The 124,302-nt window shown below is 37.7% G+C and overlaps 1 protein-coding gene and 1 pseudogene across 1 annotated transcript; both read left to right on the forward strand.

Moving 5' to 3' along the window:
- Positions 1–7,924: 7,924 nt before the first annotated feature.
- Positions 7,925–100,629, forward strand: P2RY8 (P2Y receptor family member 8). Its single transcript, XM_072614498.1, has 2 exons — positions 7,925–8,378; positions 90,243–100,629. Exon 2 carries the CDS (start codon positions 90,307–90,309, stop codon positions 91,378–91,380), a length of 1,074 nt encoding a protein of 357 aa, XP_072470599.1. The 5' UTR covers positions 7,925–8,378; positions 90,243–90,306; the 3' UTR covers positions 91,381–100,629.
- On the forward strand, positions 27,185–33,212 carry LOC140506872 (UDP-GalNAc:beta-1,3-N-acetylgalactosaminyltransferase 1-like; annotated as a pseudogene).
- Positions 100,630–124,302: the final 23,673 nt, after the last annotated feature.

Here is a 124,302-nt window from a genome sequence, read left to right on the forward strand (position 1 = left end):
ATTTACTCTTACCTCTTCTTTAACGTCTCTCATTTGTCTTCAATTTCTCCATCTCTGTTGGCTTACTTCTATCCACCTACAAATGTATTTAGGTCTTTTCAGCCTAAAGGGAAAAAAAGCTTTCTCTTCATCCTCCTAGTTCATCTAGATATTGTCTCATCTGCCACCTCCTCTTCGTTGGAAAAATTCTTTAAAAATTGTAGTTGGTGCTTTCCCCATCCTTATCACTGTCTCTTCCCCTCAACTTATTATAATCCAACAGTAGACATACAGAAACTGCTTTTTCAAAAGTTGCCAATGACCTAATTATCAGTTTCAAGGGCATATTTTCAATCATCCTCCCTGACCTTTTTGAGAATTTAATAATGTTTGCTATCCTTCCCCACTATATATTATTATCTTCTTTGACTACAGAGATACTTCCCTCTCCTAGGTCTCCTTTGACCTTTATGATTAATGTCTTCTCCTTGTCATCTTCTCAGCACCTTAAGGTTAATGTTTTCCAAGTTCTGTTTTTTACTCTTTTAACTTCTCTAAACTCTTTTCGTTAGCAATCACTTTCACTTCCATGACTCCAGGAACTATTTCTTTGCAGATATCTTCCAAATCTATCTCCAACCTTGATTCCTCTTTTAAACTCTCAACATGTATCTCTAGCTATCTTCAGGATATCTCTACCTTGGTAGCCTAGAAATTTGTAGCATAGAGGTTTCCAAACTTTTTTGAGCATCTGTAAATTTGTGTGTATGTACATATATATGGGTAAGCATATGCTCATCTGGATATATGAGCATATATTCACAATATATGTTTACTTGTTTACAAATATACATGAATTGCTGTGCTAAAAAGCTATATATATTATAAAGCTTACAAAAAACAGATATAAATGGGGGCATTGATTGAATGAACTAAACTCTATTGCATTTAAAATGTTGAGATGAGCAGCAATTATCAAAACCACCTGGTATTGTCTAAGAAACAGAAGGGTAGACAAGTAGAATATGTTAGGTACTCAAGACACAGTAGGCAATGAATATAGCAATCCACAACCCAAGGATCCCAGTTTCTGGGATAAGAAGTTACTGTTCGGCAAAAATTGCTGGGAAAACTGAATAACAGTGTGGTAGAAACTAGGCCTGAGACAGTACACAAGAATAAAGTCCAAATGGGCACATGATCTAGGTATAAAGAGTGATACTATAAACAAATTAGTGGAGCAAGGAATAGTGTATTTATCAGATTTATGGAGAAGGGAAGAATTGTTGACTAAACAAGAGATAGAAAGAATTATGAAATGCAAAATGGATAATTTTGATTACATTAAACTGAAAAGGTTTTGCACAATCAAACCCAATGCAACCAAGATTAGGAGGGAAGCAGAAAACTGGGAAAGAATTTTTGCAACTAGTGTCTGTAATAAAGGCCTCATTTCTAAAATATATAGAGAACTGAGTCAAATGTACAACAATACAAATCATTCCCCAGTTGATAAATGGTCAAAGGATATGAACAGGCAGTTTTCAGAGAAAGAAACTAAAGATATCTATAGTCATATGAAAAAATGCTCTAAATTGTTATTGATTAGAGAGATGCAAATCAAAACAACTCTGAGATACCACATCACACCTATCAGATTGGCTAACATGACAAAACAGGAAGATGATAAATGTTGGAGAAGATGTGGGAGAGCTGAAACACTAATTTATTGTTGGTGGAGCTGTGAGCTGATCCAGCCATTCTGGAGAGCTGATCCAACCATTCTGGAGAGGAATTTGGAGCTTTTCTCAAAGGGCAATACCACTTCTAGGACTGTATCCCCAACAGATCATGAAAATGGGAAAGGGTCCCACATATACAAAAATAGTTATAGCAGTTCTCCTTATGGTGGCCAAAAACTGGAAATCAAGGGGATGTCCATCAATTGGGGAATGACTGAATACATTATGGTATATGAATGTAATGCAATACTATTGTGCTATAAGAAATGATGAACAGGAAGACTTCAGAGAGGCCTGGAAAGACTTATATGATCTGATGCTGAGTGAAAGGAACAAAACCAAGAGAACTTTGTACACAGCAACAACCACAGTGTGCGAGGACTCTTTTCTGGTAGACTTAGAACTTTATTGCAATGAAGGACTTAAAAAATTCCCAATGGTCTTTTTAAACAAATGCCTTCCACATCCAGAGAAAGAACTATGGAATTCAATCACAGAATGTAGCAAATCATTTTCTTTTGTATTACATTTTGGTTTGTTATATGATTTCTCCCATTCATTTTAATTCTTCTATACAACATGACTATGGTGAAAATGTATTTAATAGGAATGTATGTATAGAACCTATATATAATTGTATGCCATTTCAGGGAGGGAGTAGAGGAGGGACGGAGGAGGGACAGGGAGGGAGGGAAAAAAATCTAAGTTACATGGTAGTGATTGTAGAACACTAAAAATAAATAAAATTTTATAAAAAGAATTTAGAAAGATATACTTTCCCCCAAGTATTGCTTTGTCTGCAATCCATAAATTTTGATATGTTGTCTCATTGTCATCATTCTCTTTAATAAATTATCAATTGTTTCTATGAAAAAAAATTTTTTAATGATATGTTGAGATGTTAAACCCTGATAGCAATGTTCCAGTGATTTTGGTGGAAAAGCACAAAATCCTCTAGTCTTCTAATATTCTCATGATCCTCCTCCAGTCACAGGAAAAAAAGATTAAGATCAAGGTTGAGGCCTAAGGTGTGGCTCTGATCCTGGGCTCTAATCAGTAAGTTCTATATGGTTTAACTGAAATGCTCTCTCCCCTCTGCTACCAAGCACTTGACTCTTTCATGGCTCATATTTTATAGGCAACTCACAAAGCATGACCAAGTTTCCTCAGCCAATACAAACATACTTCCACACTTCCCATGCAATGCACACCAGTAGATCAGTCACTGTGTTAAGACAAAGTAGTTCTTACTATCAGTGGCAGCTAGGTGGCTTGGTGGATACAGTGCTGGGACTGGAATCAGGAAGACCTGAGTTCAAATCTGGCTTCAGACACTTACTAGCTGTGTGACTCTGGGCAAGCTGCTTAATCCTATTTTGTCTCATTTTCCTCATCTGTAAAATGAGCTGGAGAAGGAAATGGCAAACCACTCCAGTATCTTTGCCAAGAAAACCCCAAATGTCATGAAGAGTTGGAATTGAAAAATGACCCAGCAGCAACAAAAATATCCCAACAACAAATCATCAGCCGGTATGATCTATAACAAGAATAAGTTAGAAGCCTTTCCAATAAAGTCAAAGGTGAAGCAAGGAGGCCCTTTATCACCATTATTATTCAATATTGTACTAGAAATTCATGTAGCAATAAGAAAAGAAAAATAAAATGAAATAATTAGAGCTCTTCTCTGAGCGTGAACAGTTTGCTGCTGACTTGGAGGGAAAGTTGAACCAACACACGGTTGGCAACAGTGGAGCAGGAAAGGAGTGGGCAGCTCTCAGAGATTTGGTGTACAGCACTGCATTTGCTCATCTGGGTCAGAACACTCACAAACACCAAGACTGATTTGATGAAAATGATGGGGAAATTCAGAAGCTGCTAAATGAAAAATGTGAACTCCACAGGACTTACCAGAAGGATAGTTCATCCCCTTCTAAGAAGGCAGCATTTAATTCCATCAAAAGCAAAATACAAGCAAAGCTTAGAGATATGCAGGATTCCTGACTCAGTAATAAGGCAGATGAAATTCAGTTTTATGCTGATAGTAACAATCCAAAGCACTTTTATGATTCCCTAAAAACTATTTATGGACCAAAAACTTATGGTGCATCACAACTACTCAGTGCTGATGGAGCCACATTGATTAATGATAAGGACATGATCCTAGAGAGATGGGCTGAACACTTCCATAGTGTTCTCAACAGATGATCATCAATCAATGCTGAGGCCATTGACCATTTACCTCAGGTTGAGGTCAGTCCCTCCTTAGCTGAACTTCCAACTGAAGAAGAGGTTTTGAGGGCCATTAGGATCCTTTCATGTGGCAAAGCACCCGGTGCTGATTCTATTCCAGCTGAGATTTACAAGGTAGAAGGACCATTGCTCATACAAAATCTGACTGAAATTTTCCAGGTTATATGGTAAGAGGAGGTTATCCCCCAGGAGTTCAAGGATGTCTCCATTGTACATCTCTGTAAGGGTAAAGGGAATAGATTGTCCTGCGATAATCACAGTGGGGTCTCTCTCTTTGTCATTGCTGGCAAAATTCTTGCTAGAGTCCTCCTTAATAGGGTGATCCTTCACCTGGAAGATGGGCACATACCTGAGAGCCAATGTGGCTTTAGAAAAGGCCAAAGAAAAGTTGATATGGTGTTTGCTGCCTGACAACTCCAGGATAAATGTCAGGAGCAGAATTTTGTGTCTGTACACAAAATTTATAGATCTGACCAAGGCCTTTGACTGTTAGTCATGAGGGTTTATGGAAAATCATGTCAAAATTTGGTTGCCCAGAGAAGTTCTTCAGTATTGTATCTCAATTTCATGATAGCATGTTTGCCCAGGTTCTGGATAATGGACAAAGCTCTTTTGCCTTCCCAGTTATCAATGGAGTGAAACAGGGCTGTGTGCTTGCTCCCATGCTTTTTAGCATGATGTTTTCAGGCATGTTGACAAATGCTTTCAATGAGGATGAATATGGCATCAAGGTCAACTACTGTACTGATGGTAAGTTCTTCAATTTGAAAAGGCTACAAGTCAAGACCAAAGTGGAGGGAGTGTTAGTGCATGATTTTCTGTTTGCAGATGATGTGCACTCAATGCAGCCTCTGAAGCTGAGATGCAATAAAGTATAGATCAGTTCTCTGCTGTCTGTGCTAATTTTGGCCTAATAATTTGGCCTAATAATTAACACTAAAAAAACACAGGTGCTCCATCAGTCACCACCACACCATCCATACATGGAACCATCAGTTACAACAAATGGAGAAGTTTTGAATACTGTGGATAAGTTCACTTACCTTGGTAGTACATTGACAATGAGGTTGATTCACGCATTGCCAGAGCTAGCTCAGTGTTTGGGAGGCTCCGAAGAAACGTTTGGGAGAGAAGAGGTATTAGACTGATGGCCAGACTGAAGATCTACAGAGCCATTGTGCTGACCTCATTGTTATATGCTTGTGAAACATGGAGAGTCTACCAGCGTCATGTCAGGAAACTGAATCGCTTCCATTTGAACTGTCTTAGGAAGATTCTGAGGATCACCTAGCATGATAAGGTACCAGACACTGAAGTCTTTGCTCGAGCTGAACTGCCAAGTATTCAAACTATGCTTCAGAGAGTCCAACTCCGATGGACTAGCCATGTTTTTCAAATGCAAAATGTATGCTTGCCAAAAGGATTATTTTATGGAGAACTTGCATGGCGCAGGTGATCACATGGTGGCCAGAAGAAAAGATGCAAGGACATTCTCAAGGTCTCTCTCAAGAACTTTGGATTTGACTGTGAAACATGGAAGACATTGTCACAGGACTACTCAGCACGGTGTGCCCACATAAGAAAAGGTATTGTGCTTTTTGAGTAAAGCAGAATTGAGACAGCACAAAGTAAACACAGGATGAGCAAATTTGGGGTATCCACTCCAAATATTCAAAAGGACTATCTGTGCCCACCCTGTGTTAGAGCATTCCAAGCTCATATTGGTCTGATCAGTCACATTCAGACACACTGAAATTTCACTTTACAATGGTGATGTCATTTTGATCCTCTTCAAAGATGAAGGACAACAACCACAATGGATTGCTTGAGCTATATAATTGTGAGAAAACTGCTTGGATCAGTCTTCAGATGTGACTGACTTTCTGGTCAGCATAACCAAGGTCCTTAAGGGTCCCTAAGCAACAGGTAGAGGTGGTCCAACTTCCCAGTCATGCAGGGTGAGGTTCAAACAATGCAATAAAGTTTTCTCACAATTCCCATAACTGAATAAAGTTTTCTTACAAGACAGAAATTGGACTAGACTCATAATTGAATAGAAAGGGAACTGAGCTAGTTCCAGAATTGAATCACAAGATGGAGTTAGTGTGATTCACTCAGTTCCCACAATTTCCTCATTACAAAGCAGTAATCATCAAAACAACCCAATAGTGGCTAAGAAATAGAGTAATACATCAATGCAACAGATTAGGTACACAATACACAGTAGTAAACAACAATAGTTATCTAGGATTCAACAAACCAGAAGATCCAAACTTTTGGAACAAGAACTCACTATATGACAAAAATTGTTGGGAAAACTGAAAAGCAGTTTGGCAGAAAGTAGGTATAGACCAACCTCTCACACTGTATATCAAGATATAGTCAAAATAAGTTCATGATAAGTTCATAGACATAAAGGGTGATATTATAGGCAAATTAGGGGAACATGGAAAACTTTGCCTGTCAAATATATAGATAAGAGCATAATTTCAGACCAAACAAGAGATAGAAACCATTATGGGATACAAAACATATAATTTTGATTAACTTAAATTAAAAGGTTTTGCACAAACAAAAGCAATGCAGCCAAGACTGGAAGGAAAGTGGGAAACTAAGAAAAAAACTATAGCAAGTTTCTTTGATAAAACCTCATTTCTCAAATATGTAGAGAACTGAGTCAAATTTATAAAAATGAGTTATTCTCTAATTGTTTATTGGTAAAAGGATATGAACAAGTAGTTTTTAGAAGAAGAAATCAAATTTATCTATAATCACATGAAAAATGCTATAAAATTACTATTGATTAGAGAAATGCAAATTAAAACAGCTCTGAGGTACTACCTTATACTCTATCAGATTGGCTAATATGATAGAAAAGGAAAATGACAAATATTTAACAGGATGTAAACAAATAGGGACACTGATCCATTAGTGTAGAGTTGTGAACTTGTCTAGCCATTCTGGAGAGCAATTTGGAATTGTGTCCAAAGGGGTACAAAACTGTGCCTACCTTTTGACCCAGAAATACCTATTTTAGATCTTTTATCTCAAAGAGATACAAGGAAAAAAACCTACATACACAAAAATATTTAAAGCAGCTCTTTTTGTTATGGAAAAGAATTGGAACTTGAAGAGATGTTCATCAATTGGGGAATGGATGAACAAGTTAAGATATATGATTGTGACGGAATACTATTGTGCTATAAGAGATGACAAGCAAAACTCTTTCAGAAAAACCTGGGAAAACTTGCATGAACTGATGCAAAATGAAACGAGCACTACCAGGAGAACAGTGTACACAGTAACAGTAATTACAAAGATCAACTGTGAATGACACCATGCAATCATCCAGGACAATGCCAAAGGACTTATAATGAAATACGGTACCCACCTCTGTTAATAAACTGAATTGAAGCATGCTTTTTTAAAACTTTATTTTTCTTGGGTCTTTTTTGTCTGCATTTTCTTTTGCAATATGGCTAATCTGGAAATATTTTGTATGACTGCACATGTTTAGTCTATATCAAATTGCTTGCCTTCTTAATGAAATGGGAGGGAAAGGAAAGAGAAAGAGAATTTGGAACTGAAAATTTTTTTAATGAATGTTAAAAAAAATTTTTACATGTAATTCAGAAAAAAATTAAAAAATGACTAGTTTGCAATTTGTAAATTTTTTTGTATTATAAATTATGTTTCTCTCATAAAGCCAAAAGATGTTGCAATGTGGACATTTTTAGAACTCTAAACAGGAAAAAAAAGACTCAAGAATAAAAAAAACAGGAATTCATGTTCTGCCTACACAAAGTTCAATTTGGGTTCACAACATTTATAGTCTAATCTTAGGGAAATGGATCCTTCTATGCCTCATTACAGGGGTTTTCCTTTCTCAAACAAGAAAGGGTACAGAAACCTATCTTGCCCAAACTGTTTCAAATACTTTTGTATTGTCTAAAGCTATCCAAGATATGATTTGAACAATTCAGTGCAGAGAGGAAGTGTGCTTATAAAAGAGAAGCAAGTGGCATGTCGTCAACTCTGAACACGTTTTGCTCTGATGAACTTGGCTGTATGTAATTGTCAGCATAGAGTTCAACAGGAAATTTCAAAAATAGTTTCTTCTCTGTCTATATGTCAGTACCAGTCATAGTATTCTGCTCTGGGGTTGAAAGTAACACTTTTTATGAAATATGAAATCAGCTGGATTAATGTGATTCATACCTATCGACTTGAAATATTAGAAAGACTTCACAGCAAATGATGCACACCACATATTCTGAAATGAGGATTAAAGTAAGAGACTCTTCAAACTATTCACTCTTGCAAGGTCATTTCCTGGGTAAGGTGCTTTGAGGAATAAGCATCTGTCAATGTTTTCTGAATTTAAAGAAGTTTCATGCTAGAATGAAGGTAAGCAAACTTAGTTTTAACTTTCTTTACATCTTTAATTGAGGATGTTTTAAGGACTGCCCAGGCTTTTGGATGAGCAGTTCTGCATGTGTGGAAGTAGGGGAGTAGTGTTGGAAAGAGGTGATGGAAGAAGTAGGTTAGAGAAATAGAATATGAAGAGAAAGTTGTCTGTATTTAGGGATGCATGAAACGGGAACTCAGAATTACCAGAAGTCTCAAAGCATTAGAATTGATTAACAATTTAGTTAAGAATTATATAATGGTCTGTGAGCTGTCACTAAGTCATTAGGGACATTTCTTTATTATTTTAAAAAAACTGGTCCACAGGAAGGATTTTCTCCTGAAGCCAGGTATAAACTGTGAATATTCCTTGAAGGGAGACAAATGAAAGCAACAAAGTTTAAACAAAGGTTGGAAAGGAGATATAAGCATCTCACCTCCGTGTTAACTAATCTGAGACCAAAACTCCCTGTGATAGCTTTGTTTAGAAATCTGTATCATGTGTGTCCCTTTATCAGTTGTAGTTATGCCAAAAGGATCCTAACAGGCATACACCACAGGTAACTGAGATCCTAGTTTTGTAAATTTATAATAGAAAAAAGGGCCTATGTACATGGATTTGGGTACCACTTGGGGCTGATAAAACAGAACTCCTATGGCTTTTATTTTTCTAGAACCATGGGATGAAGTTTTGTTTTATTGTTCATTGTTGTTGATTTTGAATGTATATCTTCAAGTAGTTAGAGGTATATGAGGTTTCTTTTCTCTTTTTTTGGAAATGTTTTAGCAATGCTCTTTTAAAGAACCACAACTCTGATCCCTTCCAGTGATTGTCCATCCCTATTCCTTCAACATAATCTTTAATAAAGAAATAAATTTAAGCAAAACAAATCTGACACACACACATGTATTACTTATATCAAACATATATATATTTATATGTGTTTCATTCTGTAATTAAAGCCCTCCTCCTCTATGTCAAGAGATAGGATATATTTCCAAGAGCCAGCAAAGTACCCTTCTATATATATATCATTTCAGTTGGTCAGAAAACCCTATTTCAACCAAGCCCTTACTGTAATATTCAAATACGTAGTTGCCAAATGTCTGTTGACAGGCTTTACTATTTTTTTAAAACAAAGTAAAGAAATCCTCCTCCAGTTCTTTATTTTGATTGTCATGCTCGATCTAACTTCTGGTTTAGAACTTTAAAGACTGTACAGATATCAGCTTCTCTTAAAAGTCAGCTCAGTATCCTTATGTCATAAGAAGAGCATTGGACCTGGAATCAAGGGAGACTTGGAATTGGAACTCCACCTCTGACATTTATTAATTCTATTATTTAATTTCTCTGAACTTAATTGCATTTAACTTCTCTTTTACACAAAGAATGAGGATAATAATACTTGTCATACTTATATGATGGAATTATTGTGAGGATCAAATGGAATAATACAGGATGATCCCTACAATCTTACTGACCTTTTTAGCTATTAAAGCTTAACACTGCACTAAGATTTCTGGGACACTGTGTATAGAACTTTAAAATGATATATATTGGCTGTTACATTATTCTCTCAAAAGTTTTATAGATAAAAGTGCTGCTTGGATATGCTTATTGTTCATCCTTCATTCCCATAAAGGACAATGACATCAGGAGGGTAATGTCTTGACTTGCAAATGAATTGGATTTAATTGAGGCAGGGCTGTGCAAAGTCATTGGCCTCACTTTCTCCTCTAGAGTTATCAGAAGCCAGCATCAAGTTACATGTGAAGAGGACTGGAATGGCCCTGGATGCAGGGAGAGACCCTGACCTTTAAGCTAAGGTCTTTCCTAGGTCTCAGTTTGTCTGAGGCAATGCCCATTAAGCAGTAAAAAACTAGATATAAAAGAATCGATCTGCTTGGATATTGTGGTTCATGATAGAAAGATAAACAAATTCTAGAACTCTGTAAGCAGAGCCTGAGTTATTTCTATAGCACTTGCCATAAACCTGGGGATCTGCTGTCCAAGAACAAGGAGTTGAGTGGGGAAATCAGGAGGAAGAAGTAGGTGACAATATAATAGCTTGCACTTTTAAAATTCTTAACCTGATATCTACTCTGAACATGACAGAAAGTGACTTGTTTATCATTTTATCCTTGAAGAAATGAACAAAGTGAAACATGGCAGACCAAGAACACAATCTGAAACCTATTCAGCAAGTTTGAGAATCCTATGTTATGATTTTTATATTTAATGACTCATTTTGTTTGTCTTAACACAACTAAATATTGCTATTTTCACTGTTATATGAAGAAAGAAATCTTAAGCACCAGGTCATTTCCTGGTTATGGGTAACCAAAGAAGCCTAAGAGGTTTGTTTAAAAATATAAAGATTTACAGTTTTGAGGCCTTGAACAGAAAGCACTTCCCATATCAGGGCTTCAGCGTTATTATGTGTAAAATTAAGGAGTAGAAAATTCCATCAATCTATGATTCTAAAAAAAAGAATAATCCAATAAATACATGCTAAAAGCCTATTAGCTGAGTGTCTTTTTCAGGAGTGCTGCTATTTGGTCATCATGTATTAGTTGCAACCATTGTCTAAGCACCATAATTGTTGGATTTACAGTCTCAATTCAGTTTCTGATGGCTTGCCTGCCCTCAGTCGAGTTATCCTCTGGGAATTTCAGAATTCAACTTGTTTTGTCTTAGTGTAAAGATTTGGCTAATGTCTTTCCTTAAAATGGCACTCAGATCCCATGTAAGATGTAAGTTAATAAAATAATGAATATAAGCCAGGACTTACTTAACATATCAAAAGCCACCAAAATACCCAAGACTTTAAATAGTGCCCATCTGGTGGGTTCCAGGGACCTGTTAGGTTACTTCAGACCACCTTCAATCACACAGAGAGTGTACTTCAGTTGCTAGAGAGTCAAGCAACCTTTTATTGCCCTACTTCCCCAACAACTCCAGACATTATACTGTCCTGAGAAGGGTGACCCTTTGATAAGAAAGAACATGGGGCTTCTAAAGAGCCAACCAATACTCCTGTGAGTCCTGTGTTCCATCATCATGTACACAGTATACATGACTCAGAATACCAAGAAAGAGATAGGTCTATTCGGTTCTTCCACAATGTGACCTTCTGATCTGTTGATCCATCTTCCCCTTCATATCTGCTTCTAGCAATGGAATCTCCTCTCCTGCGTCTCCACATAATTCCTATTCCTCTGTGCTTGTAGTACTCCAAAGGACCATGTAATTGCACAGGTATCTCTTAGAGCTCACATCTGTACACAAGCTTCCTTCTCTCTTTTCTCTATATTTCCCTGTTTTTTAAAGTTCAAGTCCAAGGATATACAAATGTACAGATTATGCACAAACTTGAGTCAGTGAAGATCTCTTTTGTAAATCAATGAGGTCCCTCCAGAAGAGTAGATTTTTGGTCTCTTAAGGCAAAATGCCTTCCACATCCAGGGAAAGAATAGTGGAATTCGTGCAGAATGAGGCAGATCATTTTCTTTTGTATTATCTTTTGGTTTGTTTTATGATTTTTCTCATTCATTTTAATTCTTCTATGCAACTCGACTAAAGGGAAAATGTATTTAATAGGAGTATATGTGTAGAATCTATACAAAACTGTATGCCATCTCAGGGAGGGAGTGGGGAGGTAGGGGGGAAGAAGGGGAGGGAGGCGAAAAACCTAAGATATATGGAAGTGATTGTAGAACACTGAAAACAAATGAAATAATTTTTAAAAAAGAAGAGTAGGTTATTCCTAGTATAGAGAATTGATACCCTGTCAAGGAGAAACAAAAGGACTGAAAAGATTACTTGGTTCATCCTGAGGTGGTGATTCTGGTGATTCTGTGGTTGTGTCAACATACAAATCATAGTAAGGGCCTGAATTCTGTTAAAAGAGGAGAAGAGAGACAGACAGACAGACAGACAAAGGGAGAGACAGAGACAGAGAGACAGAGAGGAACAGAGAAAGACAGAAAGAGAGAGACAGAGAAAAGATGAATGAAAGGATGGATGGATGGGTGGGTGGGTGGATGTTGAGTTTATATTATTAATTATTTATACTACTGTCTGTATATTAATTTATTGCCTATTTATACTTTCATTAAAATCTTACCTAGATGCCTCATTGAGGCATGAAGATGACCCTTAGTTCTCACAAGTCCTTGTCAGTAAGCATAAGCTCTGGGAGGTCCTACCAAACCAAAAAGGTGTAAAGTATGACTTAAGTGAGGGCCTGGACACTAAGAGATTAATGATAAAACTACCTGTATAACAATAATATTCATTTTACTTTATAGAAATCATAGGATAGTGTTTTGGAAAGAATCCAGGCCTAAGACAATCAGTATCTCTAAGGCCTATTCTTGGTTCTGACCTGTCATTGTAACCTGGGCAATCAAAATATAATTTAGAAACAAAAAGTACCTTAGTGGCAAAATTCTCCCATTTTAGAGACAATGAAACTGAGGCCCAGAGCAACAGAGTGACTTAGCCACAAGTAATATTAATAGCTAGCCTTTACATAGTACTTCAAGGTTTGCATAGAGCTTTACAAATATTATCTCATTTGATCCTCACAACAACGCTGGGAAGTAAGTTTCTGTGATTATTTCCATTTTACGGATGAGGAAACTGAGGCAGACAGAGGTCAAGTAATTTGCCCAGGGTCATACAGGGAGTAAATATCTGAGGTGGTTTGTGAATTCAGGCCTTCCTGATTCCAGGTCCATTGCCACAGTTATTGCACCACTTAGCTGCCTCTAATTTTTTGAAAAATAATCATTTGAGATCATTGCCTGAAATCTGAAGATGACTGTGGACTTTTATTGTACAACTTCAGAAAGGTTGTCTCAGGGAATCTCTCATTTTCTACTAGATTCGGAGAAAATTTGGCAAAAGCCCAAATACTCAGGATTTTTCTTCATTTTTCTTGGATTATTCTACAATTAGTCTCGTATTCTGCTTTTCTGGTGACACTTTTAATTGTTGGTTACTATCTCTACTAAGACAGAACAACTTCAATAATTTTGCACTTTTGAAGGTGTGTATCTTCCAAGAAGACCTCTTGAAAACTACACTAGAAGATGTTTTAAAGAGATATTCTGTTAAAGAATATACTAAATTTGAAGTAAACACAAAGGCTGTTTGATTTCTTTGTGGCTTAGCTCCGTGCTGCCAATTATACTGAGGTTATTCAAACTTTCCACTGCGGGGGACTCTCAAGATCTCTAGCAATTCTCATGCTGCACCAGTTTTAGGTACTTATGGACAATCAAAAAGGAAAGAAAGATGTTTTTGTCTTATTCATGTCAGACAAACTGAGACCTGGGAAACACCTTAACTTAAAAAGATCAAGGTTCCCCACTATATTTGGAGGCATCACCAATCATCCTGAAATGTGTCTTTGTCAATGAACACCAATGACTGGAGGAGAGAGTGCAGCTCATGACTTTGCACAGCCCTGCTTCATTTAAATTGGATTCACTTTCAAGTCACGACATGACCCTTCTGATGGCATTGATTCTCTTTGAGAATGAAGATAGAACAAAAAACAACAGTGACAGAGTAGGTCCCTCATGTGTAGAGAGGTCGCCACATGTGTCATGGAGGCCTGTTGTTGCATATGTGGCTTGAAGCAAAACAGAATAGACATCTCCCTTCTCCAAGGGAGACTTTCACTTCTGCCACGAGCAGGCATTAGGGCTGAAGGCCACCATATTAAGAGGAGATATGGGCTGGAATATATGTATTTGCTCCCTTAAATATTGATCATCTAGGGGATATGATTAGATCTGAGCTAACTTTTGATCACTGTCACTGTGGGGACCCCAAGTTTTATACAAGACTTAACTCCTTTCCCACCAAATACCACTTCCATAATGAACACATACAGAGAATAGCAAAGAAGTCCATTTATCCGAATCATAGCAAAACAGAAATAAGAGAAGGTACATGTAGGTCATACAGAGTGAAGGAGATTTCCTATTGGGAACAAAAAAACTCAGCTCAACCAAGAGGTAGAGTCCAGGATCTCACCCAAGACTTTAGTATTTCCCTAAAGTCTCTGGAGTAGCAAGCTGGGAATAGGGACATGATAGAGGCTGCCTCCTTCTCTCAAGTCTTCCCAGTCCTTTTCCTCAGCAACCTGAAATAAGGTTGGCCTCTTGCAACTTCTCTCTCAAAGTTGCAAGCCACCTGGATGATAGTCAAAGAAGACCCTTGCCTGGAGAGTCCCTAAGGAGGACTCTCATTTGAATAGTTTCCAAAGAGGAAGTGATGAGAACTGTACAACTCTTGTCTCTCAACAATTGCCCCCTGCCCCTCACTCAGGACAGTGCTTTCATCTCTACCAGTAATGAGAGTCCCTTACCAATGGACTTTGAAACAGGAGTTATATTCATATCCCTAGGGGTATGCTGGAGCCAGATCAAATCAGCTGTTTTCAAAGTGAGCATTCCCACCTTGGAAATCAATAAAACAGCAAATCAGGACTTGATTTCTTGTTCTTTTCATTTTCAAGACATGAAAAAAATAGAGAAATATTTAACAATGCAAATTAAACTAAAAAGTATGTTGAGCCTTTTCTAAGAGCCAGCACATTTCTGTATTCAATGTATTTATATAACATCAAAGAGGCACTTCTCATGGGGCTGTGGTAGAATCATAAAGTATGATCCCTATCCTCAAAAAGCTGATATTTTTGTTGGGGAGATAAGATGCTCATTCACCCGACATTTAAGCAACAGCTGTGTTCCAGGGACCCAATAGAGGAAAAAAATGCAAAATTTAGATAATTTCCACACTATACTTTCATAAAGGTTTCAGTCTAATAAAGAGATAAAATACAGACAGACATAACTAGAGTATATCATATTCTAAGGTAAGTGCACTTGAGAAGTGAATGTGTGAAGTTCCAATGGCATTAAAGTTTCTTCACGGGAAGACATCATAGAAAGTCAAAATGTGAGTTGTGTTCTAATACATTAATAGGCAGACTAAGGGAAGGAAAGCCAATCTATGCATAGGGAATAGTATAAACGAAGGCAGAGAAGCAGAGTACTTCAGTATCAGTGAAGCGTGGAGTGGTCCCTGCCCAAGCAACACTTAATGGTTATTTTGGGGACCCTCCTGGCTCAGAGTAAATGTAAATAGTAACTGTTTCTCTTTTGACCAGCAACCCTGAGAATCTTCCTCTCCCAGTTTGACTTTTTTTTTTAATTGAAAAGGCTATCCCTTGGTTCACTTCTAAAAGAGGCTTATTTGCTGAATGGGCAATACCACTCAAAGTGAGAACTTGAAAAGAGCTTAGTTTAAAAGTGCTAGGGTCTCTCATTGCATCTTGGGTTGTCTCCAGTCATCCTGATGAATATCTGGTCACTGAATCCAGATGGCTCAGGAGGAGAAAGTGAGGCTAGTGACTTTGCACATCTCTTCTTCACTCAGATCAAAGTTAATTGCAAGTCATGTCATCATCTCCTTGATGTCATGGTTCTCTTCAAGAACAAAGGACAATATAAATGAATATTTAATTAATGTAAATCAGTTATAATATAATATAAAGCTACAAAGGGAGAATCATACCAGTTTGTGCAAGATAGACCATCTAAAGAGCCACTGAAGATCTTTTGAGCAGGACATTAATGTGACCAGATCTATGCAATGGCATAAATGATAACTTAGGCCTAGAGGGTGGAGCTGGGGTGGGAATAGAGTGGAGGGTAGATGGAGAATAGAGGTGGGAAGACCCTCCTATAAGGAAGCTACTACAGTCATCTATATGGGTGTTAATAAGGACCTTTTCTATGATGGTGACAGTGAAAAAAAACAAGAGAGCTCAAATGTGAGAAATGATGTAGAGGTTAATTCCAGAGGATGTGGTCATTGAATACAAAAGGTGAAAGACAGAAAAGAGACAAGTCAATTAGTCAATCAACATGCATCTGTTAATATTGTCATGTAAGAAATGAAGGGGATGATTTCAGAGAAATCTGGGAGAAGATGTATGAACTAATGCAGGGTGAAGAAAGCAAAACCAGAACAATTTATGTAATAAGAATAAGACTGTATAGACAAACAACTTTGAAAGACTTAGGAATTCTGATCAACACAATGAACAACCACAATTCCAGTGGCCTCGTGATAAACCCTGCTATCTACATAATGGTAGAGAGGTCATGGACTCCGAATATACATTGACTTTTTTTTTAACATGCCCAATGCAGGATATGGTTTGCTTGACTATACATATTTCTAACTAGGGTTTTATTTTTCTTGTTTTCTCAATAGATAGACAGAGAAGTGGGAGGGAGAGAAGCCAGATCTTTTTGAAAATGGAATGAAATGAAATTTTAAAGAAATGAAGTATTTGTTAAAAAGTTTACCATCTTCCAGGCACTGAGCTAGGCACTGGGGATACAAAGACAAAAGCTAATGAGTATGTGCATATAAGGAATTCACACTCTATCAGAAAGATAATGTCAGGCAGTAGGGTAATGCATTTATTAAGTGCTCATGCTGTGCCACAGCCTGGCCAAGTGCTGGAGATACAAAGAAAACAAAAAAAGAACCAGTCCCTGTCCTCAAGGAGTTCACTTTATAGCATGTGTAAAAATCTAAGTACATACAAGATATATTCAGGGTAAATGGAAGTTAATTTCAGAGGAGAAGGCACTAGGAGCTTGTGGTACTGGCAAAAAGTCTCTTGCAGCAGGTGGAATTTGAGCTGAGGCTCAAAAGGAAGCCTGGAAAACTAAGAAGTAATAGTGAGGATCATTGTACATGAGGAGGGAAATAGCCAATGCAAAGACACAGAGAGAAGAAACGGAGTATTGTACAGGAGGAGAAGTAAATGGGTCAAGGTAGTTGGATTGTAGAGAGTGTGAAGGAGAGTAAAGTATAAGAAGAATGAAAAGGTAGGAAGGGTCTAGGAGGTTATGAAGAGTTTTAAATGACAGCAGACCTAACATTTGATCCTGTGGGTAATAAAAGGTTACTGAGATTTATTGCATATTGAATGGAGGATGACATGGTCAGACCCTAGAAAAATGGCTTTGGCAGTTGAATGAAAGATAGATTGGAATGAGGAGAGATCTGAAGCAAGAAGACCACCTAGAAGGTTATTTCAAAAGTCCAGGCAAGAGGTGAGAAGAAGAGACTGAACTACAGAGGTGTATATATATATGGAGAAAAGGGATATCTATATAAATATGTACGTGTATATATACATAACCGCATATATTATGCATATCATATATGTAGTCAAATTAGAAATGACAAGATTTAGCAATGCAATGGATATATAGAGTAAGAGTGAAGAATTGATGAAAACTAGATAACTAGAAAGATTGTGGGGCCTTGAGAAAAATAGAATAATTGGGAAAGAGGGAGAATTTGTGAGGAAGAATAATGGGTTTTGCTTTGGATATGCTGCAGTTGAACTATCTACAGAACATCCAGTTCCAGATGTCCAAAAGGAAAATGGTAATGTAGGATTATAGCCAAGAAGAAAGATTAGGGCTATATTGAACTCACTGTTGTTAATGAGAATCAGTTATTTGAGCAAGTGGGATAGTATAAGGGGAAAAGAGAAGACAGCCCAGGATAAAATCTTGGGGGACATTCATGGTTAGTGGATGTGATGTGTATGAAGAACCAGCAAAGCAATCTTAGAAGAAACAGTCAGATAGTTGAGAAGAGAACCAAGAAAGAGCAATATTACAAAAACTCCAAGAGGAGGAGGTAACCAACAGTGCCAAATGCTTGACAGATAAAGAAGAATGAGGACTGAGAAAAGACTATTAGCTTTGGCAGTTAAGTGACTACACATAACTTTGAAGACAGCATTTGAAGATGAGGTTGGAAACCAGATCATAGAGAGTTAAGAAAAGAGTGAGAAGGGAAGTGAAGGCACCCATTGTAGAAACCTTCTGAAGGAGTTTAGTCACAAAAGGGAGTGATATGGGATGATAACTGGTGGGGTTGGATGGATCAAGTGAGGACTTTCTCAGACTGGGGAAGAAATGGGCATGCTTCTTTAGGAAGTAAGGAAGAATCCAGTAGACAGGGAGAAACTGAAGATAAGTAAATGAAAGAAATTAAAAGCTAGATTACTGATGGTTTTGAAGGTAGTAAGAGGAGAGGAAATGGAAACACCTAATGTAGACTGTATATTTAAGTTTATTCAAGAAAGGAAGAAGAGATACAGGACAACAGAATCATTTAGTAATATCTATAGAATATATTCTAAATAAATGCAAGGGAATTTTGAGATGGCAAACATCACTGAAGTCATCAGGAAAGACTTCATGTAGAAGGTGGCACTCGAACAGAGTCATGAAAGAAATATAGTATTCTATGAGGTGGAGTTAAGGAAGGAAAGTATTCTAGACACATGAGATAACTGGTGTGAAGGCATAGAAACAGAAGGTGGTGTTGTGTGTCATCATAGCATTAAGTCAAGTTTGCTTGGACCATGGAGTGATGTAAGGAGAGTAACATAGTAAAGCTGACAGAGTTTTCAGTGGCTTTCAACACCAAAGAGAAGCATTTATTCTTGATCCTTGAGATGATAGAGAGCCACTGGAGCTTACTGAGTAGCAGTAACATAGCCAGATCTTCACTTTGGGAAAATCACCTTGGTAGCTGCATAAAGGGTGGATTGGAGTGGGAAGAGACTTAAGGCAGGGAGACCAATGAAGATGCTATTGTAATAGTACAAGCAAGAGAGGATGAGGACTTGAATTAGGGTAGTGGCTATGAGGTTTTTGAAAAGAGTTCAGATGCAAGAGATGAGAAAGTTGAAACAAAATTCACAAATTGATTGGTAATATGGACTTAGGCAGAGTGAGAAGTTGAGGATAACACTCAGGTTGTGAATCTAGGAGACTAGAAGAATAGTGATTCCCTCAATAGAAAGAGACATTCAAAAAAGAAGTAAGTTTTAGGGAAAGAAAATGAGCTCTGTTTTGGATAGGTTGAGTTTGGAATACTGATGGGACATCTAGATTGAAATATCTAATGCACTGTCTAATGTGAGAGTGGAGAGAGGAGACTAAGGCTGGATATATAAATCTGGGAGTCATCTGCATTGAGATGATGATTAAGCTTATTAAGTCACTAAATGAAAGTTTGTCAGAGAGAAGAGAAGGGAACCCAGAACCTAGACTTAAGGTACACCTGCAGCCAGGGGGTGTGATATGGATGATGAACCAGCAAAGGAGACTTTAAAAAATGGCCAAAACGGTAGAAGAAACAAGAGAGAGCAGGGTCCAGAAAAACCAGAGAGATAAGAGTATAGGAGATGGTAGTCAGTTGTGTCAAATAGTGCAAAGAGATAGAGTAAGAACTTAGAAAAGTCCATCAGATTTGGTAATTAAGAGGTTGTTGACAAATTTGGAGACAGAAGTTTCAGCTGAGTAGAAAGGTTGGGAATTAGAAGGCAAAGAGCTGACAAATGAGTAAAAGGAGAGAAAGTAAAGACAATGAGTATAGACAACTTTTTCCCAGCAAAAGAGAGGACACATTTGGGATGATAGCTTGAGGGGATGGCAGGATCTTAGGAGGGTTTTTTTAAAGTATTGCAAAGACTTGGAAGTAGAAAATTATGGAGGGTGGTTGTTTGAAGGATTCATCTGATGGAAAAGAAAAGAAGGGATGTGATCAAAAAGCACATTGTGAATAAATAGCCTGGGGGAAGGCCACCTCTTTATGAGAAACTGGAGTAATAGAGGAAAGAATGAGATATAATATTAAGGAGTTTTGAGATACAGAGATGGGCAGAAGAGGGAGCTAACAGTCAATGACCTCTATTATTTCAAGTAAAGCCAAAGCTGAGCTTTTCAGTGGAGAAAATGGGGAAGGGGGGAAGAGGTGTAGGAGATTTAGGGACAGGAGAAAGTTTGGAATAGTATCCATGGGGAATAGGATGGGGAATCAATTAGGGAAGAATAGAAGGACTGCCTTGCTAAAATTGAGATTAGATAACATAAATTTGTAGCAGACTCAGTAAACTCAGTCTCGTGGCTTTCTCTGGGTCTGTTCAGCAGCATGTAATTGGTTTGACTCTTAAAACCCTTCAGAACCTGGCCCCCTCCCATTTTTTCAGTCTTCTTACACCTTACTTCTCTTCACATCCATTTCCCAACCATACGTTTTCACTGACTGTCATATACCTAGAATTTACTCCTTCTACATCTGTCTCCTGGATTTGCTGGCTTCCTTCAGATCTTAACTCAAATTCCACTTTCTACAAGCAGGGTTAATCAGTTTTCCTTAATGTTAATGTCTTCCCTTTGAGATTTTCTCCAATTTATCTTATACATGACTTTTGCGTAATTGGTCTGCATGTTGTCTACCCCCATTACATGGTAAATCCCCTGAAGGCAGGACTGTTTTTGTCTTTCTTTGTGTCTCCAGCACTTAGCACACAGTTTGGCCACACAAAAAGTGTTTAATAAGTGCTTGTTGACTGGACAATGTATATTTGCTCGTCTAACAGCCTGAAAAGTTTCTTTAATTCAAAACAAATCATTGTCTCTCTTACCAATTATTCCGGTGTTTGGATTTATTTAATAATTTGCCACACACTGAAGGTTTCCGTAACTGTTCGTAATCTCATGACATTCAACTAATTTAAATAACAGATACCCCTTTGAATGCAATCTTGAGTAAGGTTTTTAAAATACACTTCAATTCCATTTTATGCAATTCATTTTCAATGCCATTTGGTTTTGACTCATTCACACAGGAAACAAGGCAAGTGGGCCCTCTGAAATACCAGCCACAAGAAGCCAGTTAAAATCCCAGTGGTATAGCCTGCATGGTTGCTGTTGCAATCCATAGCTCTATTTTTAACTTTTAAAGAGGCTGCATTTTTAAACAATCATGCAAATTAATAATAGTCTTGACTTATGTAAATGTAATAATATTATGTTAACACACCATTTACCAACAAGAAGATCAATGCTTCTCTTATAATTGATAACAAGATAATATAGTACAATGGAAAGAGTACTAGTTGTTCTGGGTTCAAGTCTCACCTCTGGCACTTACTGTCTCTGTTATTTCGAACAAGTTGCTTAGGTATCACAGTGAACAGAGGGCTGTGCTGGAAGTAAGAAAGACTTGAGTTTAACTCTATCTTCAGACACTTAATTAGGTGTATGACTGTAAACGACTAGCTTATTTATACTTCAGTTTCCTTATCTATAAAAGTGGAGATGATAAAAGTATTTACCTCCCAGGGCTATTCCATGGACAAAAATGAGATAATATTTGTAAAGCACTTTGTTAATATGTGAACGTTTTTATTGTTCTTATTATTACTAACCTTCCAGAGCCTCAATTTCCTCATCTATTGAAAAAGTGAGAGATGTGGACTATATTTCTTCTGCGATCCCCATCCCTTCCACTTCCAGGGCTACAGTCTTCTGATTTGATTCATGCTTCACTCAAACACCGACATTACAATGTGGCATGATGGATAGAGGCTGAAACCAGGAACAGCTTGGTTAGGATCCCACCTCTGATATTTTACTAGGAATCTGGCCTTGGGCATGTCACTTAATTTCTCTGAACTTGTTTCCTGAGCTGCAAAATGAGGTTGGTAATAATTCCTTCCAATGGTTGCTGGGAGGCTCAGATGAGCTAATTTGTGTAAGGCACTTTGTAATCTTAACAAGTGCTATATAAACATGAGCTATTATTCTAGAAATTGGTTTTCCTACTGGTTTAATATGGGCAGCTAGGTGACACAGTGAATAGAGCACATGGCCTGGAGTTAGACCTGAGCTGAAATTGGGCCTCAGATACCCACTAACAGTGTGACCAAGGGCAAGTCACTTAACCCTATTTGCCACAGTTTCCTCATCTGTAAAATGAACTGGAGAAGGAAATGGCAAACCACTCCAATATCTTGGCCAGGAAAACTCCAGATGGGCTCACAAAGAAATGGACATGATGAAAAAGCAACTGGACAAATTTTAATCATTACTTAAATTCTCCACAGTCCCTTTTAAACATACTAAGATCAAATATTGTCTTGACCATAGCTCCTTTTGCAAAAATCATCCTTTACTTCTGATATATTTTCATAGCTCTAGTCCCTAGCACTTTGTTACTTTTCTTTCCTTTTTGTCTTTTTGACAATATTTTTTATACTTCTTGGCTTGACTGTTTGGTGATCTGATAAAAGATGATATGTTAGGAGTCTTGGCCACTTAACATGAGTTACAACATTAGACCAATTGTGGCTGTTACCATGATTGTGGTTAGCAAATATAGACAACACCAGATAACAGTAATCTGCCTCCTACACTAACCATAAAAATGAACATTATTAGTTCGCGGACTTCCGCAGAGAGACTAGATTTGGTTTTTTTGACTCTAGAGGGCAGAACTAGAGGCAATGTTAGGGCAATTGTAGAGGCAAATTTAGGATCTATGTTAAGAAAAGCTTCCGAACAGAGGCTTTTAAAAGTGATATGAGCTGCCTCAGAGAATACTGGATCCCTCCTTCACTGAAGATAACTATATGTGATCATGGCTAATTTATTTAGCATTTTAAAACGTATAAAGCACTATATATGTATATATAATATATAATACGTATATATCTATCTTGTTTAATCCTCTCAAAAACCCTGGGACGCAAATGCTGCTGTGATCATCATTTTACAGATGAGGGAGTTGAAAGAGACAGAGGTTCAGTGATTTGGCCAGGGTCATTCTGCTAGTAAATAGTTATGGTTGGATTTTAACTTAAGTCTTCTTAACTAAGTCCAGCATTCTTTCTGCTGCACTCCCTTTCTGCCACTTGTTGTAAAGGGTATTCCCATTCCTTTATGGGCTGGGCCAAATGACTCTCAGCTCCCATCCAACTTTTAGATTCTTTAATTCTGTCACCCTACAACATGAATAATATCTGGGCAGGTATAAAGAAAATAAGCCTGTGGGCCAACACACACACACAGACACGCACACACACATACACACACACACACACACATACTACATGCACACAAATAATATAGAAATGTATCTATTCTCTTTCTTTCTTTTGGAGGAAAGAAACTGGAGGCTGCAGTCATTTCAGCCAAGGAAGAAATTTCCAGACAAATACTTCTAATTCCAGATTACCTACATTAAACTAGGAAAAAGGCAAGATGATCAGAATTGCATTTATTTCCTCATGGACCTCATAACACATTTGAACTTCCCTTGGAAAGTTCATGACCCCATGGACCATACACTCCATGGAGTACTCTTGGCAAAGAGGATTACCATTTCCTTCTCTGGTGGATTGAGGCAAACAGGGGCTAAGTGGTTTGCCAAGGGTCACACATCTAGTAAGTTTCTGAGGCTGGATCTGAACTCCGGTCTTCCTGACTTCAAGCCCGGTGCTCTATCTACTGAGCCACCAGCTTCTCCTTTGAAGCAGCTTAGCCAAATGCAAAAGGTAGATATAATTTTTAAGATCATAATCTAAGCATTCTACACAATGTCAAGAGATGTCTTGAAAAAATAATACTAGAGTATTCTTGACAAAAGATAAATGGTGTCTTTACTGGAGTCTGGAAGGGGGCTAGGAAGTCATAGGCTACATGTGTACTGAAACAAACTAATGCTAATTAAATGCTAAATGCTAATCAGTAGATGATCTGCTTCTAGATCTGGAGTTTTTTGTTTGTTTCTAGCAAAACAGCTAGGATTTGTTAAAATCATATTATTTTAGAAGAGTTTAGTTTTACCCTACGGATAAAGTGGTTTATGTTTTCTGTTTAGAGATCTTGTTCATTACTATGAAATGAAAGGAAATTGACATGCTAAGAGTCATTCTAGCTAGATGTGTGAACCCCAGCCACCAAGTGACCTTGTCACTTAATGTCTCAAGACTTCGGTAGTCCTCTCCCCTTCTATCCTTTCTCTTCCCTTCCCAGTTTCTCCCCTCCTCTCCTTCCCTTCCCTTCCCAATCTCGCTTACATGTCCTTCTTCTCCTAAGTGTTATTATCCCTATTATCTTTTAATCAGCCCATCTGCCCTGCTTGCTCCCCCAACTGGTGATCACTACACACATAACACCTGGGACATGGAGCATATGGCACAAAACCTTTTGTAAGGGTGTTAGCATAAGGGTGAGAACTGGTTGAGTAAATTAATCGTTAACCTTTTAGAATATAACTGCTTCCACACAAGCTTGGGGAAGTTATGCAAAAAGGTATATGACGCTGTAGACTGATAAAAGGCTGGATGAAACAGCATTTATCTGTGTAAGAAATATATTTCAGTTTGTTGAGAGACTTTGGGTACATGTGGAGTAAAAAACCTTCAGGGAGGCAATTTGTAGAGAGATACTTTTGAATATTATATTAGAGTTCTCTGAGACATATATATATATGTGTATATATATACATATATACACATACATATATATGGGAACCAGATCTTTCATGTTGCTTGACATCCAGGGTTTGCAGTTCTAGAGAATGTAAAGAATAGACTTCTTCCAGGTGAAATCATTATCTTTCCATATATGTCCCCAAGCTTTCCACAAACTCAAGCAAAACCTTACACAAACATGCATAGAAGTGCTCAGCATTTTCTCAATCAGTCAAGAGCCACATCTATCTTCAAACACACAGCAAGAAACCCAAGGTGTGTCCCTCTGCAAAACCATTCCAGGGTTTGTTGGGCCTAAACAGGGTAATATTTATTTAAGTCCTCTAATAGCACAAAACACAAAATAATATTAGCAGAAGGAAAGGGGAATATATTGAAAAGTCACAGAGAGAAAGAATGTAGCTCAGGAAAAGGGAGGGGAGGTGTGTGGTTGGAGAAGAGTGTCTATATTCAAGTCCATGACTTTCTATTGTGCTGAGATTTCTTCCAGTAGATCAATCACTCTCTTTGATCAGAGGAAGAAAAAGAATCTGAATATAAACTTTAACATTATAAATTTGATTACAGAGAATCAGAGTGGTTTACAGGGAGAGGCAGATAAAAAAACAGATGGGCATCCAGAGACATGGGGGAATGAATGACTACAGAGAAAGAGAAGAAAAAAATTCACGATTTGGGCAAGATTAGATTGGTGTAGTAGAACGAACACTTGACTTGAAATCAGAAAATGTGGATTCAGATCTCATCTCTGTCGCTGCTTTCATGTCTTGGGCTAATCTGTTTCTTCTTTTTGTCTTTATCTATAAAATGGGGAGGAGAGTAAAAATGATGAACTCTGAGCTCTCTTCCAGTTCTAAATCTTATAACTTCTAGGAGGAAACAGTAATGAGAAGAGGGGAGTGAAGAACTAAATCACAGAGCAAAAGAAAATACATAGTTATCTATACAGCAAAGGGAGTTAAAAGAATAACTTCCTCATGGACATTTCATGCTAGACACAATTGTCAGCAATTCTATTAATCAGCTGCTTCATGAGGTTGAAATCACAGGTTCAGTCCCTTCATGGGTTTGTTAGTTTTGCAAGGAAAAAACCTCTTGTCCTTAGTTATAAACTGCATTATTCTTTTGGTACCGATGCCTTAGAAATACATAACATTAGTTAGATAGAGAACTGAGGTCAGAGAGTGTGGATGACTCATAAAAACCTGTCACTAGTATTTGTTAAAAAACAAAAACAAACAAAAACATACCCTAGCAAGGTCTTCATAAGAGAGAGTCACAGTTTCAAATACAACTAGTTCCCCTTGGGTTACAATGTCTATGGGAATTCTCATTTTATTTGATGTTTGTTAAAGTTCAGGATAAAAGAAAAAAATATGCCTTACTGATAATAGAATTGTAGCATCATCTTTGTCTGCAAACATAGTATTATTACTGCCATCACTGTGGTGGTTGTTGTTGTACAGTTATCTGAATTATTAATGTAAGGAGACAATGATATTTTTTGCTTGTCTGAGGACAGGCTGATGGCTCTTTGGAGTACAGCTGAAGCTACCTAGACAAAGACAGCCAAAGACAGGCCAACCAAAGCCCTCCCAGGCTATGGATTGTTTGTTATTTTAACTGCTTTGCCCAGTACAAATTTGTAGCCCCTAATTCCAACTACGTGACTTAGAAAATGCCTTGTAACTCGTGTTTAACCTCATATTAACATCTTATTCCTCTAAAGTCCATTTTGAAAACTTGGCCCCTCCCCACAAAAAAAAAAAATTAACACAGTAGCTCTATAAAGATTAGGACCAAGATACCCAGTTTACTTCCCCAGTGATCTTTGACAAGCAAATGAATTTCATCAAGAATACAAGTTTAGATAACATAGTCTTGGAGTTACAAAATCTGGTTTTGGATCCCACTTACTACTTGTGTGATCTTGGGGAAGTCACTTCTCCTGTCTGGAACTCAGCTGTTCAGGTGTAGAAAGAGGGAACTGGACTCTAAACACCAGTTCAGCTCAAGAGCTTGGATACTAAAAGCTGGTTGAAAAAAGGCAAGGTCATTGCTTGCCTCCATCCTGGTCTACATTCTTTTAGATAGATAGATAGACAGACAGAGACAGACAGACAGACAGACAGACAGACAGACAGACAGACAGACAGACAGACAGACAGATAGATAGATAGATAGATAGATAGATAGATAGATAGACAGACAGAGACAGACAGACAGACAGACAGACAGACAGACAGATAGATAGATAGATGATAGATGATAGATGGATGAATAGATAGACTATGTGCATATACTCTCTCTCTATATATATACTCTATATATTTCTCATACATATATACACACTTTAGTATATATACTGCTATACTTTAGTATATGTCTGTGGTGTGTGTGTGTGTATGTGTGTGTATATGTATATATATATATATATGTATATATATACACATACACATATGTGTGTGTCAATTACAAAACCAAACCAAACCACCCCTGGCATTTATATTATTCCATAGACACAGCAAAACCTTATTGTCTCCCTACATTAGTTATGAATGCAGTAGCTAGAGCAGTCATATGCAAAGTACTGGGTTCCACCAGCTTCAGCACCTATCACCTCTGTGGCCATAAGCAGTTATCCTCCATTTTAAAATAAGGTTAATAAAACTCATACAATTCACTTCACCAGGAGGAAAGCATTTCATAATTCTTAAGGCTATAGAAAAATTTAAGTTGTTTCTGCTTCCCTTTGGTGATTGCTTCTCCTATCTCTTCTACATTCATTAATACAGTTATGCAAACAATGTTCAATTCTAAGCGTTATGCCTTTTCAAAATACAGCTTTAATAAGAACATTTGACTTGCTTGAAGGTGTGCTGGATTAGTTCAGAAGTTGAACTTGTGGCTTCTTGAAATTGTTAGTACGTTTCTGGTGAGAGAAAACCAAACCCTTTGCCCAAGTAGTGAGATGTTTAGATGTTTGATAAAGCCGGAAACACAGAGACATGTACATACACATGTACACAAACACATGTACACACACACACAGACCTTCAAAGCAGGAAAAAGAAATTCACAGGCAAAACAGCTATGTGTTTGGTAAAAAAAAAAAAAAAATGTTTGTTTATGGAGAGCAATCTGGTGTCCTTTTCCTCTCTGAAAAATCTCTTCACTCAGCCAGCAGCAAGGACAATTTCAGGATTTTCCTGCCTCAGTCAACTTTCACATTTTCTTACTTAATGATAAAAGACTTCCGTAATTCTCCTCTGCTCTTGCCTACTTCCTGGGTGTAGTCTTGTCTTGCCCAGAACTTCCTCACTCAATTATATAGATAAGTGTAACCACCCCTTTCCTGCAAAGAAGAGTTCTATCTCCCCCATAAAGTTTTATCTACCCATTCCAGCCCACAGTGACCACTTCTACTCTGAACTACCCTCAACTTTTTATAGCTCTCATCTTGACACAAAATCCCACGATGCAATTGACTCTTGCAGGGCTGGCCAGCTCTTGCCTCTCCAGTGATTTTAAAAACAAATAAGAATTCAACTGACTAAGGCATTCGTGGGCTTGAGTTTCCTCTTCTGCAAAATGAGGGGCTTGGATGAAATGTCCTTTGAGGTCCCTTTTAAGTCTAGGTCCACGATCCTATACTGCTATGACTAATCAACTCATAAGTCATTCTAGAGCGCTTTCAAAAGTGGAAACCCTGCCCAAAACCCAATCATAACCAAATGCCTTTCTTATAATTAGGACACTTCAAAAGTGAAATGGATCACCTTGGAGTGGTAATGAGTTCCCCAACCCTAGAGGGCTTCAAGAAAATGTTGGATGACCATTTCTCACAGATTTTGTAGAGAAGATTCCTGTTCAAGTACAAGATTAACTAACCTAGATACTCCAAGCTCCTTCCTAGCTTCGAGAGTTCATGATTTTACAAATCCCTTAAGAACAGTACCCCCTCACAACACATGGTACTCTGCAGCTAGTAAATGCTTAATAAATATTAATTGACTTGAATCAAAAATAACTTGAGTGGGAACTTCTCTTGCAAAGGAACTAAAATATTAAAAGCAAAGAGCAAGGACTATGATATGCCCTTTGTCACCACTTTGGTGAATCTGTGCATGGACAAATCCAATAATGGGGTAAAGAGGGAGTGATAGATACATGCTTAGTATTGTTGGCAGCTCTTGTTAATTGATTGATTAACCATAGTCTTATCTGCTCAAGGTGTAGATATCTGTCAAGAGATCAAAGGTTGCCAACTTGAAATGAAGGTGCAATACTCAATCTTAATGTGTTGGATTCTGTGTTAGACCCACCTCCTCCCAGAAGTACTGTAGAATACGTATTAATTAAGGGGGCAGGAATGGACTAGACAGTTTTTATGTTTCTTACATTCTGTAAACTAGGGATGATCTGAAATAGAATCAGTGTTATAAAATGGAAATAGCTCTAGACTGGCAGGCAGAGGGCCTGGGTGTTAATTCCAGTGTTGTCATTTACTACTACCTATGTGACCCTGTACAAATTTGAAGAGACTTCATCTCTACAGATCATCTCAGTTTTCTCATCTGTAAAATGAGAAGGCTGAGATTCTCTAAAGTCCTTTCTAGTTCTAAAGGCAATGATCTTTTTTCATGTAAACAAATCAAGTCAGGGCTGAGAATCCCTGCTTGGGGGGATGGAGGGTGGAGGATGGAGGATATTGCTTTCTTGCTTTATCTGAGTCTTAAGTTTTGTTCATGGGTTTTTTTCTCCAAATGAATCATTTCAACCTTTTGCAATGAACTAAAAATACTCCAATTTCACCCTTTTTTTTCTGAGGAACATCCTATAACTTAACAGCAAAGACCACCATCACAAGTATCTCATGGACACCACTTCAAACATTGTAGGGGAAAGAAAAGAGTAGGGACAGAATGAAACAATCCTGTGCTTGTGATTGCGAACCAGAGCAGGGCCAGTTGGATGATGCTCAAAGTGAAATAAGTTTCTCAGTCACTGAGATATTGTAAATTCAGTGTTTTAGGAGTGTTTTATACAATTGTTATTTCCTGACAACCCTACTAAAGTAAGAAAAACAGCTCCCTTTTTAAAGCAAGCATTTATTAAATGCATACAGGCACTGTGCTGAGCACTTTACAAATACTATGTCTTTTGATCCTTCCAACAACCCTGGGAGGTAGGTGCTACTATTTCCCATTTTAGAGATGAGGAATTAGAAGCAGACAAATGGTAAGTGACTTGTTCAGGGTCACACAACTAGTAAATGTCTGAGGTTGGATTTGAACTCAGGCTTTCTTGACTCCAAGTCCAGAGCCCCATCCATCGTATCCCCTTTGACAAAGAAAAATAGTTAAGCAAAATAAGCTTTCATGGTGACCCCATCTCACAATCTCATCAGCACTCTGTACTACTGTAGTATACCACCTCTACCAAGAAGCAGTGTGGTATAGTTATAACTATGGTACTGGATTTAGAAGAACTGGGTTCTCAACCTTACTGAAATATTTGCCAACTGAGTAACCCTATGCAAGTCACTTAATCATTTTCAGCCTCATCTGTTCAATGGGTTGAGTGATACTTATAGTACCTACCTCATAGAAGCATTGTGAGAAGTAAGTGCACTAAAGTGTAGAGAGTGTCTTTTAAAACCTGAAGTGTTTAAAATGTCAGGTATTATTACTGAGAGAGGTGTGGATCACAGCTGGTCCTCCACAGCATGAGTTAATTACCTTCCTCTGTTAAATATTTTTATATAAAATTTGAAGGATAGGAGTGATCTAATCTTTCATTTCTTAGGTATAGAAACATCTGGTTAGTGAAGTTCCCTCTGCTAATACAGATCAACAACTGTTTTGTAATTTAGAGTCCTAGAGAATTGCCCAGGACAGTGGATGGTTAAGTGACTTGCCCAAGATCACACAGACAATGTCAAAGATGCGAGCTGAACCCAGGTCTTCATGACCCCAAGGCCACTGCACCACAATGAGTATTCCTTGCACATATGCTATTTTTTCCCCTTAAAAATCCAGTTTGCATAAAAGCAAGTACAATATCATCAGGGAGTAAATTGGTACGTATGATTATCAATGTCTGTGTCTTAATTTTGGAACGAATTTCTTTCCTCTCTCAAAGTTTTCCAGATACAGAAAACTCATAATGGGACCCAACGATGAAGCTTTTGTCACTCCAAATATATGATCCATCCATTGTCTCCATCCATGAGCATTTATTGCTTCATCACTGACTGTCACTGGGACCAGGTTCTTCACATGCTTCATGATCATAACACACATTGTTATCACACTTTGATAGAATGCAAGTTCCTTAAGGGTAGGAAATCTCTTTCTTTTTTCTTTCCATCTTTCTTTCCTTCTTTCTTTCACACACACATATATAATCTTACACACCCATGTATAAATATATACATATAATCTTACCTTGTTTTTCAGTCATGTTTGGCTCTTTGTGACCCCATTTGGGGTTTTCTTGGCAAAGATATTGAAGTGGAAGACACCATGCCCCACCCCCCAGATGGGCAAGGCACTGGGGAAATGGGGCTCCGCCAAGCTCCCCCTTCCTCCTCCTACCCTGCTGGGTGCCCAGGAAGGTTTGCAGAGTCTCTCTGCAGGCTGGAGGTTAGACTTAGGCATGGCAGGGCCCTTAAAGGCAATCTAGTGCCCCCACACCTAAGGTCACCCTGGGAGAAGATTGAGGATTAGAATGGGATCCTCCCCTCTTCCTTCCCCCTCCCCCTTTAGTTAGTGTTTTTAAGGAGACTTCTTTCGGGGGGGGCATACTAGCCGAGGAGCCTTGTGGGTTTTTTCCCCAGCATTTGGTGACACTGTTGCTTCCACAACCAGAGAAAGGCCTCCCTTGTGCAGATAGAGCCAGGTCCCCAGCCAGTACCGAATCGGTTGCTTACCTCTCCAGGACCTCTCCAGGAATCTGCAGAAAGCCTGGTGGAGAATGGCATTTCAATATTGGCATTGACCACGGAGATGAAGACACAACTAGGCCTAAGTCAACCCTCCAGAACACCAGGAGCTCCTTCTGTCCCACTATTGATTTAGTCACTCTCCTTTACAAGCCCCTAAAACCTACAACTCCAGCCTCCCCTTTGATTGGTACCCAATTACAATTGGGTAATGGCACAGAATGTCTGTGAGATGCCTGAGATGGAGCCTTTCCCTGTTCTGCTTCCTCATGGTCACCATGCTCTGCTACTTCAACCTCTCCTCCTGCACTGTGATTGAAAACCTCAACTGGATGTATTTATATGAGTACAAGCCCATTAACCATTCAGAATTTGCCTTTATGCTATGGGAGAGGCTTGCTCAGAGCAGGACCAGCCCCTCTCCCTCATCATCTTGGTAACTTCACACCCCAAAGATGTGAAAGCCAGACAGGCCACTGGAGTTATTTGAGGTGAAAAGAAGTCTTGATGGAGACAAGAAGTCCTAACATACTTTTTATTAGACCACTAAATGGAGCCAGAAGATAACATGTTGGCCTTATCTGTAACAGATGAAAGCATTCTTTGTGGTGACATAATCCCTCAAGACTTTATAGACTTGTACTACAAACTGACCTTAAAGACAATCAAGGCATTCAGATGGGTTACAGAGTTTTGCCCTATAGTAAAATATGCAATGAAGGCAGACTCTGATGTTTTTTATCAACACTGAAAACCTAGTAAAATATCTCTTGACATACAAGCAGTCAGAACTTTTTCTTGGGTTACCCTTTCACAGAGAATTTTTCCAGTAGAGAATTTTTCAAAAAAACATATATTTCCTACCAAGAGTATCCTTTTAGGGTGTTTCCACCATACTGCAGTGGTTTGGGTTACATGCTATCCAGAGACTTGGTTCTCCAAGTTTATGAAATAATGGCACATATCAAGCCCATCAGATTTGAAGATGTTTAAGTTGGGATCACTCTGAGTATCTTAAAAGTGGACATCTAGTTCCTAAATCCAATGACCTCTTTCTTTTTTGTACCAGATTAGATTTAATACCTGCAAATTCAAGCACTTGATTGCAGCCCATGGCTACTCTCCCAAGGAACTAATCCAGTATTGGCAACTCATGCAAAAGGAATGCAGTTGTTAACTCTCCATTCTGCTCCAACTAAATCAAGGCTTTTGCAAAAAGCCCATGAGGTTGGACTGGGAGAGTCCTTTCAAAGACTGTGTTTGTCCTGGTGTCCACTTCACTTTTATTCATTCAGACCCCACCCCTCTTTGTGTCACTATATTTTGCTTTTGAGGTTGCCAGTAGAGGACAGATCTCTTGTAATATGAGAAAGAGGAGAGAGAGAGAGAGAGAGAGAGAGAGAGAGAGAGAGAGAGAGAGAGAGAGAGAGAGAGAGAGAGAGAGAGAGAGAGAGAGAGAGAAAGAGAGAGAGAGAGAAAGAGAGAGAGAGAGAGAGAGAGAGAGAGAGAGAGAGAGGAGTGCTAAAAAAAAAATCTCCTTTGAAGGAAAAATGGTAAATTTTGCCAATTATGCAAAAAAGGCCTAAAGATTTGAGCATGTCACAGGAAAATTTTACTAGTAGGGACTTAATAGAACTTCATTTTATTCATAATAGACTCATTTATTCAGGACTACTGATAAAAATGGGGTTTTCTGGGAAAAGAACTTGATAAGGAAGGTTAAAGAAGAGTGTTGTCTGAAGATTCTGGAAAGATGGCAGAGTAAGTCAAAAAATTCCAACCTCTCAAGATTTTCCCCCCAAAAAAGAGTTAAAATAGAACCTTAGGGCAAACAAAGTATGGGTGGAGATAAATAAGAATAGGGACACAATCCCGGTCTTCCTGGTACAGTAAGAGAAGATCTGAAGAAAAATCCCAGGATAAAGTTTGGTCCCTATGAAAAGTAAACACTTCTAGGCTAGGTTCCATTTTAACAAGTGGTAGGTAAGCCCTGGGTGAGTTGGTTTGAGAGGCTGCCTCAGTCCCAGCCACATGAGCTTTCACCACCAGCATAGTGGGAGAGTGGGGCATTTGAGCCCAGGAAGATTGAAAGAACCTCTGTAGATCAGGAATGTCATATCCAGTCATGCTGAGAAGAGTGGTGTTAGTAAGAAAAATCCAGCACACACCTGGTGAGTGGAGAAGCAAAGGTGCAGAAAGCCCCTGGCTGTGGGCACTTACAGGAGGTTAGAGGTTTGTCTTTGATTCCAGGCTAGAGAGGAGAACTGAAGATCTGGGGCAAGAGGCACTATTTCCCATACTCCAGGGTTAAAAGTGATTACAAAAATTAAGCTATTATCACAAAAAAAAATGTACAGGCAAAAATCCAACCATAGAAAGCTATTATGGAAATAGAGATGACTGGGGTTCATCTTCAGAGGAGGATATTGAAGTAAAAAAATCCCCATAGAGTAATGTCAAATGGTTATCTGTCCAAAAAGAATTCATACAAGATCTTAAAATAGACCAAAAATCAAATGACAGAGATGGAGGGAAAACTGAAAGAAAAAAAAGAATCCAAGAAAACCAAGAAAGGTATGAAAGGAAAGTCAATCAATTAGAAAAGGAGATCCAGAATCTTAAGGAAGAAAATCACACCTTAAAATTAGAATTGGGCAAAGTGAAGGCAGTGAAATTATAAGAGATCAAGAAATAATTAAACACAACATGAATAATGAAAAATAGAAGAGAAAGTGAAACATCTTATAAGAAAAACAGCAGATTTGGAAAATAGATCAAGAAGAGATAGCATAAAAATAATTGGACTAACTGAAAATTATGATCAAAAAAAAGAATCTTGATACAATAATACAAGAAATAATTGAAGAAAATTGTCCTGAAACATTAGAACAAGGGGAGAAAGTAGAAATACCAAAAAATCCATCAGTCACCACTTAAAAGATATCTACCCCCAGCTCAAGGATAAAACATTAAAACCATCAAGATTAAAACAATTTAAATATGATGGTGCTACAATCAGAATCACACAAGATCTAGCAGAAGAGACATTAAAGGACCACAGGTCTTGGAACATAGTATATCAAAGAGCAAAAACACTGGGGCTCCGGCCAAAAATATCATACCCTACAAAGTTAAGTTTTATCCTGAGTGGAAAAAAAAAGTGCATTTGATAAACTCTCTGACTTTAAAGACTTTGTTTAAAAGAAATCCTGAACTTAATAGAAGATTCGATAAACAAGAACCAAGAGGAATATAAGGTATACATCAAAGGCTGATTATAAGAGATTGATAAGGACAGACTGCTTATTTTTCATATATGTAAAATATGTCTAAGATTCTTATTAATAATTGGGTAGCTCATAAAAAAAGACTGAGGTAAACCTGAGCATGATATGAATTTAAAAAGTAAAACTATTTAGGAACAGCTAAAAAGAGTAATTATTTTATACAACTGAGGTGCAAGAGGAAGAATTGTTACAGAGGAATTAGACAGGAGCAGACGACTGGTAGTTCTAGTAACCTACTTTCATTGGAAATAGGTTTAAGAGGGATCTACAGATAGATAGATAGATAGATAGATAGATAGATAGATAGATAGATAGATAGATAGATAGATAGATAGATAGATAGATATAGATATAGATATACCTATCTATATATATATATATATATATATATGACTATAAAAGTCTTCTAAATTCAGAAGAAATAAAATAGTAGGGGCATGGGGAGGGGAGAGAGGACAAGGGAGGGCTCTTTAGAGGGGAGAATGAGGGAATCGGTATAAAAGGGGGTATAGAAGGGTATTTAGATTTATGGGAATGGGAGGATGGGGAGGGGGATAGTCAAATAATAGGAGGATAAGGTAGTGGAAAGTCTATGTCTATATAGGTATGTATATATGTATAGGTGTCTGTATATGCCTATAGCTATAGAGAAACATATCTAAACTTGATTCTAGCCTTCTGGGAGTAGGGGAAGAGAGAAGAAAAGAACAAAGTCAAAAAGTACACAGCACAAAACAAAAGAAAACACAAGGAAGCAAAGAACAGATGGACAATTCTCAACACAACATGTATGAGTTATCATACAGGCTTTCTTGAAATGAAAACTTATTGTTACATATTTTAAATCTGCTCCTATGTTCTGCTATGCACATGTTTTTTTCCTTCTTACTTTGTATTTAAGTTTCAATACTTAAATTTATGATATATTTTTGTTTCTTTTCTCTATTCTGTATTTGTGTTCTGGCCTTTGCGTCTAAAATAAAATTTTAAAGAAAAGATGAGTGTTGTTGGAGATGTGGTGTATGGATTGACCATTTTCAAAGAGTTGCAATACACTTAACCCTAATATTGTACTGAATATAATTTAATGTTTTTTCTTCATATAAGAGGCTTTCAGTATGGCCCCTGTAACAGATCAAATGGATTTTCTGAAGACGAATCTAGCTTGTTATGAGGAAGCACCTCACCTGTAGGCTGGCCGCTTAGTGATGACATTTTTTTGGCCATACATAGGAGGAACATGCATGGATGAATTGCAATCTGTGTCATTGGAGAGAATTAAGGTTAGAGTTTGATTTGGGTAGTTTATAGAATCCTATGTAACCCTCTAATTTTGCATATGAGAATACGGAGGACCAGGGAGATTTAAATGACTTACCTCAAGCCAAAAGACATTGGAACTTTTGATGTCCTCTGGGTCATTATTATGATCGTCTGCTATGATATTGATAGTAAAAACTTGGGGTTTCACTCTTTCAGGTTTTTGCATTTAAATTCTGGATATATTTTGTGCCCTTTTTGGCTTGGAATACTTCTCAATGAACTCTTTATGGTGTACACTTTAATGATAGAAGATGGATGATTGTAGAATACTGCCGTGGGATGAGAGAATGCGAACACCTTGAGGGCAGGCATGATTTCCTTTCTGTCCTTGCCTCCCCACAGCCTAGCATGGTGCCTGGCCCATGCTAAGTGCTCAGTAAATGATAATTGAGTGTTATAACATACTGAAAGCCAGGTAGATTTGAATTTCAGAAAATATTTGTTCATATGTAGAAGTGCTGATGAGGAAAAACCAGAATTATATGCCTTGTTTCTGGAGGAAAGAAAAAAAGATATTGAAGTGGTTTGCCACTTCCTTCTCTAGCTCATTTTACATATGAGGAAACTAAAGGAAACAGGGTTAAGTGATTTGCCCAGGGTCACACAGCTAATAAATGTCTAAGGTCCAGATTTGAACTCAGGAAGATGAATCTTATCGACTCCAGGCCAGCACTCTATACACTGTGCCACCTAGCTGCCCCATCTTATTATGTATTATCTGTCTTAAACTATATCATATATGATACGTGTAAGAATAGATGGATAGATAAATAATAGAAGGATAAATGGGTAGATAGATATTGATAGATTGATAATATATGTATGTGTGTATAATATATACACATATGTATATATGGTATGTCATATACTAGATTAAATATAATAATTCTGTAATAGAATATATAATAATATGTATTATATAGAAAATATACATAGCATATATGTTTACAACATTTACTATAGTGTCTATACCTATGTCTACATATGTATGTGTATGTATATAATATGTATGTATACATACATATATATGTGTGTGTAAACTATGTATATATATTTATGTGAAATTTCTCCCTCTTCACTATGCAAAGTCTAAGACTCTTCATAGATTTAGAGCTAAAAGGGACCTTAAAGTTAATGTGCATGTTAAGACTCATTTATAACCTTAGTGACATTTGATAATGGATATGGGACATTTCCATTGCTACTAAGTTGGGAATCCTTCAGGAAATCACCTAAAAGTGATATTTATTGGCTCTGGTCTGTGACAGAAACTTCTGTCATTACCCCCGGGAGATTAATGTCACCTCTGCTTGAGGTATTTCCCAGTGCTTGGATGAGGAAATCTTTGAGTATGGAAAATTACTCTTCTGTATGTCCTGGTCTCCTGGATATATGGGAAACCAGAAATGGCTATCCAATCAAATTCAGATAAACAGCACAATGTTGAATCTGGCCCCCAATCTCATTATTACTCATTTCCCCAATGCTGGGGTCCAGTATGTGTGAGCCATGCAGCAGCATGAGCCACAGTCACGTGTCATATTGCCACACATCACAATAATAACTTGGGAAAGAAGAACTAAGCCAACATGACAGGTGCTAACACACTTTTTACAAGCCAGACTGAACAAAATTCTTATAAAGGGGAATTACACACACTCACACCAAACGCCCTCACTACCACATTCTCTCACACGAGTATATGCTAATCTCTACATGCAATCAAACCACTGTATATCAGCCCTCTTCCTAATCTATGATGTCCTTAAATGGCCCAGAGGAAAAACCTATCTAACTATCCTCATTTCAGCTGTTCCCCATCAGAGTCATAAGTATTCAAAGTAAACCTTTGTACACTTCATACAGTACCTCCTACATTCCCTTACATTTATCAACTCCCCCAAAGTGCTTTAATCCTCTTACTGCAATAAAAGAAAAGAATACTCAAAGAATATATCATTTAATTCTGCATTTAACATGAAGATGTGCATATTTAAATGTGTAAGATCAAAAACAAATGAGTTAATTGACTTTGGAGTTAAGTGGGTAGCTCAGTGGATAGAATGCTTGATTTGAGGTGAAGAAGACATGAGTTCAAGTTCTGTCTCAGAAACTAATAGCTGTGAGACCTTTGGCAAGTCACTTAATCCCTCTCTGCCGCAGTTTCCTGATATGCAAACTGAAGATCATAACACAATCTGCCCAGCAGGGTTATATGTAAATATATATACAAATTTGAATGAATAAACCAAAGGATATCAAATAGAACAAATTGAAAAGAATACCATTAAGCACAAAAGATGTCACATGATGTTTAACTTTATTGACATAACTATACTCTGTCCTTCTCAGTCTCAAAAATCTTTGTTTATTGCCTTCACTCGCTAAAATGTAAACCTCTTGAAGGTAGAAATTATCTTTTCTTTTGCTTGTATTCCCAGAATTTAGCACAGTATATAGCACATAGCAAGAATCTAATAAATGCTCGATATCTTCAGTCCATGAAGCAAAAAAATCACAGTCCTAGATGAAGGGGAAAATTACTGAGCAGCTACCAGTGATCTAAGTAGTCTCCAAGAGAGGCGTTCTGTTACCTAGGGTATTTGTAGTGCGATGATGGTTAGAGATCACTGCAAGAAGTCCTAGGAAAATAAACAAGTAGCCAGGTAACCAGGGTTACTGATTTGTCCTTGTCATGCCTTCGCTCTGTGTTCTTTTAGAGGCTGAATATCCAATTGGTGTGTAACACAATTATTTTGTAGTTTTCCAAAAGTGGTCATGAAGGGAAGCCATTGCTCCTACTCTAAACCACATGCTACTCTGGAGGAATGGTAAAATCACTTGCCCTGACATGGAGCAAAAGCTAGGATTAATTCTGCTTTTCCAGTTTAGGAAGAATTATTTTCATTGTTCAAAGTGGAAATGAACCATAAAATTATAATTATTAAATTGAAATAAAATCATAACTTCAACTAATAACTAAAATTTAAAAAACAATACTGCACTAACTGTTGTTATCATTCTCAATCCTCTTAAATCAAGGTGATTAGAAAAGGAACTGGAGGTAAGTTTGGACATGACAATATGTGTGTATACACATATACGCATGTATATGCACATATAGACATGTATGTGTGTATATACCATGTATATATGTACATGCATATACATATGTATGTGCTCTCTACATGTGTGCTCTCTCCACTGATGGTTGAGTAGCCAATAGGAGACTGTATTCCCACTTGTTCGCAGGGCAATTCTTCTTTTGTTACTTCATTTACTATGCATTTTAAATATATATAATTCATTAATATATATATAAATAAATATATTTTGTTTGAACTAGACTAGTAAAAGCAAGTATTTCAGTGTGAGTTCATTAGCTATGGTTTTTAAATGGGTACTGACCCACTGAGCACCTCAAATCTAGTATAGCTTTGTTGGAAGATTCATGTAAGATGGGGGTACTTTAGAGATTATATACTGATTTTAGATTATATAATGAATGCTCTGCCTGTTTCTATGAGAATAGTTTGGATTCTGGATTCATACAAACTCTAAAGTAGCAAGAATGCCTAAAATCTCTACATGGCAGCCCAGTGGTGTATGAATATAATGTGGTTGTTACTGTGTGCAATGTTTTCTTGATTCTGCTCATTTCACTCAGCATCAGTTAATACAAATCTTTCCAGGTTTTTCTGAAGTCTGCTTGCTCATCGTTTCTTATAGCCCAATAGTATTCCATTATATTCATATACCACAACTTGTTCAACCATTCCCCAATGGATAGGCATCCTCTCCATTTCTAATTCTTTGCCACCACAAAAAAAGACCTGCTACAAATATTTTGGTACATGCAGGTCCTTTTCCAATTTGTATGATTTCTTTGGATACAGACCTGAAAGTGATATTGCTGGGTCAAACGGTATGCACAGTTTTGTAGCCTTTTGGGCGTAGTTCCAAATTATTCTTCATAATGGTTAGATCAGTTCACAACTCCACCAACAATGCATTGCTATTCCAATTTTCCTACAACTTCTCCAACTTTTATCATTTTACTGTTTTGCCATGTTAGCCAATCTGATAGGCGTGATGTGGTGCCTCAGAGTTGTTTTGAGTTGCATTTCCCTAATCAATAGTGATTTAGAGCATTTTTTCATATGACTATAGATAGCTTTAATTTCTTCCTCTGAAAACTGCCTGTACATATCCTTGGACCATTTCTCACCTGGGGAATGATTTGTATTCTTGTACATTTGACTCAGTTCTCTATATATTTTAGAAATGAGGCCTTTATCACAGACACTAGTTGCAAAAATTCTTTCCCAGTTTTCTGCTTCCTTCCCAATCTTGGTTGCATTGGTTTTGTGCAAAAACTTTTCAATTTAATATAATCAGAATTATTCATTTTGCATTTCATCATGTTCTCTATCTCTTGTTTGGTCATAAATTCTTCAATTTTCCATAAACCTGACAGGTAAACTATTCCTCCTTCTCCCAGTTTGCTTATAGTATCATCCTTTATATCTAAATTGTGTGCCTGTTTTGACTTTATTTTGATAGACAGTATTAAGATGTTGGTTTATGCCTCATTTCTGCCATACTGATTTCCAGTTTCTCCAACAGTTCTTGTCAAATAGTGAGTTCTTATCCCAAAAGCTGGAGTATTTAGGTTTATCAAACAATAGATTACTGTAGTCATTGACTACTGTGTCTAGTGTCCTATTCCACAGATCCACCACTCTATTTCTTAGCTAGTACCAAGTAGTTTTGAGGATTGCTGCTTTATAATACATTTTAAGATCTGGTGTGGCCAGGTCACCTTCCCTTGCATTTCTTCTCATTAATTCCCTTGGTATTTTGGAACTTTTGTTCTTCCAGATGAATTTTGTTATTATTTTCCTAGCTCTATGAAATAATTTTTGGTAGTTTCATTGGTACAGCATTGAATAAGTAAATTAAAGTAAGTGGAATTGCCACTTTTACTATGTTAGCATGGCCTACCCATGAGCAACTGAGGTTTTTCCAATTATTTAGATCTGACTTTATTTGTGTGAAAAGTGTGTTGAACTGTGTTCATACAGTTCCTGAGTTTGTTTTGGTAGGTAGATTCCCAAATATTTTATAAGGATTAAAGGGAATTTTTCTTTCTATTTCTTGCTATTGAGCTTTGTTAGTAATATATGGAAATGCCAATGATTTGTGTGAGTTGCTTTTATACCCTGCAACTTTGCTATTTGTTTATAATTTCAAGTAGTTTTTTTACTTGATTTTCTAGGATTCTTTAAGTATATCATCATATCATCTGCAAAGAGTGATAGCTTTGTTTCTTCTTTGCCCATTCTAATTCTTTCAATTTTTTTCCTCTCTTATTGCTAAAGCTAATATTTCTAGTACCATATTGAGTAACAGTGGTGAAGATGGACATCCTTGTTTCACCCTCAATTTTATATTGAAAATGCTTCTAGCTTATCCTCATTACACGTAATGCTTGCTGATGGTTTAAGGTAGATCATTGTGAGGAAGACTCTATTTATTCCTATGCTGTTTAGTGTTTTAATAGGGCTGGATGTTAGTTTTATTTATTAGTTCAATAATTTTCTTAATTTCAGTTTTATTTATCTCTCCTTTGGCTTTCAGTATTTCTAATTTGGTATTTAATTGAGGATTCTCAATTCGTTCTTTTTCCAGCTTTTTCAGTTGCAAGCCCAATTCGTTGATCTCCTCTTTTTTTCTATTTTATTCATATAAGCATTCAGAGATATTAAACTTCCCCTAAGAACTGCTTTCACTGCATTCCATAAGTTTGGGTAGGTTGTCTCATTGTTGTCGTTCTCTTGAATGAGGTTATTGATTGTTTCTATGATTTGTTGCTTGACCCCCTCATTCCCTAGGATTAGATTATTTAGTTTCCAATTAATTTTTGGTCTATCTTTCCATGGCCCTTTATTACACATAATTTTTATTGCATCATGATATGAAAAGGATGCATTGACTATTTCTGCCTTTTTGTATTGGATTGTGAGGTTTTATGCCCTAGTACATGGTCAATTTTTGTGTAGGTGTCTATAGGGCAAGTTAGATTTCTATTCCTGAGTATGTTATTCCCTCCTTGAGCCAAATCCAAGGAGAATAAGATTCAAACAATGCCCATCTCCCTCCCTCCTTTCCCTCTACTGGAACATTTTTTTTGCCTCTTTATGTGATGTAGTTTATCCTTTTCTGCCTCCTCCTTTCCTCTTTTCCCATTCCATTCCCTTTCTCACCACTTTGTTAGTTTTTTTATCATCCCACTAAAGTTGATTTATACCCACATCCTTTTTCTTATGTATATTCTTTCTAAGTGGCATAATAAAGATACAGTTCTCAAGAGTTACAAGTATCATCTTCTCATGTAGGGAGGTAAACAGTTTACCCTCATTAAATAACACGGTTTTTTTTCTCTTTCCTATTTACCTTTTTATGCCTCTCTTGAGTCTTTTATTTGAAGATCAAATTTTCCATTGAGCTCTGGTCTTTTCATCAGGAAGATCTGAAAGTCCCCTATTTTTTTGAATGTCCATCTTCTCTCCTGAAAGTTATGTTCAATTTTTCTGGGTAGTTGATCCCTGTTTGTAATCCAAGTTCCTTTGCCTTATGGAATATCATAATTCATGCCCCCTGATCTTATAGTGTAGAAACTGCAAGGTCCTGTGTGATCCTGACTGAGGTTTCACAATATTTGAATTGTTACTTTCTGGCTACTTGTAGTATTTTCTCCTTGACTTCATAATTCTGGAATTTGGCTACAATATTCCTTGGTGTTCTCAATTTGGGAGCTCTTTCAGTAGATAATTAGTGGATGCTTTCTGTGACTATTTGCCCTCTGATTCTAGGTCCCCAAAGCAATTTCTTTGATTTCTTGAAAGATACTGTCTAGGTTCCTTTTTTTTTAATCACAGTTTTCAGATAGACCAATAATTCTTAAATTATCTCTCCTGGATCTATTTTGCAAGTCAGTTGTTTTTCCAATGAAGTATTTTATGTCTTCTATTTTTTCATTCTTTTGATTTTGTTTGACTGATTCTTGATGTTTCATAGAGTCATTAGCTTACATTTGCTCAATTCTAACTTTTAATAAATTGCTTTCTTCAGTTAACTTTTGTACCTCTTTTTCCATTTTGCCAATTCTATTTTTAAGGAGATGTTTTCTTCAGTGTACTATTTTCCATTTTGCCAATTGTATTTTTAAAGAAATTGTTCAATTTTTCTTCTACAGCTATAATTTGACTTTTAAAATCCTTCCTTAGCTATTACAAGAAGGTTTTTTGGGCTTGAGATCAATTCATATTTCCCTTTGAGGTTTTAGATGTAGGTATATTGACAATGCTGTACTCTTCTGAATTTGTGTTTTGATCTATGGTCTTTGTTTCTCTGTGTTGCTTTTTTCTCATGGTGTTTGCCTTTTTCCTGGATTTTAAAGTTGGTCTGTACCTCTGGTGCACAGGAGGGAACTGTCCCGAGCTTCTTGTTCTGGGTGATAGGGGCCTGGTTACTGGCTTTGTGTGGTGGGGCCTCAGGTGCTGGCAGCTGAAGGCTATAGAGATTCTACCTCACCTAGTGCTGAGCTGGAACTGGTGGTGGTGGCCACTGTATGCAGAGGCCAGGTGGGATTTTTCTGTGTTTTCCCAGGGTTAAATTGAAGCTCATAGAATGGGGTGTAGAGGTGGGGGTGGTCTGACCACAGGAGGTTGCCTCCTCACTCAGGACTGCCTGCACTGGAGCATGGGTAGGCTCAGCCACTGGTAAACACTTATCTGCCAGTGCATGTGGTGCTTCTCTGTACTAGTTCCCCTGGCTGTACCAAAGCACAAGGTGGGTCCTGGTATTGGCACTTGGCCACTCTGCCACCCTGGGGCTAAGGATCTCCTGCTAGTCCACTGAGGTGGGGCTTGCTGCTTGCTTGCCAGAATACCTCCCATCCTGTACTAGTCCCCTTCAGTCACAGCAATAGGGACTTTTACCATTAATCCCTCTAGCCTCACAAGCTCTGCTGAACTCCATCTTTCTGTTGGCTCCACTATTCCACTATTTTTCCTGGGGTAGTATTTTCTATATTTTTCAAGGTCAATAAGGGAAGGTAAAAGTGACTTGCTGCTTACTCCATCATCTTGGCTCTTGGAAAGGATATGTATTTGTAAGAAAACAGCCTTTATATTTGTGGGGAAATAATTTAAGTGCTCGTCACAAATTGATGTGGTTTTCTAAAAAAAAAAAATTTATATGTATACCCAATAAACCTTAATTTATTCACATGACCTAAATACTAACTATAAGAAGCTTAGAAATAACCCCTCAAAGGGGATATAGACAAAGAAGTTGAAAAGAAGATACAAAACTTATTGGGGAAACCTATAATGAAGTTGAGGTTTCTATAGAAAATGCTTATTTCCTACATCTTAAGATGTTTAAACAGGTAAGCAATAAAACCACCATGTCCGTTTTCTTAGACATTTCACACCTTAACTTCAAACAACTTTTTTTGCAGAAATGCACAATCCCTGGCTTTTAAGCAATAGCAAATACCTGGAAATGCTCAAAATGAAACAAAAATTTCCTCAAAAGTCTTCAGTACTAGAAGAGTTTTATAATTAATCCTTTCCCATTACAATGACCAAAGGAGATACAATACAATACGAGTACAGACAAAGGTGACTAAATTATACATAAGTATTCCTGAAGGATATTGACTTAGAAAATTGCGTGTGTTTATATATTTCTCTTTTATTAATCTATTTACACATCAAAATAAAATAGAAACTATATTTTTGCACTTGGGAATATTGTGAACCACTTATGCTTCTAGGACTGAGTGTTTGATACCTCTGATCTAGAGTGTGGCATTTAAAAAGGTCCAACAGACATAATTTCTGGGTATTTTAATCATTTTTATTAATAACACCAGCATTTTAGTAAAAGGATTGTCATTTGGCAGTCTCTCACTTAGACCAAGGACAATCATGGTAAGGGTGGACTCGGGCTTATATGCCCATTGGAAGAGGAATGTTCCAAGGGTGACAATCAACTCTGATGGGCTAAAAAGTAATGAGAGAATTAATATTACAGTGAGGGCTGGAACTGAACTTTGATTATGTCATTTACCTCTAAATTAACTGCAGCCTTGGGCAATCAGTTTAAAAACTTTATCCCCACCTATACCCAAGTAGAACACAATGACTGCTCCACCTGAGTGGGGTCTGGATAGAGGAGAAGATTAGCTCAACCTTCAGAGACTGAGGTCTTGAAATGAGGGTAAAAGAAAAAGAGGAAAATCTGAATCTTCTCAAATTATTGGTTATTAATAATCATTTCTCTCAAGAGCAAGGGGTCTTATATTTTTCCCTGTGTGTGTTTGTGCCATAGCATTTGACAGTGTGATGAAATCTATGGATCCTTTTTCAGAATAATGGTTTTAAGTGTATAAAATAAAATACATAGGATTATAAAGGAAGATAATTATATTGAAATACATTTATAAAAAATAAAAAACAAGTTGACAGACCTCAGATTAAGAGCTCCCAGGACTCCAGAATGACAGCAGTGGCAATCTACTATGCTAAGGAGGTAGTCATACAGATAATTTTAGACCCAGATGTTCAACCTTGCCTCTCCACATCCAAGATAAATAGTTCCAATGTCTTCTATCCTCTAGGCTCCAAGAAATTACAGCAGGGTCAACCTGGGGCTCAGCCAGAGACAGAATTGTGCAGTAGATGAAATGTCTCTGATATCCCTCTTTCTCTTCTTTTACCTTTGTGGGGCACAGTTCTTTCTATCCTCATATATATCCAGTACTTATTCAGTCACATGAAGTGTGTCTTATAAATGACCTCATAGCCTTGAGTATTGTTCTATCCAAAAGTATTTGCATTGTAGCAGTGATCAAAGCAGGGATATGCTGTAATCAGTTCTAGTTAGAAAATTGATTGTTACATTTTCGAAGTGAGCTTTTACACCTCAGAAATGGGCAAATAAATCTACAAATCAGGACTTGATTTCTTGTTTTGATAATCATCTCAACTTAAAGTAATGGAAAAAGTGTTAACACAGCAATAATGGAAAATAATGTCCTGGTTAATATATATATATATATGTATATGTATTTATGTGTGTATGTATATATACACACACACATATATATGTATATATGAATATATATGTGTGTGTGTGTATATATATATTTTAACACTGGTGGTTGCATATTTACTAGCACACATAATGCTAGGAGTTCGGTCATCATCAGTCATTGGTTGAAAGACAGCAGAACTGCGGGGCCTTCCTAGCTCTCCTAAAACCACAACACAATGTTTTCTTTTGCCTTCTGAGTCAATGCTGCTTAAAGAATATAGCCATAAGTAAGAAAGTTTGGTAAAAAACAAACAAACAAACAAAAATCTCTGAAACATTGGCTGTGATTCCATCCAGAAGCATCTTCCATTCCTTTCAGAACCTCAAAGCCTTCAGACAAAAGAGGACAAAAACAGTATTTAAGAACTTCAATATCCCAGTCATGAATGTTACCATCCAGACTTTGCTATATTCTTCCATTGCAATGGATTCCAGTGATGGTGTCATCACACTGTGCCTCTCTAGGAAAGTTATACTCCTCTCTATGGGATATTCCACCTAGCTCTGGCTGGCCTGATGGACTACCTCATGAAGATCCTGACATAAAGACAGGTTACTGTTTCACTAACTTAGCTAAGAAGGAAATTGTACATGGCATCAAGGAGACGCTCTCTACTTTGTTCAGTCATTAAATGTGATTTTGACATCTATAAAGATCTATAAGCCAAGACCTTATAGTTAGGTCACAATTCATGCCAATAATTTATTACTTGAAGCAGCTGCATAATTTATTTAAATTAACACTTCATATTCCTATTAGGCTAGAACAAATTATCAAATTTTCACAAGTATAACTTCAAATAATGCAAATATGCAGCAATTTCATGGAATTCCTTACTCATAGTAATAGAAACTTGACTGTTTTGTCTCTTATCACCACGTACCTTGGCTTTGTTGACAAAATGCAAAAGGGGGTTACAACCCTAGCCCCTGAAACAATGAAATCAAGATCAGTTGCTCCACCTGAGCTGGAGTACTGTATCTGGATTGGAAGTTCCTTTCTGGTCTCCCTTTCATCTTCTTTTCAGTAGATGTGTATCAACAAGTAAGAATATGATGAATCTGGGAACTCCACTGTCTACCACAAATGCTTCTAAATGGACTGATGGCAGGGGGGGGTTTGTATTTATTTTTTTCATCAAATAATATAAAATGATAATTGCCTTCAAAAGAGATGAGATTAGCATGGCTTTATTCGGGTTTTTGTTACTGCTTGTCTCTTTAATCAAGATCTAAAAATTGCTGTTGTTCATCCTTCATTCTCAAAAAGGACCAATGACATCAAGAGAGTGATGTCTTGACTTGCAAGTGAATTGGATTTAAGTGAGGCAGAGCTATGCAAAGCCATCAGCCTCACTCTCTCCTGCAGAGTCATTGGAGTCCAGTAGCAAGACATAGATCAAAACCACGGGAGATGGCCGCAGGAGACTGGCCTTTTTAAGCTATGGTCTTCTCCAGGTCTCAGTTTGTCTGAGGTAGCACCCATTCAGTAATTAAAGGTTAGATAAGAGTTGAGGTAAAAGATGACTTACTTTTACCTTCACAAAAGTATCAGTCTGGGAGGCGAAGACCCTCAGAGTTTCTGGCCAGAACAAACAGCCACTATTTGCACTCATTCTTAGCCATCAAAACCAAAAGAGTCATAGAGATTTAATTTCGGATGTTTGGGATACAGAAGCCTTAACTTTTAAGTCTTTCCCTGATGGTAAGCATTGTTCTTCCTCATCTGAAAGGATGGGAGAAGATATCTGTACATCAAGAAAGTAACCTTCTATATAGTCTTATTTTTTTCCCTTTTTTGGGTATTTTCTCAACCAGTTACTTGACTTTTGGGTCCTTTGTCAAGAGTAGGGTATACTCTGGGAATCTGTAAGATCTCAGTTCCTCCAAGGTGGCACAGTCAAGCGTGTATACTGATCTGGGAGCAAGGAGAGATTTTTGTGCCCAGAATCTCAGCAGAATTTCCTCTCCACAGCCACCTGGCCTCCAGTTCTCCCACGCCAGCAATGGGGACTGAGATTCAGATAAGCTGCATGGGCAGGGCCACCGTTCAGTGTAGTCACAGAGATTTAAAAAGTTGAACACTGAAGGTGATGAGAAGTATATTGGAGGCAAACACCTTCAAAGTCCTACAGTGTGTCTTCAGGACTCCACTTGGTTGTTTTATGATGTATTTTTACAGGAAGTTACTAGACTCTTTGAAGGTTGCCCTGTTCTACAAAAAGGAGTTAATTACAAAAACCTAGATAAGGAAAGGGGAAGGAAGGAGGTAGTTATATTGCTCAAATAAAAATTTTGTAATCCTTAAAAAAGATCTTTTAGTATCCTCCACTTTAATACTTGTTCTTTTTCTGTTATTGTCAGACCCATGACACCCTACTCTTTTCCTCTATGTCCTGCAACAGAAGTCTCCCCAAGAGTTAAATGAGATTGTGCTCAGTACTTGAGGGAGAGGAGGAGTTTTACCTATATGTAGACTTAAGACCAGTTTAAATTAAGATGTACACATTAAAGGGAAAACAAAAAGATGAAATTAAGGAAAATGATATCTTCCTGGGTATCTTCAACCAGTAAACTGTCACTTCCTGAATGAAAGGAGTTAACTAATCAATCAAAATGGTCCGTGACATTTCTTCCTCTTGATTCAAGCACAACTGGAGATTAAATCAGTTATACCCAACCACAGACCAAAAGTTCAGTGAAACAAGTTCAGAAAACTCAAAACAGGAATGTCTGTGCTACGATGCTGTTACCTTGACCTGAAACGATCCCTCAGTATAGCTGTGCAAGGTGATAGAGATTGTAAGGAAGCATGCTGTCCTCTGAATATCACAGGTGAATATGACATCTGAGGTTTAGAGACTTTTCAAACCTCGAGGAATGGTGCATCCGAATGAAGCACAGACACCAAGGAAGGGCTACAGAGAACAGAGGTATGGGGAGATTTTTCTATTATAGTATCTTGCATATAGTGGAAACTAAATAAAGATTTGCTGAATTGAATTAAATGTGATAGACAAGACAGTAAATTTGTATGTTAGAGGATCCTAAAACATGTTGGGAGAGTTACAGATAGGAAGACTGCTTAACATATTTAGAATGAAATCATGTATCACAAAGTTAATTCTGACTCAGTCCTTCAGAAGTGATTTAGTGTAAGGGTAGAACAAATGTCCATTTAGTCTTAAGAGTTAATGTTAGCCTTCTTTCTTTATTATTCCTTCTTTCTTTCTCTGTCTTCCCTCTTTTCTTTTTTAAAAAATTTATTTTGTATTTTATTTTTCTCCAGTTACATATTAAAACAACTTTTAATATTTGTTCTTAAAACTTTGGAGTTCCAAATTCTCTCTTTCCTTCTTCCCCAACCCCCCTCCCTTATTGAAAGGCAAGCAATTCAATATAGGTTATACATGTGCAATCATGCAAAACATGCTGTGTTCATGTTGTGAAAGAAAATAGAGACAAAAAAGAAACTCAAGAAAATTGAAGAAAGTTTTAAAAAGTATTCTTCAGTCTGTATTCCCAAATCATCAGTTCTTCCTCTGGGGAAGAACTTTTCATCACAAGTCCTTCAGAATTATCTCAGATCATCTTATTGTTATGAATAGTTAAACCATTCCCAGCTGATCATCTTACAATATTGCTATTACCTTGCACACAGTACATTTCACTTTGCATCAGCCCATGCAAGTCTTTCCACGATTTTCTGAGAATATCCAGCTCCTCATTTCTTATACTCCAACAGTATTCCATCATAATCACATAACACAACTTCTTCAGACATTCCCCTATTGATGGACATCCCTCAGTTTCTAATTCTTTGCCCCCAGAAAAGAGCAGCTATAAATATTTTGCACATATAGATCCTTTTCCATTTGGGGGGATTTTTTTATCTCCTTTAGGACACAGACTATCTTTGACCTAGTATTGCTAGGTCAAAGAGTATATATGCATGGTTTTATAGCCCTTTGGGCACAATTCCAAATTGTTCTACAGAATGGTTGAATCAGTTCACAACTCCACCAACAGTGCATTAATGTTTCATTTTTTCCACATCACTTCCCACATTTGTCATTTACCTTATTAGTCAGTCTAAAAGGTACGAGGTAGTGTCTCAGGAGTTGTTTTAATTTACATTTCTCCAATCAACAGTGGATGCATTTTTTCACATGGCTATAGGTAGCCATATCTTTCGATCATTTATCAAATGGGGAGTGGCTCTTATTTTTATAAATTTGGCTCATTTCTCTATACGTTTGAGAAATGATGCTTTGATCAGAAAAACATGCTTCAAATTTTTTTTCACGTTGCTATTGCTAACTGCATTTACCTCCATCCTATTCCTACCCCCATTTATTCTATTCTCTTTCTCCTTTCATCCTGTCCCTCCTTGAAAGTGTTTTGCTTCTGAGTATCCCCTCCCTCAATCTGTGCTCCCTTCTATCACCCCCCCTTCTCTTATTCTCTTCCCCTCCTCCTTCCTGTAGGGTAAGGTAAATTTCCATAACCAACTGAGTATACATGTTATTCACTTTTTGAGCCAATTCTGATAAGAGTAAGGTTCATTCACTTCCTCTCAGCTCCCCTCTCTTTTCCTCTACTATAAAAGTTTTCCCTTGCCTCTTCTATGTGAGATAATTTTTCCCATTCTACCTCTCTCTTTCTCTTTCTCTCAGTACATTCCTCTCTCACCCCTTAATTTCATTTTTTAGATATCATCCCTTCATATTAAACTCACACCTGTGCCTTCTGTCTATATATGTCCTTCTAGTTATCCTAATAACGACAAAGGTCTTATGAGTTACAAATATCATCTTCCCATACAGGAATGTAAACAGTTTAACCTCATTAAGTACCTTATAGTTTCCCTTTTCTGTTTACCTTTTTATGCTTCTCTTAATTCTTTTATTTGAAAGTCAAATTTTCCATTCAGCTTTGGTCTTTTCATCAAGAATGCTTGAAAATTCTCCATCTCATTGAATGTTTATTTTTCCCCAGAAGAATTATACTCAGTTTTGCTGGGTAAGTGATTCTTGATTGTAATCCTAGCTCCTTTGCTTTCCAGAATGTCATCTTCTAAGTCTTCTAATCCTTTAATGGAGAAGCTGCTAAATCATGTGTTATCCTGACTGTAACTCCATGATACTTGACTTGTTTCTTTTTGGTTCCTTGCAATATTTTCTCTTTGACCTAGGAACTCTGAAATTTGGCTATAATATTCCTGGAAGTTTTCATTTGGGAATCTCTTTTGAGAGATAATCAGTGGATTCTTTCCATTTCTATTTTACCCTCTGGTGCTAGAATATCAGGGCAGTTTTCCTTGGCAATTTCTTGAAAGATGATGTCTAAGGTTATTTTTTTGTCATGGATTTCAGGTAGTCCAATAATTTTTAAATTACCACTCCTGAATTTATTTTCCAATTCAGTTGTTTTTCCAATAAGACACTTCACATTGTCGTCTATTTTTTCATTTTCTTGGTTTTGTCTTTATTGTTTATTGATTTCTCATAAAGTCATTAGCTTCCATCCTCTCCATTCTAATTTTTAAGGAATTATTTTCTTCAGTGAACTTTTCGACTTCCTTTTCCATTTGGCCAATTCTGATTTTTAAGACATTCTTCTCCTCAATAGTTTTTTGGACCTCTTTTTTCATTTTGTTTAGTCTGTTTTTCAAGGTGTTATTTTCTTCAGTATTTTATTGTCTCCTTTACCAAGCTGTTGACTCATTTTCCACGATTTTCTTACAACACCCTCATTTCTCATCTCAGTTTTTCTGTTACCTCTTTTACTTGATTGTTAAAATCATTTTTGAGCTCTTCAATGGCCTGAGACCAATTCATATTTTTCTTGGAGGCTTTGGATGCAGGAGCTTTGAATTTGTTCTCTTCTTCTGAGTGTGTGTTTTGGTCTTCCTTGTCACCATAGCAATTTTCTATGGCTAGGGTTTTCTTCCCTGTTGTTTGTTCATTTTCCCAGCCTATTACTTGACTTTTAACTCTTTGTTAAAGTAGGGCTCTGCTTCTAGAATGGAGGGCACACTGGTCCAAGCTTCAGCTTGGAGATACTTCTAGAAGTTTTCAGAGATACTTCTAGAAGTATACTTCTACTACTAGACCTATAAGTTTTCAGTTCTTCTAAGGTGGTATGATCCAAGGAGAGGTGTTTACTGCTCTCCTAGCCTGTATTCTCATCTGTGAGTGACCACAAGAACTCTTTTTTCCTCTGGAACTGTGAGGAGGGTCCCCCCTCTACTGCTGCTGCAAGCTCTGCTATGCTAGTGTTTCTTCTTGCCATGGGACTATTGCCCAGGACTGAGACCCGGATCTGAGTATGGGCAAAACAACAGAGTCCCACTTCAGTGCTACCAAAAAGACCCTTGTAATATCCTTCTGACCAATTGTTTGACTTCCTTATGGTCTATGGACTGAGAGCTCCAGAAGCAGCTGCTGCCTCTGCCCCAAATTCTGTCATTCCCAAAGCCTGCCCCTGGTTTGCTAGGACAAGGATTGTACTGGGCTGTGCTCCACTTTTGCCCAGGTGTGATGGTCCTGATGACCTTCTAAGTTGTTTTTGGCATCAGAGGCTGAGAGGTCTGGAAACCACCATTGCTGTGACAAAATTCAGTCACTCAGAGTCCTGCTCTGCATTTATTGGGACCTAGTCTGCACTGGCGTGACCTGCACTTGACTGCATTCCTCTCCACTCTGACCCAATAGCCCTTTCCTGCCAATCTTCTAAGTTGTCTTAGGCTAGAAATTTGTTTCATTGCCTCTTTTTGTGGTTCTGTTGATCAAGAATTAGTTTAGAGTCATTTTTAAAAGGGTTTGGGGAAGAGCTCAGACGAGTGCCTGCCTTTACTACACAACTTCACTCTGCCTTGCGAGTGTGCCTTTCTATTAATCTTTTTATCTATTTTTCTTCATTTCTTTTCCTTCTTTCTTCTGCTCTCTCTGTCTCCTTCTCTCTCTCTCACTTTCTCTCTCTCTCTCTTTCTCACCCTCCTTCCTTCTATCTCACCTGGTCTTGAAATGTATTAGCCACTCACAGACCAGATAACAGTACTGTTTATCCCAGAAGCTTAACCTGCTCCATTGTGCCACACGGAACTGCAGTCATACAGCATCTCAGAACTAAACTCAAGCAATCCGCTGGCCCCAGCCTTACCAACAGTAGGGACTACAGTCAAATGCCACTATGCCTGGCCATACCTACTTTTTTAAAAAGGTAAAGCTTGGTCCCACTTATTAAGATTCCAATAATTTCCAGATTATTTGGAACTGTGATGTTCTATCACTGATTTCAGGACATATCTACTTTCCCCATCAGTGTGATATACTGTAATATACAATCAATTATTAGTAGTCAAAGACATTAAACTTGTTTTTTTTGTTGTTTTTGAAATTCTGTCACTCTCAAAGAGAAATTGGACACACCCTATGGTGTGTCACAAAAACAAAACTGGAAAATACCAAATTCACACATTGTTCTTTCAACTTACTTTTCTCCATCGATTTGATGACAAAGATATTTTTGTCAGAATGAGGTTGAAAAAAAAAGTCTAATCATTAAAAATAATCTACAGCCAAAGCTTTGAACAGCTATCTTAAGACTGTTTACTAAATGCACTAGCTTAACCAAATTGAATTTTCTAGTGTTTAAAATAACTTTTTAACAGCATTTAACACTATTTTCCTTTTTTCCTCACCCACATGTATCTTTAGGAGACTACATTGCACTTGCCAGGTGAATGTGACTGTCTTGATTTTGTACGTGTCCTTTGAACCTGGCACAATGATTAAGACAGAAAGAAAATATGAGATCTAGATTTTTATAAAATTCTGTTCAATTTAGCCCTGTTTTCCTGGCATACAATACTGATAAACTTCTTGGTCAGATTGATGAATGTTGTATACACATACACATGCACATATACACATAGAAATATACACATATTTGTGTATATATGTATATATGGAATTATATAGTCACAAATACAGTTATTTACATATAAAAACTTCTTGTTTGTATATATGTGTATATATGCATTTATACATAATGCTTGACTGAACTTTACTAATTTAAATACATTATATTTTTTAATAAACAGAAACAGATTTTCCCTTCCCATTCCTCAACATTAAAAAATGGGAGAAAAAAGAGAGAAAACCTTTGTAACAAATAATAAATGTCCATAGTCAGTAAAAACAAATTCTTTTATTGGCCATGTCCAGAAAAAATAGATCCCGGGTTGCACCCTGAGTCCATCACCTATCAGGAAGAAGGTGAGTAGCATGTTTCATCATGGGTCCTTGGGAATCATAATTTATCTTTGGATTGATCAGAGTTCTTAAGGCTTTCAAAGTTGTTTGTTTGTATAGTTTTTTGGTGTATGAATTATACTTTTTATAATGCTCATTTCATTCTGTATCAGTTCATAGAAGGTTTCCCCAATTTCTCTGAATCCATCCCTTTCATTATTTCTTACAGTACAATAGCGTTCCTTTACATTCATTAACCATCACTTGTTCAGTCATTCCAAAACTGAAGACCCTCTTGGCTTCTAGCTCTACAGAAAGAGTTGCTATATTTTGTTATATATGGTTCTTTTTCCTCTTTCTTTGATCTCTTTGGCTAATTGGCCTAGTTTCTGGTTTAAAGGGTATTAACTTTAGGGACATAGTTCCAAATTAATTAGATTTTTTATTAACAGCCATATTACACTGATTCAAATTTTTAAAATTTGTAATTGCTTTCTTTTTCTCTCAAAACATCTCAATTATTTTTTATTATTTTAATTGATCCTCAGAAGTAACAAAATTTACTTTATGTATTTAAAGTTACAGGAATATTTCTCTCTCTTTTTCTTACCCCTTGTTTTGGTTTGCCATCACCAATAGACTTCTTAAGCTTAAGACAGGTCTTCTTGATGGCCTATATAATAGCATCCTTGTTGATCAGAAATATCGTCAGCAGCTCTTCCAGCTTCCTGCTTTTTGGAGATGCTGCCAACCATCAAACAAGTAATGGTGATACCAGGTTTACCCAATGTGGCAGCAGTCATGGCTTGTCCTATGCCACCCTCACAGTAATGGTCTTCCACAATCAGAATTCATCCATTCATTGCATGAGAACTATCAAGGAGTTTCTTATCCTTGGCCATGCAGTAGGCCTATAGGTAGCTATCTTGTCCCCAAGCTTGTAATTTGGGGGAGATGGCATCTAGATGCTGGTCACGTCAATTGTGATCCTCTTTGGGGAGGGTCACTAGAATCTTCTCCTTGTATTGCATTTGACTACATATTTTCTCAGTACCTGAGATTCTTCTGCCCTTATATGTCTTTGCAATCACAACCAGTGGTTTATGCTTGCCCTGGCTGAAGGTCTTCCAGAGTTCCTTCACACTGTGTCTATCTACCATGACTGCATTCTGCCCAAAGGAGTCACATGACTTCCAGCACATTTCTACTTGGTACAAAAGTGGGGCAGGGTCTCTGGCCTACCTGGTTAATATTAAGCATGGCAACCAAGTTGTCCAACTTGTAGAATTCCACAAAGGCTATGGACTCTCACACAGAACCTTCGGACAGTTCCCTGAGTTTTGTCAAAGTATTTACCTTTGTAGACCATTCCATGAGCTGCTCCAAGCTCTTGACCCAGGGAACCAAGTAGTCACATCTGTAAAGGCATGTTTAGGGGACTGGGTAGCCATCTAAAAGGGAACTGATCTTTCTCAAAGTCAACAGTTCAGCCATCTCAGCCAAGACAAAAGAGAAAATGAGTCACATGACCTTCAGAGAGCCCAGAGCAATAATTGCTGGAGGACTTCACAGTGTAGAACAGGACTGCCATACTCTCCGCTGTGATGTAGCATGATGGGAAGTAGCCCTAGCCAACCACAGTGGTGGCACGGATGGAGTTGATGCATAGCCAGTTGGCAGTCTTCCATGACAAAGTGAACTGGCGTGACTCCTAGGCCTATGGCAAAGGCAATAGCAATGTAAACAGAGGACAGTCCACAAAGGAAGAAGGAGGAAAAGTTCCTTTCTGCTTTCCATGTAAAGATAGCATCACCAGATTTTCCCAAACTTGTTCTTATGGAGTTTGTTAGTTTTAGCCTAACTATGGGAGGTGATTGAATAAATGCTGATTGAATGAAATGGGGAGGAGACAAACACTATTAAACACATATTATATGCAAGACAACATGCCAAGGACTTTATGAGTATCTCATTTGATCCTCTCAACAACTCTAGAAGATAGGTACTATTATTAGCAACCCTATTATCCAGATCAGGAAATTGAGGCAGACAGTAGGTAACTTACTTGCTTAGGGCCACACAGCTATTAAGTATCTCAGGTCAAATTTGAACTTAGATCTTCCTGACAACATACCTAGTGCTCTAACCATTGTGCTTCCTAGCTGCCTCATGAATGAATGAATTAAACCACTATACAAATGCCAACTATTTTATTATTACGTTATTGTTATCAATTAATCCATCTGTACTATCAACAGCCCCTATTTCTCTACCTTATTCACAAAATACCATAGGAGACTTTTATCAAACACCATGGTGAAATATCCGCTATGTCTTCAAATTTTCCCTCCTGGTCCAGTAGTATAAACTTCAAAAGGCTATATAAATGTTAACTATTATTGTTGTTAGCAATACTATTGTGTTATATACAGAGAATTAGAAGAATATGGATTATTGCTTATCACTTACCTATCATCTAATTGACTAAGGTAATATTTCTCAAACTTTTTGGTCTCAGTACCTCTTTACATATTTAAAAATTATTAAGAACCTTAAACGATTTTTTTTATTTGGAATATATCAATTGATATTTACCCTAATAGAAATTATAACTAACAAATTTTTAAATATTTACTTCTCCTTTTTTAAAATAATAAAAACAAACAAATTACATGTTCACATAAACAGCATATTTTTATGAAAATGACTATTTTCCAAACCCAGAAAATTCCTGTGAAAATGGAATTGTTGAATATTTTTTTGCAACTCTTTAATATCTGGACAAACAGAAAACAGCTAGATTCTCATATCAGTTTCTGCATTCAATCTTTTGGAGTCTGGTGTTTTGGTTGAAATATATGAAGAAAATCGAGCCTCCCACAGATCTGTAGCTGGAAAAGGGAGGAACATTTTAGCAGGCAAATAACATCATATTATAAAAATAATTTTGACCCTTGGATTCCCCTGAAAGGATCTTAGGGAGCCCCAGGCCTCTATGAACCTACTTAAAAAAGCACTGGGGAAAGTCATTGGATTTCTCTTTTTTTACTCTCAGGTTTCCCATCAGTAAGAAGAAGATACTTATACTTCAATTCCATAGAACCTTAGGAATATTCTTCTTTGAATTCTACTGATAACTGTGAAATTCTCAAAAATAAATACTATTTAATGTATTTAAATGTTCCCCTTGATTTTTAGCCCCCAGGACTGGAAGGTAGGATGGTATAAACCTGGATGATAGTAATAGCACTTTACATGATGTTCCAAAAAACCCCTGAACTTCATAGTAAGAGTATCATTATGCCTCCATTTTAAGGAGGGATCCAAGTTGGTCATCCTTTGTCCACCCAGCTTTGACTCTGGTTTTCTTGACTCAGACCCCAAGCTTCAGCTACCTTAGCTACTGGAGCCTCCTCAGAACTGGACTCCAGTCCAGCTACTGGAACACCCCTCTCTTTTGAATTCTTCCCAGGTTCTTCATTTTGAGGAGAGACTCAAATCAGTCCCTGGAATCATTTATCCCCTTCCAGGCTTTACTTGTCACTTTCCTGATTTAGATACCAGGCCCCTGAAGGTAATCTCTGCCTTTTCAGCTCCCTTTGGGATGTTTTCTTCCCCCATTGGGCAGCTTGGTGACACAGAGGATAGAGTTTCAGGACTGGAATTCCTGAGTTCAAATCTGGCCTCAGACACTTACTAGCTGTGTGACCCTGAGCAAGTCACTTAACCCTGCTTGTCTCAGTTTCCTCATCTGTAAAATGAACTGGAGAAAGAAATGGCAAACCACCCTAGTATCTTTGCCAAGAAAACCTCAAATGGGGTCATGAAGAGTTGGACGCAGTTGAACAATGATAAAGCCTACCCTCAGTAGGCATTTTCACAGAATAATAGCGCTTAGGAAGTACTTAAATTAGCTAGAGCCCCTGTCTGCAGGGTTTACCAACAAGGACCTTTCCTACAACATTTCTGCAAGTTAACTAATGCAAGAACTATTATCCCCATTTTGCAAGTGATGAAGCTGAAATTCAAAGGGACACACAGGTAATCCATGTGACAACCAGGACTCAAATCTTAATATTTTTGTTTATTTATTTCATCTTTAAAAAAAATAATTTAATATTTTACTTTTTCCCCATTATATATAAAAACAATTTTAACATTCTTTTTTCAGATTGAATTCCAAAATTTCTCCCTCCTTTTCCTCCCTCCTCACTGAGAAGGCAAGCAATTTGACATAGGTTATACATGCATGACTGCAAAACACATTTCCATGTAAATTATTTTGTGAAAAAAAAAAAAAAGAAAGTAAAGAAAAGTATCTTCGATCTTCCAAATACCGATCTTCTAACTTCAAGGACTGAATTCTTTTTTATTGCCTGATATGCGTTTAACAAGGAGTCATTCCTCCCAAAGGAAGGAATAGACCATCAATAAAAGAATTGACCAATTATTTTTGACTTGTTGACCAAGACTGCATGTTTCACAGTTAGAACAAGAAAATACTTTTCTAACAGTGTGTGGGTGTTGCTCAAAAGATGTCAGGTCCTGCACGTTTTGTAATGGAAAAATTATGCTGTATAATTTGTAGCAGAGGTTGTTCTATGGTGAGTGAGGAAACAGAGATGCATGAAACCTGTCTTAAAACTGTGCTGACTTATGTGACACTAAAAAAAAAAAGGAAAGAGATTTAAAAAAAAAGCAACACTCAGTATTTTCTCACTTGAGATCAAAAGCACAAAAATACACAATTGTATGCAAATCACCCCTAACTTACTGTAAGCTTTACTTCTGCAATAAGTGAGAATATGACAGGAGAAACAGATAAGGACATTTTTTCATGTGCATTTACCCTATCTATTTGAGAAGGGTATTTAGCATGTGATCTCAAGTTTATACTAAGCCTCAGACAGCTTCTCGTTCTCCTTTGAAATCTGCTCATGCCTTTCATGCTCTTAATTTCCTCTAAAGTCATTATGAACAGAGCATGTCAAAGAGATGCGAGATAGAAAGTGGAATCAGCATTTGCTTTAAAAAAACCTACATCTTATATGTCTGTCATAAATAAGGCAATGTGTTACACTGAATATCAATTTTACTTCAACTTTAGAAATAACAATATTTGAGGTAGATGAAAAATAATAACTCATCATTATATGTAATCCTTTGCATGGTTTATGTCATTGGATTCTCACATTAACCTTATGAGATAAGTGGAAATATTATTGTCCTTATTTTGCAGATGAGAAAACTAAGGCCCAGAGAAGTTAAGTAATTTGCCCATGGTCACACAGGATTTGGCAGAGTTGGAATCCCTAAATCCAGATCTTCTAACTCCAGGTCTTGTGATTATTTTACTCTATCAGGTATCATCTTTCCTAGGGAATTTAAATAAATATTTATCAAATGCCTCTCATATTCAAGAAAATAAAAAGATAAGAAAACCCAACAGTCCCTGCCCTCCATGAGCTTACCTTTCATAGGGCCTTAGTGTCATTCAATAGCTCAGGGGAGACAGAAGTCAATCAGAAATGAGCTTCCATGTATGTTGCCCAGAGGAAACTCCAGCTTTCCTGGCCCTGACCTTCCGTAGCTCTACTGACCCCACCTTCATGGCCACCTGCTTCCCAGTTCTGGCTTAACCATTGCTTCCTTTTAAAAACTGAGATCCTGCAAATTCAGTCCTCCATTCAGCAGAGCTGTCTGTTGTCTCACAGGCTGGTTTCATAGCTGGAATATATAAAGGCCAGTAATACCCACTCAGGGTGGATTCTTCCCTCAGTTTTGTAAGGGGTTACTTCCATAAGATGAGTGGATAAATTCTCTCTCTTCCTGCACCTCTCTAAAAGCAAAAAGTCCAGTTTTTCATACAAAGCACCAGGCAAATGTATGTCTTACCCCATCAGTGATTAGGTAAATAGACCTAATTAAGACTAGATAAACATTGCTGAGTTCCCCCAAAAGATTGAATCCATATATGTGTAATGCACTGCTGGGGATGACGAGTAGAGAAAACATTAGATAACATTCTAGCAGTGGAGTTGGCCCAAAAAAGGAAATGGATGAAGGGCATTTGTTTCTGGCATTTTATATTTTTCAGAGTAAAAATAATAATATTAGGTAGCATTTATATAGTGCTCTAACATTTACAAAATACTTTACTTACATTCTCTCAGTTGACCCTTATAACAATTTAGTGAGGAAGGTGCTATTATTATCCCTATTTTACAGATGAGGACTATGAGGCTGAAACAGCTTAAGTGACTTGTCCAAGGTCATACAGCTAGTAAGGGACAGAAACAATATTCGAATTCAGCCTTCCTGACAAGATTAGTTTTATTGGTCCATACTCAAAACAGACTTGCAGCATATCCCTTTTTTCAGCTGAACAAACTGAGGAACCAAGAGGTATTTGGGATTCCGTGACTTGCTCAAAGCAAGTAGATTGTCAGTGATTCTCTTAGGTGGGGACTCATGCAAAGGCAGAATTTTAGGTCACCTCGGTGGCACAGTGGTTAGAACACCAGGTCTAGAGTTCAGGTCTCAGACATGTACTAGCTCTGTAATCCTGGGCAAGTCACTTAACCCTGTTTGCCTCAGTTTCCTCATCTGCCAAGTGAACTGGAGAAGGAAATGGCAAACCACTCTAATATCCTTGTCAAGAAAATCGCAGATGTGGTCACAAAGAGTTGGCACAACTGAACAATAAAGTATCTAGCCATTCATATAGTATTTTAAGATTTGTAAATCACTTTACACATATCAGCTGGTCTTTAAAACATCTATGTGAAGTAGGTGCTCTCATTATCCCCATTTTGTAGAAAAAGAAACTAAGGGGGAAGATAGGTGGCTCAGGGGACAGAGCACTGGCCCTAGAGTCAGAAGGACCTGAATTCAAATCCAACTTTAGACACTGGACAAGTCACTTAACCTTGATTGCCTTTAAAAAAAAAAAAAAAAGAAAAGAAAACAGTATGATGAAGGTTAAGTGATTTGCCCAGGGTCATGTAGCTAGCAAATATCTGTGGCAGGATTTGATTCCTAAGTGCAAGTTCAGTATTCTATCAGCTGTGCCATCTATCTCACCCTCTTAACACTAAATGAGAGCAGTAAACTCTACGGCCAGTTACCCATGAAAAGTATTAGTGTTGACTCCAAGAATCAAATCTAATAATAGCTGCTTCTTTACCAAGAAAAAGCGCTCTTGGGTTAGTGCTGAACAGGAAAGAAAGATGCCCCTGCCAAGTTTTACATGTGTGAGATCACATTCTCCAGCTCTAGGTACCTTTACCCTCCTTGAGCAACCTCTCTCCCTCCACCACTACACACACAGAGCTGCCTCCTGGTCACAGAATGACCCAAATCAATAAGTTCCTTCATCTAAGTCTTTCTTAGAAGCAAGCTCCCAAGCACCTGTGATTGAGAATCGCCACCCCTCATAGCAGTGCTCTCGCTGGTGGGAGTCTCCAGCTGCTATCCTCAGGTACCACACTAGTAAGGGTGAAAGGCTAGGTAAGACCTACTGAGAGTGAGAGCCTGGGTCTCTGAGCTGCGGCCCTGAACCTGGAGTGGAATAAAGTCAACTAAGAGAGTTGGGCAAGTTCTCCAAAACAAAAGCTGCATATGAAAGATTTTGCTCCTTTTGTGGCTTTGAAGGATTTTGAAAGTCCCTGATATCAGAAGAGAAAAACCAGTCTAGAGGATATGTATTATCAAGGAAAACGGACAAATGACAGAAAGGATTAGGGCTCCGTCTTTATTCCCTTACAAAGACTTGCTACGTAAAATAGCAACAGATATGAAGAAGGTTTTATAGGGAAGAGAGACTGACCTCAGAGAGTGGAACTAGGAACAGAGGGGAATGGGAATGTTCAAAATGGGCAACTAAATATCCTTACAATTCCCTCACAAATAGAGCTGTCCCAAAGTGTAATGTAAAGGCTTGCCTTGAGGAATGATGAGTTCCCCATCTTTGGGGACCTCATGACTACTTGTCAAGGATGTTGGAGAGAGAGTCCCTGTTTAGTTATGGGTTAGTCCAGGTGACCACTTTCGACTCTGACATTCTATGAGCCCATCAGAACTGTGGGATAATAGAAAGCACATTGAATCTGTTGTCAGAGACTCTAGGCTCAAATTCTTGCTCTCTTACTTGTTTAGTTGTTTTTCAGTCATGTTCAACTTTTCATGATACCTTTAGGGATTTTCTCAGAAAAGATGGTGGAACAGTTTGCCATTTCCTTCTCCATCTCGTTTTATAGTTCAGGAGCCTGAGGCAAACAAGGTTAAGTGACTTGCCTGGGGTCACATAGCTTGTATCTGAGGCTGGATTTGAACTCAGGAAGAAAAATCATCCTCACTCCAGGCCCAGCACTCTATCCTCCCTTACTCATTATCTACTGATAAATCCTAAGTTAATAGTTTTATCCTATATGATAGCACTTAGAAAAAGTCAAAAGCACATTATTAATATGAGATAACATTGTGATATTCCAACTCTTCTTTTCTAAATTTTAATTTCCTCAACTATAAAAATGACAGGACTAGGTGTTTGTTTTGCTTGGTTTTGCCATTTGGCCTCTGTTCTTCTGAGTTTTTCCACAGTGACTGATAAAAGATAAATGTAGCTATGGGGGAGAGGGAGAACACAACAGCTGTCACAACAAAGTAACACAACAGACCGCTATTTACTTTTGCGAGCACGAATTGCTAAGGCAGGCCCTGTCTATGCAGGATAACTGAATTGACTATTTTTCAATTAATTCATCTGAATTTGTCACCTTAACTTACCCAGTGCTTGTGATCAGCTCTGTTGCAATCCATGTTGGTTGCTGAAACAGCTGGAAACAGAGATCAATCATCTCGTTATGCGATTTCCGTCAGACAGAGCTTCATCCAGTTTCTGACCACAAGGACTGCAAGTGCTGGGGGAAGTTGGTGGCAGTTAACAATGTGATTTTCTTTATTAATCATCTGTGTTTCTCAGCAAGAAAATATTTTTGTTATTCTTTGACCCAATAAGGTGAGGTCTTTCTGCATACAGGGTATCCCAAAAGTGTTAGTGCCATTTTAAACTTCTGGAACTTACAGTGAAGAAAGCATAAAACTGAACTAAGATTTCGAGGACAACCTTTAAAACAGATTAATTAATTCATCCCAAAAGAAAGCAAACTCTTTGAGAGTAGAGGTCACTTTTTCTTTCATCTTTAAATCCCCAGGCTAGTCATAGTGTCTTACCCATGTAGCAGGTTCTTGGTAAATGCTTAATCAAACTGAAATATCCTAAAATTAAGGCCCTGTTCTAAGTGCATTTAGTCATTTCACTGAATGTAACTTTAGATGATGAGGCAGTCAGGTGTAGCTGGAGCCAGGGTAACCTGGTTACAAGTCTTGCTTCTGATATATACTGGCTGTGTGACTGTGGGCAAGTTCCTTATCCTTTCAGTACTCTAGACCAGGGCTTCTTAAACTCATTCCTCTTGTGACCCCCTTTCCTATTTCTGGAATGTTTGTTCTGGAGCATGGCCTACACCATGTAAAGTGCTCATGCTTTGTGTTCAGAACTGAAGCTACAGTGAAGTTGCCAGACGCAACCCAAGTATGCCATTTCAGAAACACCTCAGATTCGTTACCTGTTTGATTTTTAATTAATTTTACTGTTACTGAATTTTCACAACTTCATATGGGGTCTTGACCCACCATTTAAGAAGTGTTGCTTTAGGTCACTTTCTAAGACTATAAATTACTGATCTGCCTTGATAGAGGAAGTTTCTTACTAGAAACTCCCCACACCAATAAAATCACAGGTCCAGTCTCTACTCCTAATTGTAGATAAACTACATTTATTCTCCTAACTAAAGGGACTAGTTAGCTCCATTAACTTGTCTCTAAAAAAAAAATCTTATAAACCTTAAGTTGATAGTTTTATCCTGTGTGACAATACTTAGAAAAAGTAAAAAGAAAAATATTAATGGGAGATGATATTGTGATACCTTTCTTTGTCCTGTCTTCCTAACATACCTGGAATGTTTTCTGTCTTCACTAACAACCTTTTAGAATGCCTAATTTTCATCAAAGCTGAGCTTAAGGGCTACTTTCTCTACATGAAGTCTTTCCTGATTTCCCAACAGCTATTGCCTTCTTCCTCAAAAACTGTCTTGTGGTTATTTTTAACTATCTACCCATTTATCTATCTATCTATCTATCTATCTGTCTATCTATCTATCTATCTATCTATCTATCTTTCTGTCTAATCTACCTATCTACCTATCTAGTTATCTACCTGTCCATCCATCTAACTTATCTATTTATCTAATTATCCAACTGTCAATATATCTATTATTTACCTATCTATCTGTTGTCTCTGTCATTAGAATGTAAGTTTCTTGAAGGCAGAAGCTGTTTCATTTTTATAGTTATATCTATGGTACCATGATGCTTGGCACATGGTGGAAATTTAACATGTTTGTTGGTTGATCAAAGTTCAACTTTTATAACACCAAATAAGTTAATAAGGAAGATAGTAGTAATTGGTAAGACACTGTTAGCTGACTATGTTCAAACTAGATACAAGCTGGATACTTCCCAGGATGCATTTTATCGTCTAGGTCAATGACAAAGTGGTACTAACTGGCAAAAGAAAGAATGCATTTGCATAAGTAAGTAATTCATACTGAGGAAAACTTTTACTTAAGGACTACTACCTAACCAAGTGGACTCTACCCAAATGAACTCATTAGCAATTGCTAGTTTCTCAGGGTTTACTAGGAATAGTAACATGAAGTTGGCCTTCTAAGAGGAAATAATTATATGTTTTCTATATTTCAATTTCACTTTAGCAAGAGATAAGGCCTAGACTTATATTAATATAGGGAACTCTGAGGTGAGAAAATTCCTTCCATCAATGTACCTTCTCTGCAATGTATAATCTTAGAGAATTACTGAGAACACTGAAAGGCCCAGGGTCACATAGCCAGTGTGTGTCACCGGTGAGACTTGAGCCCAGGTAGTAATGCCTTCAAAGCCAGCTTTCTATCCACTTTACATATAGTATGATACCATGTTGTCTTTTCATTTTCACAAATACTCATGAAGTATGCTAAGTGTTATAAATCAATCAAATGATACACAAGTATTTATTGAGCATCTATTATGTCCCAAGCAATATTCTAGGTACTAGAATACAAAAGATGAAAAAATGAACCAATCCCTGCTCCCAAGGAGCTTCAGGAGAGAAAATGTGTGCCTATGTATGTAAGGCTGTACAGAATAATTGCAAAATAAACCCAAGGCAGTTAAATAGAAGTTAGTTAGGGAGGAATGGTGCTAACAGTTGAGGGGATCAGAGAAGGTTTCATGTAGTGCTTAAGGTAAGTCTTGAAGGAAGTGAGAGCTTCTATGAGGTGAAGTTTCAGGAGTGGAAAATAGCCAGTGTGAAAGCACAGAGATGATAGTATGTGTGGGGAATGAAGGGAAGGCCAGTTGCAAATTATTACAACTAATTATTATCCTCAAGAAATTTACAGGCTATTAAAGGGATAACACTTAGCAGCATATAGCACGGGGCCTGGCATACAGTAGGCACTGAATGTTGTTGTTTTTCCTTTGTTTTTGAAGATGACCAATGACATCACAGAGTGATATCTTTGACTTATGCACAAATTGAAGTGAGGCAGAGTTGCACAAAGTCATCAACCAGCCTCATGGTCTCTTCCAGAGTCATTAAAGTCCAGTGGCAAGATGGAAGCCAGGATGACTGATGAGGGCCCAGGATGCATCTTTGATGTCTAACCAAGCTCTAAGTGCTCCACAGCCCATGTTTTAGCCAACATCATGGCCTTTGGAACAAATTGTTCTCATCCACCCATTCCACTAAGGAAGTCCTCACATGCTTGGGGTAGATGTCACCCTGACTCACTAACAGGTTTGAGGCCTGTCAGTTACTCTCAATCCATCTGCCAAGATGATTTTACCAGGTGTGGCCACTATGCATGCTACAGCTTGGAGCCATGGGTGAGAGCTGGATGAAGGCAGATGAGCAGCCCTGAAAAGGGTTTGGCAATCCCTCACACCAGAGGTGTCCCTGAACATCCCATACACCCCATAAGAGTATATTGATGGATAAGACATGTACACAAACAACTATGCTGCAAATTATTGCCTGAGTTCAAATCTATGCTCAGCTGTGTGACCCTGGGCAAGTCACTTAACCTTATGCTGCCTCAGTTTCCTACCATTGTAACATGGAATAATAACAGCACCTGTTTCCTAGGGTTGTTGAAAGAACAGAATAAAATAATATTAATAAAGCATTTAGTATAATGCCTGGCACTTTAATTAACATTTGTTCTCTCTCTCGAAAGTGTAATAAAGGTTTAGGAGGAGTAGGAGGAATATTAGATATTTAGGGTGAAAGGGATCACTTCTATCTGTGAGGATCAGGGAAAGCTTTACCAAGATGATGGCCCCTAGGCTGGACCTAGGGAACTGGGTGTGTTCTAGTGAAAGAGGTCAACACACCTGAGTTGAACTCTTTGATCTTCAGACTTGCCTCAGGCAAGTCACTCCTGAGACCAGATCCTCTTCTGGAAAATTCTAACAATAATAATAACTGACATTTACGTGGTGCTTTAGGGTTTGCAAAGAAAAAATTAGAGAAATTATTTCATTTGATCCTCACAACATTCCTGGGAAGTAGGTGCTAATATTTTCCCCATTTTACAGTTAAAGAAAGTAGAGCAATTGTCCTTGTCGTTCAGTTGTGTCTGCCTCTTCGTGACCTCATTTGGCACAGATACTGGAATGACTTGCTATTGCTTTCTCCAGTTCATTTTATAGACAAGGAAACTGAGACAAACTGGGCTAAGTGACTTGCCCAGGGTCAAAGAGCTAGTAAGTGTCTGAGGCCAGATTTGAACTCTTCCAACCCCTGACTCTACATTCTATCCACTTTGTCACCTAGCTACTCCCAAGTAGAGCAAACACGTTAAATAACTTGTCCAGACTCATACAGTAGGAAGTGTCTGAAACTAGATTTGAACTCAGATCTATGCTCACTGTACCACTAAGAAGCCTTCATGCAGAGGCAATAACATTTGCATTTTTTTATTTCACTGTTTGTTTTTACAAAAAAACACTTTGTTAACGTAAAAACCCAATACAAACAGCTATTGCTGTTATGGGTTGTTATCACTTCCACAGATGGAAGAGGTCAGTGTGAGTGACCAGGAGAGAGGACAGTGAGGAGACCTCACTTGGAAATGTGCTTCTACAATTTTCTAGGGCAATGTGACCCTAGACTAGTCATTTCAACTTTGAGAACCTCTTTTCTCATCTGTATAAATAACATGGTTGATCTCCGAGGTACTTTTTAGTTCTAATAATCTATAAAAACAAGACACTGAAAGATATTTCTCCAAGGTAGGAGGGTGGGGATGGGGCAGGAAAAAAGAGGAACCTGAGCAAATGTGCAGCAGTGGGAAAGGACAGGATGATATTGGGGAATGGTGAATTTGGTTGGAATGTTAAAAATATGAAAAATATTTAATAAGAATGTGTGTGTAGAACCTATATAAGATCACATGCCATCTTGGGGAGGGAGGGGAAAAAAATCTAAGATATATGGAAGTGATTGTAGAAAACTGAAAACAAATGAAATAATTTTAAAATAAAAAATAAATAAATATATGAAGGGAATGAAATAAATCTGAAGAGGACAAAGCTAAGTTGGGCCTTGAATGTCAGGTTAAGGAGTTTCACTTTTTAATTTTGCCCAGTGAGTGGCCCTCAAAACTTTCAGAGCAAAGGACTGACTTCATCAGACCTGTGGATTGAAAAGACTATTTTGGCAGCAATAGGAAAGATAGGTTGAAGAGGGAAGACTGGGGAGAGAGGGAACAGTGTGGAAGCCATTATAATAGTCCATTTGAAAGGCTTGAGTTCTGCCTGAATCAAAGTAACAGCAAAGTAAATGGAATGGAGGTGAATGGATACAAAAAAAATATGTAGAGGCAAAACTGAAAGCATTTAGGAATTTATTAAAATGTACTGAAGCTTTGAGCTTAATATTTAAGTTCTTGAAATAAAATTAAATATATATGTACATATGTATGTACGTGCATATACATATACATGTATATATGCGTGTGTGTGTGGAGAGAGACAGAGACAGAGACAGAGACAGAGACAGAGAGAGAGAGAGAGGGAGGGAGAAAGAGAGAGAGAGAGAGAGAGAGAGAGAGAGAGAGAGAGAGAGAGAGAGAGAGAGAGAGAGAGAATTTATGGTCCCTGAATCATGAATCCATAACCAGGCACGTTGGTTATCCCAAAAACAAGGGAAAACGCAGACTTCCAACCAAGACAACCTGAGGATGGTGGTCAAAGTTAACAGTTACTGTAGATTTTACACCTGGGTGTTAACTAGCTGAGCAGAAAATTTATACTCAAAGTGAAACCTTGAACATTTTAAAATTAGTTTGAGGAACCTTCCTCACAGGTTCCTTAAAACAGTATCAGAGTCATAACAGATAGTAGGACAGTTACGGAGAAAGATGGAGAAATTCAATACTCTCTGATTAAAGATGGCTCATATTCCAGAGGTAAGCCTTAATCCTATGTGTTGACCTATTTTTAAATGTGTGCATTCAATTTCCACTGGGGGAAATCTTTATGAGTCATATCTCACATCAAGGTAGCCCTGTGGGTAACTGTCATCTTAAGTGAAAGGGAAGGAATAAAGTATGGTCTATTTTATGAAAAGATGCAGAATGAAGAGTGAGTGACCTGCTAAGATACACAAGTTTTCTACAAGAGATCTTATAGCCCTACCATCTCCTGAAATCCATGCTTTTGATGATTTTAGTTAACAAAATAACAATAATCCTTCATTTGTCTAGAACCTTAATTCTGTTGCCTCCTAAGCTAATCAGAGCATAGCTGAAAACCTGAAGGGGAATGTAAAGATCTCTGAGAAGTCAAAATAGATGTGATAAAGCCCATTGCTAAAGTTCACAACTTACGACTCATAAAATGGCAATGTAACAGATGGCCTTGCCTCTGGGGCATGGAGTAGAGTGGTATTCTGTTTTCTGAAGTGATAGTAATACCTTACGTAATGAGTTATATTTCTTTGCCTTTTCCTTGATTGAAATAAGGAAAGTTAAATAATATTAATTGGATAGGAGTACATGTGGAATACTTCCTAAACATGTTGACAGAAGATTCTCTGGTTGACTGAGAGGGAGCCAGGGATTATAGAATAAGTGAATGAGATATCCACAACCCCTGGATGGGCAAATCTCCAGTTAGCAATAAGGGTATGCCTCCACAGAGAGAGGCCATTCTCTTCCGGGGTGTCACAAAGAAGCTAGGAGGTCCATAGACAAAAGGAAACAGGTAGCCAGTTGGACCCAGAAAACTAACTAGAATAGTTAGAAATTGAATTCAAATCAGCAAGCAGTACTTCAGTATCTACTTTGTGCTAGGTACTGTACCAAGTACTTTAGAAACAAAAACAAAAAGAAAATGAAACAGTCCTTTCCCTCAAAGAACTTACATCCTACTGGGAGGAAACAACATGTGATCAGATGAGTAAATATTAAACACATACAAATAAATTCTAATTAATTTTAGGTTTGGAGAACATTAAAAACTATGGTAATAAATGAAGTCCTCTTGAATGAGGTGGCATTTGAGCTGACATTAATGGGAGCTAGGGTGCAGGTTCTAGGAACTGTAATTTTCTTTTAGCCATACTTGTAATTACTTTATCTGCTATATTATTCATAGCAGATATCTATATATCTGCTATGTTATTTAGCTGCCATATTATTTCTGAATTTGCATATTCTTTTTTCTCTTGTGAATATGTTGATGAATGGTAATTCCTCTTGTGATATGGATTGCATTTCTATATAGCATTGTAGCTACAGAATGGAAAAGGACCCTAAAGGTCATGTGGTCAAAATCCTTCATTTTACAGATAAGCAAACTGAGGCCAATGGTTATTAAGTGACTTTACCATGATCACATATGTAATAAAGTAACAGAACCAGGATTTGACTCAGGTACCCATTGTTCCATCTAGCTTCCATACCTTTCTGTTCATCCTTTCATCTAAGTTCTCCACAGAAGATCTACTCAGTATTCCAAAGGCTTTCTCTTGGTTCTTTAATACTGACAGATACCAGTATGGTAGTTTGGTTGTCTCACCATTGCTATATAACTAGTCCATCTACTTTTTTGGATAACACATATATGCTAATATTTTTAATGTACACTAGTGTACAAGTCATCACTGAAAATTTGACTGTTTCAGAGTTGGAAGAAGTACTTTGATTAGATTTAGTCATTCTTGACCACAAACCCTATACTGCTGCAATCACTACTTTACCTTTTGAAAATAGACATTCGACCTTTCAATTGGCCAGAGAAGACAAAATTTTAAAATATCAAATAGCGTGTCAGCATCTGGTCCATGAAGGCTGCAGAGAATGGGATGTAATAACACAGTGAAGACTCCGAAAGCTTCGGATCCAGCTAATAATTATCAAAATTGGAATTATCAAAGATTGACTCATCATCAAAATTAAAAATCTGCCTTAGGTATGCAAATCCTGAGGGAATTTATGGTCTACTTTCACCTATCCTGAATCTGCCATTGCCCTTTGAATTACTTGCATTTTTTATTCTTCTGAGACTGTGGTGAGTTGTGATTTTCAGCCAACCATTCCCTAGGAAAATATTGGTAATAATCGTTGTTTTTCTGAAATACAGTATTAAAAAGATGGGCTTCTTCAGCATCAAGCCACTAGAATAGGTGAAAGTTTTAACATTTCCTTTTAAAACAGATAAATAGTGACAATAACAACAAAAAGAGTTAACATTTACTATGTGCCAGGCACTGTAATAAGTGATTTACAGTTATTATCTCATTTGATCCTCACAACAACTCTCAGAGATAGGAGCTATTATTATCTCCATTTTACAGATGAGAAAACTGAGACAAACAGAGGTGAAGAGACTCCCTAAAGTAATCCATACTCATCTCCTCCTATTCGGTGTTGAGGTCAGCTTATTATCTTTACCGTCTCTTCGAGGTATACATACTAAAAGACAAATTCAATGGGCCATTCATCCAGATATCCAATCTGAGCAATAAATGATTTCCATCCACTTTATTTTTCCAATATAAATGGCTAGATCAATCTCAAGGTTCTATAGTGGTCCAGGGCTCAATGCAAATAAGCGCAATGCCATCTTTTAACAAGACTAGTTTGAATTCTACACAAGACATCCCCCATGATTCTGATAGATGCCCTAAAGAAACCTCTTGTAATAAACCACAGGAAATCCATTATTGTGGTCTGAAGCATAATATAATAGAGTAAGGAAATCAGGATAGTAGGGAAGACCAGATGCAAAATTTACAGCAATATTAGCAATGGGGCAAGAAAGGGTAAAAGGTGATTAGGCTTCAGTTGGGTCAGTAAACATTTATTAAGTATCTATTATATGCCAAGCACTGTGCTGAGCTCAGAAGATTTAAAAAAGAGAGAGACAGTCCCTGATCTCAAGGAGCTCACAAGCTAATGGAGAAGGTGGCAAGCAAACAAATATTTATAAATAAGGTATATATAGGAAAATAGGAAATAACTGACAAAAGGTAGGCACGAGAATTGAGGGGTTGAGAAAGGCTTTCTGTTGTTAAACCTCTTCAGTAAGGTCCAAATCTCTGTGACCCCATTTGAGTCTCTCTTGGCAAGGATACTGGAGCAGTTTGCCATTTCCTTCTCCAGCTCATTTTGCACTTGAGGAAACCGAGAAAAACAAAGTTAAGTGACTTACTCAGGGTCACCTAGCCAGGGTTAGAGGCTACATTCAAACTCAGGAAGATGAGCCTTCCTGGCTTCAAGCCCAGCACTCTGTCCATTGTGCCACCTAGCTACCTCAGACTTCCTGTTGAAGGTCGGGTTTTAGTTGGGACTTAAAGGAAACCAAGGAGGTCAGTAGTGGGAACACAATATAAAGAGTGTTCCAGGTACCGGGGTCAGCCAGAGAAAATAATCAGAGCCAAAACCGCATCTCCTGTACATGAAAAACAAGGAGACCAGTGTCTCTGAATCCAAGTAACTCAACAGGATTAAGAACTGAAGGTCAAATGCCTCCTGAATCTATTCCAAGAAGTACCTGGAATTTCTGGGAAGGTGATCAAGATAAGCATAGCTTTAAACCCCTGAAATAGAATCCTCATGAGACCTTCAGGTTCTCCTTCAGCCCGTAGTTATCCTACTATGCCCACAATTCTGACAACTCTTGATTTTCAAGCCTACAGCAGATTTGAAGTAGCAAATAAAAATCAAAATTGAAAAAGAAGTTAAGAAACATGGTGAGCCAGATCTAGTAAGAACAAAATCCAAGGTGAAATTTAATAAAAATAAATGCAAAGTCTTACTTATCAATTTTTAAAAAAACAACCACCAAGTACAGTTTACAGAAATATAATTAAAAGATAGTTCATGAGGCAAAGTTCTAGAAACTATAAAAAACAGGACTCCTACTTCTTGGGAAGCCCATGATAGATTTGGTTTGGAATCAGGCATACTGTAGTATAGTTTAATAAATGTTCATTGATTAATCAGATTGATTGATATGTTTGTCAAAATTGTCGAAAATTGATTATGTTTTGCTGCACTGTACTTGTTCTTTACAAAAGAAAGTTTTATTTGTTGTGGAACCAGAGAATGAGGTGAAGGTGGGGGATGGACGGAGAGTCTCTGGGGAATACCTATGGATCTGAAAAATAAAGAACATTAGTAATGCTTTTTTTAAGACAGGATTTTTCACGTACTGCAAGCTCAATATGAATTTTTGGCGTGATATGACAAATAAAAATACTAAGGAGATCTTAGGCAGTATTGGTAGAAATATAATGCCAGAATGAAGAAGGTTCTTTTTATCTAGCTGTGCTATTTTATGGTTAGACCACATCTTTCAGAGTTTCATAGAAATGGAGCTGAATGAAACTTTGGGAACCCTCTAGTCTATTTCTCTTGTTTTATAGAAGAGGAAACCTAAAAGCCAGAAGGATTACGTGATTTGCCAAGGTCACACAAGTAGTTAATATCAGAGATGGGATTTGAATCCATGGCTTCTGACTGTAAATCCAGCACTTTCCCCACGTATTCTGCTGCCTCTGGAATAAAATATTCACTTCTGATTGCCACAACTCAAGAACATTGACAAATTAGAATGTGACCAGAGAACTAACTCAGTAGTGAGGTGACTGAAAGCTATGTCCCATGGTAGTTGGTCAAAGGAACTAGGAATAGAGAAGAAAATAAAAAATGAGAATTTATATAACACTTTAAGGTTTAGAAAGTTCTTTAGGTAAGTTATCTTACCTAACACTCACAACACCCTTATGAGGGAAATGGTAAAGTTATTATAATTATCGTTTTATAGATGAGGAAATTAAAGATTAAGTGTCTTGCCCATGATCACACAGCAGCTAAGTGGCAGGGGTCAGAGTATGAACCAAGATCTTCTTGGTTCTAGATCCAGTACTCTACCCGCTATACCACTGCCTCTTTAACTTAGAGTAGTAATTCTCAATTCCAGCATCCAGGAAAAATTCAGATGAGTGTGGAGGGTAGTTGAGTGGCCACTCCTATGGTTGATGTGGAAACAAAAGTCATACTAGGTGAGGAGGTTGAGAAATAGGGAGGTCAGGGTGTTCAAGGGAGAGCAGGAGTTAGCGTAGAGAAGAAAACTGAACTTATTTTGGCAGAGGGAGAGTGATGTCGAGGTCGATAGATGGCCACAACAAAGATCCAGGCATGAATTATAAAGGTGGAGAAGTAGTTGCTGAGAGATGTGTGTGTGTGTGTGTGCATTTGTTGCCAAAGAAGACCATGCCATCAGAGAAATAATATGACTTATACTTGACTTTGTTCTGAGTGAGGGAGGGCTGTGCAGGTCATCAGCCTCACTTCTCCTCCAGAGCCATCTGAACCCAGTGACCAGATAATCATCAGGATGACTGGAGATGACCCAGGATGAGGCAATTGGGGTTAAGTGACTTGCCCAAGGTCACACAACTAGTGCTTGTCAAGTGTTTGAGGTGAGATTTGAACTCAGGTCCTCCTGACTCCTGCACTGGTGCTCTATCTACTGCACCACCTAGCTACCCTGCTGAGAAATACTGGCAGAAGGAAGTAAGGATGAAGGATGCTGAGTTTGCTGGCTCTAAAAGGGCGTGAGAGGATAAAAGTAAGCTTAGGGGAGATGTGATTGCAAGAAAAAGCTGTGTCTCAGAAGATACCAGAAATTGGAACGAATGTGAGAGAAATAGATCCAAGGTGAAGGAGAGTTTGTTGTTGTTTTAACAATAGAGTAAGGCATAGTGGAAAGGGAGGGAAGCAGAGAATGAGGACTGGGAAGCATTAGGGATTAGTTCGATAGAGATGAGAGAATACTGGGGAAAGGGGTTTTCATTCAGGAAGAAGGTGGATCCAAAATGTAGGAGATTAGAGGAGCGGGAAGTCAGAATCTGCTAGCTAGGAGTGAGGAATTGCAATCAATCAATCAATCAACATTTACTAAGCACCAACTATGTGTCAGGCACTATGCCACGCTCTGGGGATAGAAAAAGAGACTAAAGACTGTCTCTGCCTTCAAGGAGATCGCAACCTAGGATGGTTGAGAACATGCAAACAAATAGATGCAAAAGAAGCTATGGACAAGATAACTAGGACATGATTAACAGAGGGAAAGGACTATAATTAAGAGGGGCTGGGAAAGGTTTCTTGTAGAAGCTGAGATTTTGGTTGCGACAAGAAGCCAGGAAAGTCAGTAGGCAGAGTGGAGAAGGGAGAGCAAATCAGTTTATCAATTCACCAATAATTACAAAGCATTAATAAAGTAAACTGACTTCAAAGTTGTGGCTGGGATGGTAGCCAAGAGACTCTGCAGATTCAAGCTCTGAGATGGAGCCACTTTAATTAAGTACAATTGGGAACAGGTCTGTTTGACAGGAAACATTTCTATTATAATTACAAGCATTGGTAACAGTTTATTGAATGCTTACTTTGTTTGAGGGGTTCTACTCTATTACAGGAAACCAAGGGAAACTGTAAGCCATGGTCCCTTTCCTCAGGGTTTAATTGGGGGTCTGGGGATGACTAAACTTTGCCACTAATGCCAGCCCCACCGCAATCTGGCGCTGTCCAAACGACAGGCAGTGCAATTGAGAGGCAGGGGAAGAAGGGCGCAATACAGCCTAATGGGAGGGCATCCCCTTGAGAAGGACGAAATGACCACAGACCTTGGAGGTTCCCTGTACTCATTCCCATTCTAGTCACAAGTATCTGAAAGACTGTCAAATGGAAGATAAATTAGACTTTTCAGAGTTTGTTTTGGGTTTTTTTTCTTCATCTCAGAAAACCAAGCTGGGAGCAGTATATGGATGTTATAGAGAAAGACTTGATAGGAAAATTTTCTTAACAATGTTCTGCTACCTTTAAACCATATTATAAGGTAAGAGCAGTGTTGAAGTATAAAATGGATAATTTTGATTATTTTAAATTAAAATTTTCCTGTATAAGTAAAACTTATGTAGCCAAGAATAGAGGGAATGAAGAAAAATTGGGGAAAAAAACTCTCATAGACAATCTCCCAGATAGAATATGATTGGGTCAGAATATTGTTGTGGTGTAGGAAATGATGAGCTAGTAGATTTAGAAAAATATGGAAAGATTTGGATTCATAAAGGGAGATGCTATCCATCTACAGGGAAATAGATGATAAGTGGAAATAAGCTTAAGTCTTAGGCATATGCATTTGAGATTATATCTGTATGTATGTGTATGTTTATGGATATCTATGTATATTTGTACACGTGTGTATGTGTGCATATATGTGTATGTGTATATGTATATCTATATATTGACATTTAATTGTAGCCTTGGAGGGGAGAAAAATAAAGTAAAAAGTACACAGTAGAAAATAAAAGAAATACAAGGAAGCAAAGAAAACACGTACAGTTTTGAGAATAATGTGCATTATTTATTTTATGTTTTCTTGAAATGGAAATCCATTGCTTTATACTGAATTCTCTCATTTTCTGCTGTGTACATGTCCGTTTTTTCTTTTCTTATTTTGTATTTAAGTTTAAGATAAATTCAAATAGAATGGAAAAACAAAACAAGCAAAAAAAAAAAAAAGCAATGTTCAGCCATCCAAAAAGTTGCATCAGCTGCCTTGAGAGGTAATGAGCTCCCCACCACTAGAGTTTCAAGTGAAGGTCAGATGACCAGCTTGAGGAATGTTAGAAAAAAGATTATGACTTGGACAAGAGCTACATACACTAGATAGCTTCTAAGTCCCACTAAATTTTGAGATTCTATGATACTAATGGGGAAGGAGAACAACTTATAGGCAGATAAAATGTTTTGGGTTTTTTTTTAAGAAGCTGGTGACTGTCAGGAGGAAAAGAAGGAAACCAAAAAATCATACAAAGCAAATTTGAAACACTCAAGACTAACGTTGTGGAATCTTTTAGCGGAAACTGTGGCTTCATGGATAGAGTGCTGGACTTGGAGTCAGGAAACCACTCATCTGATATTTGCTCTGTGACCCTGGGCAAGTCTTAGCTTTGTTAAATATATTTTCTTATCTTTAAAATGTGGATAATAAATACCTGTAGTACCCCCCTCACTGTAATTGTGAAGCTGAAATGAGACAAAGTATGTTAAGCAAATGTTATTTAAATGTCAATGATTCTTAGCAGGGTCAACACCTTTACTACAAATCTCAGTAGGTCTCAGAGTATTTTGGCCCCTTAGAACAAATATTATTTATAAAGATGACCCCGAGCAATCAAAAAAAAAGGCTATGTAGAGTTGAGTCTTCTCCATTTAAGAGAAGAGGGCAGTGTTAGCCCATTTTAGAAAATTTTCCATAAAATTGGTTAGTTTTTTTTTAACTGCTAGTACTCCAAGAAGTTTAACATAAGGTGAAACTTCCTAATGACTTTCTCCTTGTTGTTACTCAGTTGAATCCAACTCTTCAGGACTCCATTTGGGGTTTTCTTGGCAAAGTTACTGGAGTAGTTTGCTATTTCTTTCTTTAGGCATTTTACAGATGAGGAAACTGAGGCAAACAAGGTTAAGTGATTTGCCTCAGGTCACACAACTACTAAATGCCTGAGGCTAGATTTGAACTCAGGTCTTCCTGATGCCAAGCCCAGCTCTCTAACCACTGCACCACCTACTAGCACACTGCCCTTCCTACTGGCTAAAGCTCTTCTAAAGTGGAATAGGCTCTCTCAGGAGGTTAATGGGTTCTCCTTCATTGGAGGTCAGGTCTTCAAGCAGAGGTTGGTGACCACTAACCAAGTATATTGTGGACAGAATTCTTTTTCTGATCATTCTAGATGTCATTTTAGGTCCTTTCCAATCTTACAGTAACCCTTAGTTATCTCTAATGACTCCTTCACCATGGTCTTATGGTAATTCTGTAACTTTTTTAAAACCTGACTTTAAAAGTTAATAATAATGGACAGGAGTATGCTAGAACAAGCTAATAGCAGAACCAACTGTTAAATTTTCAGTATGAGCATTTATACCCGGGAAATCAGCAAATGCTACAGAGTAGGGCTTGGTGGATTGTTTTGTTGATTGTCTAGACTTAAAGTGATGGAGAAAGAGTCAATCATGAAAATTAAGCTTAAAAGTGTATAAAATTTTTAGAGAGCTGGTTATTAAACCCTGACCAGAACACCACTGGCTATGTTGTAATGGGGATGCTTTTTTGGGTTGAGATTGAACTAGATGTCATCTTAGGTCCTTTCTAATCATGAGACAACCTTAAGTTATCCCTAGTGATTCCTTCTCCATGGTCTTGTTATATATTTTTTTAACACCTGACTGGAGAAAGTTCATTAGCTTAAGCAACTCCCAGCAAGAAAGCTCCCTCTGCCAATGTAGTATCAACACCTACTATAATTCAGCTCTCTGAAAAGCCAATTTTTGGTTCAACTTTAAGAAATGACATTTATATGGTATTCCAGGTGCTGTAAGATCCTTGAAAGCAAGCACTATCTATCTTTTGCTGTGCCTAGAACACAGTAGGTATTTAATAAATGCTCATTGATCAACAGTTGACTGCTTCTATACTCCTTATAGTAAACATCTGCCATAAGATCGCCACTTTCATAATTCTTTCTTCTACCCCAAATTCTCAGTTAGGAAAGGAAACTCAAGTTTTATGTGCTTTCTCATATTATGCCTGAAAGATAAAGAACACCTGTTAAACTGATATGCTATATTCTATAGACACCAACCAGAATGGAACTTTTTAAACCTTCTTGAAGATCCCAGGCCTGCTTCTTAAGTGAATAAAAAGGTTTTTTATGCTTCGTTTTTCCTTTCCATTTTTAGTACCATGCAACTGAGCCAAATTTGGATAAACTCTCTGAATGTTATGAAAAATATTTACCCTATTTTTGGCACATGAGATTTCAAGGTCTCTATTTTTGACATCAAAACAAAGATAAATACAATTTCAATTACATCCATACTATCACTGCAGAATAAAAAATGGAAACAAAAAAACCCAAAAGAAACACGCAAATTCAGGCCAAAAACGAACATATGTGTCTGTCTTAGGACCCACTGATATTACCATAGTGTGCGTAAATGAAGGGATTTGTCAGTAGACAGATAACCTGGAAGATACTCTTATCTCTTTGATCCTATGATCCTCTACAGAAAAATACCTTATGACCATAATGTATCTTCCACATAATAAAACAATCAATAGACACATGCCTGCTAGAAATGTTTTTTTATTAACTTTAGATTATTCTAATCCAAACATTTCTTCTTAGATATAGAACCAAAGATGGGCAGAGCCACCACATAACTCTGAAATCTCTCCTTTTCCCATGCAAATTCATAGTTCCAGTTATAGCATTCCTGGACAACAGACAAAATTTGACAATATTATAAAGCATCTTAACAGAGCTCAGGGCAAAAGTTCAACTAATTATTTTCTTTTCATCAGATAGTCACCCTTGAAGAATTATTTACTTTTTTTGTTCGTTTCCTTTTCCATTTAATTCCTAAAATCATTAAATCCCTCTTTGACCCCTGCCTTTAAAGATTCCACTCTCCAACTGGTTAATACCATCTTTAACTAAAGTAATTTTTAATAAACTTCCTTCTCTTAGATTGAAGGCTCTTAAGATGGTGTGTGTGTGTATGTGGGTGTGTGTTTCATAGATTCCTTTGGCAAGCTGATGAAGCCAGGGACACCTCAGGAAAATGTTTTCTTTTTTAATCCTTATTGGAGGAAATGGCAGCTTTCAGTTGGAGGTTAGTGAAAATAAAATGTTCTCCTCCAAGGTCACACATCCTCTGAAATCTCCCTATGAACCTGTTGGAGATCTGTGGACAGTAAAGGAGCCCTGTCTTAGTCTGTGATTATGCTAATTCTTCAGGGCACGAAGAAAGAGGTTACTACTCTTAGATGGATTAAAGTGCCACTTGTCCTTGTCTAATCTCTGCCCTAATTATCCCGAGAGAAGAGTCCTTCTTGGGCATATCAGAGAGATGAAATCAGGATATTGTTTTGGAAGGAACAGTTAAAGAGACAGATATATTTTTTACTTAAGATTAATATGAAGGCTTTGGATTAGCATAATTTAAAATCTTAATATTTCTAAAAAAGGAAGGAAAGAGGAGCAAATAACCCTTTTATACTGGACTTTCACTAGTGTTTGGCTTCTGTGTGTGCTTCGATTGTCAGTCAAAGGTGCTGGGTTGTAGATTTCTGAAGGCTCCAGTCATAAAATCATATAGCGCTCTTGAAACTAGAGAAAGAGAACTGGATTTAGATACAGAGGACCTGGGTTCGAACTGAACTTTAATTTCTTCATCTGTAAAATGGGAGGATGTAATAAATGGCCTCTAAGTTCCATTCTAGTTCTATATCTGTGTTTCTATGATCCTATGAACAATGGGATATTAAGTGCCTGATATGCCCAGTGTCTCATTAGAAATATACCTTCTTCACTGGATATAGTATCTGTCCTGGAAAATTTGGGAAGAATAGTTACAAAACTCGTAAGAAATAGGGTGAGCAAGGGAAACTATGGGTAAGGAAATGATGAGTAATTGCAAATGTAATCTGATTGTTTTACATAGCTTATGTGAATCTAATTGGGAGGTAACAGGACATAGTGGACAATGCGTGTGTTCCTCCTTTGTTGCCGAAGAAGACCATGCCATTGGAGAAATAATGTCATGACTTGCATTTGACTTTGTTTTGAGTAAGGGAGGGCTATGCAGGTCATCAGCCTCACTTCTCCTCCAGAGCCATCTGAATCCAGTGACCAGATATTCATCAAGATGACTGGAGATGACCCAGGATGAGGCAAATTGGGGTTAAGTGACTTGCCCAAGGTCACACAACTAGTGAGTGTCAAGTGTCTGAGGTAAGATTTGAACTCAGGTCCTCCTGACTCCTGCACTGGTGCTCTATCCACCACACCACAGTGGACAATGAACTGGCTATGAAATTAAGAACACTTGAATTCAAATTCTGCTCTGATACATCCTAATCCTGTGAGGAAACTGCTTAACCTTTCAGTGTCCCACTCAGTCTAAGAATATATGTTACAGAGGAGTTGTGGTCTATATTGGTGGAAGGAATTTTCAACTTGAAGAATTCCTCCCCAATGAAATCAATAGTTCAAACTATCCCCACCACCACGCCACCAAAATGAACTTAATTGTCAATACAACTAAACAATTGCAAATCAGCAATTTTTGTGTTTGGGACAAATTTAGGGAAGAGAAGCTCATTTGGGGTGCACGTACCTTTCCCAGAAACCAAGAGATTTCTACACTGGTGTATAGGCAAGGATAAATCTGCCACCACCAGGAAGGAGATAAGTAGGAGAGGAAAGATCTTCTAGGATGACTATTACCACTTTCACTTTAAGCCTAAAGACAACAAAGCTTCAGTTGTCCTTTCTTAGGACTCAGGAGCCAATTCTTACAGTCAATCAACATTAGTACATTCATAGATCAAAACTAGATAGCAGAGATTATGAAAAAATATAGGCCAGGCATGCCAGCTGCCAAAAGAATATTTTACAAAATATTCAAAGGTAATCATTTATACTAAGTAATGTGGTCCTTTTTACAAATGGTACTATAATCGGTATCATAACAACAACTCAAAATATTACTATAGTATTTGCCTTGCTTCACTGAACATAGTTGTTACGAGGATTTCGTGTTCCTTTTTTTCAAGTTAGGAGGAGAAGGTGGGGAAGTGATCAATAACTGAAAAAAATTAAATGGATCATAAATGTTCCCATGCTCTAATAACGTATATCATGTCTTTCTCCCCCACACCCCACTCCATCTGAGAGCCCACCCCTGTAGCTTTGTACTACATTTTGATTGAAGTTTGTCAAAGCCCTAAAGGTTTGTCTTGGAAACACCACCCTATGAAATACTAGGTCCCTAGGGATCCCTTATGCTGTGAATGCTAATCTAGTGCAATTATGTTCTTATCTGCCTCTCCTGGGGTCTCTCTGGTAGTCTCATGTTGATCAGAAGAAAAAAAACCCATAAGCTTGTCGGAACAAACTATCTTTTCACTCATTTGCTGAAGGTGTGAATTCTGGGCAGCAAACCACAAATTCATCCTTTCTCTGCCGATTGATTGGTTCAGGAGATTTGCGAGCTGTCTCTTTTGCATTTGCATTCTTGCATGAAAAATTATGCCTTGCCAAACCAGATAACAGACAGGTGTCTCTGACACATACCACTGGCTCAAAAAGAAAAACTCAAAGAAGGTAAGATCTGACTTCTCTTTAGCTAAAATGCTATGTAGCCAGCTAAGGGTCCAAATGTCATTTAGTGACTTTGCAGCTCTCACAAACCTTAAAATGCTTTGCTTTTCCCTATATTCGGCATCTCATCTCCTGTTTTTGTGCCTTTACCCAGGATGTCCCTCATGTCTAAAGGCTCACCTCAGATGCTACCCCTTTTTACATAAGGCCATCTCTAGCTTTTAGTGCACTGAGATTACTTTGTATTTACTATCTTAGAGGTGTTAATTCCTAGACAAGAGAATGTAAGTACCTTAAGGATAGGGACAGTTGAGTTTTTTATCTTTGCATCTCCACTATTTGGCACAGTGCATAAAATAATGTCAAGTCTTAATAAGTGTTTATTGAATGAAGAAATGAGTTCCATAATCACAATAACAAGAGGGCTAAAAAAATGTTTTATTATTGCGTGATATCCGGGAACAATTAGAAATCTATTTGGGACAAACTCCCTGACTAATTAAGAAAATTAAGGAGGGGAGGGGGAAATGCCATTTTGATTTTCAAATCAATATTATTGTATCGACCTATTGGTATTTGTCAAGAATTGCTTGTCCTACCTGTACTTACTTCTGATTTCTTTCTTTATTCTTTCTTTAATTCATACCTGTGATTTAACTGGAGATTCCAAATTACATAACTTCTTCTACCAATGTTCATCAGCCCCTGTTCTGCAACTTAGAGTGTAAGCTTCCTAGGGCACTGAGATTGTAAGCAACAAAACTAGTCAAACAACTACTGCCTGAGGGAGATAGAACTTGAAGCTGGTTCTTTCTGGCTCTAAGATCAATTCTCTACTTGTTAGTCTTTTTATTTCTTGTCAAATGACATAATAATTTTAAAGCACTTAGCCTAGAGCCTGACATTTAGTAAGTACTGTATAAATATTACATAGTAACAACACAAAACCTAGTCCTAGGTTTTGAGCTGTTACAGTGGCTGGTCATGGGGTAGTACATGAAAAAAAGACCTGTGTTTCTTACTCATACAATAATTTGTAAACTCCTCAGGTCCACATCAAACTTAGAAAATTATGGATAAAAGCCTGTAGGAATACGATGGCCTTTTGGGACTTTGTTCCTTCCTGAAGACTGATCAGAGGACCAGAGACCATGATGTGCAAAGATCAGTTGAAGTAATTAGGGATGTGTAGGCTGAAGAAGAGACTATTAACAGGACATGATAAGAGGAAAACATTAGACTTGGAGTCAGAAGATCTGATTTAAATTCTGACTCAGCCACTAATGACTTATGTGACCTCAAGGGAATCACCCCACCTCTCTGGGCCTCAGTTTCCTCATCTGTAAAATAATAGAGGTTGTGCTGGATGATCTCTGAAGTCTTTTCTAACTCTAGATCACACAAAACTATTGAAGGCTGCTCATGCGGATGAACCCATAGGCACATTCTGTTTGACCCCAGAAGGCAGAATTAGGTTTAGTGAGTGAAAGTTTGTAGAGAGACAGATTTTACAGAAAGGAAAACTTCATAATAACCTCCATGACATAAAGGTGGAATGGGCTCCACTTTATGAGTTCCAAATCATTAGCAGGTTCCAAGAGAAGGTTAGATGATCTCTTAGGTATATTGTAGAAGACATTTCTGTTGGTCAAGGTTGACATAGATGATCTCTGAAGTTCCTTCTCACTCCAAGTCCTGAGAGCCATGATTCTGTATGATGGCATATAACTTGGTCCCAATATGTTGGGAGGACACTGGACAACTTGTCTGAGTCTCCTTATTTTGAGGGATACCCATGATTGAGTTTTATATGGATTTTGGAAGACTCAAGTCCAGTCAAATAAACAAGCATTTGTTGAGGCCAGAAACTAAATTGACCCATGGAGAGAGGTCTGATTTGGAAGCAGGGCCACAAATGGAAGAGGAAAGTATTAAGAATAGTAACAAAATCTTCAGATCTTTAGGGACTTTATAGAATTTTGAGGTCTACAAAGTACTTTACATAGATTCTCACATTTGATCCTCACAACAATCCTGTTTAGTAAGTAATGTTATTATCCCTATTTTACAGGTGAGGAAAGTGAAGCAAAGAGAAATTTTAAAAACTTGCCCAGGGTCACGGAGCTAGTAAGTATTTGAGGATAATAAGTGTATAATAAAAGAAATCTTGAGCACTATTATGGTGGAAGTAGCCTTGGGTTTGGACCCTAGCTCTAACAGTTAATTAACTGTGACCTTGGGTTGGAAATTTAGCTTCTCAGAGCCTCAGTTTACTCATCTGGCAAATAAGAGGATAAATCTAGATCGTGTCTAATGTCCCTTCTACCTCTAAATATAACCTATTACTCAAGGATGTGCTGGAGCCAGTGTGAGCATTTATACCTCAGAAATCAGCAAACGCTATACATCAGGGCTTGATTTATTGTTTTGTTGATTATCCAGACTTAAATGACAGAAAAAAATATTGATTATGAGGATTAAACTTAAAGGTGTCTCATGCATACATTTTCCCCTATAGAGTAGGTTGTTAGTCAAAGACCTATAGTACCAGTCCTTGCTGCTGCAAATGGTTTATGCTCAAAACCAGAATTCAAATTGCGGTCTTTTGCACAATGTCCTCTTGCGTCTAGATGTTCTACTTCAGTGATCTGGTTTAATCATCTGAACAAAATGTTATGACCTTAAAGCAGAAGCTAACTTACCCTAAATATCCTATCATTTCTGAGCTCTGTTCTTCCAACTCTGACTTACCTGCCCAGTATATGTTTTTGCATGTATTTGTGTGCATGAGTGTGTACCTGCATCAGCTTAAGTGTCCTGTAATACACGAGAAAAGAGAATTTCTTAAATGGGTCTGTATACTCTGAGAGCCATCATTCGTTCCCAAAGTAATTTCCCCCTTTCTCATTCTTGTTTTTAACTTTAAATACAGTCTATTTTATTGACCTCAACCAATTCAGAAACATTTATTAAGTACTTCCTTAATAAAGTGCTCAGTGTCTCAGTAGATAGGGCACTGGGCCTGGAGTCAGGAAGACCTGAGTTCAAATCTGGCCTCAGACATTTATTAGCTCTGTGATCCTGGACAAGTTACTTAACCCTGTTTAACCTCAGTTTCCCCATCTGTAAAATGAACTGGAGAAAGAAATGGCGAACTACTCCAGTATCTTTGCTAAGAGAGACCCAAATGAGGTCATGAAGAGTCAGACATGACTAAACAACAAGTGCTAGATGCTGTGCTTGGCACTGGGGACACAAGGACAAAAAATAAATATTACCTTCTCTCGTGACATTTACATTCTATCATGGGAGACATCATATCTACAGTGTTTTTGTGTTTGATCTTCATCTTTTTCAAAAACAAAGGACAAATACAACTTTTTTGAAGAGGACCATGAAATCAGGGAAATGATGACATGACTTGCAGTTGAATTTGATTTGAGTGAGAGAGGGCTGGGCAAGGTCACAGCTTCACTTTCTCCTCCTGAGCCATCTGGGTCCGGTGGCCAGATATTCATCAGGACAACTGGAGATGGCCCAGGATGCACTGGGAGATCCTAGCCCTTTTAGGCTAAGGACTTTTTAGGTTCTTGGTTTGAGTGAGGTAATGCCATTTCAGTGAATATACCTATGTAAGAAGTGAATCAAGGAATGGCCCCTTTAATCAAAAAGAAAATCAAATTGGGAAGGGAAGACCCTCAGACTTGCTGGGTGAAAGAGAAACAGTTACTATCTACATTGACTCTGAGCCAGGAGGGTGCTAAAATAGCCATTAAGTGGAACTTGGGCAGGGACCTATTGTGGTCCAATCTGTAAGCTCCAAAGTGAGATGGGTTTAAGGTTTGGTCTTTGAGAAAGAAAGAAAGGAAGAAAGAAAGGAAGGAAGAAAGAAAGAAAAAAAGAAAGAAAGAAAGAAAGAGAGAGAGAGAAAGAGAGAGAGAAAGAGAGAGAGAGAAAGAAAGAAAGAGAGAAAGAAAGAAAGAGAGAGAGAAAGAAAGAAAGAGAGAGAGAGAAAGAAAGAAAGAGAGAGAGAAAGAAAGAAAGAAAGAAAGAAAGAAAGAAAGAAAGAAAGAAAGAAAGAAAGAAAGAAAGAAAGAAAGGAAGGAAGGAAGGAAGGAAGGAAGAAAGAAAGAAAGAAAGAAAGAAAGAAAGAAAGAAAGAAAGAAAGAAAGAAAGAAAGAAAGAAAGAAAGGAAGGAAGGAAGGAAGGAAGGAAGAAAGAAAGAGGAAGGAAGGAAGAAAGAAAGCAAGAAGGAGGGAAGAAGGGAGTAACGGAAGAAGGGAGGGAAAGAAGAAGGAGGGATATAAGGAGGGAAGAAGAAGAGAAGAGGGAGGAAGGAAGGACAGAAGGATGTAAGAAATCTTGCCAGTAAACTCCAAGTTAACTGGGCAGCTTCCAGCCATGAAAATTGACCTTCCTTTAGAGAGGAGGAGAGAGTAAGATAAGTTACCCAACTGGCTGGGTCCCATTCAGGCAGCCTAGACTACTCACAGGTTCAGAATAAATTCAAAATAAATATTAAGTAATTATAATGGGGGTGGGGGTGAACTAGCTGCTATGGAGAATAGGAAAGGCTTCAAGTAAGAGATGAGAATTATTTATAGGTTCTAGCTATAAATATTATTGAGATTTTACATTTTCTATAAGTAATTCTGATACAATGAAATTATCTAAACTCATTAGCTCTCCTTTATGTCTGGTCTAAAAGGCCTACAGATATGAAAGAATGTATCTCTGGGTTCCTGTGTCCTGGATTTTCCTCACAGGACAGGTGGAATAGTGATGTATCTTTTGGGAAGAAGAATTTGTTGACCCCATATTGATCAGGCCAGTCAATATCTCTGCTGTTTGAGCCCCAACTCAGATAGGCCTTTCAAGAGTAATGTCTCCCTCCTCATCTGTATGAAACTTTTGTTCCAGTCAGATTGGCCTATACATGGTAACCTTGTCATGCCTCACCTTTTTCTGCCTTTAATCTCAATGGATTAAGTTAAGTGAGTTACAGGTTCATAACCAAACAAAAGATAGAAAGCATTATGAAATGTAAAATAGATGATTTTAATTATATTAAATTAAAAGGCTTTTGCATAAACAAAATCAATGCAATCAAGGTTATAAGAAAAGCAGAAAGATAGGAAGCAATCTTTACAGCAAATGTCTATGATAAAAGCCTCATTTCTCAAATATATAGAGAACTGAGTCAAATATATAAGAGTACAAGCCATTCCCCAATTGATGGGTCAAAGGACATGAACAGGCAGTTTGCAGATGAAGAAATCAAAACTTTCTATAGGTATATGAAGAAGTGCTCTAAATCACCATTGATTAGAAAAATGCAAATTAAAACAACTCAGAGGTACCATCTCATACCTATCAGGTTGGTTAATATGACAAAAAAGCAAAATGATCAATGTAGGAGTGAATGTGGGAAAACTGAGACACGAATGCATCTTTAATAGAGTTGTGAATTGATCCAACCATTCTGGAGAGCAATTTGGAACTATGCCTAAAGGTCAACCAAACTGTGCATACCCTTTGATCTAGCAATACTATTAGTAGGTCTGTATACCAAAGAGGTCATACAAAAGGACCTATATGTGCAAAAATATTTATAGCAGCCCTTTCCATAATGGCAAAATATTGGAAATTGAGGGGAGGCCCATCAACTGGACAATGGCTGAACAAGCTTAGGTATATGAATATAATGGAATACTATTGTGCAATAAGAAATGATAAACAGGCAGATTTCAGGAAAGGAAACTTGGAAAGACATATGAACTGATGCAAAGTGAAATGATCAGAACTAGGAAAACATTGTACACAGTATCAGCAACATTGTGTGATGATGATCAACCAACTATGAATGACTCAACACAGTGATCCAAAACAAGTACAAAGGACTCATGAAGGAAAATGCTATCCACTTCCAGATAAAGAACTGAGGGACTCTGAATGAAGATCAAAGTACAGTTTTTTCACTTTGTTCTTTTTGGTATTTTTGTTTTTTTGCCTTTTGATCTGTTCCTTCTTTCACAATTACGACTAATATGGAAATATATTTTGCATGATAGCACATGTATAACCTATATCAAATTGTCTACCACTTTAAGAAGAGGGGAGGAGAGGGAAGAAGGGAAGGAGAAACATTTGGAACTGAAAATCTTGTAAAAATTAATGCTAAAAATTGTCTTGACATGTAATTGGGGGGAAAATACTATTTTAAAAATCCCAATGGATTCTCCATCCTCCTATATAGAATGCCTTCTTTCTTTTCCATTTAACTAAATCCTACTTCAAGCACTAGCTCAAATTTCTGTCTTACTACTGAAAACTATCTAACAAAATCCCAATGGATTCTCCATCCTCCTATATAGAATGCCTTCTTTCTTTTCCATTTAACTAAATCCTACTTCAAGCACTAGCTCAAATTTCTGTCTTACTACTGAAAACTATCTAACATTGCTAGGGAAGTTTTTTATGTGTATAGTTCTCTCTAAACAGAGCGCAAGATCCTTAGGAAGAGGAATCATATCTGATGCATGAAATACTACCAAGGAGGGCAGTCTTCATGAAGAACAGCAGTGGGGAAGTCTGGGTACTTGTGGGTTGGCAACAGGGATTACCTATAAATGGGAAGGAGATTGAGGAAAGTAAGGGAGTATTTCACACACTACTTCCCAGTTTTGCAAAAGGTTTAAGCCAGTTACGGGCTTAGTAATGGTACTAATTAGGGGCAGCTAGGTGGTGCAGTGGATAGAGCACCAGTGCAAGAGTCAGGAGAACCTGAGTTCAAATCTCACTTCAGACACTTGCCACTCACTAGCTGTGTGACCTTGGGCAAGTCATTTAACCCCAACTGCATCATCTTAGGTCATCTCCAGTCATCCTGATGAACATCTGGCCACTGGATCCAGATGGCTCTGGAGGAAAAGTGAGGCTGGTGACCTGCACAGCCCTCCCTCATTCAAAAAACAAAGTCAAGTGCAAGTTATGTCATTATTTCTCTGATGGTATGGTCTTCTTTGGCAACAAAGGATGAACACACAATGGTACTGATTACTTTCACCCCTTCCCCCCCAAAAAAATATATTTTATCATTGGTATAAAAAACTCCCTTTATCAATACAGATCAGCACCTATTCTATAATATATAATTTTAGAGCAAAGGTACTTAACCTGCACGGGAGTCCATGAACTTTTGTTTTTTAATATTTTGATAACATTTCAATATAATTGAAAAAGAAATATAATTGCTTTCCTTTGTTATCCTATATATTTTATTTTATGCACATAAAAACATTAACAAAGATAATTCTGAATCAATAGCTAGGAAACCAAAGATAAAGATCTGGAACTGGAGTTAGAAAGACCTGAGTTCAAATCTAGCTTCTGACCACCTTAGTTTCTTTATCTGTCAAATGAGGATAATAATAGCACCTACTTGCTAGACTTGTTGTGAAGATAAAATGAGATAATACAAAGTTCTTTGCAAACTCTAAAGTGCTACATATATGCTAATAAAAAATTGAAATAAATCAGGCTCAAATTCACTATGCATTTTTTCAATGTGCTTCTGATTATTTCTGTTTTGTTTTTGTTTTTTTCCTTTTAGACATTCAACTGAACATTCAGGATATGCTCCCTCTGGTGTTGAGAGGTCCACAATCTTGTGAATTATGAATAGCAACATATCCCAGCTAGATAACGAGACAATATTGATGCTTAGGAACCCAACCATTGCTGTGACCCTCCCAATAGTGTACTCCCTGGTGGCCCTCATCAGCATCCCTGGGAATCTCTTTTCTCTCTGGGTGCTGTGCCAAACCAAACCCAAATCACCTTCTGTCATTTTTATGATCAACCTTTGCATCACCGACCTCATGTTGACCGTAGCACTCCCTTTTCAGATCACCTATCACCTCAACAGCAACAACTGGACCTTTGGGAAGTTCCTCTGTAACCTGGTGACAGTTGTCTTCTACACCAACATGTACTCCTCCATACTGACCATGACCTGCATCAGCGTAGAGAGGTTCCTGGGCGTTGTATACCCATTGACGTCTACCAGGTGGAGAAGGAAGAGATATGCAGTTTTGGCTTGCGTGGGCATATGGCTCCTTTTACTGATAGCCCTGTCCCCCTTGGCTATCACAGACCTGACATATGAAGTCAAAGCCCTGAAGATCATTACCTGCTTTGATGTCCTCAAGTGGAATATGCTTCCTAGCCTTGCGATGTGGGCCATCTTCCTCTTCACTTTGTTTATTGTCCTCTTCCTTATTCCTTTCATTGTGACTGTGGTCTGCTACACTGCCACCATCCTCAAGCTGATCCGTACTTCTGGAAGGTATGGGAATGGGCAGAAAAGCCGGTCCATCTATCTTGCTGGCATTGTCCTCCTTGCCTTTGTCACCTGTTTTGCACCTAACAACTTTGTGTTCCTAGTGCACATGGTCAGTCGCCTATATTTCAACAAGAGCTACTACCACATCTATAAGCTTACCCTCTGTCTCAGCTGCCTCAACAACTGCTTGGATCCCTTCATTTACTACTTTGCCTCCAAAGAATTTCATCAGAAATTAAGGAAGTTCCTAGGTAAAAATGTGCTCTTCAGTGATAGCTCAGAGGGCAGAAGGGAAAGTTTATTCTCTGCCAGGACACTGTCAGCCCGTTCAATGTCAAGCGGACAGGGGGAAGGGTCAGCTGGAGGCAGCAGGGCCTGTTTACAAAGGCAGGAAAGCTTGCTTTAATGGTGGCATGTGAGCCAGAAGGGCAAAGCTGATTCCCATGAGAGACTTGAAGGAATAAAGGTAAAAAGTCCATCTTTTGCAGGTTTGAAAAAGGCTTGAGGATTCCTCTCTTGTCGCTGGAGCCAGTAGAATTCCTTTCTTGAGAAGGTGGCTAAAACTTGAGCTAAAGTGGGAATGCTTCCTGTTACATCAGGCGCAGAATACCTTTGGGCTTCAAGGATGCAGATTCCTAAAAGGAATGAAAGGAAAAAACAAAGCAGTGAGAAATAATCAGGTTGTTTCTCTGGGTAAGAAGTCAGAAATTAAATACTTCTTAACCTAGAGAGGGAAAGAAGAATGCTTTCATACAGATTCAGCTACTCTCCTACCTCCGTCTCAACTACAGATTCTCCTTCAGCAGGACTGTGCTCATAGCCCTTGATGCACCCTGACATACCCTCCCCTCCAGACCCTGTCCTAGGCATGACAATGTCAGACTACAAGACCTCCAACATCCTTCCAGCTCTAAAGCTATGATCATATGACTTTGTGTGCTTATGTGGCCAGTTTTTTCCTTGCCATTTGTCATTTGGTGATGTTTCCTGATAAAAAAGACTAACCAGGTCACAGTGGAGGGATATGGATGAGTAGGCATTTTTTTTTTGAGTGGTAAAGGTATTGACCAGACCCAATCATCCCTAAAAACCAAGCTACCACACAAGCAATGCTGTGTTCCAAGTCATGAGCAATCAATGGCGGGCGTTCACCAAGAGCTGACGCATATTGTCTTTGCTGTGGTTAATTTCTGCGGCCATGGAAGAACATGAGGTTTGACAGTTCCTTGTTTTGCATATGACACATCCTCTATGAGAAAACAAGAGAAAGCTATATGATAACTCCAAGTATACAATGTGGTATCAGGTGCATCATTCTAACTGCATTGGATCAGCATTAACAAAGTTGCCCTTAGAGCAGCCTCCTGTCACTAGATCTGACAGTTCTCAGTCACATATGCCCAATGGTAAAATCAGGCTCTTTGGGTGCTACTGGGCCCTTTGATGTGGTTTAAATTTCCTGACATATGTCTTTCTATATCTAAGTCTTCCTCTTTCTGAGAGTTGCCAACTTGTGACATTTAGCTAAATAATAATGCAGAGATGAACCAAGTTGACCTCGTTGAAAGTTAATGTGGTTTAGGTGGGCAATGAGAGGTGGGGGGTGGGGGAGAGGAGAAAGGATGATAGCCTATGGGTGAGGCAAAGGGATCAGTTCACCCTCTGTTTGCCAAGCTCTAGAGTTGGAAGCATACACGGTACAAGCTCTACTAAAATGGCATCAAAAACTAAAGGGCATAAAAAAGAGGAGGGAAATGGTGGAGAAGGGGAGGAATTAGACCTGTGGTTTCATTTGCATATAGAACTGTTAGTGAGTAAACTCACAGATCTTCCTCCACCCCAAGGATTTTTCCACTGTAGGAGTGGAAGGGAGAGAAGGAAATGGATTGAAGCTGGGATCAGATAACTATAATACTGGGAGGCAAGGGACACTGGACAAGGGACACTGGTCAGAAAAACCTGGATTCTAGTCCCAAATACACCATTGGCTTAATATATAACTTTGGAGGAGTTGCAGGGTACACATTCATGATGAGCTAACTATGAAAGCTCTGCTTGTTTGTCCAGAATTGACTCTCAGAGAGGGTATACCTTGTATTAAAGCATTTGTCTGAATGGGAACCCTATCCACCAAAAGAGTTTCCTCATCTGTAAAATGAAATGCGTGTCCTCAAAGTTCTCTGAGGCTACTAATAGTCTGTTTTATAGCTAGATTGTGGTCCTTCTTCTGCTCTGCAGACTACCCTTTATCTGAAGTTTGTGAATTGTTATAAGGACTAGTCATCACACAGGGGCACCAATAAACTGAGATGTGCCAACATTTCCAAATGTTAATCTATTTTTCATGACATATGGTTGGGTTTATCAGTGCAAGAGAATGTTTTGTTGATCTTGACCTTATACCAGTACAACATGAAAATGTGGCATTGCATGGGGGCTGAGAAAAGAGTTTTTGGAAACAGAGTCACAATTAGATCAGGGCAACTCCATCTCTGTCCCAGTGAGCCGATATCAAAAGGTGCTACTGCTCATTCTGAACTAAGACCAATTTCCCTTCCTTCTTTAGTTATGGGGCTACAACCTTCCACCTACAGCATCTCTCTCATGTCCCTCTTGTGGTTCTTTTTGCCATTACTGCATTGGAACAGAACAAGGAGAATCACTCTATGTCACATTGCCAAACCCAAGAACCTAACATCTGTGGGTTGTCCAAGATCAGCTTCTCAACCAAGATCAGGGACAATAAACTTGTCCTTGCTGCTAGAATTCCAAGTTTATACCTCTGAGGATGAGAGGAGAGCAAAATGCAAAGTTGTTTTGGTACCGAGATACTATACTGATGGTTTTGATGAATGTCTTAGCAAAAGAAACCTTCACCTGGTTTACAACTCACAGAAGAAAAACTGCATGACCTGAAGGTAGACTGTGCAAATAAAAAAGGATGCCAGGTGTGTATATGTGCTTGGGAGAGGAGATGGTGAGGAAAAGGGGAAGCATACCCACCCAACCAGCAAAAAATTGCATAAAATAGATGTCACCTGTTCTGAACACAAAATACGATTGGACAAACATTGGTATGACCAGAGCCACTGTAGACTGGCCCTGGGACCAGAAGAAAAGACTTTTTGCTTTACATCCTGTTCCTTTATTTGAAATGCTAATGTTAACTGTGTGTTATCCACTCCAGCCGGCATTCATTCTGTTCCCTTTGAGTGTTCATGCAGAAGGCCCGGTGTAGAGAACCAAAAGACAAGCGTAAACAACTTCTGAACTATGGAAGGGAGGGAGAGGGTAAAGGAGGGGTGGGAGGTGGAGAGAGTGGGCAAATGCAGTTTTGTCTTTAGCCAGTTGTTGAAGGCCTGCTTGCTTAGCCAGAATTGGCCCTAGGCCTTGCATCAGGTAATTTGGCAAAATGGGAGCCCTACCCTGCAAAAGTTTCCAGAGTTTCATTTCTTCAACAAGAGGTCTGAGGTGGTTGAGAAATACAGATGTTCTGCATGTTCTGCTTTCAACAATGTATCTACCACCCCAATGCAGGAGACAGAAAAATAAGTAGAAAGACAGATATATATATATCCGTACAGATATCTATATTGATGTTGGTATATCTATATCTGTATAGATGTATATATCTGACTATATGGATTTGTCTTTTTATTTTGTGCATGTAGATATATAGACGTCATATGTAGATAGGTAAATATCTATGTATATATATGTATATATATTCTATGTCTCTCTTTAAAGAAGTTGGTACAGAATCAACTGAAAAATTATTGTAGTCTTTTCCTCTGATGTAATAAAAAGAGAACTGGGATGAAATGAGAAAGCACAGATTCTAGTCCTGGCCCCACACTTGTGACTTTAGCTGGTTATAGCACCTCATCTGAAAAATGGGAATAATAAATACCTGTTCTGACTTCTTCACAGGGCTGTGAGGATTGAATGAGATCAAGTGTTTCATAAAAACAGGAGGTTCTACATCAATTGAAGGCAATTCATTCATTTAAGTCTCTACTCTGTGGCTGGCACTGCTCTGTCTGTGCTCATCCTTTATTTCTGAAGACCATGACATAAGAGAAATGATGACATGACTTGCACTTGACTTTGTTTTAAATGAGGGAGGGCTGTGCAAGGTTACCAGCCTCACTTTCCCCTTCTGAGCCCTCTGGATCTGGTGATGAGATTTTCATCAGGATGACTAGAGAAGGCCCAGGATGCAATGGGAGACCTTGGTCTATTCAGGTACTTACTTAGAGTGAGGCAATGGCCATTCAGTGAATAGGTCTCTTTAAGAAGGAATCAGGGAACGACCCCTTTAATGAGCAAAAGAAAAAAATAAGCAAATCAAACTGGGAGGGAAAGAGTTCTCTAAGTAGGGATACAGTGACAAAAACTGAACAATACCTGCTCTCACAGAGCCCAGGCTCTGTTTTCACTTTCTTTTCTTCAAATAATATCATATTTGCTTAAACATTAAAATTTAGAACTTTAGAATATTCTGTCAACAATGTTGAAGTTATAGAAGCCTATGCCCAAGGTAAATAGTCTACCCTTTCTTTATCACCTTGCAACGTATTACCCAATTCTAAATCTCAGCTAATCATGAAAGAGCTAATCATGGCCATTTGCTTGGTAATTTTGTGACAAGAAGTCATACCTGATAATGTAGAGGACCCTGAAAACTCTATTTCTCAGTTAAACCAGAATCTCTGTATAGATTTGGATGGTGAATGGTTAGCTTCATAGGCTACAGTCTTGTATTGCTAAACTTCTAAAGGCACCATGGATTCTATGTTGGTTCTAGAATTCACAGAAGTTTTTTGCTTTTATTTTGCAAGCCCTTATCCTATCCTATCCTATCCTATTCTTATCCTATCCTATCCAAACATTCTCCCATTTTATCTTCCCACAATAACAGCAATGCTGACAATTGAAAATTTACAAATAGTATTTTGTAAACATTAACCATTATTATAAATATTAGCTAGAGATAAATTTTGACCTTTGCTCAAATCCTTCACTATTAATGAGTTGGGTACTGAGTTGGTACATTCTTATTAGCTCTTTCAATTTACTTGCATGAGGGGAGGATGAGTTAGTGGGTAGTGATAGAGATAAACAAGAAGCAAAGAACAGTATTAATTTTTTTTAAATGTTCGAGGATGCAACTAGACTAACTTTGTTACTATCTTAGTCAGATCTTATTCAGATTTTCCATTTTAATTCCAGTGTTCCTTCTAACAATGCATACCACAACCCAACCAAACTTGCTAGTCTTGTGCAACTCCCATACATTCCTCCTAAAATTTCTCCATAGGCGGTATACCTGATACAATTGTTTGCTTCTTTCTGTTTGTTTGTTTTCTCTTGATATAGCTAGGGTGTCAGTAGAGCAATCTGACCATCCACCTGTCATCCCTTCCCCTCATCATATTATCTTACTCAATTTAACATACTTTAAAAAAATAAGCCATGTAACATGTTCATGACTTCATGCAATCACGTTTTTGTACTTTGTATCTTGGAATGTTTATGTATTGTTACATTCGTAATTAAAGAATTTTAGAAAATCACTAGGGAAATTTTACTGACTACAGGAATCTATTTGACAGTAACTTAGTAGTCTATAAAAGTGTTAAAGATTTGCTCTGTAACCTTCGACAGTTATTTGACTTCCCTGAGCCTCATGTCCTTCATATGATAAAAACATTGCATGTAGATCATCTCTAAATTCTCTTCCTAGCTCTAAAATTGTATTATTTCAATCCTTTGTTAATATCTTACAATCAGGCAAAGATCTTGGCCACAGGAAAAATCAGGCTTTTTATGTATTTCTAAGGTGTTTCTTACCATTTTCATTAGTCAATCTTCAAAGCAGTCCTCTGAGATAATTAAAAATATATTATTCAATTTTCCAATGAATAAATGAGACTAAGAAGAAAATATGACTTTGGTAAAACTGAAATTGGGCAGTGTGATGACAGGGAAAGAGCGAGGAAACAAGTATTTATTAAGCACCTACTATGTGTCAGGCACCTTACAAATATTATCTTGCTTGATCCTCACAACAATTTTGGAAGGTAGATGCTACTATTATCCAAATTTTACAGTTGAGGAAAAAAACAGAGGTTAAGTGACTCGTCCAGAGTCTCACAGCTAGCAACTGTGAATGCAGATTTGAATTCAGGTTTTCCTGATTTCAGATCCTGTGTTGTGTCCACTCAGCCACTTAGCTTCCAAAACACATGGAATTTAGAGTCAGAAGACCTAGGTTGGAATTCCACCTCTGTGCTTTTGCATTTAGATGATCTTGGGCAAGTCTTTTCTCAGGGTCTCAGTTCCTTATATGTAAAATGAGGGGATTAACAAAGAGATCATAAAAATGGGGAAGGGTCTCACATGTACAAAAATATTTATAGCAGTTCCTTTTGTGGTAGCCAAGAACTGGAAATTGAACGAATGCCCATCAATTAGGAAATGATTGAACAAGTTGTGGTATATGAATGTAATGGAATATTATTGTGCTATAAGAAGTGATGAACAGTCGGACTTCAGATGGAAAGACTTATATGAACTGATACTGAATGAAATGAGCAGAACCAGGAGAACTTTATACACAGTAACAGCCACAGTGTGCGAGGACTGTTTCTGATAGACTTAGCCCTTCACAGCAATGCAAGGATCTAAAACATTCGCAAAGGACTCTTGGGGCAAAATGCCATCCATATTCAGAGGAAGAACTATGGAATTGGAATGCAGAATGAAGCAGACCATTTTCTTTTTTTGCTATGTTTTGTTTTTCTCATGGTTTCTCCCATTCGTTTTAATTCTTCTATGCAATATGACTCATGTGAAAATGTGTTTAATAAGAATGTTATGTAGAGACCATATAAGATTGCATGTCATCTCAGGGAGGGACAAGAGAAGGAGGGGTAGGAAATTTAAGACTTAAGGAAGTGATTGTTGAAAACTGAAAACAAATTAATTAAATTTTTCAAAATGAGGGGGTTGAGCTACATGATCTCCAAGGTCTCTTCCAGTTCTGGATGTACGGTTCTAAGCATCTAAGCTGCTATTCTGCTATAATCATATTTATTTACCCTCAAAATTTAACCCCAGAAAACAAGATCTGATACTCCATTATTCATGGACAGAAATAGTGAAAAAATGCCAGTCTCTGGAATGGTGCAACATTACAAGTTTTGGGTTTTTAGCTTTGTAGAAGTTGTTCTAAACCCTGGGGTATAGAGGATGGAGGAAGGGAGGGAGATGGAGACCATCAGCTCATACATATAAGGTACATAACAGTATTTGGACTTCCTCATGAATAGACAGAACCAGGTGATTTGATAAACTAGAAATTTTTGCAGCACTTTGACTGAACTATAACTAGGAATCCTTTAACCTAGAGCAAAAAGAGCAGGGGATAAGGATGTCAGAACAAGTGCATGGGAGTATCCAATGTGAGTTCATTCACCTGGGGAAGGGTGCAGAGAATTTTTCCTGTGCCTCTGCTTGAATTAAGGGACAAGGCAGACTCCAGGAGAAGGGTGACATGACCAGTGGATCTTATGGGTGGGGCTAGGTAAGGGAGCCAATTGGTGAAATCCCAAAGATATGGGAAGGATGGCCCCCTGTTTATATTCCTACATGGAAAGATAATATTTGTAACTCTTGAGACTTTTCTCAGTATTTGGGTAGGTGGAGGGATTACACACACACACACACACACACACACACACACACACACACACACATACAATGTTATGTTATTGCCTTGAAGCAAAGACCTTGCCTTTATTATGATTCTGCCCTCTGGACCTTCTGTGTTCCAAACATAATAAATAATAATAACTTTTGTCTCTAAATGAATAAATGTTATCTTTATGAAAATGTGTATACAGTCATCTCATCCACATCATGACTTTCCCTACTGAGGTTTCAGTATGTCATCAATCAGCATAGAAAATTAAATGGGAATTTGGGGGAAGATTTGCAGAAGCTGCACATGACTATAGAGCTAACATGATATTCACAGTGCTTATGGCAGCCATGAAAACACTGGTGTAATTCAGAATCGCAAAGTATAAGAGACTCTCCATATAGGAGGCAAAAGAAAAAAAATTTATTCAGATACCAGAAAGCCAAATCCCAACACCAGAAAGCTAAATCCATCATAGTAACAAAGAAATCTATACACAATAACAATGCAGAGGGCAACACCAGCCCCAAGCCTTCCTCTGCCAGGCTTGCCACAAACCAGCTTAATTAAACAAAATGCCCTTCTCTCACTCACAGACAGCTTCGGGCTTTCCTGCCTCCTTCAGTTCTGACTGCTCCAATGACTAACTTCCTCTCAGCTCTGCTCTAGCTCCACCCTTGCTGCTCCATGTGACTTGACTCTTGCCATTCAAGCTTCCATGTGACTTAAGCAGGTCACATGGGCCTATTAATGGATGGGAAAGATCTTCCCATTAAGAAGCAAAACTACATTAATAATAAGCAAAACTACATTTACAATACAATGACACACAAAGGCCAACAGAACACAGAAAAATTTTAGAAATGCATAAAATAGATATGTATACATATATAGTATTATACAGCCAAATTTTACAACAAGGTACTGTAAACACCCCCACACAATGTGGAAGGGATAATTGCATATCCCTTTCTGTATATAAGGTAAGAATATGATCTCTAGCTTTAGTGACAGACACAAAATTTCTCCTCCTTTTCTATTATTAGCCTGCTTTGTCATCTCCAAAAATTCATCTTTTTTCTAAATTTTTCAAAAAATTATCTTTTCTTTTTATGTAATCTACATTTCCTAATGTTATCTCTCCACCCTCCACATCGCACAAAATGATCTTTTATAACACAAAATAACAAAAGAGGTTACAAAACAGTTTAGTTAAAATTAATATATTGAAAAAGTCTGACTTTCTGCTACTACATACATGCCTGTAGTAAGAGATTTAAGATAAGAACCAAGACTGAGATGGGCCCTGCGATTTCAAGGGCATGAGGAACTTATAGGTCAAGTTTAAGTCTAGCATTTCTAATAGACTTAGCCCTTCACAACAATGCAAGGACCTAAAACATTTCCAAAGGACTCGATGCAAAATGCCATCCACATCCAGAGAAAGAAATAAAGAGTTGGAAGGCAGAATGAAGGAGACTATTTGCTCTTTTGTTATGTTTTGGTTTTTCTCATGGTTTCTCCCATTTGTTTTAATTCTTCTATGCAATATGACTAATGTGAAAATGTGTTTAAAAAGAATGTATGTATAGAACCTATCTAAAATTGCATGCTGTCTTGGAAGGGAGACTGAAGGGAGGGGGGAAAATTTGAAAGATATGGAAGTGATTCTTGAAAACAAATAAGTTAAGGGAAAAAAAGAAATACCTTCTACCAATACAGAACAGCACATTATCTGAAGCTGTATATGTGTGTACATATGTATACATATATGTCTACATATAATTTATGTGTGTGCATGTATATTTACACATGTGTGCATATGTGGTTTTGTGTTGATATGTATATACATACCGGTATGCATATATCTATATATGTTCATATATATATTGTACAAAGCTATATAAAGTTTCAATCAAAATGCTAATAAATCTTCATTAATTAAGAGTATACTTCTATATCTCAGCATAAATAATTAGCACCCTATTTGTAGTAATATCTTAATTTGATGTTCCTCTTCAAGTTGTAGAGTCTAACACTATAGCGCTGTGGTCCTATTATTTTGAGAAATGCTCTATTCAGTTTGCTTTTGTCCTTTCAGTAATGATTCAAGACCCTGGACTCCATAGGGTGTTACATTAAAAAGTATTATTTCCTCACATTTGGCAAATCATTCAGATATTTATAATTTTAATATATGCACAAAAATAATATATACATATTTTATATATATTATTTATCATTATGTTATATTATATATATAAATTTTATATGTTATATGTAATATACATATAAACTCTCAAACATTAAAAATGATTAGCTGGTGTGGATGGTGGGTGCTAGAAATGAAAGTATTCAAGCTGCCAAAGGAACATCCACCCACACCTGGTTCTTCCCCAGTTTCTTGCCATTGAGAGCAGTGTCTTCTGTATTAACCAGCTAAGTGTAGTATAACATTTGGCCACCAGATGGTGTTCAGACAACCTATGTGCACCCTCTGGGCTGAGGCTTTCCTTAGCTGACAGTGAGATTTATGAGGCCACAGCTGACTCCCAGGTTCTAGAGAGGTCTAGATGTGTGATTTGAAATATACCCCCAAGTTCCAAAAAATAAGAAATTTTCTAATTTTTGCTCTTCAAGCCTCATTCTGAGATTTCATTCTTTCTTCTTTCAGAATCTCTTTTCATAGGGTTTAATATGACACTCATAAATGGCCATATGATTTGATTTATTGAAAAGATTAGCAGAAAAACACATAAATTGCAACATACTTTCATTCAACAAACTGCAGGAATCATTTGGACTACCTATCTTTTTCCTACTACTTTCCTGCCAGCCAGTAAAAGGGAATATGAAAAAGAAACTATGACAAGTTTTTAAAATTGGCAGAGATTTCCTCCCTAAGTCCTTGGGAGATAGAGGAAGAAGAAGCATTGAGGTCAATTAGATTCTGTCTCACTTGTGACTATTTCATAGTACAGCATGTACATCTTACCTCTGTCCTCTAACTCTGCTTTCCCTTGGCTTCTTCCTACCTGCTCTAGAACCACAACTTCCTTTCTCTAGGAAGGAGGAGGCAGGCGAGAAGGGGAAGGGAAGTTATAGCTCTCTCAGTCTCAGTGTACCGTGCCCCACTCCTTCCAACCTCCTGGACAGAAAATCCAAACTAAAGTTCAGAAAGGTACCAAGTCAAGATCAATGTGCCCCTCACCAGATTGCCAAGGTTTCATATCTTGAATTGGGGGAAATAAGGGAGGGAAAAGAGAGAGAGATGGTAACTCTGACTACAGAGAAAACATAATGACTATATCTAATTCTACTATTCATCAAAGCTAACACAATTAGGAAAATGAAACCTTACATAATATTCTGAAATACTCAAGAGGCTAAAGTTATCTACCTTTACCTCCTAGGGTGTTTAGAGAATGAAAGTGCCAGGAATATCCACAATCCATTATAAACAATGTTTCCTCACCTCTCCCCAGCTCCCCCCGACCCTCCAAAAAAACACAAAACTAATGTACTTAATCTCACAGGCATTTAATTATGTAAGGAGGAAAAGGATACTGGCTAATAAACCCAGTCATCTCCATATGTGTATGTTCATCCTTCGCTGCCAAAGAAGACCATGCCATCAAAGAAATAATGACATGACTTGCACTTGACTTTGTTTTGAGTGAGGGAGAGCTGTGCAGGTCACTAGTCTCATGTCTCCTCCAGAGCCATCTAAATCCAGTGACCAAATATTCATGAGGATGACTGGAGATGACCCAGAATGAGTCAGTTGGGGTTAAGTGACTTGCCCAAGATCACACAGCTAGTGAGTGTCAAGAGTCTGAGGTGAGATTTGAACTCAGATCCCCCTAACTCCTGAACTAGTGCTCCATCACTGCACCACCTAGCTGCCCCAGTCATCCTGATGAATATCTGGTCACAGAATATAGCCCCAGGTATTGGGGAGAATGGTTTGTTATGTGTGTTCTGGCTATGTATTATTAGTAACTATCCCTTTGCAAAAACTAATGGATGTTAAGTGGTTTAATGAAACCTAAATGCTAATCACTGGAGGATATGAATGCTAAGAGAGATACTAACTTGTGATTGACACTGACACTGGAATGGGGACTTGAGCTGATGACTCAGATAAGGATAATTCCTTAGACCTGCCCCTAGAGCCCTAAGGGGAGCTGTAGCTGGCCTCACCTTCAGGGACAGTGCAAGTTGGGATAAGGATCTCCGAAATTTATGAAGGGCATGTATATGACATAATCAAGTCCATTATTTATATGCAAACAAAACATACTCAAATTTAGGATAATGGTTTTTTATTCATCTATTACATAGTCATAAAACATTACAAAATGGAATCCTAAAAAGAGAAATCCTGTTGAGAAACTGACTCTGGTCAACATTTTCCCAAGAATTTCTTTGTATTTCTATTCTGCTTTTGTTTACTCAGTTTTGTGTCTACTGCCTTGCTTGGTTTCAGCTCCATGGAACGTAGTACCCCCATGCCTGGTACATGCTGGTGTTCCTTCCCCCTTTCAGCTTCCCTTTGTATGTTATCTCCCTCTTTAGAGTCTAAGCTCCTTGAGGGTAAGAGCTGTCTTTCTTTTTATTAATTTTATCCCCAACACTTCACACAGCACCAGGTACATAGTAGGTGCTTAATAAATGCTTATTGGAATTTTTTTTGCTAATGAATATTTCATCCCCAGCAAGACTGAGCTTATTATTCAGTTCAATTCAACAAGTATTTTAAAGTATTCATTAAGTGTTAGGTATTGTAGGCACAAAGACATAAATGAAATAGTCCCTGTTCTCAAAGAGCTTATGTTCAACTGCATAACCAAAGAATATATGAATAGACTGTAATAAGTAAGTAGTATTACTAGGGATTAATTGAATCAGTTACCCCACCCCACTTAAAATAACTACCTTAACTAAGTAAGAAAATTTTTTTTACAGAAAGACACCCGCTAATCACTCTTCCTTCCCATTAAGGGCATTATAAAAAGTATGAGCAGCTCTTGAAAGCCATTAAACGAAATGAAATGATGCCTCACAGGAGATATTGGCTAAGGACACTTGTTTATCTCCTGTGGCTCTTTTATAAGATTATCAAGCCAATTTGGAACCCAGAATTTAAGTGTCTGGCTACTTAGAGGAGAAAAGCCATTCCAGTCAAGCCACTGAGAAGCATCAGTTGGTGGACTTTGAGTGTTGGGGATGAGTAGAATGGTCTCCTCTCCTCTGCTTGACCAGAGGATGACTTTGTGAATTTCAGAGGATTAGAGGATTTAGCCTTCTCATTGGCATCCCTGAAACATCCTGGGAAAAGCAGCAACTGGTGGCAATGTCTGCATCAGGTACCAAGAATCAATTAGACACACCAAGGAAAGGCATCTTCAGGACTCTACAAGGATCTCAGCAGAAAGCCATACCATATCTAAGGAATATTTTGAGGGCCAGCAAAGGGGAGAATAGAATCCCAGCAATGAAATTTTCCAGGAACTAAATTTCCTTACCTTTGCCCCACATGAGCTCACTTTCTCCTGGACTCTGTGTTTAATCAGAGAAGATATCTCCAGTTTGTGGGATGTTTTGTGCCAGCTGTTATGAAAATATCTGTTTCTAAAAACAAATTATGCGACTAGCTAATCAGTATCGACTGATAATCATGAGAGGAAACATATTAGTGGGTGCTTGTGAGCTATAGAAACTAGAAAACCAGCCCTTCCAGCACCTTGAGTAGCCTAGCAACCCAAAGGGAGAAGAGGTTATTTTGCTTTAGGGTCCCAACCTGCCAGTGTTAAAGGAGACGTTGGGAGGATTAGGCTAGAGTATGTGTTTGGCATTCAAAATTCTCCATCCCCTAGTCCCTCCCTATCTTTCTCATCTTCTCATACCTTACTGCCCAGCACATACTCCTTGATCCAGTGACACTGGCCTCCTAGTCATTCCACAAACAAACACTCTTATCTTTCATCTCTGGGCATTTTCTCTGATTGTCCTCCATTCCTGGAACATGCTCATTCCTTCCACAAGCCCTCTTAATTCCCATGCCACATCTTTGTTAAATATTTCCTTTTTATCCAGTCATAGCTTGCGTTGTTTGTATTTCGTCTCCCCAGTAAACTGTGAGCTCCTTGAGAGTGAGCTATTTTCACTCTTTTTGTATCTCCAGAGTTTAGTAAAGTGCTTGAAATAGTAGGTGCTTAATAAATATTGATTGAGTGATTAATTATTACACTAACTTCCCCTCCACCCTACCCCACCCTGAAAAAAATAAGGCTTGGAGGAAAGAAAAGGACAATGAATTAAATTAATAATTGAGATGTTTTACTTTGTATTTTTGTTTTGGGGTTCTCTGTTTGTTTGTTTTTGCATAATCCTAATTCACTTTTCAGCCAGTTGTTTTCTTACTATGTAGAACAGTTTATGGATGACACTTCCTTGAATGTGAATGACACTAACTTTTTTAATAGCTTTATTTATTTATTTTTAAATTTTGACATTCATTTCCACAAAATTTTGAGTTCCAGTTTTTCTCCCCATTTCTCCTCTCCCCCCACCCCATAACACCTTGCATTCTGATTACCCCTTCCTTCAATGTGCTCTCCCTTCTATCACACTCCACCCTTCCCTTATCACCATCTTCTCTCTTTTCTTGTAGGGCATGATAAATTTCTATACCCCATTAGCTATATTTCTTATTTCCCGGTTATATGCGATAACAATTCTCAACATTTGTTTCTAATACTTTGAATTCCAACGTCTCTCCCTCCCTCCCCACCCATCCCCACTGAGAAGGTAAGCAATTCAACATAGGCTATATATGTGTAGTTTTGCAAAAGACTTCCATAATAGTCACGTTGTATAAGACTAACTATATTGTTCTCCATCCTACCTTGTTCCCCCCCTTCTTTCTATTCTCTCATTTGTCCTTGTCCCTTCCCAAAAGTATTCATTTGCTCTTTCTTCTATCATCCCCCTCACCCCACTTGTCCCCTTCTCCCCTACTTTCCTGTAGTGTAAGACAGATTTTCATACCGAATTTAGTGAACATGTTATTCCCTCCTTAAGTCATATGTGAAGAGAGTAAGCTTCACTTTTCCTCTCTCATCTCCTCCCTTTTCTCCTCCATAGAAAAAAGATTTTTCTTATCTCTTTTATGAGTGATAGTCTACCCCATTCCATTTCTCCCTTTCTCCTCCCAATATTTTTCTCTCTCACCCCTTAATTTTATTTTATTTTTTTATGGATATCATCTCTTCTGATTCAACTCAACCTGTACTCTCTGTCTATATGTTTGTATGTGTGTGTGTATATAATCCCTCCATCTACCCAAATACTAAGAAAAGTCTCAAAAGTTACAAATATTATCTTTCCATGTAGGAATATAAACAATTCAGCTTTACAAAGTCCTTTATGATTCTCTTTCCTGTTTGCCTTTTCATGCTTCCCTTGATTCTTATGTTTGAAAGTCAAATTTTCTCTTCAATTCTGGTCTTTTCATCATGAATGCTTGAAAGTCCTCTATATCATTGAATGACCATATTTTCCCTTGAAGCATTATACTCAATTTTGCTGGGTAGGTGATTCTTGGTTTTAATCCCAGTTCTTTTGATTTCTAGAATATCTTATTCCAAGCCCTTCAATCCCTTAATGTAGAAGCTGCCAGATCCTGTGTTATCCTGATTGCATTTCCACAATACTCAAATTATTTCTTTTTAGCTGCTTGCAATATCTTCTCCTTGACCTGGGAAATCTGAAATTTGGCCACAATATTCCTAGAAGCTTCTCTTTTGGGGTCTCTTTTAGGAGGTGACCAGTGGATTCTTTCAAGATTTATTTTGCCCTCTGGTTCAAGAATATCAGGGCAGTTTTCCTTGATAATTTCATGAAAGACGATGTCTAGTCTCCTTTTTTGATCATGCCTTTCAGGTAGTCCCATAATTTTTAAATTGTCTCCCCTGGATCTGTTTTCCAGATCAGTTGTTTTTCCAATGAGATATTTCACATTATTCCATTTTTTCAATCTTTTGGCTTTGTTTTGTGACTTCTTGGTTTATCATATAGTCATTAGTTTCCCTGAACTCCATTCTCATTTTTAAAGAACTACTTTGTTTAGTGAGCTTTTGAACCTCCTTTTCCATTTGGCTAATTCTGCTTATTAAACTCTTCTTCTCTTCATTGACTTTTTGGACCTCTTTTTTTCAATTGAGTTAGCCTACTTTTAAAGGTGTTATTTTCCTCAGCATTTTTTTGGTTCTCTTTTAGTAAGCTTCTGACTCACTTTTTCAAGTTCTTCTATAGCCTGAGTCCATTTCATATTCTCTTTGGAGGTACTGGAGGCAGAAGCCTTGACTTCCTCTGACAGTATGCATTGTTCTTCCTCATCCAAAAGAATGAAAGAAGATACCTGTTCACCAAGAAAGTAAACTTCTATGGTGTTATTTTTTTTCCTTTTCAGGGGGGGAAAAATGTCCATTTTTCCAGCCAGTTACTTGATTTCTGAATCCTTTGTCAAGAAGAGGGTCCTAGTGCTCCTCCTCCCCCAGGACCATGCTCAAGGCTGAGATTCAGACCTGGGGCTCAATTACCCCAGAGGCCTTAAGCTAAGCTGTCTAGACAATGAACCCAAGCTGCTTTCGTGGCCACAGTACCCGCTGCTTGCTGCTGCTGCTGCCGCCCCCTCTACACCGACCTGGGACCAATGCTAGGGGGATTCCTTCTCACCCAGCTGAGAAAGCCCTTCAACACTGACCTTTGAAGCTTTTTCTGTCACTTGTGGGTTGAGGGATCTGGGACCCTCCTTGCTAGGGATTCTGCCCCAGAGGTCTGTTCCAGTCTTATTCCTCCCTATGACCAGTGGCCAGGGCTGGGCTCCCCTCCACTCAATGTCCCATGGGATAGACCTTTCCTGTCAGCCTTCCAGGTTACGTCTGGCTGGAAATCTTTTTCACTCTGTTGTTCTGTGGCTTCTGCTGCTCAAGAATTTGTTGAGAGTCATTTTTTACAGGTATTTTGTGGGCTGTGGGGGAAGCGCTAGAGTGTCTTTCTACTCCACTATATTCGATGATGCTAACTTTGAAGGAAAACATTTCCATCCCAGAAATACATTGTGTGTGTGTGTATGTGTGTGTGTATGTGTGTGTATTTCCATACCTGTACACATGGAATGAAATGTCTACCCATCTACAAAGCTAGGTCATGACAGAAGTCTGAGCAAAGGTCATGAAATGACAGTTCAGATAGGATTGTCAGGTAACTAATCACAAATTGCCATCTCAGAAAGCTTGCTTCATCCTATGGATAGCTTGTACTATTCTGATTGAACATTTACTTTGTTTGAAGCATAAGACCTAGAAATTCACTGTCATGCTTTTCCAACAGATTCCCAGGTGTTGATTCTGGGAGAAACGATTCAGATTTGTAATTTAAAATCTCTGGTTCTTAGACCTTCAAGTCTCTCATGTAGAGACTTTTAGTATTTTCATCTAATATGCAAAGTCTGACCTAATCAAAATTTTATTAGTATTAAAAGTATTTTGAAATAAAAAATAAACATAAGTAAAAAAAGAGGGACAACTAAGTGGTGCAGTGGACAGAGCACCAGTCCTGGAATCAGGAGGGACCTAAGTTCAAATCCAACCTCAGACACTTATTAACTGTGTGATCCTAGGCAAGCCACTTAACCCCAATTGCTTTTAAAAAGGGGGGGAAGGAAGGAAGGAAGGAAGGAAGGAAGGAAGGAAGGAAGGAAGGAAGGAAGGAAGGAAGGAAGGAAAGAAGGAAGGAAGAAAAAAAGACATAAAAAAAATTTGAAGTCCTGGTTTCTGATAGCTACAATAAATGGACTTTATTGCAAACTTTGATGACCTTACTGAAAAGTATCCAAATAAACTAACTGAATCCCAGATTCTAAAGTGAACGTACCAATCTTGATTTCTCATGAATGAATATTTAGTTTATAGATTTTCAAAGGCTATTAGATCATCTTACTTCTCCAATTTGGCATATGGGATATTACATTGTCATCTATTCCTTCCTGGGAGATGAGAAATAGAAGGACAATTAGGTAATACTCAAATCAGACCATTTCTGCACCTGTTAGCAATTCTGAGCAAAGGTTTGCTAGAAGGAGGACAAGAGGTGAGAAGGGTGAAAGAGTCTGCTAAAATGAAATGTCTGGATTCTGTGTGGGTGACATTGACTCCTGTTCTGTATTTTCATACTGAGATTTGGCAAAGGGATGATACAGATGCCAGAATAGTTCAGATCAACCAAAGATAAGGCAAATTCTTTCTTCTAAATGAACAAATCCATCCTGAAAGCTGCTAAACATAATTTCACACTGAAAAGGCAACTTCTTCCTTATGTACGTAATGAAAATCAAAGAGACCGACTTTCAGTACCTTTAATGTTTATTGCTGTTCTGAGTTGAAGGTCACTAACCATTCTCTATTCTGTAGTGGAAAGATGTGCTATAATTAATGACCATTCATCAGTCAGTAAACGTTTAGTAAAACCCTACTACTTATATTACTGTGTCTAAGTACTGTGGATACAAAAAATGGCAAAAAACAGTCCCTGCTCTCAAGGAGTTCAGTCTAATGAGGAAGAAAACATGCAAATAACTCCCTACAAACAAGCTATGTACAGTATAAATTGAAAATAATAAACAGAGGAAAAGTACTAGAATTAAGTATCACTGTTCTAATTTTTAAAAGTAAACTTTTTTTTAAGTTTTATTTCAAAAACATCTTCCCTTGCCTCCTCCAAGTATAGGTCTAGCCCCACCCACCCCCACTTTGGAGCTACTTTCCCAACTCCCATTAGATCTGGTAAGTTTAGATTTCTTGAGGGTAATTACTACACCTCTGGAAAGGGTTCTAAGATTTACCTTGAGGGCTCAAAAGCCCCAATCTACTATGTTTCCTTTCAGTCAGTTGACATCGTTTAGCTTTTACTAAAGTGTATATGCTAAGGTAATATAGTAAGAACATTTGTTACAAAACATTTCCCCAAAAGCTGGGGGCACACTCTCCCACAAGTGCACAGAGATCCATGAGACAAATGGGCTCATCCTTAAGGCATAAGGATGATAAGGCACACATATATCTTAAACACATGGCAAAGAGATATCTCACACCTCCTTGTGACTAGAAAATAAAATAAGTGAGCTTATTTTTCATTTTTAAATATTTGTTATTGCACACTTATAAGTCTTCTATTTTAAGCATTTTGTGTGTGTGTGTGTGAGAGAGAGTGAGAGAGAGAGAGAGAGAGAGAGAGAGAGAGAGAGAGAGAGAGAGAGAGAGAGAGAGTGGTAGAGGAAATACCTTACAGAGCTTCCCAAAATTATTTGACTTACTGCCCCTTTTTTAAAAAATATTACTCATTGCTCCCTTGGAAATCTACATTCTTTAACTTTTTAATGATTTGGGGTTTTGTTTGAAAGATGTGTCATTTCAAAAAATATATAATCTTTAAATGACTTAAATTTAATAATTTATTCATGCATTGAAATTTTCATGACACAATTTTGTGTCATGTAACAGTATAGTATAGTATTGTAAACAAGTCATTTCATGCACATATTCCTGCTGATGCATGCTAGACTTCCTCACAAGGTGCAATATGCTCACAGGCCAACACTTGCTTGTTAAGACCTGTCAGCAAACTTGACCACTGCTCTGTTATAAATTGCATTTTGTGTGTTTATTTGTAAAGTAATGTAATCACTATGACTTTAGCTCTGTTACACAACAGATAAAACATGTACCAACAGTTTTTCAAAATTTTTATTATCTTCTCTTCTTTCCTTATGTTTCTACCACCCCCTTATTTTTATTTAATGCCCCCCAATTGCACTCAAGGCTACTACCTCTTCCATCATTCCAGCACCCCCTAGCGAAAGTATCACCCACTTTGGGAACCCATATCTTATACTCTGAAGCAGGGGGAAGGATCTTTTCATCATTACTTGTTGGCATGATTATCTCTCTAGAAGAGGCTCTACTAATCTATTTTAATGATACCTAGACATGAACCATGTCTGAACTTGCTTGCATCGAATTTATTCAGAACTCTGTAATGGGAGCAATGAGTAGAGAGTATTTAAAAATAAAAACAAAAAAAAAAAAACCTGACTCCCTTTTTTGAGGTCAGGCTTCCCTCAAGACTGAATGTGGGCTTCACCTGAGCCCACAGCTAGAGCTACATGTGGGGAGGAGACCCCTGAGCCAGCATTAACTAACAGTGTTGAATTTAATGACTTCTGATAAGTCAAGAAAAATCACAGGATATTGAAATGACTTCAAAAACATGACACAAGGCATCTGCTGTCAGTTAGATATCAGGTTCTGCCAGTTCAGACTGAGAAAATTGTAGACTTCTCCTTGGTCTGAGCACCCTACCCTTGTTACTGTGCTTTTGCTTCATTCTGGGCCAGGTGTTCAAGTCAAGACCCCACACTGGTATCAGACTCCCATAGTTGCTGCTCACTTCTGTTCCTAATCCTTGTTCAGTATACAGCCTTGGGATCTTGAATTTTCCTTACCTTGGTACATTACCTCTAGGTACAGATACCCTCCTCAATCCACACTGTATCTGGGACCTAGTTTTGGAATATGAACAACAGAGCTGCCTGTTGCTCCTTCTCCTTGCCTAGTGTTAGGTACATCTGTGCTAAATCTGGAACCTCTTCTTGCCCTGATGCACTGCCACAGGCATCAGCTGAGTCCCCACATAAAATACTGTGCACCTCTAGACCCTGTCCCCAGTGTCCACAGATATGTATGTCTGTCTATACCAACTTGGGCTACAAAAATGCCTCACAATGATTGTTCTTTTTTGTTCCTTAATCAAGATTTGGTCTGGCACTTTTCCTAAACCTTTGCTGAAATAGTTGTGGGAGAGACCTAGAGTGTATTGCTTCCTTCTCCACCACCATCTTGGCTAAAAGTTTGATACTCCCCCAGTATTTCAGCTAATCTGGCTTGAGTGTATTACTAAAGAGATTAATACCTCTCCAAAAAGATACTCAGCATATAAATTAGATATCAAGTGTAATAGCGATTTTCTCTGCCATGAGCAAAATGCTTAAAAATGTAAATGACTCATAGGCACAATTAATAAATAGTTCAGACGTAAAACAATAAGCCATCAGTATCATGATGGTATCTCTGAAAGGCAAAGACCAAGGGACTGTTGAACAAACATTTGACTTTTACCTCAGACCTTCATTATTCAAGTAATCCACAAGACTTGATCTCTTGGACAGCAAGTCTTCTCAAGTTTAGAATGATCATCTAAATGTTTATTTCCCCTAAGAGAAGTGGAATATTTACTGGAAGCACCTGCTGCTGGCACCAACTCAGAATCCCAAGAACACTTTAACTTATACGGTTAAAGCACTATAAGGTTATAGCACTAATGATAGAAGTTTACATTTCTCAGAATTTCTGATCACTTGTTATGGCCCTGTTCTCAGGGAAGAATCACAAAGGCAGAAAAGGTAACTATGAACTTGAGGTCTAGTCAGAGTCCCAACTAGGTGAGCACATACAACCATTACAAGGTGATATAGCCACCAATGCTGGTGGGAGGAGGGAGAAAATTGCACACATGCACACACGCACGCACACACGTGCATATGCATGCACACTGTGGAAAGTCCAAGGAAAGCCAACAGAGTCTCAAAGTAAATGTTCAAAAATGAAAGAGGGGTGGAGTCTTTCTATGGAGATGACTGTGTCTGATTCGATGGCCTATTGTCTTTGCCAGATCTATCCCCTGAAAATCGCAGGGACCAATAAGGTATTGTGCATCATTCCAAAGTATATGTCCTGAGATCAGAGAATGAAGCCTCTAGGGTCTATGCCTAACTTCATGGGAGGTGCTTCATAATAGAGCAATATGTTCCCATAATCATGTCTCCCCTATAGCAGAAAGAATTATAAAATGTATAAGTACGTCCCTTTATAGCTACAAAGTGCTCATAATAATTGAGTTTAAATAAATATTATCCAACTTTATGAGCAAGGTCACTATTGATTGTAGAGGTTAAGTGACTTGCCAAAATCACCAAGCTAATAATTAATTGATACGTTTTGTTTGGACACAAGTGGTACTGCCCAATAAACACTCAAGCCAACCATTAAAAAGGTTTGTCCAGGAAAAAAAATAGTTGTAATCTCTTACCTCAGGTGAACTTTGGAAGTTCCCTGAAGGACAGCCCTGTGATGCTACACATGAACAGGAGGATGGGAGTCCTGGTTTCTTGGGAGACCTGTCTCTCAGGACATATGCATATCTCTCATTAGGAAATTTTAGAGAGACTGAGAAAATGGGAAGGTAAGGTATGAACTTTGAACTGTTGATGAGAAATCTCCCCTGGGCCATAAAGATGTGAGAAAAAACAGCCCTCCATCATGTCCTTTGACTCCTAATGCCTGCTCCCTTCAAAGACAGCTAAGTATAGACTTTTTGAGTGAGATTCTTGTTTCTTAAGTTGAACTGAGATCTTTATCTTGCTTCTGTCATAGATTCTCCCTTTTGTGTTTTTTCCTCTAATCTAATGTATAATTTCCCTATTATTTGTCTATTTATTTTTGATAAATATATTTGCTCTCTACCCATGAATAGACAATCATGTAATTTGTATAATAAGCATCTGGAAGAAAAGGGCTAAGCTCACCAAGAGTAAACTGCTACTGTCTCTTTTGTATCAACAAAGGAAAGTAATTTTTATATGAAATTCCCAAAAGAGCATTGCCATCCTAGATTGAAAGTTTCTGATGTGTATTAAATAGATGCAATTTTATGTCACTGCAATGTAGGAACAAGCCCTGCCTATGGTCCTCCTACTTCCCAGAAAGATAGAAACTTAAGTCTCCCTTGGAAAATGGGGTAGGCCAGATCTCAGATCATATTTATTTAAATATCCATCCCTACTATGCACAGGCCACCCTAAATCCCTGTGGCTAAAGTCTTCTATGTTAGATGTTTAAATATACTAGACAAGAGTAATTGGTTCCCAGTAACTCAGACTCAAGGCCATGGTCTAAGCGACCACTTCACTCAAAATTCTATAAAAGTGAGGGCATCAGGTATACACTCTCATTTTCATTATTCAGGCTTCCTTGTTACATTTTCCCTTGTGCCTTCTTCCAGAATACGTAAAGGAGAAGTGGGATGGGATTTATCTCTTCCCATTTCTAGAAGCTATAATAGTTGTTTATAACTATGGTAGAGATGCTTGCAAGTGTATGAACTATAAAGCAACTAGATGGCACAATGGATAAAGTGCTGGACCTGGAATTAGGAAGGTCTGAGTTCAAATCCACCCTGAGACACTTATTAACTGTGTGACCACAAGCAAGTTACTTAGCCTCTGTTTATCTCAGTTTCCCTAACTGTAAAATGAAGATAATAATACCAACTACCTTACAGAATTATGAGGAATTAAAATCATCCTTGTTTGTTGTTAATGTGACAATTAACTTAGAAAACTCTAGCAGAACAACAAAGAAATGAAGTGATGACTCATATCTTCAGTAAATTTCTATGTTAAAAAATAAACTCACAAAAATCAATAGCAATTCTAAACAATAATGACAAAATCCAGGAAAAAATGAGAAAGAGGGAAGTCCCATTCAAAATAACTACAAAATGCCCCAGTTATCTTGAAATCAGTCTTCCAAAGGATAGTCACTACCAATATAGATAAAATTCCAAAATGATTCTTAAAGAAACAAAGAACAAATTTAGTAATGATAATAATGAGGAGGATAATAATTAACATTTATATCTCACAACTATGTGATCAGCACTGTGCTAAGTGTTTTACAATTATTATCTCATTTGCTACAATAGCCCTGGGAAGCATGTGGTATTATCATCCCCATTTTATAGATGAGGAAACTGAGGAGAGGTTAAGTTACTTGTCCAGCATCACGCACCTAGTAAGAGTTTGTGGTTGGATTTAAACTCAGGTCTTCCTGATATTCTTTATTCATGGCTGAGCTATGCCAATATAATAAAATTGACAACACTACTAACGTGGCACTACTTAGTGATATATTAGTAAAATTGAATAACAGATGCTCTAGACACCTTTACAAAATAATAATAAAATTCATTTGGAGGAACAAAAGGCCAATAAGAATGTCAAGGTAAATAATGCAAAAAGAAAAGGTAAAAATGAGGAAAATGACACTTCCAGACTGCCTCATCTTTAAAAAAATAAAATAAAAAGTAGAAAACTAGATCAAGGAAAAAACTAGACAAGCTGAGTGGGTGGCAAAAATCATCCCAGCAAACTTGAGCTTTGACTAAGTAAGAAGAAGTCTCAATCAAACAAAAAGCTTTTCTAGAAACTGAAATCCATTGCTTACCACCCTACCTCCCAAAAGAATCTGCATAGGAGGAATGGAGAGACCTTAGCTTCAACCTGGTATAAGTAAGTCCCCATAACTCTTCAAATCTAACCAGGGAATCACCTTACCAGTTTCAAAGGGTCTGAAGATTGTTAGATCACCTTATTTTCCCACTGGTATCCAAAATGACATTCTTGTGTTATGTATAAAAAGTTTGAGAGACATAGTTTCTGGGTAATTAACAATCATTTTATTAATTATGGGTAGCAGATGATTAATAAAAGGGTCATTTGGCTGTCTCTCCTAAACCAAAGAGGGATCATGGCAACTTCTTGACACCTATATGATCTTGGAAGAGTGAATGTTCTCAACATGTGGCAATTAACTCTGATTAACAATTAATTAAAAGAATGAATATTATAATGAGATCTATTGTAATGAGGGTTTAGGGGACGTGACTTTGGTGATGTCACTTACTCCCAAACCACCACCTGCATTGGGCACTCTAGACAAAAGATCTACCCATCCAAGCCTGAGTAGAATAAAATAGATTTCCTCACTTTAGTGGGGTCTGAACAAGACTGAGGAGATGTCCTTCAGATACTGACTGAGTATCTAAGGCTGATTTCTGAATAAGGAAACAAAAAGTGAAAAAATCCTGGATCTCCCCAATAGTAAATTGTTATTAATATAAGAGAAATAATAATTTCTTTCCCCTGAATGAGTTGATAGTAGTGTCGGCATCACTAGGAATCAAGGAAAAAAGTGGAGTACCCCCAAAAAGGAAGAAAAGAACTTCTAACAACTAGAAACAAAATTAATAATAAAATTCGTTTGGAGGAACAAAATATGCCAAGACTAATTACTTAGTCCTAAAGAATTAGTGGGTCAAAGAAGAAATCATAGAAATGATAGATAGCTTCATTAATGATGAGAAAATCAGTGAGATCACTACCAAAATTTCAGGGATGCAATCAAATCAGTCCTTAGAAATTTATACCCCTAAATTTATATTCCTAAATAAACACTTTTAACATCAGAAGAAAAGAAGAGATCAAGGAATTGGGTATGCAACTTAAAAAAAAAAGACAAGCAACAAAAAAACTTTCAACACCAAAACAAAGTCAAAGAAGAAATTAACAAAATTGAAATAAAGAAAAAAACCCAAACACTTGATAGAATTAATAAATAAAACTAGGAGCTAGTGGGTTTTTTTTGAAAATAAATAAAGCATTAGCTAATTTAAAAAGACAGAGGATCACCTAAATACCAGTATCAAAAATTAAAAAGAACTCATAACGAATGCAGATGAAATAAAGGATAGTATTAAAACTATTTTGTTGAGCAAAACAATTTAAATGAAATGCATGAATATTTACAAAAATGTAAATACCATATTAGCAGAACAAGAAACAGAAAATTCCTTAAGTGATCTAAATATAGCCTTACTGTCTAATCCAAGAAGCATCAAAGTGGAGAAAGAAAATCATAATAAATACCCTCAATGAATATTGATGCAACAATTAAAAAAACATTAGCAGAGGCTATAACTACATACCCATAGATTGGATCTATAACAAAAATACAGTGGTGATTTAATATTAGAAAAATTATAAATATAATTAAGCATATTAATAACAAGAAAAATGAAAATCATATGATTATAGCAAAAAGTAAAGAAAAAGTTTTTTATAAAAATACATCCATTTCCATTAAGAACATTAGAAAAATAAGAACAGGTATTTGTTTTCTTAATATGACAAATAGAATATATCTAAAAATCAAGAACCAGCATTATACATAATAGGAATAAATTAGAGTTCTTTCCGATAATATCAGAACTGCAACAAAAATGTTCATTGTCACCACTTCTATTTGACATAGTGCAAGAAATAATAACTATAGCAAAAAGACAAGAAAAAAACATTAAGTATAGGCAAAGAAGTAACAACACTATCACTCTTTACAGAGAATATAATGATGTACTAGGAAAACATGAGAGTATACTAAAAAATTAATCAAAACAATTGGTAATTTAATAAAAATGACAGATATAAAATAAATTCACACATTCATTGGCATTTCAGTATATTAACAATATATCCCTGATAGAAGAGACAGTAAAAGAAATTCTATTTAAAATAAATGTACAACGTATGAAATACTTGGAATTATATGAATCCCATTGTAAAACGCTTTATGGAATAAACAGAAAAAATTTTTTTAGAAATGCTCATTGCTCACGAATAGGATAAAATAATATAAAAATTGTTACAATGCTACATAAATTGATTTCTTGAATATAGTTCCACACCAATAAAAATCAGAAAGGATTTAACAGAAGTCATCTGAAGTAACAAAAACCCAAGAAACTGAAGGGAAACAGTTTTTTAAAAATGAGAAGGAAAGAAGCCTAGATTCAAACTATGCAAAGTAGTCATTTTTAAAATAAGCCAGTACTGGTTAAAAAATAGAAAGAATGATCATTGGAAGAGATTAAGGTATACAACATACAGAAGCAAATGAAAGTATTAAGCTAGAGTTCAATAAAACAAAGAATTCAGCTACTGGTCTAAGAATATGTTGTTTGACAACTACTAGAAAAACTAGACAGAAGTATGGCTGAAATTCGACTTAGGCCAACAACTTATATCATGTGCCAAAATAAGCTGCAAATGGACACATGACCTAAATATAAAAGATTATTATCATAAACAAATTAAAATAATAAGGACGATGGATAGGGGAAGAGTCTATGACCAAACAAGGAACTGAATGGATTACAGAAGGTAATATCAATAATTTTGATTACACAAAATTTAAAACGGTTTTATTTTTTTTGCACAAATGCAGCTAATATTAAAAAAGGAAACGATGAAGTAGGAAAAATCTTTGCAGCAAGTTTCAGTGATAAAAGTTTCATTTCCAGGATGATTTCTGAAAAGCTGATTTCAAATAAGACTAAAATCCATTCCTTAATTGATAAATGGTCAAAATATATTTCAATCAGATCTCAAAAAAAAAAATGAATAAATTTAAGCTATCTATAGCCATATGAAAAAATACTCCAAATAACTAATAAGAGAAATGCACATTAAAGCAACCTTGCATCCATTATATTGGCAAAGTTGACAAAATTGAAAATGTTGAAGGGGATATGGGAACATTGACACATTCTTTGTAAAGTTGTGAATTGATCTAGTCACTCTGGAAAGTGATTTGGAATAATGTCCCGGAATTACTAAAGTGTGCATGTCCTTTGACCCAGCATTACTGCTACTAATCTCCAGCCTCCAGAAGGAGGAGAAGAAGGTCACTAGACCAGTAACTGGCTGATCAATTCCATGGATTCCTACAACTCCCACTTAACATCCTATTTTCTACAGGAAGTTTTTCCCAATCTCTCTTAATTTTAGGACCTTTCCTGCATTAATTATTTCCTATTTAACCTACATGTATCTTGTTTGTATAGTTTGTTTAGTCATTCAATCATGTCCAACTCTTCATAACTCCATTTGGGGGTCATGGATAGTGGAATGGTTTGCCATTTTCTTCTCCAGTTCACTTGACAGATGAGGAAACTGAGGCAAACTGGGTTAAGTGACTAGCCCAGGATTTTACAGTTAATAAGTGGCTAAGACCAGATTTGGACTCAGGAAAATGAATCTTCCTGACTTCAAGGTCAGCACTTTCTCCACTGTGCCACCTAGCTGCCCCTTACTTGTACATAGCTGGTTCCATGTTGTCTTCCTCAATAGACTGTGAACTCTTTGCTGGAAAGGATTGTCTTTTATCTTTCTTTGTTTCTCCCCTGTGCTTAGCACAATGCTTGGCAGATAGTAGGAGCTTATAAATGCCTATTGAGCGACTACTAGACCTATACCACCAGAGAGGTTGAATAACAATAAAAAGTTCATATTTATATGCATATGTACACAAATATTTATAACAGCTCTCATTGTAGTGGAAAGCAATAGAAAACTAAAGGGGTAGCCATTAATTGGGGAGTGGTTGAACAAATGATGATGTAAAAATGTAGTGGAATGTGTTGTAGAAGGAAGGAATCAAGTATTTATTTATGCGCCTACTCTATGCTAAGCACTTAACAAATATTATTCTCACAACAACCCTGGAAGATAGGTGCAATTATTATTATGTGTGTGTGTGTGTGTGTGTGTGTGTGTGTGTGTGTGTGGAGTGGAGCATAATTTATCATCATTAAAAGTGAGGAAAGTATCTCAGAACGGTGTTGCTGATTATCTCATTTCTACTGCCCTTAATCTTTTTCTGTATTTAATATTGCATGGATGTCAATAATGTTTTTGTGACTGTGGTATTAATGGGGTGCTTGGTTACGTGTGCTTGGAACCCAACTCTAAAATCCCATTTCTCTTTAAAAATCCCATTTCTCCCTAGCCTCAAAATACTATCTCAGGCAGTTTCTCCCTCAAAGACACAGCCTGCCCAGCAAAAACAGTTATCTCCCTTCCTGCTATAGTAGCCAGCTGCACCCATAGAACTCATTAGTCTGAACCAGCTGTGAACTGAACTGGCTGTGTACTGGGTCATAACAACATTTACTGCTCACTGAACAATCATATGTATCCTAGACTTGGATATACCTATACTCCCTTACATTAATCATGTCTAAAAAGACATTGATGAGAGAAGCCTGATTTTTCCTGGTCAGCCCTGATCACTGGTTGACTTAGTGACATTTCAGACCTAAAACCACACTTTCAGGTAGACCCCTTTGGGATATTTCCCAGTGAATTCTGGGTAAAATGCCTGCACAATAGATACCAAAAGTACATATTCCTTTAAGAACTGACCACTCCTTAATCACTCCCTAATCCCACCCAAAACACCTAATTAGCATATTTGGCACAAGTAATACTATAGAATATCCTATATAAACTTTCCCTGTACCCCTCTAAGGTTGCAGGTTCCTGAAGAACTCTTACTCGCTGAAAAGCGTAATAAATCTTTACCTTGACTTCAACAATGCTTGAGTCTGTGAATTCTTCTCCAGGTGACCTGCCCCTGGTACCCCGGTCTTTGTGGGGGTCTCACACCCCCTTTCCAGCCCTCATCGGTATATTTCTAAAATTTTCCCTTTTCCTTTTATTGGATAAAATGGAGCATCTCATGAAGGGGTCAGTAATTTTTTTTTTTATGAGGAGCTGTTTCCCTCTGAAACTGACTAAAGAGGATACATGGTATAATGGGCAATTGTGGTAGAGCTTTCTTTTCCCAGTGTCTCACCAGGCTACCTTCCTCTTAAACTTCTAGTTAAATCAATGGATTCTGGCCGCAAATTATTAATCTCTGAAGTGGGTTTAGTGCCCACTGCTTTAAATAATTAAAAAGAAAATACACAGTTAATGCGTTTGTTTTACAGTAGAATGTTATTGGTTTATTCCTAATAATTAATCTCAGTATTAGTCCAAATATTTATAAACATTTTCATGAAATCTCAGTTGCTTAATTTATTGCTGGCATGAGTCTAGATAGCTTACCTGAGATCTTTACGGACTGTATGTCTACAGAAAGAAGTTTGCCTGATGGTCTAAAAATTGCAGATAATTAACCTCAAATGTTTGCTTTTTGGGGCAGAGGTGCTTCATTTCATGACTCTTTAAGGAATTGACTGAACACATTTCCTTTAAGTTAACCTGTTATTTCTAGCAAGAAATGAGTTCAAAAAACCTCTGGATGGTGCTTACAAATTTCAGGGATCCATTTAGGGAAATATCAATTACTCTTTGGTATAAGGAAATTTGTCTGGGTCTCCAAGAGGCTTATGGTAGAGGGACATATGGATAAATTGTGGTGTACTCTGTATAGAAAGGATGCTTTGAAAACTTGTCTGAACCCCAATCAAGCAGTGAAAGAATCATGAAAGACTAACACTCAGGAGAGTTTGGTTTCTTATTTTAAAAGTGAGGGAGTGACTAGGGACCAAGGTTCCTTCCTGAGTCATAAAAAGAAAATCAAGTCAAGTCAACAAATATTGTGCAGAGCTGGAGACACAAAGGAAGACAAAAGCATGGCCTATGGTCTAAAAGAAACTCACCTTCTAATGTGAAAGATAACATGAAAACAGATACAACTATGTATCTACAAGATATATATACATATATATACAGAGTAAGTGAAAGGTCATCTCAGAGGCAAGGCACTAGCAGTTGGAGAGGCTGGGGGGGGGGGGGGCGGGAAGAGGTTGTGAACTGGAAAAGTCTTCCTGCAAAATTTGAGCTGAGTTTTCAAGGAATCCAGGAAGTACAGATAGAAACAAAAGCATTCCAGGAATGGGAGAGAACCAGCAAAAAGGGCCAGGGTCAATAGATGAGTCAGAGAGTAGCACGTATACCTGTATCACCGAACTATAGCTTACATGGAGGGCAGTAAAGTGCAAGAAAAGTGAATTGGTGGGAAGGGGCCAGGTTGGGAAATGTTTTAAATGCCAAACAGAGGATTTTATGTTTGATCCTGGAGGAACTGAGAGCCACTGAATTTTAGTGTGTAAGGGAAAGGGATGGGAGGGAGGTGATGGGGTCAGACCAATACTTTAGGAAAAGCACTTTGGCAACTGAATGGAACAGAAAGACTTGAGGCAGGGAAATCAATGAGAATTCTATTGCAACAGTTGTGAGGTAATGAGGGCCTGTCCCAGGGTGGTACCTTATGCAAGTGGAGAGGAGAGATATCTTAAAGGTAGAAAAGAAAAAACAGATTGGACATGTGGGTAACTGCCGGTGACCAGTCAAGGATGATGCAGGGATTGGAGAGCTGGGAACAGGAGAGGGTTTGGGGAGAAAGATAAAGAGTTCTGTTTTGGACATGTTGAATTTGAGGTCCCTGTAGGATATCCAAATCAAGATGTCCAAAAGGCTGATCTGATATTGGCAGATTAGAGGTCAGCGTACATAGTAGGGCTAGAAATATAGATGAACTTGGATGGGGGTGGGGGAATGACATCTTTATTTCAAAATAATTAGCTTCCTTTGTAATCATATGTATTTTAAGCATTTAAAAACATTATCTTGAGAGGGGTCTATAAGCTTTAGCAAACTGAAAAAAAGAAATCCGTGACACCAAAAGAACTCTTGCTCTGGGCCACAGCTGATGAGATAATTTAGACAGTTTAGAGTCTACTAGACTATCTCAATAAATAATCTCATTATTTCCCATGGGTTCCATGATCACTTCTATATATTAGGCCTAGATTTAGAAATCTTGGAATTAAAGAGTTCTTTCTGTATTGTGAAGTACATTTTAAAGTTGGAGTAGCCTATCAACTCCTCAAAGTAATATTTTTAAATGCATAAAATACCTAAGATTACAAAGGAAGGCAACTATATTAGAATGAAGATGTATTTTTTTTCGCATCTACATTCATTGACCCTCTGACTTTTACGTTTCAAGTACACTACAGGTCTACAACCCCTGGTCCAGAGGGAGAAGAGAAGAGGAGTCAGTACAGGGCTTTGGGGGACATTCTCAGTTAGCGAGTGTGAGCTGAATGAAGAATTAGCCTAAAAACTAGCCAAAAAGGAGAGAGCAGTGTCCCAAAAACCTAAAGATCAAAGAGCATCCAGGAGAAAGTGGAAAGGAGCAGTGTGAAAGACTACAGAGAGATCAATGAGGGTGAAGATTGAGAAAAGTCCGTTAGCTTTACAATTAAAAGATCTGCAGTAATTTTAGAAAGAGCTGTTTCAGTTGAATGATGAAATCTGAAACTAGGTTTACAAGTGACTGAGAAGAGAGGAAGTGAAGGCACCTAGTATAACCAGATTTCTCAAAGTTGACAAAGTTTAGTTGACAAGGGGAAAAGAGATATAAAGCTAGATAGCAAGGAATTGGGAGCAGACAGGAAGACTGTAACACAGGTACTGAACTAAAAGAGAAAAAGAAAGAATTTGGGGGGAGAAGAGGGTGTCAATAGATAACTATAATAATCTGAATATTAACCATAATATAAATAATATTATATTGTAACTATAATATAGCATATTGTATTACAATGCTTATTATATTATAGTATAACATATAACTGTAATAATCTGATAGATGACTATAATAATCTAATAAATTTGGATGGTGTATTTTTTCCAGACAAGTTCCAATTTTTATAGCTCAAACAACAATACACAAGAAAGGTTAGCAGATGCTAATATATTTTATAAAATACTGAGTCGTGGGGAAAGGATGAACAGAAATCAATGAAGGAAAGGAGGATTTCCGTGGGTATACACTGAGTAGGGGCAGCCAGCTGCCTATCTCTACAAAAGTCCACATGGCCTCAAGATTCTAGTTGTATTGTTTTGTTTGTCCTTCGTTCTCAAAGAGGACCAAGACATCAAGATGATGACATGACTTGCACTTGACTTTGATTTGAGTGAAGGAGGGCTGTGCAAGGTCAACAACCTCACTTTCTTCTCCTGAGCCATCTCGTTCCAGTGGCCTGATATTCATCAGGACAACTGGAGATGGCCCAGGATGTAATGTGAGTTCCTGGCCCTTTCAGGCTGAAGAGTTATCACATTCTCACTTTGAGTGAGATACACCCATTCAATGAATGGGCTTCTTTAAGTAGTTACTCAAGGAATGACCCTTTTAACCCCCCCAAAAAAAATCACACTGGAGAGAAAGACCCTCAGGGTTCCTGGGTAAAAGAGAAACAGTACTATTCAGTAATTACATTTACTCTGTGCTAGAGACTTGTTGTCCAGGCTATAAGCTTCAAAGTAAACTGGGTTTAAGGCTTGGTCTTTGAACAAGAAATGTAGCCAGTAAACCCAAACAAAAAAGGCAGCTTTTGACCATGGAGTGTACCTTCCCCTGGGTAGAACACCAGAAGAGAGGAGACGACAGGAGAGGAGAAGAGCTGCAACTCACAGGTTGTGTTTGTCTTTAGTTCTCAAAGAAGACCATGATATCAAGATACATGAAGTGCATTTGACTTTGATTTGAGTGAGGGAGGGCTGTGCAAGGTCATCAACCTTTTTTCTCCTGAGCCACCTGGTTCCTGTGGCCTGACATTCATCAGGATGGCTAGAGATGCAGTCAGTTGCTTATCTCTACAAAAGTCCACATGGCCCCAAGATGTAAGTGACCTGAACATCCACACCTGAGTCACAACTTCTTCTTTCTTCTGCTGAATTCTTTGAGAACCAATCCAGGTACCATCCTTCTTCTCCCTTTTTCTCTGTTCCCCCATCTGCACCGCCCC

The sequence above is a fragment of the Notamacropus eugenii genome, chromosome 5 (assembly GCF_028372415.1).
Source record: "Notamacropus eugenii isolate mMacEug1 chromosome 5, mMacEug1.pri_v2, whole genome shotgun sequence".
Taxonomy (NCBI): Eukaryota; Metazoa; Chordata; class Mammalia; order Diprotodontia; family Macropodidae; genus Notamacropus; species Notamacropus eugenii.

Excerpts from the sequence above, each read along its gene's own strand:
- P2RY8 (XM_072614498.1), top strand. The coding sequence starts at position 90,307 with ATGAATAGCAACATATCCCAGCTAGATAACGAGACAATATTGATGCTT.